The sequence below is a fragment of the Cibotium barometz genome, chromosome 34, assembly GCF_041138505.1.
Source record: "Cibotium barometz isolate CiBa-2024 chromosome 34, ASM4113850v1, whole genome shotgun sequence".
NCBI lineage: Eukaryota > Viridiplantae > Streptophyta > Polypodiopsida > Cyatheales > Cibotiaceae > Cibotium > Cibotium barometz.
In genome coordinates this window covers 277,517-421,695 of record NC_141079.1, presented here as the reverse complement: position 1 = coordinate 421,695, position 144,179 = coordinate 277,517, and the positions used below count along the sequence as shown (strand labels likewise).

General features: G+C 43.8%; 1 protein-coding gene across 3 annotated transcripts; it reads left to right on the top strand.

Annotated features, from left to right (window-relative positions):
* The first annotated feature begins 28,975 nt into the window (after positions 1 to 28,975).
* LOC147618582 (histone deacetylase 19-like) lies at positions 28,976 to 116,158 on the top strand. Of its 3 annotated transcripts, none has more exons than XM_086773609.1 (8): positions 28,976 to 29,881; positions 62,850 to 63,290; positions 113,857 to 113,999; positions 114,092 to 114,182; positions 114,485 to 114,618; positions 114,807 to 114,882; positions 114,998 to 115,057; positions 115,317 to 115,862. In XM_086773609.1, the coding sequence occupies exons 1-8, from the start codon at positions 29,354 to 29,356 to the stop codon at positions 115,326 to 115,328; spliced, it is 1,485 nt and encodes a 494-aa protein (XP_086629735.1). In that variant the 5' UTR covers positions 28,976 to 29,353; the 3' UTR covers positions 115,329 to 115,862. The 3 variants fall into 3 exon arrangements, with proteins under 3 accessions (XP_086629735.1, XP_086629733.1, XP_086629734.1); XM_086773607.1 differs by lacking the exon at positions 115,317 to 115,862 and adding an exon at positions 115,968 to 116,158 and having other exon boundaries at positions 28,982 to 29,881; XM_086773608.1 differs by having other exon boundaries at positions 28,982 to 29,881; positions 115,302 to 115,712.
* Positions 116,159 to 144,179: the final 28,021 nt, after the last annotated feature.

The following is a 144,179-nucleotide window of genomic DNA, read 5'->3' as shown; positions in this document are numbered from 1 at the left end:
TCTTGATGGACAATGACATTATAAAAGTTTTCTTTCAGAACTCTAATTCTAGAGAAGCAGAACTATTGGATTCTTTTTTCTTCTTTTCCTTATTTTGATGTTTGAAGCAAATTTCTGTTATATGGCCGGGCTTCTTGCAATAATGGTAAGTCACCTTCCTTGGCTGTTTGGAATCACCCTTGGCCTCATAAGTTTTGTTGGAATTGGTATATGACTAAAATCCTTGGCTGCTAGAGCTTAAGCGTGTTAGAATTTTTTCAAACATTCTTCTAGATTGTTCCTCCTATAAGACTAAGCTAACAAGCTCATAATGTGTAAGTGGGGCTACATTGCCTCTCAAAGCAAGACAAAGGGAACTATAGAAACCCAAATAGGATTTAGGTAATGAGTTAAGGGTGATGTTAATCATGTCCTTTTTAGAAATGACTTCATCAATATTGAGAAGTTTCTCCCTCAAGTCTTGAAATTTTTTTAAATGCTCATTCATGGACCCCTTTTCTTACAAATTTTCATTATCAAGCTGCCTTTGAGGAAGGAAATCCATACATCATTTTTTAGCTTGATACATAATTTCTAGAGTGTTATAAGTAAGCATGGATGTTTTATAATAGTGAATGTGCGAAACAATAGACCCTTTAATTAATAAGGAAATTAATGCCAAAGCTTGAGCATTATGCGAATCCCAACTTCTTTGGTCAATAAAATAATTTGAGGAGCTTGATGCTAGATTTGTTGGCCTTAACTACTTTGAAGAGTAGCAAGATAGTAATTGTGCCAAGATGGGGCTCTTTACCACTCACATTTGCCACAAGGACATTTATAACTATAAAAATCCATAATTTCTAGCCACCATTAAACTCCATAGACAGTAATTTGACCCATCTAATTTATCTTCTTTGGAAAGAATACCAAACAAATTCTTTGACCAGTTGTTGTGGCCATACTTGACTGCTTGAGAATTTGCGAAGGAAAGATGCTAAAAGAAAGCTTGAACTAATGTCAACATAGCACTTTGGAAAGAAAACTAAACACATCATTTGACGAGTTATTAGCCATACTTGACTGCTTGGGAATTTAAGAAGAAAAGATGTTAAAAGAAAGCTTGAACTAATGTCAACACAACGCTATTGAACACTCTCACCAAGCTACTAGAAATTATCATTTAAATTACAAATTGGAGTCTATGATTGGATGGTTGAAGGCTTCTTGGAGTCGATTGGGGAAGTATGATTGGTTGATAGGAAAACAACAATCGGACGATTGGAGATGATCGGAGAAGTATGACTAGTCAATTGGAAAACAACAATTAGATGATTGTACCAGTCTAGTGATTAGAATATTTAGTGATTGTGGTGATTGCACTTTCCACCATGATTGCAAAACCACTCCACTGATTAGAATATTTAGTGATTGTGGTGATTTCACCTCCCACCATGATTGGAGAAATGATTTGCCAACATGGCAGATAACACGCCACACGTCAGCTCATCCTTGTGAAACAATGGTGGATAATGATAGAATCCTTGCAATGCAGCGATGAGACAACACTCGCGAGAGACATGGTGGAATTGCTTCTGAAGGACTTGTAGAGCTTGGAGACCTCAAGGGTTACGAGGTCCACCCCATTGGAAAGATCCTCACATGACAATGCGATTCACTAGGTAATCCCTTACTGGATTTGTTTCAAGGGGGGTTAGGGTGAGCCCTTAACATTCTTAGTGCCATTGTTGGGGAGTCATCCCTTGGCTTTTTCCATCATTTTTCTCTAATCTATGCATCACCCATTGCCCATTGTCTTGATTAATAGCTTCCCATGAAAAAGATGTGGATTTGATAGAGATTTGTGTGTGATTTTGTGAGAAATAGCTCTCATTTTTCTTATACAATGCTTAATCTCATAATACATCATAAAGAATCCATTCTAGCTTATTGTCACACGCTCTTGAGGTAGGAATCACCATAAGTACTCCATTGGACCATTTTTGAGCACCCATCCAAGTTATAGATTTGGACATCATTGCTTCATATATTGATCGCGGATCTTCATCTTTTCTATTTAATGTAGAAATATAGGGACAACTCTTTTGTAGCCCAAAATGAGTTGACAATCTCCTACTCTAGTATGTGTATTGAGAGAGAAGGTTGAAAGGACATGTGCATCTAGTGATTGCATTTAGAGAGGGTTTAGAGAGCATATGGTGGTAGGTAAGAGGAATTATAGGGGCAAGCTAGATCTATTATCTATCTTTAAAATTAGGCCAATGCAAATGGTTCTTAGTAGAAAAATTGCTTTCTCTACTATATATAGAGAGAAATAAAGCTACTAGAATAGAAAAAAGCTACAAAAATATATACAATTCGAATGGCTTTTAGTAGAGGGCTTGAGCATGCCATGCTAGCAACATAAACCTCCATCTAGGACCCAATCAAAAAAATTTATCTTACATTTTAATTTCATAGACTAGCACTTAAGGTGTCAAGCATGATTCAACTCGACATCTTACACATTCACCTTAGCCATTTAACTTTATGGTATATGGAGGAATTTCTCTCACCCACAACAAGACCTACACATACATCTACATGTGTCGAATAAAAATTAACAAGGTCTAGGTATATTTGAAAATCCCAATATATAGCAAGATAATCATTGGTTCTTATCATATCATTTTTCTCTCTATAAGTTTTTATACTTTAATCTATGTATGTATAAGGCTCTACTCTAAATTGGAGAGGAAAATGAGATACTTCTCTTCATTTAGTTTTCTTCTATCAAGGATAAGAAGAGAGAAAACCTCTTACCTTCCTTGGGTTAGATCTCATGCTTAATCAAGCAAGAAGTAGAAATTTGATGGAAGCTCATATTAGAGGTAATTGCCCACCAAGACCAAACGGCTAAAATAGCCAGAATATGCACACAAGTAGTGTGGCAAGAAGAAGGGACTCAAAGAAACAAGAGGCTTATAGTGAGCGACTCAATTCATAGACATTAAATGTTAGGTTCTAAGTTATTCCAAATAATCATATAGAAGCACAAAAAGCACACAAGGAAGCATAACTACAACAATACATGTACATGTAGAGAGCTAAACTAATCAAAAGATAATCCAAGAAGATTGGAGTGGATCCTACCAACAAGTGCCATGTGGTACCTATAAATAGTGTTCATTAGGTACCTAGTGCCATGTGGCACTAGGTACCTATAAATAGTGTAGGTGAGGTTCGAGTTCCTATTTTGTGTCTTCTAGCTTATCACTATTATGTGTGTATTCTGAATACATTGTTGTGATTGTATAACTTTGTAACAAGGAAAGTTTTGGTGCGTAAGCCATTCCACTGGTAATCCTTCATGTCAATATGATACAAAGCATATTCACAAAACGATGACTTCTTTACTCATGATTTTCATCTATTGTTGTTTCTTGTGCAAGAACTTATTTGAGTGAGAAAGAGCAGAGAGTGAGAGCATAAGCATGACTAGTCTAGGCTTAATAACCTAGATGGTGAGACTGCAAGTCACCTGGCAATCTTGAACCCAAGTCACCTGGCAATCTTGAACCCAAGTCCAACACTTACCAAGAATATTAGGCAAGATAAGGAAGGTGGACAACTCCTCAAATTCATTAATCCTTGAGTGATAGTCAATAATCACTCCTTACAAGGCAAAGTTGAGATATAATCAAAATACCCTAGGTGTATTCTCAAAAGCTATCAGTGAGAATCCAAGCATCCACATGATTTATAGAGGGGGGTACAGGGTTATTGATAGAGAAGAGACCCTCTCTCTCTCTCTCTCTCTCTCTCTCTCTCTCTCTCTCTCTCTCTCTCTCTCTCTCTCTCTCTCTCTCTCTCTCTCTCTCTCTCTCTCTCTCTCGCATATAGAAAAAAGTTAAAACCTTTGAGTGTAGAGAGGCCTGGGTGTCTTTGAGAATTCTCTGTATGTTTGACCAGACTTCTTTGAGAAGTTATGTATTTAGAAGCACCAATGTCAAAAGAAACTAACTATTAGAGACAGTTTCACTAAGGAATTATAACTATAAATTGCCATTAGCGAGAAGTCTTGATGGACAATGACATTAGAAAAGTTCTCTGTCTTGGAACTCTAATTCTAGAGAAGCAAAACTATTGGATTCTTTTTTCTTCTTTTCCTTATTTTGACGTTTGAAGCGAATTTTCATTATATGGCTGGGCTTCCTGCAATAATGGTAAGTCACCTTCCTTGGCTGTTTGGAATCACCCTTGGCCTCATAAGTTTTGTTGGAATTGGTATTCGAGTGAAATCCTTGGCTGTGCTAGAACTTAGGCGTTGTTAGAATTTTTTGAAACATTCTTTCTAGATTGTTTCTCCTATAAGACTAACCTAACAAGCTCCTAATATGTAAGAGAGGCTACATTGCCTCTCAAAGCAAGACAAAGGGAACTATAAAATCCAAATAAGATTTAGGCAATGAGTTGAGGGTGATGTTAACCTTTTTAGAAATGACTTCATTAATATTGAGAAATGAGTTAAGGGTGATGTTAATCATGTCTTGTATTTTTGTTAAATGCTCATTCATGGACCCCTTTTCTTACAAATTTTCATTATCAAGTTGCCTTTGAGGAAGGAAATCCATACATTTTTTTTAGTTTGATACATAATTTCTAGAGTGTTATAAGTAAGCATGGATGTTTTACAATAGTGTATGTGCAAAACAATAGACCCTTTAATTAACAAGGCAATTAATGCCAAAGCTTGAGCATTATGTGAATCCCAACTTCTTTGGTCAGTAAAATAATTTGAGGAGCTTGATGCTAGATCTATTGGCCTTAACCACTTTGAAGAGTAGCAAGAGAGTAATTGTGCCAGAATGGGGCTCTTTACCACACTCACATTTGCCACAAGGACATTTATAACTATAAAAATCCATAATTTCTAACCATTAAACTCCATAGAGAGTAATTTGACCCATCTAATTTATCTTCTACGGAAAGAATACCAAACAAATTATTTGACGAGTTGTTGTGCCATACTTGACTGCTTGAGAATTTGAGAAGGAAAGATGCTAAAAGAAAGGATGAACTGATGTCAGCATAGCACTTTGGAAAGTAAACCAAACACATCTTATTAGCCATACTTGACTGCTTGAGAATTTAAGAAGGAAAGATGTTAAAAGAAAGCTTGAACTAATGTCAACACAACGCTATTGAACACTCTCACCAAGCTACTAAGCTACTAGAAATTATCATTTAAATTACAAATTGGAGTCTATGATTGGATGGTTGGAGGCCTCTTGGAGTTGATTGGATGGTTGGAGGCCTCTTGGAGTTGATTGGGGAAGTAAGACTGGTTGATTGGAAAACAATAATCGGACGATTGGAGATGATCGGAGAAGTATGATTAGCCGATTGGAAAACAACAATTACATGATTGGACATGGCCGATCGAACAATTGAAGATCAACAATTGGACATAATCGATCAAATGATTGAAGGTGACTAATTGGATAATTGGAAAAGAGGAACCACATGATCAAAAAGTGCAATTAAGTGATAGGTCTTGACGATCGAAAAAGTACAATCACAGATCACAAAAGTTAAATCGGACAATTGGAAAAGTATAATTGCGAATTGAAAAAGTATAATTGCCAATTGAAAAAGTACAATCAAATGATTGGATCGATCAATTAAAGAAGCCATGATTGGAAAATCAGAGTGATTACTTTGTTCAATGGTCGAAAAAGTTGACGATTGGTGAACCAGTTAATCAAACGATTGGAAAAACCTACATCATACGACTGGACTCATGGAGCAAATGTAGAACCAGTTCAGTGATTATGGTGATTGAACCTCCCACCATGATTGGAGAAATGATCTGCCAACATGGCAGATAACATGCCACATGTCAGATCATTGTGAAACAATGGTGGATAATGAAAGAATCCTTGCAATGCGACGATAAGACAAAACTCACGAGAGACATGGTGGAATTGCTTCTCAAAGACTTGTAGAGCTTGGAGACCTCAAGGGTTACGAGCTCCACCCCATTGGAAAGATCCTCACGACAGTTGTGGTTCACTAGGTAATCCCTTATTGGATTTGTTTCAAGGGGGGTTAGGCTGAGCCCTTAACATTCTTAGTGCCATTGTTGGGGAGTCATCCCTTGGCTTTTTCCATCGTTTTTCTCTAATCTATGCATCACCCATTGCCCATTGTCTTGATTACTAGTTTCCCATGAGAAAGATGTGGATTTGGTAGAGATTTGTGTGTGATTTTGTGAGAAATAGCTCTCGTTTTTCTTATACAATGCTTAATCTCATAATACATTCATAAAGAATCCATTCTAGCTTATTGTCACATGCTCTTTAAATGTGAATCACCATAAGTACTCCATTATACCATTTTTGAGCACCCATCCAAGTTATAGATTTGGACATCATTGCTTCATATATTGATCGTATCTACTTTGGTGTCTTCTTCTTTTCTATTTGATGGAGAAATATAGGGACAACTCTTTTGTACCCCAAAATGTGTTGACAATCTCCTACTCTAGTATGTGTATTGAGAGAGAAGGTTGAAAGGGCATGTGCATCTAGTGATTGCATTTAGAGAGGGTTTAGAGAGCATATGGTGGTAGGTAAGAGGAATTATAGGGGCAAGCTAGATCTATTATCTATCTTTAAAATTAGGCCAATGCAAATCATTTTTAGTACAAAAATTGCTTTCTCTACTATATAGAGAGAGAAATAAAGCTACTAGAATAGAAAAAAGCTACAAAAATTTGAATGGCTTTTAGTAGAGGGCTTGAGCATGCCATGCTAGCAACACAAACCTCCATCTAGGACCCAATCAAAAAAACTTATTTTACATTTTAATTTTAGCTAGCACCTAAGGTGTTAAGCATGATTCAACTTGAAATCTTACACATTCACCAGCAACACAAAGCTCCATCTAGGACCCAATCGAAAAAACTTATTTTACATTTTAATTTCATCTAGCACCTAAGGTGTTAAGCATGATTCAACTTGACATCTTACACATTCACCTCAGCCGTTTAACTTTATGGGATATGGAGGAATTTCTCTCACCCACAGCAAGACCTAAACATACATCTACATGTGTCTAATAAAAATTCACAAGATCTAGATATCTTTGAAAATCCCAATATATAGCAAGCTAATCTTTGGTTCTTATTATATCATTTTTCTCTCTATAAGTTTTGAGACTTTAATCTATGTATGTATGAGGCTCTACTCTAAATTAGAGAGGAAAATGAGATACTTCTCTTCATTTAGTTTTCCTTTCTATCAAGGATAAGAAGAGAGGAAACCTCTTACCTTCCTTGGGTTAGATCTCATGCTTAATCAAGCAAGAAGTAGAAATTTGATGGAAGATGATATTAGAGGTAATGGCCCACCAAGACCAAATGGCTAGAAAGCCAGAATATGCACACAAGTAGTGTGTCAATAAGAAGGGACTCAAAGAAACAAGAGGCTTATAGTGAGCGACTCAATTCATAGACATTAAATATGAGGTTCTAAGTTATGCCAAATAAACATAGAAGCACAAAAAGCACACAAGGAAGCACAACTACAACAATACAAGTACATGTAGAGAGCTAAACTAATCAAAAGATAATCCAGGAAGATTGGAGTGGATCCTACCACAAGTGCCATGTGGCACAAGCTACTTATAAATAGTGTTCATTACTATTTATAGGTACCTAGTGCCATGTGGCACTAGGTACCTATAAATAGTGTAGGTGAGGTTCGAGTTCCTATTTTGTGTCTTTTGGCTTATCACTATTATGTGTGTATTCTAAATACATTGTGATTGTATAACTTTGTAAGCAAGAAAGCTTTGGTGTGTAAGCCATTCCACTGGGAATCCTTCATGGCAATATGATAGAAAGCATATTCACAACGATGACTACTTTACTCATGATTTTCATCTTTTGTTGTCTCTTGTTCAAGAACTTATCTGAGTGAACAAGAGCAGAGAGTGAGAGCATAAGCACGACTAGTCTAGGCTTAATAACCTAGATGGTGAGACCGCAAGTCTCCTGGCAATCTTGAACCCAAGTCCAACACTTACCAAGAATATTGGGCAAGAGAAGGAAGGTGGACAACTCGTCAAATTTGTTAATCCTTGAGTGATAGTCAATAATCACTCCTTACAAGGCAGAGTTGAGATATAACCAAAATAACCTAGGTGTATTCTCAAAAGCTATCAGCAAGAATCCAAGCATCCACATGATTTATAGAGGGGGGTACATGGTTATTGATAGAGAAGACACCCTCTCTCTCTCTCTCTCTCTCTCTCTCTCTCTCTCTCTCTCTCTCTCTCTCACATAGAAAAAAGTTAACGCCTTCGAGTGTAGAGAGGCCAGGGTGTCTCTGGGCATTCTCTATATGTTTGACCAAACTTCTTTGAGAAGTTATGTATTTAGAAGCACCACTGTCATCAAAAGAAACTAACTATTAGAGATAGTTTCACTAAGGAATTATAACTACAAATAGCCATTAGTGAGAGAAGTCTTGATGGACAATGACATTAGAAAAGTTCTCTTTCTTGGAACTCTAATTCTAGAGAAGCAGAACTATTGGATTCTTTTCTCTTCTTTTCCTTATTTTGATGTTTGAAGAAAATTTCCGTTATATGGCTGGGCTTCTTGCAATAATGGTAAGTCACCTTCCTTGGCTGTTTGGAATCACCCTTGGCCTCATAAGTTTTGTTGGAATTGGTATTCGACTGAAACATCTCACCCTTATCCTTGGCTGCTAGAGCTTAAGCGTTGTTAGAATTTTCTGAAACATTCTTTCTAGATTGTTCCTCCTATAAGACTAAGCTAACAATCTCCTAATATGTAAGAGGGGCTACATTGCCTCTCACAAAGGGAACTATAGAAACCCAAATAAGATTTAGGCAATGAGATAAGGGTGATGTTAATCATGTCCTTTTTAGAAATGACTTCATTATCAATATTGAGAAGTTTCTCTCTCAAGTCTTGTAATTTTGTTAAATGCTCATTCATGGACCCCTTTTCTTACAAATTTTCATTATCAGGTTGCCTTTGAGGAAGGAAATCCATACATCATTTTTTAGCTTGATACATAATTTCTAAAGTGTTATAAGTAAGCATGGATGTTTTACAATAGTGAATGTGCAAAACAATAGACCCTTTATATAACAAGGCAATTAATGCCAAAGCTTGAGCATTATGTGAATCCCAACTTCGTTTGTCTAAGTAAGATAATTTTAGGAGCTTGATGCTAGATCTGTTGGCCTTAACCACTTTGAAGAGTAGCAAGAGAGTAATTATGCCACGATGGGGCACTTTACCACAACCACTCACATTTGCCACAAGGACATTTATAACTATAAAAATCCATAATTTCTAACCATTAAACTCCATAGAGAGTAATTTGACCCATCTAATTTCTTCTTTGGAAAGAATACCAACAAATTATTTGACGAGTTGTTGTGGCCATACTTGACTGCTTTGAGAATTTGAGAAGGAAAGATGCTAAAAGAAAGCTTGAACTGATGTCAGCATAGCACTTTGGAAAGAAAATTAAACACATCATTTGACGAGTCATTAGCCATACTTGACTGCTTGAGAATTTAACAAGGAAAGATGTTAAAAGAAAGCTTGAACTAATGTCAACACAATGCTATTGAACACTCTTACCAAGCTACTAGAAATTATCATTTAAATTACGAATTGGAGTCTATGATTGGATGGTTGGAGGCTTCTTGGAGTTGATTGGGGAAGTATGATTGGTTGATTGGAAAACAACAATCAGACAATTGGAGACGATCATAGAAGTATGATTAGCCGATTGAAAAACAACAATTAGATGATTGGACTTGACCGATCGAACAATTGAAGATCAACAATTGGACATAATCGATCAAATGATTGAAGGTGACTAATTGGATAATTGGAAAACAGGAACCACATGATCAAAAAGTGCAATTAAGTGATTGGTCTTGACGATCGAAAAAGTACAATCACAGATAAGAAAAGTTGAATCGGACAATTGGAAAAGCATAATTGCTAATCGAAAAAGTATAATCGCCAATTAAAAAAGTACAATCAAGAAGCCATGATTGGAAAATCAGAGTGATTGCTTTGTGCACTGATCGAAAAAGTCGACGATTGGTAAACCAGTTAATCAGACAATTGCAAAAACTTGCATCATACAATTGGACTCATGGAACAATTGCAGAACCAATCCAGTGTTTAGAATATTTAGTGATTGTGGTGATTGCACCTTCCATTATGATTGGAGAAATGATATGCCACATGGCAGATAACATGCCACACGTTAGATCCTTGTTGTGTGAAACAATGGTGGAAAATGATAGAATCCTTGAAACGCGTAGCGATATGACAACACTCGCAAGAGACATGGTAGAATTGTTTCTGAAGGACTTGTAGAGCTTGGAGACCTCAAGGGTTACGAGCTCCACCCCATTGGAAAGATCCTCATGACAGTTGCGGTTCACTAGGTAATCCCTTATTGGATTTGTTTTAAGGGGGGTTAGGGTGAGCCCTTAACGTTCTTAGTGCCATTGTTGGGGAGTCATCCCTTGGCTTTTTCCATCGTTTTTCTCTAATCTATGCATTACCCATTGCCCATTGTTTTGATTAATAGTTTCCCATGAAAAAGATGTGGATTTGATAGAGATTTGTGTGTGAGAAATAGTTTCCCATGAAAAAGATGTGGATTTGTTTTAAGGGGGGTTAGGGTGAGCCCTTAACGTTCTTAGTGCCATTGTTGGGGAGTCATCCCTTGGCTTTTTCCATCGTTTTTCTCTAATCTATGCATTACCCATTGCCCATTGTTTTGATTAATAGTTTCCCATGAAAAAGATGTGGATTTGATAGAGATTTGTGTGTGATTTTGTGAGAAATAGCTCTTGTTTTTCTTATACAATGCTTAATCTCATAATACATTCATAAAGAATCCATTCTAGCTTATTGTCACACACTCTTGAAGTGGGAATCACCATAAGTACTCCATTAGACCATTTTTGAGCACCCATCCAAGTTATGGTTTGAACATCATTGCTTCATATATTGATCGTATATGCTTTGGTGTCTTCGTCTTTTCTACTTGATTGAAAAATATAGGGACAACTCTTTTGTAGCCCAAAACAAGTTGACAATCTTCTACTCTAGTACGTGTATTGAGAGAGAAGGTTGAAAGGGCATGTGCATCTAGTGATTGCATTTAGAGAGGGTTTAGAGAGCATATGGAGGTAGGTAAGAGGAATTATAGGGGCAAGCTAGATCTATTATCTATCTTTAAAATTAGGCCAATGCAAATGGTTTTTAGTAGAAAATTTGATTTTTCTACTATATATAGAGAGAGAAACAAAGCTACTAGAATAGAAAAAAGCTACTATATATAGAGAGAGAGAAACAAAGCTACTATATATAGAGAGAAACAAAGCTACTAGAATAGAAAAAAGCTACCAAAATATATACAATTCGAATGGCTTTTAGTAGAGGGCTTGAGCATGCCATGCTAGCACCACAAACCTCCATCGAGGACCCAATCAAAAAAACTTATTTTACATTTTAATTTCACCTAGCACCTAAGGTGTTAAGCATGATTCAACTTAACATCTTACACATTCACCTCAGCCATTTAACTTTATGGGATATGGAGGAATTTCTCTCACCCATGACAAGACCTACACATACATCTACATGTGTCTAATAAAAATTAACAAGGTCTAGGTATCTTTGAAAATCCCAATATATAGCAAGCTAATCATTGGTTCTTATCATATCATTGGTTCTTATCATATCATTTTTCTCTCTATAAGTTTTGAGACTTTAATCTATGTATGTATGAGGCTCTACTCTAAATTGGAGAGGAAAATGAGATACTTCTCTTCATTTAGTTTTCTATTCTATCAAGGATAAGAAGAGAGAAACCCTCTTACCTTCCTTGGGTTAGATCTCATGCTTAATCAAGCAAGAAGTAGAAATTTGATGGAAGCTCATATTAGAGGTAATGGCCCACCAAGACCAAACGGCTAGAATAGCCAGAATATGCACACAAGTGGCAATAAGAACGGACTCAAAGAAACAAGAGGCTTATAGTGAGCGACTCAATTTATAGACATTAAATATGAGGTTCTAAGTTATGCCAAATAAGCACAGAAGCACAAAAAACACACAAGGAAGCACAACTGCAACAATACAAGTACATGTAGAGAGCTAAACTAATCAAAAGATAATCCAAGAAGATTGAAGTGGATCCTACCAACAAGTGCCATGTGGCACAAGCTACTTATAAAAAGTGTTCATTACTATTTATAGGTACCTAGTGCCATGTGGCACTTGGTACCTATAAATAGTGTAGGTGAGGTTCGAGTTCCTCTTTTGTGTCTTTTGGCTTATCACTATTATGTGTGTATTCTGAATACATTGTGATTGTATAACTTTGTAAGCAAGAAAGCTTTGGTGCGTAAGCCATTCCACTGGTAATCCTTCATGGCAAGATGATACAAAGCATATTCACAACGATGACTTCTTTACTCATGATTTTCATCTATTGTTGTGTCTTGTGCAAGAACTCATCTGAGTGAGCAAGAGCAGAGAGTGAGAGCATAAGCATGACTAGTCTAGGCTTAATAATCTAGATGGTGAGATCGCAAGTCACCTAGCAATCTTGAACCCAAGTCCAACACTTACCAAGAATATTGGGCAAGAGAAGGAAGGTGGACAACTCATCAAATTTGTTAATCCTTGAGTGATAGTCAATAATCACTCCTTTACAATGCAAAGTTGAGATATAACCAAAATACCCTAGGTGTATTCTCAAAAGCTATCAGCGAGAATCCAAGCATCCACATGATTTATAGAGGGGGGTACAGGACTCTCTCTCTCTCTCTCTCTCTCTCTCTCTCTCTCTCTCTCTCTCTCTCTCTCTCTCTCTCTCTCGCTCTCTCTCTTACATAGAAAAAGTTAACACCTTTGAGTGTAGAGAGGCATGGGTGTCTTTGAGCATTCTCTATATGTTTGACCAAACTTTGAGAAGTTATGTATTTAGAAGCACCACTGTCAAAAGAAACTAACTATTAGAGATAGTTTCACTAAGGAATTATAACTAAAAATATCCATTAGAGAGAAGTCTTTATGGACGACATTAGAAAAGTTCTCTTTCTTGGAACTCTAATTCTAGAGAAGTAGAACTATTGGATTCTTTTTTCTTCTTTTCCTTATTTTGACGTTTGAAGCAACTTTCCTTTATATGGCCGGGCTTCTTGCAATAATGGTAAGTCACCTTCCTTGGCTGTTTGGAATCACCCTTGGCCTCATAAGTTTTGTTGGAATTGGTATTTGAGTGAAACATCTCACCCTTATCCTTGGCTGCTAGAGCTTAAGCATTGTTAGAATTTTCTGAAACATTCTTTCTAGATTGTTCCTCCTATAAAACTAAGCTAACAAGCTCTTAATATGTAAGAGGGGCTAAATCCTCGTGAGACATGTGTCTCACGCTATGAACCATTTCTGCACTTTCACGCCTTAAGGTCTCATGCTCTAGGGGTTTGCGCCCAAAAAATAATAATCCACGTAAGACATGTGTCTCACGCCATGAACCATTTCTGCACTCACGCCCTAAGGGTCTGCGTCCACAAAAAAAATAAATCACGTGAGCCACGTGTTTGATGCTGTGAACCATTTGAACTCTCACACCATGAAATAGTCCGTGCACAAGAAAAATAGTAAAAAATCATGTGAGCCACGTGTTTCATGGTTCACGCCTTAAGGGTCTCACAAATTAAGGCCTCACGCGGCCCCAAAAAAAAACTCTAGAAAGCACCCCTATTCAGAGGCTCGTATTACCTAAACCATGAGTCCGATGAATGCGCTCTAGTGCTCATCGAGAAGCGGACATTGAGCTCTTCGATTTTTGGTTTGGACTGTTCAAAGACAAATTCGATCATTTTGGCCATCAACCTGCAATCTCAAAATTCGACCCGAAAATTAAGGCAAAAACAACCCTCAAAGTACTAAAAATCGCCCAAAATAGCGCAAAAATGTCTGCGAACCATATGCAAGCTACTTTTTGAGAGTCTAAACGATAAAATCATGAATGACTCAGAGAGATAAAGTTATAGTACTCCAAAAATATTACAACTCTCTCATACAGAGTTTTTTCAAATTCCTTTTGGAACACCTTCAAAAACGGGACGTGAAACAAGGAAAAAATTCTCAGAAAATTTTTTCATCTTGAGGCAGTGGTTTTAGGACCTCCTCTCCCATTTGGGATGCTAATGGCATGTAGTTTTTTTTGAAAAAATATCTATAAGAGGTCGTTCACATGCGTGTAATGCCTAAGCTAATTTGGGCAAACGGACACTTGTACCCAACAAAGAGTACACTAGGCCTCTTGAAGCTGTAAACGGAATGTGGAAAAATCTGAAAAGCAAAATAAAAATTAAAAAAAACGTGTGCTTGCTCATTAAGGAGCAATTAGCAACATCAAACATGGCACAAACAGAGGGACTACGTAGGTCAACACCCTCACTGAACCCAATGGCTGACATCTTCGAGCCATTGAGATCTATGCCCTAACTGCAACTCCCATTACAATTTGCCATGCCAATAACAAGTGTGCCATCGGGTTTTACACCCTGTCTCACTTCAATTCCAACGGGCTTTGGTCCTTTACCTAACATTCCCACAAATCTTATAGTAGGTACCAACCCTTTTCAACCCCTTGGTGCCCACACATTGAACATATTAACTAATCTAGGAAGGGGGGTTGCTCAAGGACTACATGAGATCCTACCCACAAGAACACTCACACACGGCCTCAATAACTTATACAAAAACACGGCTATACAGATTTCCAAAATCATGGGCAAATATGATGGAACAACTAATCTTGTTCAATTCATACAAATGTTTGAACAGCGATGCGAAGCCTTTGGAAATCCAAAACTGTCCCACCAAGGTACATGTATTGAACCTATGCTTAGTGGGAAAAGCTAGTCGATAGTTTATCAAATTGATGCCAGTGATCAAAACAAACTTCAGGACCTTAAAGTCGGCCTTTATCCACGACTTTTCAAGACAAGGTGATCGATGGAGTGCATCGACACAAATCTATTCAATTGAGTGTAAGCCAAGTGAAACCATTAAAGATTTTATCCTTCGGATTAAAATCTTGGACTTATGATGTGAGCCATGGGAGAAACTAAATGATGCTCAATTGAAGAGATGTTTCATGATGGACTTAAAGATTAATAACTTACACAATTTTATCATTGTATCCAATCCGGAAGCATTCAATCAATGTTGTAAAGAAGTAATACATTTAGATGACAACATGATGGAAGATGATCATGATACAAGATGTTCCTCATCTAAACCAAGTGAAGCAATGGCTAAAGAATGATTAATCTTGGAATTGTCATTCCCCGAATTCTATGCAGCCTTGCTTAAAAGCTTTCAACCGACATCTCAGAGAGAGAATGAGATCCTTCAAAACAAAACATCCTTAATGCCTCTCCAAGTGATGAGTGAAATGCCTTGTGTTCAGTGCAATCACACGACCATCCCAATCCCCATTGTGCGTACAAGGCACCTGTTTTTCTATACTGCATATATATTGCAAAACCTTTGGTCATGATACTACCCAATGTCCCAATTAATCAACAATTGACTCAAAACCTCCATCTCATGCATATATTGTAAAACCTTTGGTCATGATACTACCCAGTGTCCCAATTAATCAACAATTGACTCAAAACCTCCATCTCTCATGCACCAAATAGAAACAGTCGAAAGGGTAGTGTTGAAATATACAAGTGAATAGGGTGTGTGTGGGAACAAGCTCTTAGATAGAGGCTGTAAAAGAGGAGATGTAATTGTGAAAGAACCTGTGAAAAGGTGAGAAGAATCTACTGGGAGAGAATAATGGGTAGCATGAGAGAATTTAGGAGTGTGGAGTTATTTTGGGAGATATTCAGGGAAAAGAGAAGAGGTGGAGAAATCAGGCAAAAGGTGGAGATATTCTGGGAGTGAATCATGGAGAAATCAATGGGATTAGATGCTTGATGTAAACTCTATAAATTGAGGCATAGCCCTAATGAGAATTTGTTGGTTTTTGAGTATCCATGCCTACATTAATCTATTTGCTAATTATTCACTAATTACGTCTTAATCATTTGCTAATCACTTTGTTAACGATGTTGATTCTAGTGTTTGATCCACCATAGCTCATCATTATGCTCAAATTTCAACATGGTATCAGAGCCATGCCTAGAATCAATCAGATTTATGAGCCCATTAGTGAATTAATTAGGATTAGTAGGTAATTAGCAAAAAAATCAAATTTTAGTGAGTTCTTCATCTTCCCCTTCACCCCCAGCCAGTGGAGGACATCCAGCACCTTGCACACATAGAGTTAGGGCATAAGATTTTAACACTAGCTAGCTAACATCTATGGCTTCAAGCCTATGCAAAAAACGCAGCAAACCGCCACGAAAATGCGTTGTTTTTCGCTAATTGCTGGGCACCATTTTTCTGAAGCATTTTGAAGATTTCTCCTTGTGCAAGTCAAATTGATTCAATTCCTCCTAGCCCAAGGTGTAATCAAGCATGCTCTACAAGCTAGTGAAGACAGAATTCAATTTCATCAAGTCTACATTGAGATCAAAGCTCTTCATCAAATCTGCAGGTGACTTTGGTAAAACAGAGATTAAGCTTTCATTATTTGGTCAAATCTTATGTTTCTTGGCTTAATCCTCTACTAGACTCATTGCTATTGATGCCTTTGAAAGCATTTGAGCTCATTTGAAGTGGAAGGCACCAGATCTGGACTCCCCGCATACTCTGTTTTCTGCACACAAAACAGAGCATTAATTTGCTAATCAGTGTAATCACTGTATTTTGGTGCAATTGAGGGTTCAAATTAACCATTAGGTATCTGATACAGATCCCTATAACTTCAGATTTCAAATCGGAGTTGGTTTGATACTCCAACCATCCCGTACAAATTGGTTACCCTTGATTTAATGTAATTTCTGGGAAAATTGTGCTGATAAAATTGTGAAAATCATCATTTTACATTTAACCCTTGGTTAATGCCTGTAAATCTCACTCAAATTTAGGATTATTCACAGCCAGAGCTGCATTTGGAATGTGCATGAGAATGAATGCTATACGCATTATGTATTGGGCACATTACATCAGTGTAAAAATGGGAACAGACACTGCCCTTGTCCAGAATAAGGCAAGAGGTAAGACCTCCCGCATAATTTTGGGTTTGCATTGCATAATGACAAAATATAAGCATCAAAAACCCAAAGGAACTATCAACAAAACATTGAAATATGTTGCTCACATGGAGCAAAATGACCTGACGGACGAGCTCATGGCCCCAGCCATGGAAGAAGAAGAATATCTCTTCCCAAGACGAGGATCCACACCGAGAAGAAGATCCGAAGGAAGACATGGACACGAGAAGAGAAGCTGCCACGAGAAGAGAAGCTGCCACGAGAAGACAAGCTGCCCCAAGAAGACTGAAAGAAGAGACGGACGCGTGGAGAGATGCTTCCACGACAAGAAGACTGAAGAAAAGAGAAGATGTGAGGCTCCAAAGAGTGAGGAGCCATGTGAAAATCTCTGTGAGAGAGAGAGAGAGAGAGAGAGAGAGAGAGAGAGAGAGAGAGAGAGAGAGAGAGAGAGATCCCACAACCCAATGTAACCTGCCCCAATAAAGTAAAACCACCTCTGAGCCACTGATGATGTAGGCCAAGTGGTAGATGTATGTGTGAGCACTTTAGTCAAGGTCGCGGGCACTTATAGTAGCCTTGGACACATTGAGAGAGAGAGTGTCAAGGACTATGGAGTTTAGGGACTTGAGGCACTGGTCGCGGACTGTCAAGTAAGAAAAAGAAACTTGATATAGGGTCCAGGTGTGCTGAGATAACTTGAGGGGAGGAGTAGACACTGGTCGCGGACTATCAAGTAAGGGGAGGCAAACTTGGTATAGGGTCTAGGTGTACTAGGATTATTCACTTGAGGGGAGGTGTTGAAATATACAAGTGAATAGGGTGTGTGTGGGAACAAGCTCTTGGATAGAGGCTGTAAAAGAGGAGATGTAATTGTGAAAGAACCTGTGAAAAGGTGAGAAGAATCTACTGGGAGAGAATAATGGGTAGCATGAGAGAATTTAGGAGTGTGGAGTTATTTGTTGGAATTAGGGTTGCAGGAATGCACACACAACTTCAAGAAGATGAGGAAGCTTGAGCACAACACAGTAGTGCATTATGAGTGCCAAAAATGAAAGATAACAAGCCCTAGAAGATAATGGGCGTATATACAATGCACGGGGGAAAAAACCTCCTAGTGAGGGAAAAAGTGCCCCGGCGGTCCTAAGTGTGTTCACACACATCACTACTATAATATGGTAACAAATCCCCCCTGGAGTGATGCGGTGAACAAGAGCTAGCACTCATGTATAGGGAAGTGTCTAGCTATGTGGACGAATCCACAAAAGGGAGTAAGCCCAAAGCTTTGCGAAAAACTTCGAACTTCTCACGAGGCAGAGCCTTTGTGAAAAGGTCTGCAAGGTTATCCTGTGTTGGCACATAAGCCAAACTGATCTCTCCTGCAGAGAGTCTCTCCCTGACATAATGGTAGTGCACCTCAATGTGCTTCGTACGAGCATGGAACACTGGGTTCCGCGCAACTGCCAATGCGCTCTGACTGTCAGTGAAGATGGTGGTGGCAGATGGCTGCCCAACACCCAAATCAGCCATAAGGCGTCTGAGCCACACACACTCAACCGTAGCTGTGAAAGCTGCCCTGTACTCAGCTTCACAACTAGAAGTGGCCACAGTAGGCTGCTTCTTGCTCAACCATGATATGCATGAGCTTCCAAGCATGAAGCAAAAACCACTCGTGGACACGCGTGTGTCATAACAACCAGCCCAGTCAGAATCTGAAAAAGCATGTAAATCTGGCGGCAATGATCCCCCCTTGGGATAAAACAACCCAAGATGCCGAGTACCACTCAAATAGCGAAAGATACGCTTCACTGCCTGCCAATGCTTAATGCCTGGGCTATGCATAAATCTGCTCACCTGTGAGACTGCAAACTGAATGTCTGGCCTCGTAATGCATACATAAATGAGGCAACCAACAGCTGTCTGATAGAGTGTGACATCAAAGTGATCTCCAGCATCATGAAGACTCAACTTCAAACCTGTCTCCATTGGAGTAGCAATAGGCTTGCAGTCTTCAAGGCCAAATCTCCGCAACAATGTTTCAATATACTTTGTTTGACACAAAGCAATACCTCCATCACACTGCTTAAATTGTATCCCCAAGTAATGATGCAAATGCCCCAAATCTGACATCTCAAAAGAGGCATTCAAATCAGCCTTAAAATCAGCAATATGACTCTCATTTGGTCCTGTGAGCAGCATGTCATCGACATAGAGAGCAATGATTAGATGTACACCATCCACACGTTTAGCATACAAAGTGCTTTCTGTTGGACTATTTTGAAACCCATGTGCAGTCAAATATGCATGTATTTTTTCATACCAAGCTCGTGGAGCTTGTTTTAAACCATATAAAGCCTTTTTTAACCTGCACACTTTGTTTTCCTGCCCTCTTTGAACAAAACCACGAGGCTGCGATACATACACCTCCTCATGCAAATCTCCATTTAAGAACGCAGTCTTTATGTCCAGCTGATGTACATTCCAACCATTATGAGCTGCTAATGCACAGATGCTACGAACAGTGGTCATACGACATGTGGGAGCAAAAGTCTCATCAAAATCAATGCCCTTCTCTTGAGCATAACCTTTTGCAACAAGCCTAGCCTTATGGCGATCCACTGTGCCATCAGGCTTACGCTTCAATTTGTATACCCACTTAGTGCCAATGGCCTTCTTGCCAGGGGGCAAGTCACATAAAGACCATGTACCATTCTTCATAATAGCATCGTATTCTGCTTGCATAGCAGCCATCCAATTTTCTGAACTTTGTGCCTCATCAAATGAAACAGGCTCACTTTCATCGCACATACTAGAAACAGCCAATGCATAACAATCTGACGCATAAGAGGCACCATGAGAGCCAGAACGAGTGCGACTAGACAAAGGGGCATCCAACTTGCTGTCACGCAAAGTCTGCACCAGCCATCTAGGCATATTCCTAGAGCCTTCAATCTCTTGTCTCTCATCCTCAAGTGCATTATGCACATCTGCATCAGATATAGGCTGATCTGTGCCATCATTTAAAACCTGCATAGGCTGAAAAACTGCCTCATGAGGTATTGCACTTGACTGTGCACCACTGAAAAGAGGCAACAATGTATCATAGACATCACGTGAGCTGATATCTGTCTCCTTAGTACATGAAACCAAGGGCTGAACTGCATCTTCCACAAATACAACATCACGGCTAACCAAAATGCGCTTTGTCTGTGGATGATACAAACGATAGCCTTTGCTCTCAGCACTATATCCAACAAAAATACATTTGACAGCTTTGTCATCCAATTTTCTGCGATGTTGCACAGGCACTAATGCATATGCCAGGCAACCAAAAACACGTAAATGGCCAACAGATGGCTTGCGGCCATGCCAAGCCTCATATGGAGTGACAACCTGTAATGCTTTGGTGGGACACCTGTTTAGTACATAAGTGGCACACATGACAGCCTCAAGCCAAAAACCATGTGGTAGACTTTGACTCTTAACCATACATCTTGCCATTTCCATGAGAGACCTGTTTTTTCTCTCAGCCACACCATTTTGCTGTGGTGTATACGGCACTGTACATTGGTGTTTTATCCCACGCTCAGCCAGAAATGCATTAAATTCTGAAGACATATACTCCCCCCCTCGATCTGAACGGAGGGTGCCCATCTTACTTTCTGACACATTTTCAGCCATAACCAAAAACTGTTTGAAGCACAAAAACACTTCGGACTTTGCCTTCAAAGGATATACCCATGCATGCCTGGTAAAATCATCAATGAAAGTCACGAAGTAAAGGTAGTTTCCAAATGATGGAGTTTGCATGGGACCACAAACATCACTGTGAACAAGCTGCAATCTGCGTTCAGCTCTCACTGATCCATCTTTGGGAAAGGAAGCACGCTGCATTTTACCCAATATGCAGCCCTCACAAACATGCTTGACAGGTGCCTCAAGCTTAGGCAAAGAAGACACCATTTCAGATTTCTGCAGGCGCAGCAAACTTGCAAAATTCAGATGACCAAAACGTGCATGCCACAGTTTTGCATTTGAAATAGCCTGCGTATCCATAATAGCACATGCTGAATCCTCTACACATTTGCCATCCATATTGAGCTTATACAGCCCTCGACATAGTGAACCAGATGCTACAATGATGTCACCACAAGAGAGATCATGAACAGTACATCTGTCATCCACAAATTTTATAACCAAACCTGTTTTGGCAAATGCGGAGACTGACAGCAGATTCTTTTTGATCCCTGGCACATACAATGCATCAAAAAGTGTAAAGGTGTTGCCATTTGCAACATTCAGCACAATCTGTCCAACTCCTTTAACGGGATAAGAGGAGTTATTGGCACAAGTGACAGTATTCCCTGTGGGAGCAGACTCAAGGAAAGTGAATAAACTGCGCTGCGAGGTGATATGCTTAGTGGCACCACTGTCAAAGTACCATACATCTGAATCTACTGCAGACATACATGTGTCATGCAAAGATGGGTCATAACTGCACTGCGCATTGAATGCCCATTCTGTATCTAGCACAACATTAGCAGATTCATTGTTAGAAGGAGAGGCATCTGCAACAACAGCCATACCAGCCTCTTTCTTCTTAGCCTCTTTCGCAGCCAGCTTAGGACACGCTTTGATGACATGATCATTTCCCTTACAGTACTTGCAAAATGTCTTCTGTTTGTCACCCTTCTTCTCATCTTTGTCTTCCTTCTTTGGTTGCGCAGCATTTGCAGATTTCTGCTTACTAGAAGAAAAGCCTGCTTTACCTTTCCCGCTTCTCTGATTAGCAACGAAAGCTTGATCTGCGACACGCATAATATTCCTGTTTTGCCTTGACTGGTCTTCTTGCAGCAAAACAGAAACTAACTCCTCAAATGATAAGGCATTGGGATTGCCTTTCATCATCAAGCGAAGAGTGGAAGCAAAACCCTGATAAGAATCTGGTAGACCATTCAAAACAGTCTGCACAAGTGAACTGTCTGACAGGATTTCATCTGCAGAAATGAGCTGCTCTTTGAAATCCTTGATCTTTGTCAAAAAGCTATCCATAGAATCACCTTCGTTCATATGCTCACTCTCCAACTGTTTTCGGAGGTAAGCAACACGAGCCTCATTTCTTGCCTGATACAATGTGGCAAGTACATCCCAAGCATCCTTAGAAGTCCTGCAGGAGCGAATATGTGGGATAATGGTACGTTTGACAGACAGCGCAATCAAGGCATGAGCCTGCGCATCTCTACCATCCCAACGAATCTGCTCTGCTGAAAGTGGTGGTTCTCGAACAGCTGCTACAGCACTTGTGCCTGCACCATCATCAACAGTACCTGTTTCTGATGTGTTTGCAGCATTCCCAGCCACAATAGGACGTGCATCAATACCCTGCACAATGTTCCATAACCCCTTTGCTACCAATACATGTCGCATCATATATGCCCACAATGGATAGTTGGTGCCATCCAACTTATCCTCAGCAGCCAACATGCGGAATACATCATTGTTGTCAGCCATGGCCAATGACTGTACTACTAGATGTAAATGCTGTCTGTAAGAGGTAAACCTGTATAAAATCGACCTGTGCTATGTAGCACAGCCCAAAACAGACGAATGGGCACCTGTCCTGCAGATTTCAATCTTGACAGAAAATCTGCACAGTAGGACGATATTGCCTGCGCAGTACTTGGAATGCAAAAACGGAGGGCGAAATGACCTCAGATCAAAATTCTGAAACGACCGAGCCCTACGGGCATTCCCAAAGCATATACTAACCTGCAGACGCTCGTGAAACCTCGTCGCAATCGGAGGAGATGAAGCGGCAGGTGCCGGTGATGCTGCCCGGGAGGAGGAAGCCTGCTCTGATACCAATTGTTGGAATTAGGGTTGCAGGAATGCACACACAACTTCAAGAAGATGAGGAAGCTTGAGCACAACACAGTAGTGCATTATGAGTGCCAAAAATGAAAGATAACAAGCCCTAGAAGATAATGGGCGTATATACAATGCACGGGGGAAAAAACCTCCTAGTGAGGGAAAAAGTGCCCCGGCGGTCCTAAGTGTGTTCACACACATCACTACTATAATATGGTAACATTATTCTGGGAGATATTCAGGGAAAAGAGAAGAGGTGGAGAGAATCAGGCAAAAGGTGGAGATATTCTGGGAGTGAATCATGGAGAAATCAATGGGATTAGATGCTTGATGTAAACTCTATAAATTGAGGCATAGCCCTAATGAGAATTTGTTGGTTTTTGAGTATCCATGCCTACATTAATCTATTTGCTAATTATTCACTAATTACGTCTTAATCATTTGCTAATCACTTTGTTAACGATGTTGATTCTAGTGTTTGATCCACCATAGCTCATCATTATGCTCAAATTTCAACAGGTAGAAACTACTCAAGAAAGCAGTTAAGCAAATACTTCAATGTTTCTATTGTCGTGGACTACACAAAGTGGCAAACTGCACACTTTGGAATACTTCCATCCCCATAGTCACCAACACTTCGCAACCCATATGTAAACAATGTGGCATCGATTACCTAATCCAAGATTGCCCAAGGCAAGTTGCTTCACTATAACCTGTCTCACAAAATGCAACTCTTAACATCTTAAGTGTGCAAAACGAGCAATCGTCCATGGTACCTATGTGCTTACACGCTTACAAGCCAAGGCATGAGAAACAGTAAGAAAGAATACCAAAGAAAACCTTCGAAATGGGTAGAACATCATGCTGTAAAGCAGAAACCAAAAGAGTAAGCAAAACCTTCTAAACAACCCAAGAAAAACAAGGGGCAACAAACTATTGAAACCAAAGTTGAAATAAAGGACGGGGAAAAAGAACTTGTGGAGGAAATAAATCCAAAAGAGACAAAAGCTACACATGATGCGGAAGTATCCACCTCAAAGGCTACCACATAAATCACAACACCCACATGTGCAACACAAAAAGCCCAAAAGAAAATTCGTTCTCGTAGCATGGATAAAAATAATGAAAAGCTGACGATCCAAAGAAAGTCAGAAGATGAAACAATTTCTAGTACGTCACTAAGTGAGAATGAATCAAGTTCCAATTCGACACTAGGTATACCTCACAGACCAATCTAGAAACTAGAACCTGCCCAACCACCCTAAATTGAAAATCATGATCACACAACATATGCAAAACACAAAACGCAAGCTTAGGAGAGCATGCATAGCATCATCGAGTGTCGTACAGGATCACGGGTTTGTGCTTGAACCGGAGAAGTATCGCTTCTCCTTTTAAGAGGAAGACATACTCTCTAAAGATGAGTCATTAGGGGCAGATTGCACGAATCATGCGGTTGAAAAAGCACGTGAGGAATTTGATGAATTCCTTATGAAATTAAAGCATTCTCTCAAATCCTCATTTGGAGGAGTGCTTTTCTCTCATGGTAAAGCTAGCATAACATTAGCACTTGCACCTTTAAAGGCTAAACATGAGTTATACTAAGACATAAAGAGCTACATATGATGACAGGATTGTGAGAATTCATAAGTTTCCAAACAAACCTCAATCAAATTTGTCTGAGGACCAAGTGTACCATTGTATACATTGGGGACTCTTGAAAAAGCTGAGAGCCAAAAAGAGGATGAAAGTGAATGGGAATATGAAACTGAAACGAGATATTGAAACATCCATGGTTCCACGTGAAGATTCTATCATGGTATGGATGGATTTCCCTACAAGCAAGGATGTTAAGTGCAAATGCGCATTGATTAGCCCTCGAGCTAGTCATAACATCTTGACAATAAACACTTGGGTGTCATTGGGACAACCTAAAATCATCCCAAAAGACAATGGTCTTGCAAGAGGAGTCAAGAACAAAACAAATCAATCCATGCAAATAGTCACCTACACTCCTGTAGGTATTGTGCAATTGCTCACGGAGGAAGACACCTTGGAGAATCTGGAACTTCCAACATATTTTACTGAGAAAATCTCAAGAGTTATGGTGGGATTGGAACTTTCCAAACAAATCACCACAATTCAAGCACAACTTTATTCAACACGTGAGCACAATCTCATGACCCTCGAGTTATGGGATTTGTTAGGTTAACCAACACTCATGACTCATCTCAAAAGAATTCCATTTACACAAGACTTAAACATGCCATATCTGGGGTACTTTGAGCATACAATGTATATTGAAACTAATCCCCTTACTTGTAAGTTTTTTGTGGTTGAGTATGTGTTAGAAACAGATTTAATCTTGGGGCATAAATGGACTATTGCTATACCATGCTGTAAAGAAGAGGATCCAACCCTAATGGATTTCTATGATGCTGAACGCAAAAAGTTACAAGCCTCTTCCACGGAAGCCCCTCTACACAATGATCTACCATCTGCATCAATGACCAACTCCTTCAACTCCATCTTCACCAACGAAGTTCGATGCCAAAACCTCACAACAATCAACAGCTATTCCTCTTAAAAAAGTTTCCCACACACAACCATCTATTCCTGACAAGCAACTCAAAGGAAAAGCCTTGAAGCAAATGCCTCTTCATCAACCAAACTCGCCAAAAGAGGGGGTTGCATGCTCAAAAGCCTCCACATCAGCACCACCACTCTGCAAGAGACTCAAACCTCATCGTCAACAATGCCCATGAGTCTCAAACCCATAACCATAGCACCAACCAATGTGAAGGAGAGCCCAAAACCTTCCACTTCCACCAAAAAGAAAAATCCACCAAGACAACACAAATCTAGGTATCTTAATGGTATCAAAATAAGAGTGGAGAAGCAACTACTTCTAGCCCAAGGCTACTACGAAGGCACTAATTTGATTTGGGTGCCTTGATCTTCGTCAACGCAGTACTCAAAGGCCACGGAAAAAGAAAAGAATCCCATAACAACATCCACAAAAGCCTATTCGAGTTCCTCAACAAACTCCAACATCTCAACAAGTGCGGGTATCCAAAAGATCACTGCAAGCACAAGGGTATTACCAAGGAAATACCAAAGCTTAGATTCCGAAGTGCATCAAAAAGTCCCCACAACATCAGCTCTACCAAATTATAATGGTAATCAAAGATGGGTGCCTGTGCATACGCTTTAATAATAAGGATACTATGATGGCAATCCTATCATATGGTTGCCAAAATAGAACCAACTGAAGATAGCCTCACCACTAACTTTAACCCCAACAGCTTCACCTAAAGTTCAACAAGAATGTAAACCCAAGCAATACTAAGCAAGCCATTCAATAAATAAACAAGAGCTTGGGTGTTCATTTAAACCCAATGGCAACTAACCAAAAGCTGTACCTACTGCCTGGACAACACTTGCGCCAAAAGTTCAAGATTCAATTTCCACGTCTATAATAACGGAGACTTATGAGCGCATCAAAGATAAACTCACAATGCTCTTTTCACCCCTCTGGATGTGAAGCGTAAGTGTAGAAGCTACGTGGCAGACATAAGAACCTATTCTCTCAAAAAGGAGAGTAGTCACAAGAACTTATTGCTCGCAAGGTGGTAGTAAAAAAAAACGACACACAAACACAAGGGAGTCACACATATGGCCTATCTAAAAGTGGTAAAATATCACAAATAACTCCCAAGGATCTTCAATAGCCATTATATTTTTGTTAAGCTTATAGCTTAAAATTCTTTTGGCTAAATTAATATCGCAACTGCTCTATGAGTACATATCCACACTCATGCACTGGGAGAACATTTGCACCAAAGCCTCACCATCGATAAATTTCTAGGTACATCTTTGGATGGGGGGAGCCATGGTGGGCGAAAGCATGGTCAATGGTACAACCCATCGCCTGGAATTTTTCCTTCAAATTACAAACCTTTCCAAACGACACTACCATATTCACAAATCAATGATCTCCAATCCTTAGTGAAGATATCTATATTAGCCTTGCAAGTCGACGTAATTCTTTCAATCCTCAACAAGTGGCTGCTTTAACACAGAGCAGTTCAATAATAAGAGTCTATATGACTCAATTCTTGTACTTCATGTATATTTGCGTCATAAGAGCACTTAAATATACATAAAAACATAAAAAACACATGGGAAGAAGCACGTAGGAACATGCCCTACTCAACAACATTTGACAAGAATCCTGCCACCACACAAAGGGACATCATCGAAGGCCAATTTCTTCAAATGAATGATGAATGTCGTGTCAATGAATCAAATGAGGAATTGAGAAACACAATCTGATTCTGATGATTTTGTCTGAGCACAACCATTGGAAAGATCCTCACGATAGTTGCGGCACACCAGGTAATCTCTTGTTGGTGTTGTAAAGGGGGTTAGGGTGAGCCCTTAACACATGGGAAAAAATGCAGTGGGATAAAAGTGCCCATGGTATAAGTGCATAATATCTAACAAGGGAGATAAGTGCATAATATCTAACAAGGGAGCTAGATAGATGTTTCAATGAGTTGAAACATGAAGCTATTACAACTCCTATGCTCTAATTTATGGACCTAAGTAAACCTTTCATGGTCGAAAAGAATACTAGTGCTTATGCTATTGGGGATCAACATTATTCTAGGATGGTAGGCCATTTGCTTTTGAGAGTAAGAAGCTGATTGACCCATAGATTAAGTGACCACAACGCATGAAAAAGAGCTTTATGCAATGATTCATGTTTCGAAAAAATGGAGACATTATTTGTATGGGTTTGTTTTTGATGTCTATGTGGATAACTCATCTCTGAAATACTTTTATAACTCTGTAAAATTGAGGGGGAAAAAGGCTTGTCAATCCGAGCTTATGCAAGAGTTTGATTTTGAGATCCGTTTATCGTTAACACCTAAAGAAGTTGATGATTTCAACACTTAAATTAAGTGTTGAATATTATCGACACTTTGTTAAAATTATACGAAATTGACACTTTTCTATAAGTGTTGAATATTACCAACCACACTTTTTAGTCAAACTATTACCAACACACACACACACACACACACACACACACACACACACACAAAGTGTTGAATATTAATTTGAATAGATCTTAATATAAATTATAATAAGAAGTGTTGAATATTAATTCAAATCAACACTTAATATAAATCAATATTCAACACTTTATATATATATATATATATATATATATATATATGAATTGTTGAATATTTTCAACATTAATATTCAACACTTAAATTAAGTGTTGAATATTATCAATCCTTCTATTATACAACTGTCATTAAAAATAAATGACATATATACACACATAATCAACTTCTATAAATGTCAATTTTATATAATTTCAACACTACATATATATATATATATATATATATATATATATATTACATATTAACCATGGACAACCAAGGCACAAGGAGAGAAGAGAAAAACAAAATCTTGTATTTCTAAAAAATAAGAGAAAAAAATCCCTTCGATTAACCCCTTGTATTCCGGCTTCCATTCAAGCGTTATGCTTCTTAATGTCTTTTACATACCGCAGCAACGTGCGAGTTGAGTACTAGTATATATATACACACGTACATATATATATATATATATATATATATATATATATATATATATATATATATATATATATATATATATATATATTACATATTACATATTAACCATGGACAACCAAGGCACAAGGAGAGGAGAGAAAAAAGAAATCTTGAATTTTTAAAAAATAAGAGGAAAAAATCCCATTCCTACGTTTAGCTTCTTAATGTGTTTTACATACCACAACAACTAGTGAGTTGAGTATTAGTATATATATATATAGAGAGCACATGAAAACACATTATATATAAATATAGTGGAAAGATTATATATAAATATAGTGGAAGAAGAACAGGCGAGTAGTAGTTTTTTTTTCCTGCGGATTGTGTGTGTTTTTTTTCCTGCTTTTTTTCCTGCTTAAGGGTAGGAAAGAAAGAAAGAAGCGAGGCTATTGCTTAACTGAGAACAAAAAAGCATGTTTGTTTGTTGCTCCTGCAGCGCAACAGAGAGAACTCTTATATTTTGGATGCAACCTTGTTTTCGCTGAAATCACCAGGGGAAGAGGCAGGCAAGCTGTGTATATATATATATATATATATATAGAGAGAGAGAGAGAGAGAGAGAGAGAGAGAGAGAGAGAGGGGGCATGGAGAGTGGGGGTAACTCTCTGACAGCAGGGCCAGAAGGGAGGAAGAGGGTGGTTTCATACTTCTATGACCCAGAGGTGGGCAACTACTATTATGGGCAGGGCCACCCCATGAAGCCCCACCGCATCAGAATGGCTCACTCCCTCATCGTGCATTATGGGCTTCATCACAAGATGGAGATGTTCAGGCCCTACTTAGCTCAAGACGATGACCTAGGGCGCTTCCATGCCGATGATTACGTCTCCTTCTTGAGATCCGTTTCTCCAGAGACTCAGCATGAGCAGCTCCGTGTACTCAAACGGTTCAACGTTGGAGAGGACTGCCCTGTCTTCCATGGGTTGTACTCATTTTGCCAAAGCTATGCTGGGGGTTCTTTAGGGGGTGCAGTAAAGCTCAACCACGGCCAATCCGACATTGCCATCAACTGGTCTGGTGGTCTCCATCATGCTAAGAAGTGTGAGGCCTCAGGTTTTTGCTATGTCAACGACATCGTGCTGGCGATCTTGGAGCTTCTAAAATTTCATGAGGTAACGATGCCCTCTAGTGAATACTTTTGATCAGTGCTTTTGTTTTTTTTAAAACCTCTTGCCTCATACACATTGATAACATTGTGAATCTAATCCATTATGACAAGACTGACCACCTTACCACCCCGTGGATCTTTTTGCTGGCTGGTTTACAATTTCTGAAGTCTGTGATTGCAAAATTTTTTCCCTTCTTTTCCAACATATCACAATCTCTTGTTTGAAGCTATTTGGCATTCTCCTTATTGCGATCGATATAATCAAATACTTGCCTTGTCATATGCTAGGCTAGAAATATATGCATCCAAGTTCCCTTTTTTTTTTTTTGGTTTCCTCTGTACTTAACCATGATGCTTGTCAAGCAAGCCCAACCGCAACTCAAGGTGAATATGCAACCGCTATCTCGTGGTTCCCATTGGTGATGACTTCTCTGTCTGTCTTCTCGTCGAACTTGGGAGGCTTCAGAAGCTTCATTAATTGAGCTTGTTCCTCATAAGGCATGGAGGAAGAACTTGGCAAACTAGCAGTCCCCCGATGTCGACCCGGTGAAGGCGAGCAAGAATTGTTTAGAGAATCCAATGGAGAGGGACTTCGCAAAGGAGACCGTTGGTGACGTGAACGACATCTCTCCGATCGACCATGCACAGGTGTAGAATGATGACTACCAAACCGAGAGCGAAGCTCATCCAATACATACTTGCATGCATCCAAAGAAGTGAAAATTCTCCTCGAGAAAGTTTTTCCACTTCGTTCTCGGAATCGTTCACACTTGCTTTGAAGCACAAGCCCTCGTAGATTACAGATCCGGAATAGTAGATGCTCGAGATGGTGACTCCATCTTGTCGAGACATGAAGATATAGTCTCCATTTTAGCCTCTTGCGCAACCATGGATGCCTTCATGCCGAGAAGCAAATTAGTGAGCTGTAAATCCAATCAAGTGATCAAGGAATGGGTGAGGGATTTCAGCCCTGTGCGATGAGGTAGGGGTTTGGTGGGGAGGTAAGTACAATGAAGAGAACCCAAATAAACCCGAGTGCAATGAAGAGAACCCAAATAAACCTAGCTGCAATGAAGAGAATCTGGACACACTTTTCCAAAACCCGAACTCGTGCACTCTAGGAAACTAGGTGCTCTACCCTATCCAAGCAGTCAACACACACGGGTGTCAAAAAGAAAAGAAATTTGTAGGTTCCCTAGGCTCTGATACCAATTGTAGAACACTTGCGCCTATGTGCTAGGGTTTTCCACAGTGAAAAAAGAGAGTGGCGGATCACTTATACAACACACACAAGCGTCCTAAACTACTCTGTATTATGTACAAGAAAGAAGTATAACTGAAAGTACAAGATATGGATGAGAATGAAGACGTCAAATCACTGCCCTATGAGCTACTGTACCTTCCTGGCTAGCACTTTGTCTACATAGAAACGCTCTGTGAGGTCCAACATTGAGGAAATCAGATGAATATGACGATTTGGCTACCCACGTATATATATACACCATGCTCCTAATTGGCTAGTAGTAATGATGTGCATCTGTACTCGACTGGCATGTCACGGTCACCATGTCATCACTGCCACGTGTCACCTGCAATGTCCAAACCTGCGTGTCGGCTGCTATTTGATGTCTAGCACTGCCTTGCATACTTGTAGGCATGTCACATTCATAGTGCTGGTGTGCTAGGGGCAGTTGTTGAGCCATTGAGCTGCCTGCTAATTGAGGGTAATTTTCTTGGACTTTCCCATCTCATGCATGTCTTCTTTGCGATGATGTTTTGGATAGAAAGCTTTTTGTGCATATCTGTCACGTGCACGCCCGTGCCATGGCTAATCTTCAGCATGAACATACTTAATCCCTGATTAGTTAGCAGTCAATTAGCGTCAAAAGTATCTTCATCAGAGTTAGTGTTAGAAGAAGCATCATCATCAGGAGCACGAGGAGCACCATCATCTACATCGTCATCATCAGCATGTGTCATCAACGCTATCGTTAGTAGCATCAGATCATCATGCACATCATCACCATCATTGGAGTACCTTGTCGGCAGCTTCCACAGGTGCTGTCGGCAGCCTGCAGGTACTCTTGGGCAGTCGAACAGGTGTCATCTAACAGGGCAGTAGGTGTGGGAGTGCATTCAGCAGATATAGTATTTATTCCATGTTTTTGTTAGCAGTCATCTCCTGTCTGCATGTTTACACCAGGGCCTTTGTTGTGGGTGTGCCTGCCCGATTTAGGTGTTTTCTCATTTTTCCCTCCTCTCCATATTTTTTTTCTATTTTTACCAGGTGTGGGAGGCTGTCCTGTGGTTCTAGGATTGATCCAGGTGATGGCCGACTGCTCTTGTTGCTCCTCGCCTCTCTCTGTAGCTAGCCAACTTCACACGTGTGCTGGCCGACTGGGATTTCAGCAGGTCTACTTGTGGTTGTCGGCTGTCCTTACAGATGCGGATGATGAATCCTGCAAAGTCGTCGACGATGCGGGAGCACATCAATAAGCTACAGGCTCTTCAGCAGGAAGTTCTCCAGGTTGGAAAAGAGATATCATCGGAGGATATGGCCATCACGTTGCTGTCGCATTTGCTCTCTCAGTACTCAGCATTTTACTCTTCTTTGATTACCAGTGGTTGGCAGGCTGAGCACCATCACATGGGAGGAGCTTGTGCCCATGGTCTTGGATCAGGAGGAAAGATTCATGAACCCTCCATAGGGCGGAAGTTCGGAGGCCTTAACTGGCCAACGGGCGTACATGTCCCTCGACAAACAAGCAAATGTAGGGGTGGCATGCTGTTCGTACAGTTGCACAATAGACCTATACAAAGTACGGCACACTCGGTAGCGTAGGTGTGGGCCGTACATCGTATAGTACGATTGCAGGTGGGTGATGATCTAGCATGTCCGTAAAAGTGTGCACAACAGTTAAAAAAAACGGGCACCTAAACTCGAGGTGCTTTCTTAACACTTGTAAGAAAAAGCATAATTAGTGTTGTTTTTTTACACTTAACATTAAAAATTTATTTATTTTACTTTCTTGAGATTTTCTAAAAGAAAAGCGGGTTTAAAACAAACTGCTATTGATCCCTGCTCACCATCAAGCAACTCTCACAAATTTTGATCCAAAAGTTCTTGCTCCTTATTCATTTTATTAGAAGCAACAACATTGCATTCACAAGTATATGATCTTAAGAAAATTTCAGAATTGAAAGATCATCAAAACAATACAACAATTCACTTTCAAGAGTTCCATATATTTCCTTGGCTGAGGCATAAGTAGCGTATACACCTGATAATCATCACTTGATATTACAAAAATTTCACCATCATGAACAAAAGAGAGCCTATGAGATCGGTAATCTAATCATGGTCCATGATGTGGCCGGTAGTCTTGAATTTGGACCTTGAGTCTGTAGACTGTATGTAATGGTAGTGATATGTAAATTCATCTAGGACCAGGTCAAGGCACTTTTTCTATCTTTAGGAGGTTTTTTTCCGCAAACTGTGTGAACACCCTCTTATTCACATTTTAGGGTGTACTTGGTACACATTTCATTATCAAGCAATCTACATTGATTTGTGTGCTCTCTTCCCTCTCATGCTTCTCTGCATCTCCACGGTTGTGTGTGCAGATTACTGTTGTTACTATTGCATCTGCATCCTCCTGAACCCCAACATATGGTATCAGATCTCTCAAGGTTCGAGCCTCCTATGCTTGATCTCCACCTCTGATCGCAGCACGCCATCCCCTTTGGGAACCTTGCCGTGCTGGCCTGTCATGTGCAAGACATGTGCAGGCTGAACTCAGGGGTGATCCTTGAAGGGCAACAGATAAAGATATGATTTTGCTTGTGTGGGCAAGGAAGGACTTGTGGAGGACACAGGAGGGCTGTCGGCCAGCGCAAGAAGGGAATATTCTCCTGTCGGTTGTAACAATATTGGAAATAGTTTGTCCAGGACGTGGCCGACAGCAGGTTGGCCAGTCCATGAGGACTTCCCAAGGCCTATTTAAGGCACACTTGCTCATTGTTAAGAGGCACTCACTCCTCTAGGAAGTAGGGTCATACATTAGACTCTAGACTAGTTGTTTTCACCTTTTTGATGGCAGCCTATGGGTGCAAGACTTGTACACCTTTTTGTACATTATGAATATACTGAATACTCAGATATTCTGTATGCGTTTTGCTCAAGCATGTTCCAGGATGGTATTTAGGCTGAAAAAGACTCCCAGAGCTTCCGCATGTGTGTTTCTAGCAGCCCTTTTGTTGATGCTCGTCGTTGTCCGCAAAAGTCTTGCCGTCTGCAACTTCGTTGTCCACCTTCATCCTTGGTTTGCCCTTGACCTGGCGACACTAATAGCCAACACTCGGTCTATTCCCTTGCCCCACTGCACTGGCAGCAGCACCACCTCCTCCACTCCGCCTGTGGCACCACCACCACCACCTCCGCTCACTCTGCTCCGCCCTCTAGGGGGCATGCATTTGGGGGGCGCACGACGGTGCTCTGCCAGCCCTGATCGAGCTATGGACTGTGCTTGGGGAGCCCTACTTTTCAGCCCCCTGGGCGGCAGTTGCACCTGCACCTCTGCTCGCGCTCGATCTTCGATGCTTTCATTCTTGCACCCTCTCCTCGCCGTTGACCTTTTGCATCATCATTGATCTCTTATATGACTTGCATCTACTACTTCTATGTCAGCCTTGTTCAGACATGTTCTATGAGATAATTTTCTCTGCTCCCTACACTGTTATTTTTGATACACTTGTGTCTTCCTTCAGTGAGCTACTCGTTGCCTAAAGGTTGCATTTGGTGGGCACTCTATTTGCAGTGTGTTGGACAAGTAGCATTTGGTGTGGGACAGATTACTTTTTTTTGTAGGCAAAAATGGCTGGAAATGAATTATTTGGAATGCTTGGTGGTGAGGACAAGTTGGTTAGCACGATCTATCCACTATGGTCATACACAATGAGGCATGTACTTGTTGCCAAAGGCTTTTGGAATGTGGTGTTTGGACTTGAGGCACGCCTTGCCTCACCAGCATGTCAGTAGCCTGCAGCAACACAGGTGCTTCGGAGGGTGATACTACGTCTACTTTGACGGCAGATCTGCACCCTCTTCTACTTCAAAGCAAGCTAGATGGGATGGCAAAGATGCCAATGCATATGCTTTAATAGTATTTTCTATGAAGTGAAGCATAATTCTTCATATTCGCGCATGTAAGAGTGCCAAGGAGACTTGGGATGCGCTTGTAGTGCTTTACTAGGTATGCAATGAGGCATGTGTTGCCTTCTTGCGTCGACAGCTTGAGATAAAAAGCATATGAATGAGGGAGATCCGATGGATGGTTTTTCTCACGAAAATCAAAGATTTGAAGGAGCAGCTTGCAAGTGTGGATGAGGTGTATCTCGACCATTCATTGGTACCCTTCGTTCTCAATGCATTGTCGGACTTTTACCAGAGTTCTGCTTCTACCATTAGACTCATGATGAAGGGTAATCCAAATGCCTTCACATTTGATGATGGTTTCAGTCAATGCAAAACATGTCTATTATGGCAAAACATTTGATGATGGTTTCAGTCAAGGCAAAACATGTCTGTTATGTGTATTGGGGATTAAGCCTTTGCAACAAATCAACATCGTAAAGGCAAAGCATTCTTAGAGGGGGGTAATAGGTCTAAGATAGATTCGATGGAGTAGTCTGGCAAGGATGTAGAGAAAGAAGGTGACAAGCCTAAGAAGAAGGGCAAGTACAACGATTGCAGGAAAAGTTGGCAAAGAAGAAAGAGAAGAATGATTCAGGCACGGCTTGGCCAATGCATCATCACTTGGTATTGAGAAGAACGAATCCGTGATCTATGTATATGATGATCGGGGATTTCATGTGCACTATAGATATGATCCGTCTCTACATGATATATGCATGTTAGTTACATATTCACATGTCTAGTATTTTGATAGTGGTGCTAGCAAGTACATCACTTCTTAGCGAGATCTGTTTTCACCTCTTTGGTCTACTTCCTAAGGAGGTACTGGCACATGTGCGAACAACTCCTATCCCGTAAAAGGAGTTGACAAACTTGTACTCATTTGTTGTAATGGTGGGACATTTACTCTCTTCGATGTTTTGTATGTACCAAGCATCAAGAACAACTTGCTGTTAGTTTCGGCCATTGCTAGGGCAGGCCTAGTGGTCAAATTTGTGGATGACAGATGCACAGTTTATGGTCAGTGTGATGGTTGATGGTGACACCATTGTTGCCTCGGATACATTATGTCATGACCTTTATAGGTTGGATGTTTATGAGAGGTTGGCACATGATGCTTGTTCAATCACTGCCACACGTGGTATGAGTGGCACGGAGCTTTAGCATGTTTGCTTTGGTCACTTGAACTTTGGCAATTTGTTGCGCCTTAGAAGACAAGACATGGTGCCAGAGTTGCTAGAGCTTGAGGCACTTGTCAAATATGTATGCGAGAGGTGTATTTTGGGCAACATGCAATGGGCATGATTCCCGAAAGATGGTTCGACGAGAGCTGTCCAAAAAATACAGCTATTACACAATGATGCATGCGGTTGTATGAGGAGGACCTCTCTCGAGAAATACCTCTACTTTGTGACATTTATTGAGGCATGATTGGATGTATTGATTGAAGCATAATTTATGTGCTTTAGGTACTTTCTCTCCATGGTTGAAAATGTGTTTGCATGTAAAGTTGGTACCCTTCATACAGATCGGGGAGGGGGAGGGGGGAGTATATGTCATGTCTCTTACGGAGATGGCACATTGCATTGTGAAGGGGCAAGATTTGCCTCATGGTTTTTGAGCAGAGACGACGTTTTTTGGTGAGCAGAGACGTTTTTTTTGTGGGAAACTCAGATGCTTACATGCAAATAGTAGCAAGGGGTATGTCCATAGGATTTGTTTGATACACTCCTACCTTTGTACAATTTGGGTCAGCCATATGTGGAGCAATCAAGAGCTCAACAAGGTGCTGTAATTCAGCCCCTGACAGTTGTAAATCAGCCCTCATTGGCTGAGATTCAGCTTGTTGTATAGTCCATAGATGATGTTGTTGTGGAGGAAGCAGTGGGTGAGGAATGGACAGCCATTCAAGGGTCCAAATGGGTGCCAAGATGGTTCTTGGATACACTACGTGACAACAGAATGGCAGCTCCTTTGCCTAGCAAGACATGTGCATGTTCTCATTATGCATCTACTTATGTTGTGGATCATGTTGTCATTGCTAGCTCACACAATGAATGAAGAAGAATCTGTTTCCTTTGAGGAAGCACATGAAGATGATCATTGGATGTGTGCAGGATGTGTATGACTCAATCCTTAAGAATAACCCTTGATATTTGGATGATTTGCCTCATGGCAAGAAAGCCATTGATACAAAGGTGGTTTACAGCTATAGAGAAAGGCAAATGGTAGTGTTGACTGCTATAGAGTTAGGCTTGTTGCAAAATGTTATGCTTAGCACAAGGGCATTGACTATGTATGATGAAACCTTTGTACACTAGCGCCATGGTTGGCATGTACATCAGTTGGATGTCAAGACTACCTTCTTTAACGGTAATTTAAATGAAGAGGTCTATATATCTCAATCTCGTGCTTTTGTTCAGAAGGGGCATGAGAAGAAAGTATGCAGGTTACAGAAAGCTTGTATGGCCTTAAGCAAGCTCCTAGAGCATGGTATGGGAAGATTGATGCATACTTGGTTGCATAGTTGTCAGGTACGATACCGTACGGGAAAATACGGTACGATATAAATTTTTTCCTTATTGTACGATAAAATACTGTGTTTTAAGCGCAAACAGCCATAGATAAGCAAAAGAAAGACCATTACCTACCAAAAAAATTAAATTTTTTTGGAAAATAATTATTTTTAGAAAAAAAGAATTTTGATTTTTTTTTCTTGAAAAAATCCGTACTAGTACGTATGGTATCGTACCGTACGGTATTTCGTACGATATGCCATCGTACGCCGTATGGAAACAACCCTGCTTGGTTGCACATGGTTTTTGCAATAGTCCAACTGAAAGTACTCTCTATGTCAAGAAGACTAAAGAGGAATTTTTGGTCATCGTTCTATCCGTTGATGACATGCTGCTCATAGGCCTTAATGATGAGAAGATTTCAATCTTAAGGCTGAATTACATGCATCATTTGAGATGAGAGATTTGGGCTTGTTGCATTACTAGTTGGGCATTTAGTTTCTTTAGCATGATGATAGTATTGTCATGTTGTAGTCGAAGTATATACGGAAGTCGCTGAAGTGGTTCTATCTTGAAGTCACTCAAGTAGTTTAATCTGGAACACTCTAAGCCTGTTGGGGTAAAGGCGTTATGCCCACCCTTATAGTGTGTACAAGCCCATAAGTTATAGTACATAGTACACTTAGTACTTTTAATGTACTAAGTGCACTATGTGTACTAGTGCAATATACATGTGTGATAGGGGAGTCACACACTCATGCTTGATGAGTTGACTTATCCCCACAACTCTCTCTCTCTCACTCTCCCTTGCTTCTCTGTGTATGTCTCCCACATAACTCTTAACCCTAATTCTCTCCCATCAACTGGTATCAGAGCCTGAACTTCCAACATGGTTGTGTCGAATTTGCTGTAGAGGAGAAGAAGGTGCAGGCGTTGATTTCTCTCCTGGCTTAGGTAGCAAATCAAGTGTGCTGCTTGTGTTGAACGCCAGGCAAGGCGAGCTCTCTGCTTCAACCTCCACACCAGGTGCTACAGCAAGGCGCTGGTGGCCTTAAAGTGTAACAAAGAAGCCTTGGTGCGGTGAACGTGGAGTGGCGATTTGATCGGGTGGTCCACAAAGCGAAAGCAGCAAGCGTCGACTGAAATCGTGTAGCGCTGGGCTTGAGACGGCTACTACGCAGGCGAAGGCTAGTAGCAACCATTAGGCGTGAGTGAGCGTTGAGCGAAAGCAGCACGTGAAGGAGTCGGCTGGCCACCTAGGCGAGTGGCGAAGGCAGCAGCCGTAAGCGTGGAAGGTCGCAGGCTGGGCGTGAAGCGCAAGCCACCACCAGGAGTATGATCAATCTTGTCAGGCTACGCCATTTTCCGATCTTCCAGCAGCTCCTGCTAGAAGAACGCTTGCTACGCACCACACACGACAACTGGTGCATCGTCAACGATGGGACAAACCCCCCCTGCCATCGTCATGGGCATCTCTGGGACCAAGTGCCTGTTATTAAGCGTTTCAGTGGAGGAGGCACTGTCATTGTCGACCACGACACAGTCTTTGTGACTTTGATCTGCTCTCATGGAGCCGTGCAAGGTGTGCAGCTCTTTCCAAGGCCAATCATGCATTGGACCGAAAAATTCTACAATCCCGTTTTTAAGGAAAACCCTGGATTTCATCTACGTGAGCATGGTCTACTTTTGATTAACGTACGAGCAGCAGCATCAACAGCAAAATCGACGCCCTCCTTTCCTGCAACAAAAATCAGAAATTACAAGGTATTTGCCTCAATTTTTTTTTGGGATTTGCAATTGAGCAAGTACAATCAACAATTGAGCAGGTACAGGTGCCCAATTGCTCAATTTTTGAGCAAAATTGGCAAAATTGTGTGACATTGGTCACAATCAGGATAAATTTGCAGAAAACTGGTCAAATCAGGATCAATTTGCAGGAAATTGGATGTCGAAATTTGGGGCTTTTGATGTAATTGTGCAATTAAGCACTCATACATGCTGTATGATGTGAAAAATCGCACATTTGGGCAAAATTGCAGCAAATTGCAGCAAATTGCAGTGCAAATCAAGGGGCTTTTGTGTCGATTTGGTTGATTTGCATGCAGGCAATCGCATTTGATGCTGTGGATAATGTGTTGATGCCTTACAAGCACTCAATGTGCCTGTAAATCAAGGGGCTTTCATGTATTTGATGTATATGTGGCCAGGGGGAAGCATCGTGAACACTCTGGATGCCTTCATGTGCGTCAATGTACCATGTATGATCAGAAATTGATCTTAAATCAAGGGGCTTTTCAAGTTTTCATGCTTGTTGAGCTTGGCAAAGCAGCAGGCAAGACATTTATGCCTTGAATCCTCAAAAATCAGCTTGCAGTCAAGGGGCTTTTGCCCAATTTCTGTTCGGGACTGTTTTATGCAGTGTACAGGACTGTAAAAGTCTGATTTTCACTCATTTGGACAGCCAGGAGAGCATTTATTGCCATTGTACCTGCTGGTACAGATTTGGCACAGCTTTGTGCATGTTTTGGCATGGCTGTACACTGTTTTGAGTGACCAAAAGGTTCAAATTCAGCTGCTGTACTTGCCGGTACAGGTTTGGTACATCATTGGTGAGCACTTGGTACTGCTGTACAGTACTTTGGAAGGGCAAAAGAGCACATTTAAGGTGCTGTCCAAAATCTGCAGCAACCAGATTTTGGTGTTTTCATCACATAAAGTGGGAGAAAAGTTGCATTCTTGCTTCCGCAGTGGGAGATAAACTTTGGGAGAAAAACTGTGAGCACTTTGTGTGCTTTTGGTGCAGTGTTTGCACATTTGCAGGGAGTCAGGCATTGACAGGTTGCATTTTGCTATGGCAACCACAGGTGAGAGCTCTTCATTGCTTCACATCAAGAAGCTTGAAGGCTCGCATAACTATGATATTTGGCAAACCCAGTGCTACAATGTGTTGCTCCAGAAAAAGCAGCACAAGCCTATCAAAGAAAGGGGTGTAATGCCCGCTTCTCTTACTGCTGAAGAGTGGGAAGATATGGATGAGCTGGCAAGATCTACCATCATGTTGTCTGTGTCAGACTCATTACTTTTCAGCATTCGTGAAGAGAAGACAGCTTGGGGAATGTGGCAGAGATTGCAGGACTTGTATGCCCAACAAAGTGCCTCAAGCAAAGTGTATTGGTTGAAGAAACTCATAGGTCTTCAGATGAAGGAAGGGGCGTCTATGACAGCCCATCTAAATGAGTTTAATGGTATTGTCAGCCAGGTCATTAATCAAAAGTTGGCAATGGATGATGAGTTCAAAGCCACTTTTCTGTTATGCACTTTGCCAGAGAGTTGGGACACATTCAGGACAGCCACTAGCAATTCGAATGCTATGCTGTCATATGCAGATGTTGAGGGTGCTCTTCTTCAAGAAGAGATGAACAGGAAAAACAACTCTGTTGGAAAGTCCAATGCAATGAATGCACGTGGGAGATCCCAGCAAAGGGGAAAAAGCCAAGAAAGGGGAAGGAGCAAGTCTCGCTCCAAAAAGGATTTGGAATGCCATTATTGTGGCAAGAAGGGACACATTAAAAAGCAATGCTACAAATGGAAAAATGATCAAAAGGAAAAGGGAAAAGGCAAAGACAAAGAGAAAGATGAAGCCAAAGATGTAAAGCCAAAGGGCAAAAGTGGAGTCAAAATTGAAGAAATCAATGTGTCACATGCAGGTGGCAGTGAGGATGAGGTCCTATTTACTTCTTCACTTGATGCCCATTCACTTCTTACAGGTGGTCATGGTATGCACTCATGGATCATTGATTCAGGTGCCTCCTTTCATGTCACAGGTTGCAGAGACTTGTTTGTCAGGTATACTGCTGGCAATGAAGGAGTGGTTTATTTGGGTGATAACCATGCATGCAAGATTCTTGGTAGAGGTGATGTGAGGCTTGTGTTTTCAGATGGCTCACAGCTTATGCTCCATGATGTCAGGCATGTGCCTGAGATCAAGAAGAATCTGCTTTCTACTGGACAGCTTGATGATGCTGATTATGTTACCACATTTGGTAGTGGAAAGTGGAAAATTAGTAAGGGCTCACTGGTTGTTGCCAGAGGCTCTAAAGTGGACACTCTTTACTTTATGCATGCAGGTGTTTGTCACCATGCTAATGTAAATGCAACCGAGCTGCCGGAAATCTCTATGTGGCATAGCCGGTTGGGACACATGAGTGTCGAGGGAATGGAGCAATTGTCTCGTTTGGGTTACTTGCCTTCTCTAAAGTTTTCAAGTTTTCAGTTTTGTGAGCATTGTATATCTGGTAGGCAACTACAGTGCCCCCACAAGAAAGCTCTTGGACAGAAAGATGCTCAGTTAGAGCTTGTGCATATAGATGTATGTGAGATGCCTCAGCTTTCTTTGGGAGGGGCAAAATACTTTGTGTCTTTTATTGATGATGCCACACGCAAGGTGTGGGTTTATCCTCTTCGTTTGAAGAGTGATACATTCTCAGTGTTTCAGAAGTTTGTTGCTCTTGTTGAGAATCAAACTGGTAAAACACTGAAGGCTTTGCGTTCCGACAATGGTGGAGAGTATATGTCCAAACAGTTTCAGGACTTTTGTGATGCTAAAGGCATCAAGAGGGAGCTCTCTACTCCTTATGATCCTCCACAAAACGGGACAGCAGAGAGGATGAACAGGACCATACAGGAGAAGGTCCGTTCTATGTTGTCACATGCTGCATTACCTCATGGTTTTTGGGCTGAAGCTGTTATGACAGCTGTTCACCTTATAAACAGGTCACCTAACACGAGGCTTGGTGGGAAAGTGCCAGAAGAAGTATGGACAGGGAAGCCTCCGTCATACAAGCACTTGAGAGTGTTTGGTTGCGTTGCGTATGTGCACATACGCAGGGAAATGCGCACCAAACTTGATCCTAAGTCTCACAAATGCATATTCCTAGGATATGGTGACAGAGGTGAAATGGGGTATAGACTTTGGGATCCCATGAATAGAAAGATCATACGCAGCAATGATGTCATTTTTGATGAAACATGCATGTATAAGGAGCCTGCAAGGCAACAGGAGCCTGGCAGAGTCATCTTTGATGATGATGGACATCATGGACAACAACCAAGGGCTGTAAATCAGCCATTACAGCAGGAAAACCAGCCCTTAAATGGTGCTGAAAATGGTCCATATGGACAGCCAGAGATGGCAGAAGATATCCCTATGGATATACCACAGTTGGAGGAGATACCGGGCATGATATTTGAGCCTTATGGCATGGAAGAGGAACCACCAATGGGTGATATGCAGGCTGGACAGCAACCTGCAAATGATGGTCATTGGGTACGGAGGTCCACAAGACCCTCCAGAGCCCCTGACAGGTTTGTTCCAGGGGTTGACTACTTGATGCTTATTGACTGTGGGGAGCCCTCATGTTATAAGGAGGCTTTACAGAGGGCAGACAAGGCTCTATGGGAGCGTGCCATGAAGTCAGAGATGGATTCTCTGCATAAAAATGGAACTTGGAAGTTGGTGCATTTACCTGCAGGCAAGAAGGTTTTGCCATGCAAGTGGGTATACAGGCTCAAAGTTGCATCAGATGCTAAGCCAAGATACAAAGCCAGGTTAGTGGCTAAGGGCTTCAAGCAGGAATATGGTGTGGACTTTGAGGAGATTTTCTCTCCAGTGGTCAAAATGACCACACTTAGAGCTGTGTTGGCTTTGGTTGCGCATGATGATCTGGACTTGATTCAGATGGATGTGAAGACTGCTTTTCTTCACGGTGATCTCCATGAGGAGATATATATGCAGCAGCCAAAGGGTTATGCAGTGAATGGAAAGGAGAAGCTTGTATGTAGGCTGAAAAAGAGTCTTTATGGGCTCAAACTGGCACCAAGGGAATGGTATCATAAATTTGATACATTCATGAAAACTCAGAAATTCAGGAGAAGTGACATAGATCACTGCTTGTACACCAAGAAAGCTTTGGATGGCAGTCTATTGATCCTCATCTTGTATGTTGATGATATGTTGATTGCCGGGAAATCTCGTAAGGAGATGGATACCTTGAAGCAGAGGCTGCATCAAACCTTTGATATGAAGGATTTGGGTGATGCAAATCACATCTTGGGTATGCGGATACTTCGGGACAGAAATCAGCATGTGTTGTATTTGTCTCAGAAGGAATACATTGGCAAAGTCTTGCAGAGGTTCAATATGGACGGGGGGAAGAAGACTAGTACTCCTTTGCCTCCATATGTGAAACTCAGTGCTATGGACAGCCCACAGTCGGATAGAGACAGGGCTGATATGGCCAAGATTCCGTATGCTTCAGCTTGTGGCAGTCTCATGTATGCCATGGTTGCTACTAGGCCGGACATTGCATTTGCAGTGGGAGTGGTTTCTAGATACATGGCCAACCCTGGCAAGAAGCATTGGGAAGCAGTGAAAGGTGTCATGAGATACTTGAAGGGCACACAGGATTTGTGCATTTGCTTTGGCAAACAGGATGCATTAGTGCATGGTTACACGGATTCGGATTATGCCGGTCATCCAGATAACCGGAAGTCTACTACCGGTTATGTGTTTACATTCACAGGAGGTGCTGTGTCATGGATATCCAGGATGCAGAAGTGCACTGCCTTATCTACTACAGAGGCCGAGTATATTGCAGCCACTGAGGCTTGCAAGGAGGCATTATGGCTATCTCGGTTAGTGGTTGATTTGGGCTATACAGGGGATATTCCATTGTTGCATTGTGACAGTCAGAGTGCCATCCAGTTGGCAAAGAACCCTGTCTTTCATGCAAAGACGAAGCATGTGGATGTGAAGTATCACTTCATCAGAAAGGTGATAGAGAACAAGCAAATTCAGCTTGTTAAGATTCATACGGATGACAACCCGGCTGATCTGTTGACAAAGAGTTTGCCTCCGGAGCGGTTTGCTCATTGCAGACACTTGATGGGCATTGGATGAGGCCAGTTTCAGCCTTGATATGGCCTTGTATATTATCATGTACATGCTGATTTTTCTTTTCCTTTACTTAAGGGCACTTTGCCTTTAAGTGGGAGGTTGTTGGGGTAAAGGCGTTATGCCCACCCTTATAGTGTGTACAAGCCCATAAGTTATAGTACATAGTACACTTAGTACTTTTAATGTACTAAGTGCACTATGTGTACTAGTGCAATATACATGTGTGATAGGGGAGTCACACACTCATACTTGATGAGTTGACTTATCCCCACAACTCTCTCTCTCTCACTCTCCCTTGCTTCTCTGTGTATGTCTCCCACATAACTCTTAACCCTAATTCTCTCCCATCAAAGCCTGTTGGTACACCTACAGAGATAGTTGTTGGACTTAATCTCTAGGATTTCAATCTTAAGGCTGAATTACATGCATCATTTGAGATGAGAGATTTGGGCTTGTTGCATTACTGATTGGGCATTTAGTTTCTTTAGCATGATGATAGTATTGTCATGTTGCAGTCGAAGTATATACGGAAGTCGCTGAAGTGGTTCTATCTTGAAGTCACTCAAGTAGTTTAATCTGGAACACTCTAAGCCTGTTGCTACACCTACAGAGACAGTTGTTGGACTTAATCTCTAGGATCCAGGTGACCCATGTTATATCAGTAGGCCATTGGAATCTAGATGTCTAATTTATTTATGCCATAGAGGTCAAACATTTAGTTTGGGATCTCCCAATTGAGTAGATGTATACACAATTTAGGTACCAAGCATTGGTAGGCTGTCAAGCTGGTTTTTCGCTACTTACACAGGACAATCAATATCTCGGATTGTTCTATCCAAGGAGGTGAGTCACAACTGCATGCCTTTAGTGATTTCAATTGGATTGTATGTTACGACACCATAGTATCCACTAGTGGCTTTTGCATTCATCTTGGTGATTTCATGTATTTCATGGCTCAACAAGAAGCAGCCAACGGTGGCCGTGAAGTTGAGTACAGGGCAACTTTTACAGTTAGAGTTGAGTGTGTTTGGCGGAGACACCTTATGGCTGATTTGGGTGTTGGATAGTTGTCCTCCATACTATATTTACTAACAGTCAGAGTGAACTGGCAGTTACAAAGAACCCTGTGTTCCATGTTCGCGGTAAGCGCAGTGAGGTGCATTATCGTTATATCATTATCATCAAAGTGCATCAACTTGGTTCATGCATAGTCACATGGGACGCGAAATGGGGACGGGGAACGGGGACAGAAAAGATTGAGAATGACCATTCCCTGTGACTAAAGAGTGACACGGGAGGGGAATGGGAACGAGAAGATGTTGCCATCCCCAACATTCCGGAGTCTAAAAATGCCCATTCCGTGTGACTATGGGTTCATGTACCTATACATGACAACATGGCAGATTTGTTCATAAAGGCTCTTTCTCTTGAAAAGTTCAAAGCTTTTTGCAAAGCTTTGGGCTTACTGCATTTTGGGGATTGATCAGTCATATTCTTGTACATGTTCACATCATCACTCCAGGAGGGGGTTTGTAGATTGTATGTCATGGTAGTGATATGTAAACTCATCTAGGACTAGGCCGGGGCACTTTTTCCCTCTTTAGGAGGTTTTTTGCCCGGACCGTGTGGAACACCCTCTTATTCACATTTGATTTAGTTCTAAAAACGGAAGAAAGAAGAAATAGTTACTAAGCATTCTTTTGTTGTGGAATTAGATTATAAGCGTTAGAGCTAGTTTATCTAGAGGGTTGTGCTAAAGACTTAGGTCATAACCATAGACACTCATTGGAGTAGTGCTTAGGCCTCTGTGCATCTCCATGACTGTGTGTGTGCGCATGTACACATTGCTGTTGCATCCCTGACTCCAGCAATTGTCAGTCCCACACTTTCGCATTTGCACCCTTGGTGGCAAGTTTGACCGCATAATGATGATCACTTGTCACCTCTATGTAGATGGAGTGTTTGCACCAAATGCGAAGAATTAAGATTGTGAGTAGAGTCGTCGTCAAACAAAGTCCGCTCTTGATGGCTGTGTATAGATCCCTAAGCTCGGAGGAGATCATGCGTACCAAAGGCAGATTTACTAATTCGACAACCTTGGCAACTACTTGAATCTAGATGATGAATTTCAACATATGAGTTCAAAGAGTTACCTTGTAGTTTCATAATGTGGACCGAGATCTTACCACCCGAAGACTGCTTCTTTGGACAATCCCGGGGCTGGTTGCACTTGAAGTAGCGGTTCCCTTTTGGGCAGACTATCAGGAGGAGGTTCTACGGAACTGCATTCATTTACTGGACAGCATATACTGCTATGCCAAAAACTTTGACGATACCCTTATTATTAAAAGGAGTGGTGATCCTACAGGTAACTCTTGCAAGAACCAAAACCCCTCAAAGGACAAGCAACATGGTAATTATGGAGCTCCTGCTTCAGTTAATAGTGTTTAAGCATGCAGGTGTTTTTGGGTCTTGTCACACAGTTCCCAACTTTCCACTGAAGGAACAAGGGTGTGTGTGAGAGAGCCTCATATTGCATAAACTCGGCCATAGGGACTGTGTGCGCATGCTTTTTTTGCCTGGGAATTTTGGGGTTTTCAGAGAAAAAGATGGGCATTGTAGCGTGCCCTAGATCTGGCCGTACAGGCAGCCATGGGCACGTGCTAACTGCCATCTGTGGGGGCTGTTGGCGGCTCCAGGTGGGCGCACTACAGTAGGGCCGCTTTTTCTATAAAAAAAGCAAGTCATGTGTATGTGCACTTTTATGCCTAATTTGAGGGGAGAAAGCCCATGATTAGCAACCTTATGGACTGATTATAGTCGCATGCTTTTTGGGACTTTTTTCTGCTGAGCTCTCTTCACGTGTTGGAAACCTGGCTGAAGTTGACCAGCCGATTTGACACGTGTTCTCTCACAAGCCGACCTACCCATCTACAGCATAAGGGAACCAGAAATTAGCCCTACTTGACATACTTTTTGCCTCAACAAACCCTCATCGTTGATAGCTTTTCCAAGCATTATCTACAGGTACTCTTTGGACTGAATTGATGGCTGATACAACCTCCGGAGCTTCAAACCATGGCTGAATCGTCGCCTCAACCTGTGGCACACCAGTACTTCGGAGGGGACTTGATGAATCAGCCCCAACACACACAGGTATTACCTCAGTATGTGGGACAGCCAGTTTCTATGCAACTCATGGGTTAATGTCATGTGCATAAAATGCCATGGACATTCTCTGGAGCTAGTCCAGAAGGGGCAACCAGAAAAAGATTAGTAGAACCAGAAGATGGAGCCTAAGGTGCTGAGGTGGCAAGTTTGGACTTGGAGGAGGACCAGGATGCTGTCGGCTGCATGAAGGGGTACTGTCGGCTGGCGTTGGCTGTACCAGAGACCAAGGCGGCTGAAGGAGCATCATGACATGGCAAGGCGGCTGCAGGCGCAGCATTTTATGATTTATATAACCAGTCGGCTGGTCGGCCAGTACTCCAAGGAGTCGAAAGGGCTATAAAAGGGGGCACATGCTCATTGTTGTAATCATTCATTCCTTTAAGGAATGGGTCCAAGTTAGGGACTGTTTTGGGTGATGTTCACCTTTTTAGCAAGGCAGCCTAGGGCTGTAGACTAGAGTACCTTTTTGTACTAAATGAAATATACTGAATTTCCAGCTCTCTCTCTCTGTCTCTACTCTCCCTTCTGTCTGCGTTTTTGCATCAGCATGTTCTAGATGGTGTTTAGGGCTGAAAGAAGACTCCCAGAGCTTCCGTGTGTTACATTGGTATCAGAGCATGAGGCTTAGCAAAGCTAAACACTGATTCAGTCCCATATGATGGTGTACAGGTCCAAGGTACAGGAAAGTACACGGGTACGAAGCCCAAGGCAAGGAACACAGGAACGGGAAGAGCTCCCAAGAGGTTGGTTGGTGGTGTTCCACAAAGCCAGAGGGGATGGCAGTCCTGTGAGCCAGATAGGTTCTCGGGCAACGATCCCAAGGGAGGATTATCCTCCAAGGGGTGATGTGAGAGTGCCAGTCTCATTTCTCAGGAATGAAGACCAAGATAGTGTTTAGAGTCAGGGCAAGAATGGATTGGGGAGACTGGATGGAACAGATGCAGGGCCATGTTTTCAGTGAAAAGGGTTGCCAGAGTTGGATGGATGACAGAGGGACTCCGAGAATAGAGTGGGATGATGATAGTCATCCAAGAACAGGTTGGAATCCAGTCATCAAGTTTAGCAGAGGGAGATGTCATGTGCATAAAATGCCATGGACATTCTCTGGAGCTAGTCCAGAAGGGGCAACCAGAAAAAGAGCAGTAGAACCAGAAGATGGAGCATAAGGTGCTGAGGTGGCAAGTTTGGACTTGGAGGAGGACCAGGATGCTGTCGGCTGCATGAAGGGGTATTGTCGGCTGCTTACAGGAGGCGTCGGCTGTACCAGAGACCAAGGTGGCTGAAGGAGCATCATGACATGGCAAGGCGGCTGCAGGCGCAGCATTTTATGATTTATATAACCAATCGGCTGGCTGACTGCTGATCGGCCGGCACTCCAAGGAGTCCAAAGGGCTATAAAAGGGGGCACATGCTCATTGTTGTAATCATTCATTCCTTTAAGGAATGGGTCCAAGTTAGGGACTGTTTTGGGTGATGTTCACATTTTTAGCAAGGCAGCCTAGGGCTGTAGACTAGAGTACCTTTTTGTACTATACGAAAGATACTGAATTTCCAGCTCTCTCTCTCTCTCTCTCTCTCTCTCTCTCTCTCTCTCTCTCTCTCCTCTCCCTTGTGTCTGCGTTTTTGCATCAACATGTTCTAGATGGTGTTTGTTAGAAGTCATCTCCTATCTTTTATGTTGACACCAGGGCCTTTGTTGTGGGTGTGCCTGCCCTTGTAGGTGTTTTCTCAATTTTCCTCACTCCCCGTATTTTTCCCCCATTTTTTCCTTTTTTTCTTGGCATGGGTGGCTGCCTTGTGATGGCAGGAGGACCCAGTTGCTGGCCGACGGCATCAGCACGTTTGTGTTCACATCATGGAGCTGGCCGACTGGTCTGGACAGGTCGTGGACCTTTTATGCTGGCCGACTGCTGTTTGCGGGTCGTGGGCTCCTCTGGTGTCCTGTCGGTTGTTCTAGAGCAGGCCGACTGCACTATGGGGGCCATATAAAATGGCCCCACATCCCTTGCCAGTTTTGTATCATTCCGGGATTCTTTTTGTGTATAGAGCAGAGTTGCACGCCTCTCTCTCTCTCTCTCTCTCTCTCTCTCTCTCTCTCGTGCTGTTATTTTCTGCATTGCGTTTTGCTCTTGTGTTCCCAGATCTGGTCATCATCTCCGCTGCGTATTCTGACATGGTATTAGAGCCTAGGCTCTAGATAGTTTTTGGGATTTGTGTGAGCAAGAGGGGGACTGTTGTGTTGCTGATTGGTGGATTGTTCGGGACTGTTTGGGAAGAGGAGAAGCAAGAGGACGGTGGGCTGATTTGCTGGACAGCCACTTGCAACACCCATCCACCCTTTTTAGAGTACATCCCCGCAATGGCAGATCTGTTAGAGATGGCCGAGAGGCATGTGAAGATCTCGACACTCCCCACGTTCTCGGTGGACCAGCAATTGGAAGAGAACAACTACGGCATATGGAAGGTTATGATGGAATTTGTTCTGGAGTCTTACGACCTGTCTGATTTCGTCGTTGTTGGGGTTCCACGGCTGGAAGTAGAGGAAGGGGAGTTACTGTCGATCCGAAGGGACCGGGAGGCACATGCACAGATGTGGGATCGTGTCAACGCGAGGGTCCATTCGTTTATCTTCCTCAACTGCACATCGCAGGTAATCAATCATGTAAAGCATATGACGCTGGCCAGAGGTATATGGCAGCATTTGGCCTCTCTTTACAACAGGGTATCACCCATGAAGAGGATTTCCTTGGAAGTACAGATGCGGGATATGAGCCCTGCAAAGTCGTCGACAATGCGGGAGCATATTAACAAGCTGCAGGCTCTTCAGCAGGAAGTTCTTCAGGCTGGGAAGGAGATATCGTCAGAGGACATGGCCATAACGTTGTTGTCACACTTGCCCTCTCAGTACTCAGCATTTTACTCGTCTTTGATTACCAGTGGTAGGCTCAGCATCATCACGTGGGAGGAGCTTGTGTCCATGGTCTTGGACTAGGAGGAACGATTCACGAACCCTCCTCAGGGTGGAGGTTTGGAGGCCTTGATTGGCCAACGGTCGAAAGGCCGTAACATGGTTAAAGGGAAGGCTTCATCGGAGAAGTCTTTTGAGAAGAAATCCGTTACTGACCACGAGAAACTAAAGGCAGAGAGGACCTGTAATGATTGTGGTGAGAAAGGCCACTATTGGAGGCAGTGTCCCAAGCGGAAGACCGAGAAGGGTGAAGATTCCTCAGCAGCAATCATGAAGACTCCGGCTTTTGTGCACCTAGAGGTGATGGACACTGATGTTTCATTTTCTTCAGGTAGGGAGGAGGTTGGAGGATTCTCCGCAATGGATACTAGGGAGTGGATTCTAGACAGTGGTGCTTCCAGGCACATGACTCCTTTCCGTTCTGATTTACAGGATCTCTGCAGGTATTCTGGTCACATTCTTACTGGGGATACATCCACTATCCCAGTTCACAGTGAGGGCAGGATGGAGATAGTTCCCGATGGGAGAGGGGGAAGCATTCCTCCCAGGTGTTCAGTGCATCAGGTTTGCAAGACTAGCATACGGGTGGAGTTTGATGAGCATTTTGTTGCTCTCCGGGACAAAGCAACAGGCTAGGTGGTTTGGGAAGGCAGAGTGGAGAATGGAGTTTACATGCTTTCAACACTCTCTCCCCCAGGTCCTCAGGTTTGTGATGAGTGGCAGTCCGGTAATGGCCACTTAAGTGTGGATACGCTGCACATGCAAGCTTTCTGGGACGAGATGGTGGATAGCTTGCCAGTTGATGGCAGCAGTTGGCAGGAACTTTCGAGTACTGATGTTGGTGGTTCTTGTGTTCGTATGTCAGAGAAAACTGAACAGGTAACTTATACCCTGATGTCTCGTAGTATTTGGGACAAAGAAACTCCTGTAGATGAGGATGTTCTTTCCACGGGGACCTTTCGGAAAGCCAGGCAGGTTGCAGTTGATTACTTGCAGAAGGAGGTGCATTCTCCAGCCTTTTTGGTTCCGGATTGAGAGGGGGTGGTTGACAAGTTTCAGAAGGCCTTGCGTGGTCTTCAACAAGTTTCCGGGACTAGGCTTTGCACCGTAGCAGGTGTTGAGCAGTGTGATGCCTCTTTGACTCGGAAGCAAAATGGTTCATTGATCTGGTTGATGGACACCAGATTGGATGGGAGCTCCTGATGAGGCAGTTGAGCTCATGGTTGCAGATGACTCTTTGGGAGGCAGGATTGCGTATCCTGTGGTTTTTGCGACATGCGAAGGATCATGGACTCTTTTACACAGGAGGGGGATTGATTGATGGAGTCCGACTCCACGGTTGGAGTGACTCAGTTTGGGGAGGAGATCCGGACACGAGGAGATCTACTTCAGGCCGAGGAGCAGTTGAACGGAGCAGTAAGAGGCAGCCATCTTTTGCCTTGTCAACGACATAGGTAGAGTACCGGGCTGCTTGTGATGCTGCATGTGAGGTGGTGAGGCTGCAGAGGTTGCATTGCAGGATTGGGCTTCCACTGGAGGAACCCATGGTCATCCAGAGGCACTTTGTTCGTGAACAGATTGTTGTTGATGACATCTTTCTAGAGTTTTGTTCGATGGAGGACAGTACGGTGGACCTCTTCACGAAGTCGCTATCTCAGGATTTGCTCAGGTGGCACCCAGCTCCCAGTGGTTGGTTTCACAGCCAGGAGCTGAGAGGGGGTGTTAGAAGTCATCTCCTGTCTTTTATGTTGACACCAGGGCCTTTGTTGTGGGTGTGCCCGCCCTTGTAGGTGTTTTCTCATTTTTCCTCACTCCCCGTATTTTTCCCCCATTTTCCCTATTTTCCTTGGCATGGGTGGCTGCCCTGTGATGACAGGAGGACCCAGTTGCTGGCCGTCTGCATCAGCACGTTTGTGTTCACATCATGGAGCTGGCCGACTGGTCTGGACAGGTCGTGGACCTTTTATGCTGGCCGACTGCTGTTTGCAGGTCGTGGACTCCTCTGCTGTCCTGTCGGCTGTCCTAGAGCAGGCCGACTGCACTATGGGGGCCATATAAAATGGCCCCACACCCCTTGCCAGTTTTGTATCATTCCGGGATTCTTTTTGTGTATATAGAGCAGAGTTACACGCCTCTCTCTCTCTCTCTCTCTCTCTCTCTCTCTCTCTTGTGCTGTTATTTTCCGCATTGCGTTTTGCTCTTGTGTTCCCAGATCTGGTCATCATCTCCGCTGCGTATTCTGACAGTTTAGGGCTGAAAGAAGACTCCTTGAGCTTTCACGTGTTACAGTTAATGATCCCAATCTTTTCCTTGCTTTTGCTTCATATTCCCAACTATATCAACAATATATGGGCTTTATGCAATCTCCTCTGCCTCTCGGCCACCCATCACCTACTACTCATCCTCCTGAATCTCCTTCTCCTCTTATGACTTCATTGTACTCCACGATTCCTGATTTGCAGAGACGTTACAAGAGTTACGCTCCCAAGCTCCTCAAATAAACTCCCCACAGCGATCTCTTTCCATCCAGATCCCTTCTCGGGTGAGTGGAAGAGTGAACTCCCCACAGCGATCTCTTTCCATTCAGATCCCTTCTCGGGTGAGTGGAAGAGTGTGAGGAACTTTACATTGATAACTGGCTCGGGAAGTGGAATGCTTTTTTTTCGCTCGGTATGGGTACACTCATGATCAGTGTATCCATCAGATATGGATTATGCTTAAGCATAAAGTAGTAGAAGGATACTCCGTGTAAAGCCGACGACGAGGGTGGATTTTCAGCTCGTCTTCAAAGTGGCTTTTTTTTTTTTGAGAAAAGATCCTTTCATTAGTTATATAAAAAACGCCCGTAGGGCTACAAAAGATCTCGCCTGCTCATAAGAGAGACAGAGCAGTGAGTACAGCATGGCAGCCCGGGAGACTCTCCCTAGGTGCTGCAAAATACAAGCATCAGTACAAAGAACTGAGAGGCTAAATCATACAATAGGGGGGGGAAAGAGCCAAACACGTGGCCTGTAGTGCTAACGGGGGGATCCCGTGTGTAAGGTGTAGAAAGAGCCACAGCGCCAACTGGTGTGAAAGGCCTGGCGCCGTAAGATCGCCTCATCCGAGTCTCCCCGGATGCGGTCGTACTGACCTCGCAGGGTGTGGATCAACTCCTGCCAAATCCCCCATACAGTCTCTGCTGGTGGCTCCAATCTCCCCTCAAAGGCCGTAAAGCACCGGGCCCTCCAGGTGAACCAGATGGTGAGACTGCTGAGGAGCTCCCATCGTAAATCCCTCTCCTGTGTCCAGCTGGCGGACGAGAAATCCGGTGCCGGAACCAGGCGAGGCTGGCCCCTAATAAATCTGATGGCTTGACTGCCTTGCTCCATCTCATAGCCCATAGCAGGCCCTGACAAAGTCGACCAAGCAGCGGCACCCCGCGTAAACATACCCTCTGGAGAGAGGGGGGCCAGAATACGCAGCATCCGCAACCAAATCTGCTGCGCCTGAGGGCAATCCCAAAGGCAATGTCTCTGTGTCTCCATAGGGTGGTTGCATCGGACGCAGGCCGCCGGAAGACCGCTATAAACAAGCCAAGTACCAACTGCTGAGCCCCTGTGGGCGACCAGCCACTGAAAAGTCGAGATCTTGCGGGCGTGTCGACTAGCCCAGAGCTGAGCCCAAAAATCCTCCAGGAACTCCTGTGAGAGTCCCTGTAGTCGCCAATGCCCCGCTGCCGCCGTTGGAGAGACCGTCCTCCTCGCCGTCAAAATATGTCGCCCCAGCCGAACAGTATATTGGAAAAAGGTGATCTCTGTGGCCTCAAGGGATGCATAAGGATCATGCCACTCGTACTCCCCGGGGTCCCACTGTAGCCGGGCCAAGGGGCGCGCTGCATATGCCCATATGCGCCAATCCGGGAGCACATCAGCAGGGTCGGGATCAATATGCCACTTCCGAGAAGCGGCGGCCACTACCCGAATCCTCTGCAAGGTGCACTCTGCAACCAAAGGCGACTCCACCTCCACTCTCTGGAGTCTGCCCTCATCCTGAATCTCATAGTAGAGGCAACTGCCATCCTCAGTGCAAGCTCTGACAGCAATCAGGATCTCCAACTGTGTAAAGGCTCCCATCCACCGTGGGGCCACCGGCTCGAGAGGCGTGAACCACTCCTCTGTGAGTGCCTCCTGAATATCATCCCTCATAATCAACCCCCCTCTGAAGTGACTCAGCCTCTCCAGCTTGATCTCCTCTGGTAGACTGCAGAAGGCCTGCCAGTCTCCAAAACTACGAGCTGGGCCTGCCGCTAAAGGCCCCCAGGCTAGCCGAGGCCGAGAACCCAGCATATGACCCTGCTCTGTGCGAACCGCTGGGCTCCAGATGAGCGGCTGTCTGGCCCGCTCCTCAACACAAGGAGGTGGTCGCTGAGAGAGCCCCGGTCTCAGCAGCTCCCAAGCTCTCTGGATACTCAAAGCAAATCTGTCCTCCCATCCTCTACTGAGGCCTGTCCTCCTCATATCTATAAAGATCCAGCGAATCTCTGGTGCCCAAGTGCCCCCTGCTGGGGGCGCCCGAGCCTGCAGCCGCTCTAAGAGGAGCTCTTTCCAAGGCTTAGCGCCTGGAAGCAACCCCCGAACGATAAGCTTCCCCAATAAAGCTCTACTCTGATCGACTGGATCTATAATGCCCAAACCTCCCTGAGCCAGCGGAAGTGTAATAACTGCCCATGCAACCTTTGCCCGAGCTGGCTGACCGTCCCGCCCAGACCACAGAAAGTTCCTGATCAGCCTCTATACCTGGCTGATGCAAGAGCTCGAGAAGATCCAGCAAGACGTAATGTACCACATGGTCGCTAACAGCACCTGATTTGCCACCACCACTCTCCCAGCCAAGGATAGTCGAGCTGTACTCCAATACAAAAGCTTCTTCCGACTGCTCAGAAGAAGCGGGGCAATCTGCTGCTCAGGTGACAAATCTAGGCCAATCTGGCATCCCAAATACCGCCCTGCTATGCCTGGAGGAATCCATCTAAAACCAAGGTCCGGGCTCCATGCCGGAGTGGGAGCACTACTGATCCAAAAGGCCACTGTCTTGCGCCAATTGATCAATGCTCCCGAAGTTGCACTAAAAACCTGGAGCGACTGCTCTGCCCGAAGAAGATTGGCCTCTTGGCCATGCAAAAATAAGCCCGTGTCGTCTGCAAACTCAGCATCAAGCAGGTCCTCCCCCCGGACTGGGAGCTGAAGTCCTCTCAAACCGACCTCCTCTGCTGTCAAATACATGCTCATAGCCTCCGCAAAGAAGAGAAAAAGAAAAGGGGCGAGGGGACACCCCTGACGGATTGATCTGGTTAGCTCAAAACTCGGCCCCCGTCCTCCTGCAATCAACACCTGGCTGCGAGCTGTGGAATACAGAGCCGCCACCCCTCTGATCCATCCTGGCTCAAAGCCCAGGCGAAGCATAGTGCCCTCTAAGAAACCCCAATCAACTCTATCGTATGCCTTCTCAAAATCGAGAAGCATCACGACCAAGTCCTCGCCAAGAAATCTAGCTCGGGCCGTCGCCTCCCAGAAAGTAAAGATGTTGTCAAGGATACTGCGCTCCTTGACAAATCCTGTCTGAGTAGCGTGAATCAACCAGGATCCTCAAACTCAAGGCCTTTGCTAAGACCTTGTAGACAGTATTGAGGATCGTAATAGGCCTCCAATGCCTAATATCATCTGATACTCCCTCCCCCTTGGGGATAAGATAGATCAAGCCCTCTGAAAAGCTCTGCGGCATCACCCCAGTGTCCAAAACATGCTGAAAGCCCCTGCGGAGGCTTGGCCCCAAAAGGTCCCAATAGCGCATAAAAAAGGCCGGCGTCAGTCCGTCTTCCCTTGGGCAACTATGTCGCGGCGGCAGGACCCTCAAGGCCTCGGCAAGCTCAATCTCTGATAGAGGCGCACCTAGAACTGTACGCATACGGTCTGTGACCCTCCTCTGCACATGGGCCCACACAGTCTGTCTGCAAACATCTCGATCCTCAGTGGCAGGTTCCGCTGAAAGCAGGTCTCTATAGAATGCAGTGGCAATGGCTCTGATCTCCCCGAGCTCAGTAGCTACCGATCCATCCGGTCTACTAAGCTGGCGGACTCCTGCTCGCGCATGACGGGGCCCAGTGATCTCAAAAAACTCTCTAGTCACTCTATCGCCAAGTTGCGTCCACTGAGAGGCCTGACGACGATAGTAAAACTCATGTCTCTGCTCCTCTATCTCTCGAACCTCCTGGCGTGCCTGGCTCAGCTGGGACGTCACCCACTCACATGCAGGCTGCTGCTCCTGAAGGCACTGTAGCGAAGCAAGGCTGCGTCTCAGCCGATGCTCCTGCTCGCGAATCTCTCCCAACCGTGTCAAAGCTGCAGCATGCAAAAAAGAGCTAAGATCGATGAGTCCCTGGGCACACTGGCCCGTTGCATCCTGGTCAGAGCACTGACTATCATGCCAGATCCTCTCAATGTCCTCAGTGAGACTGGGATCTGTAAGTACCCTCTCTGGGATCCTCAACTGCAAGCTGGGCTCCCGTGTCCTCTCCTCCAATGTCAAGATAACTGGCGCATGATCTGAAAATGAGGTGCCAGCGAGAATGCCGACGGAGCCCCCTCGCTCCCCTAACCAGTTGCCCACATAAAAGCGATCAATCTGTGATAGATTAGTCCCTCCCTGCCGCGGCGATCCGACCGGGAGAAACTAAGACTGTCCTGAGACCGGGAGAAAGCCCCATGCTGCCATGCATCAGTGATCCTCAGTGACATGCACAACCGGTCCCAAGCTGTAAGCTCTGTGCCGTGCACTGTAACATGACTGCCTCCCACCCTATCTGCCGGGTCCTCAAGCATGTTGAAGTCTCCCCCGACACACCAATGTGCGGCCTCTGGCAATGCATCCGTAACCTGGGTCCAGAACTCTGCTCTGGCACTAGCATGATTGGGCGCATAGACGTTGAGCACGCCCAATAGCTCATCATGCATCCTCAGAATGACATACTGTGCTCTACCAGGCACAATGATCCCTCGATCCACAATGGCCTGCCGCCATACATCTGCAATGACCATGCATACTCCTCCCTGTCCACCCAAAGGACCAAACCCTGTAGACCAAAAAGTGTCCCATCTACCAGGCATCACCGAGCCATATCTCCGGATCTTGCTCTCACCCAAGTGGTGCTCATGCAGCATCAAAATATCAATGCTGCCACCAACCAGGCATCTTTGAAGCTCCTGCCTCAAGCAACCACGATAGCGTATAAAATGTGCTCCGCCAAGGCCGTGTACATTCCATGAGATGATCCTCATGGATGCCCTGCTGAGGTGGATGCTGTCTCAGCCGTACGGCGGGCCTTCGCAAGCGGCTTGGATGGAGAGTAGTCCCCATCCGAGTGGCTGCGAATCTGCCCACCCAGTGTGCTGCAAGAATCCCGGATCAGGCGCCAGTGGTTGTGGCCCATGGCGACTGCCTCCCGCTCTGACAAAGCAACCTCGTGTATACACACATATCCAGGGTCGCGTGCTAAGTCTGCCACTATGCGAACGACCAAATGCCGAATTCCTGAGGTATCCACACTCCCGGGAATGAGCCAACTCCCAAAGTCGGCCTATCACTACCTCCAGATCGCTCATGTGATGAGAAAACTCAACTGCCCGAGTCTTCAAAGTGCTGAGAGCGAGCTCTAGAGTCCACTCCCGGTCGCAAGGGGGCCACATAGAGGGAACGAGAAGGCCACCGCTGAGTCTAGTGCCTCCTCCCCGCGGGCCGGAGGTATCACTACATGAACTCGGATGGGTGCTGGCTCATGGGAGCCCTCTGCTCCAAAAAGCCGTGTGAAGGTATAATCAAAAGCCTCCGAGCGCTGTCTAATGCCAAGGCGACTCAGCCGGCTACGGATAGATGAAATCCGTGAAGCCCTAATCGGCATAGGTCTCCTCTGTGATGCTCGAGCGAGGTCAGTGCTCAGCGCTCTGCGGACTGCAGGTGAACGCCAGGGAACTGCCAGGGCCTCCCGGGAAGGTGAGGCGGGCGGAGGGGGAGGAGGGGGAGGCGAGGGGGGTGGAGAGGGAGCCGCTGCCGAAACCGGAGCGGAGGCGGGAGGAGGCGATGGTGGAAGCGAGGCGGTGGGGGGGGGACGGGGGTGGGGGGGGTGAAGGAGGGGGTGCTGGCATCTCCTGGTCCTCAGTCGTCGCCGTGGGGGTCTCCTCCTGGAGGGGAGAAAAGCTGTTCCTCACGGGAACCCAGTGAGGCTGAGGCTGTGGCTGCTGCTGCAGCGGTCTCCGGACGTGCTGCTGTGGCTGTCTCCCTCGGCGGCGTCCCTGTCCAGGCTGCCACTCCGAGGCCTCTGTGGCCTGAGCAGGTGTCCCGGAGGCAGCCTGCCGAGCCGAATCTGTGGGCGGGCCATCAGTAGCCTGCTGTGGTGAGGGTCGGGGTCTCCTGCGAGGGCAGGCCTTGGCCAGATGGCCGACCTGTCTGCAAATGAAGCACTGATTCGGGAGCCCCGAGAACTCCACTCTCTGATCTATCCATCCCCCCCCTATCCTAGGTAGCTGAATGACCTTAGGAAGGGAGGAGATGTCAGACACCAACACTCTGACCGAAGGTAGCCCAGCTGCTCTGGCCACCACTGAAGCAGCTGAGGGGCCAGTCTCTAGTACCGAGCCCACCAATGCTCCGAGCCTGGGGAGGAGCGGAAGATACTCCCGGCGGAGTCCAGGGAAGCAAACTGTAACATGAAAAAGGCGCTCTTCCTGTTCCGCCGCTGTTGGGTCAAATCCATGCTGCCAAGGTTTGAAGAAAGCCCGAGCACCCCTGATGTCAAGGGGACTCATGGCAAGGACCTTGGCAACACTCTGGGTGGCCTCGAACTCGATCTGGTAATGTCCACGGCCCAATAGCTGTACATCCAGGATCTTGCCCACATCTGCAAGAAGGCGGGCCTGAAGAAGATCCCGGATCTCCCCTCTGCTGGGGCGAGTGCCGACTATACGGCAGTTGGTGGAATGCGCCTGGAGGCGTTGCACCTCTGCGGCGAGGCTCGCTTCCTCTTCTGGCGAAAGAGAAAGCATGATGGGGGTATCCTCAGGGGCGGTCGAGGGGGCTGCAGAAGAGTCCCTCTGAGGTGGGGCGGGAGGAGCCTCCATCAGAGTCTGAAGCTGTGGCGAAGGCGGAGCGAATGCGATACCTGCAAGAAACGAGCTGCACGTGAAGGGCGGAGAGGGAAGGCGGGAGGATTTTTTTAATTTTTTTTTAAAAAAAGGAAAGAAAAAAAAAGGAAAAAAAAGGAAAAAAAAAAAGAGCGGGGGGGGGGGGGATAAGGCGACGAAGAAACAGGGGGGGGGGCGGGAGCAACACGAAAGGAGAGGCGGTGTGGGGGAGAGAGGGCTGGCGGAGGGGGGGGGACGGGGCGCTGACGAGGGGAGAGGGCGTGAAGGCGAACTGAAGGGGGGGGAGCGTAGGCGCAATGAAGTGGGGGGGAGCGAAGGCGAACTGAAGGGGAGCGTAGGCGAAATGAAGTGGGGGGGAGGGGGGCGCTTCAGCGCGAGAGAGGGAAAGAAAGCGAGGAGAAGGGGGGGGGGCGCGATGGCGAGAAGAGGGGGGGGGGGGCGCAAATGCGCTGGTAGGCGGGAGACAGGGCACGAGTAAGGGGAGGCGAGGGGCGAGCAGGGGGGTGACGGCGGGAGCTTCAGCGAGCCGATTTCGAGTTCCCCTTCAAAGTGGCTTTTGTCTCTATCAACAAGATAAGTTGTTTGAACTGGAGATGGGGAAGAAGAGCCTTGATAACTATTCACACGAGTTTAAAGACTTAGTGAATCGCTGCAAGGCTCTTGAGGAGCCACGTGCTGGTGTGTGTGCTTTATTTGTTCGGCCTTCCACCCTTCGCCAATGCCTCATTGGTTAGCGGCTCCGATCTCTTCTTGCGTTAGGGTTGGGATTGTGTTGTGAGTGACTATCCTGTGATACCCTGGCTGCATTCTCCCCCATCTGATGGTCATATAGCGGGATGTGACCATAGTCCTGATCAGACCAGTACTCACCATGTGCCGTCCAAGAGGCTACACAGCAGGCATTCCGAGAGAGAGCACAATGATCCTCTATGACCTGCCATAGGGTAACTTACAGCATGATTCAGCAGCACAAAACCTAACCCAATCAGGGCCTGCAAGAAACACACTTCTCCGGACTAGAAACTCCCTCCAACCTGAGCAAACACAGAAAAGCACCATCATAGATGCATTTTCCCTTGGCTTCTTCATGGACATGCAGCAGTACAGAGACCACTCCAAGTATATCCAACCAAGCCGTCTTTCCGGCTCACATTGGACTCTGCCTTGTCTTCCACCCTAAGTGTCCCATACCATTGGGTCTTGGAAGACAAGAAAGTAGCCCACATATTAGAGCTTGGAAGATCCAGGCGATGGATTTTCACCTCCTCCTCCTTTCAGAGCGTTCTTGACTTAATAGTGACAGGTCTTGCTTTGATACCAATGTAAGACCTCTGACTAGCAAGTACCCGTGATTAAATAAAACGCGGAAACATATAGACATTGACATCTAGCTCACTGCCCAACCATAGAGCCATCCAGGCTCACCCTCGAGCATAGAGGTTAGTAGCATCTGAGACATGGCTCGACGTGCAAAGCGTGGCGTCCCGTACCACCAAGACACACCCTCCGGTGTATGCATGGTCATGGGCCTTGAGTCGAGGTATGAGGAGCTCTCTCCCAAACTGATCCCAATAGGCACTTATATAGGCCTCCTATAAACTGGGAGATAAATACCACTAACCTCCCCATAAGATGCCTGACCCACAATCCTTGGTTAACACTACATGTACTGTGAACCCTGCTAGGGACTAGTGACGTAACAACGATCGTTTCTAAATTATGGTATCTTAGAAACCTTGCATTTTTATCACACACACACACACACACACACACACACACACACACAGTTACGTACATACACACACACACACAGTTACGTATTGTACATATTATGTTTGTGTGTGTATGTATGGTTGTATGCATGCATGCATGCATGTATGTATGCATGGTTGTATGTATGCATGTAAGTGTGTGTGTGTGTGTGTGTACATTTGTTTGTATAGGGCCTAGGTGTACAATACCCTCCCTTTTTTGATCAAAACTTTCCAAACGTGGACTGTCTGCACGTTTCTGAAGGTTCTGACAACCCTTCTGGTGTGCTGTGTCTCCTCTTGTTCTTTTGTGTGTGTACTGGTGCGCATGCTGTGTGCCACTAACTGCTTTGTGTTGCATATTTGTTTCTTGAGCTTGACACAAGGGAGCCATTACGGGGTGGCAGTTTGGAGTCTTCAGTCCTGCCCATCAAATGGCGTGTTTGATTTGGATGGGTGGGAGTTCTTCCCTGTGTTCGTATGGGAATACCGAGTCATATTGAGATCTCTTATTGGCAAGTTCAGCAGCTGGACACTAAACCACTCCTTTCTTCCAATGTTGGGCCATTCTGGTCTAGTCAGCCATAAGTTTCTCTATGTAATCTGGGTCTGATTTGTTTGGTTTTGTATGGGCTCATCTGGTGTGGGACCTCTCGGTATTGGATTTTCCTAGTCTGGGACTTATTCTTCTGGCCATCCATAGTCTAGGTCCCACTCTTAATAGGTTGCACCATCTATGGTTTGGAGCTCGTCCCAAAGCCTGGGGTCTCCTCTAGACTAAGATCTTCATGGTTTTCCCTTCAACTGCTGGCTTCTTGGCCCTGTCCTTGCCTATATCCCAGATTTCTGGGTTGGTCCCAGTATTCTCACTCTCCTGTTCCTGTTCATTCTCCTGTTAATTTACCTTTGGTAATCAGTATAATCAATCTAGAAGGGTGCCTATAATGGGGTTTATTCTCAATTCGTGTGTGAAGAACTGACTCCTCCTGAATGTAGCTTTTTGGTCTATGTTTTGGGGTTTCTTTACGTTTTTGTTATAAATAAACTGTCTAGCAAAATTCTGTGCCAAGAAAAAGCAATATCAATGTATGCTTGATGTTTCAAAGGGTGACATGTCAATCTGACATATTTTCAAATGGTTCCGCTCTCATATGCGTATGTTTAGTGAGGAGCGTGGGCTTTAATTTCATATTTTGATAATCAGGGTTTCCACCTGCTAACTTCTGTTTTATTGGTTGCAGAGGGTTCTTTACATTGACATTGATATTCACCATGGTGATGGGGTTGAGGAGGCATTTTACACAACTGATCGAGTCATGACAGTGTCCTTTCACAAGTTTGGTGATTATTTTCCTGGCACTGGTGATGTGAGAGACTTAGGCTATGGGAAAGGAAAATATTATTCTCTAAATGTACCGCTGAATGATGGCATAGACGATGATAGCTACCACTCACTCTTTAAGCCTATCATATCCAAGGTGATGGAGGTGTATCAGCCAGGGGCGGTTGTTTTGCAATGTGGGGCAGATTCTCTTTCAGGGGATAGACTTGGATGCTTTAACTTATCGGTGAAGGGACATGCCGAATGTGTTAAATTCGTGCGCTCTTTTAATGTGCCTCTGTTATTGTTGGGAGGTGGTGGTTACACAATTCGCAACGTTGCAAGATGTTGGTGCTATGAGGTGAGCCTCTTTGTCTCTTTTCTGTGTTACACATATGCTTTTTAAGTGGGGGACGAGGTGCTGTTTGGCTTTCCTTTTCAAATACTGCCAGTAAAAAAATTACCATCTCTTGCAATAAGCTGTGCACCTCGTTATGCTGCTGTTTTCAATGCACTCATTGTCCAGTTTATGTTTCTGTTCTATAGTCTCTGAACAAAATAAAGCTACAGGGTCTGAGGTGCCAAAAACACTTGGTCGATAACTTGTGGAAGCCCTTGGACCTGTACGAAGGAGAATGGTGCATTAACTTGCGAGAAAGAAAAGAAAGAAAGAAAGTTCTTTTAATGTCTACAAAAGACCGAAGGGTCTATGAGACCAAAAGTGTTACAATGTGTCCATGAAGTGACAAAATCATGGAAAAACGTGATTAAAAAAACCCAACTAGAGCCTGTAAGTGTCACTGGTACAATGCTATGATGGCATGATGGAAGGGGATCAAAGTGGGTCCTCAACATCTATAACTGTATAGAGGCTCTCCACATCCACTGCCTGTGGAGGGGCTTTCTTGCATCTCTGGAGGATCTCTCGGATCTGAAGCTGTTGGGTGGAGCATCTCCTCAGATCAGTGGGTCTCGGGCGTCCTGCTTGCTGCACCTGAATCGCCGTGCCTAGGCAAATGCCGGGAGGCAGGGCTGCATCTGTGGCACGTGCTGTCAGTGTGCCCTGCCTGGTCCACTGAGTAGGGGCATCTGGGTTAGGGCTATCTTATGGTTGTCAGCGAGGGTCTTTACCCTGGTTTGGATGAAAGAAATTCGTGATGGTGGGCTGTGAGGTATCAGGTCTGCCTCTGTGCCTTTCTGCGGTGGCGTAGTGCAATCCGAGGCGCTGGGAAATCAATGATCCAAGATGATCTGAGACTGTCCCAAATCCCTCTGTAAAGAGGCAATGAAGCCTCGCTTTTATCTCATAGTACACTGGGCATTTGAATAGTGCTCCTCTGTCTCGGCCTTCAGTGAACAGGGTCGGCAGATCCTGTTCTCTCTGCTAGTGCCCTCTGGTCACCCATTCTCCACTCTCAAATGATGTGATGAGACTCTGATCTAGCCAATCTCAATCCTCGTTGCATGTGACATGTGTCTATACAGGTAGCCGAATGACGCCATCGTCTGTAAGTTCCATAAAGTGGTCCAGGTAAAATTGCATTTTCGTAGGAAGGTGCAGTGGATCCAGCCATGTGACATGGGTCTCCAGTCTGAAGAGGTCAATTCGGATAAGTCGGTTAATGTCTTGGTGGGTGAGAGATAATAGTGGTGCATCCAAACTATAGTGCAATGGAGGCAGGTGATCCATATGAAGCCCATGTGTGTGTGGGGGGAGAGAGAGAGTGGCACACATTACACCCACTGAAGGGCCCCCTCCTCAAAAGTTTGATTGCTGCGGATATAATGAGTCCAAACAGGGATGAATCTGCCCAAATAAAGGACTGACCTGAACTGCAGTTACCTCAACAGGGAGGCTTACACATGTGCATGCACGGCTGCAGACTTCTAAACTGAACATGGTCGAGCTGTATTGACTTCTGAGGGCTGCATTTTTCTCATTATACGCTGCGAATCGGCTGCCATAGAATACACACCTCAGACTTGATTACCTCTTGCTTTGCGTTTTCCTCCTTTGGGCTGCCGTGAGGGTTGCCAGATGTTGGGCAAAGTGTTGACTGAAGATGGGAAAAGGGGGCTCAAACACCCTAGTCGAGCTGGCCAACTGGTGCACGAGGACTTGTAGGCCTGGCTGATCCATGGTCGTGGGCCTTTAAACCCTTTTTGGCTGACCACTTGGGGCACAAGGGGTCTTGATGTCCTTGGCCTGTGGATTTGGTCCATCCAAACTTGCCCATATTTCCATACATAGCCTTTAGAAATGGTGTATGCTTCGCGTATTTTTCCCGTTGTTGCTAGTACCTTGCATCAGGGTTCACATGTAACGATGACTCATGCTAGACACCTAGATACGGACTTGAATTGCCCAGAACACCCGACATGTGCATTTAATAAGTGTTCGGGTAACTCGTACATCATTTCATTTGCTAGTGTTTACAAACGGTGCCGGATGGGCACGACAAGATGGTGGGGGACACGCACGGCGCAACTGATCACCCTTGGTGATATACCAAGTACTTCTTGGACAAAGGCTCATAATGAAAATGCTTGGTGTCCGGCCTCAGGGGTGAATTTGTCCTATACAGTTGTCCACATAGCATGCAAGTTAGGATGCACGTATTATGAGTACATAGTTAATTTCAATATACCATATATTTTTACCATTCAAACCAGCAAAAGTTGAGATGCACCTTTTTTTTCCAGAGAAAAGATCCTACTATTAGTTGCGATCAAACAGCCATAGGCTACATGTACAAGCTGAGAACCCCAAATGAGGTGGAGAAAACTTGGGGGAGGGTAGTCCCTCCATGATTGGCTGCTCTTGGAGGGAACTACCTTGAGTACCATCATAGTTGTTTCTCATACCGGTACGAAGCTATTTGTATGGTACGGTTTGTACAGCACGATTCCGTATGGTACGAATTGACCGTTGGCAGTTTTTGACCCTTTCAAATGGAAAATGTCTAAGTTTGTAAGTGTAAAAAAAACCGTATTTTATCGTACTGTATCCCAAAATTTCATATCATACCAAAAATTCTCGTACGGTACCATATTGTACGGTATTGTGTTTTGTCCAAGAATGTGAAGTAGTAGGGTCAAGCTGATTGTCGTATGCCTAATGTAACCTTTTTGAGAAAAGGGTTGACGTCAATTGGGGCAGCCATATGTTGAGTAAACTGGCGTGTTCCCCTCTTCAACGTTCGTTCTCTTGGAGTTGATGGCACTCCATTTGTTGCCATCTATCCGCATCATCTTGATGGATGCAGTTGTTGCTTCTTGTTGCCGCTTGGATTTTTCAGCGTGAAACTTAAGACGTAAAGTCTTCATGGTCTTCTTGTGCTCTCGATGTAGTTGTTCGAAAACAATTAGAAGTTTGGAGATGTTGAGAACCATGGTGGATTAAATATAATAATTAGGTCCATCATAAAGGCGTAATGAAGAACTAAGCAAGTGGATTAGTAATAATCACATGATTAGTAAATAAACAGCACTATGACAACATGAAAAAGGAGAATGAGTGTATATACTTTCATTAGATGTGTGCCTTTATGTAGGGTGGAGTACAAGGTTAGGACTAAGATTAAGTGCTACTTCTATAGATTTGAGCACCACCAAGATCCTCTCATTTGCCTAGATTTGGGTGCAAGGAAGATATTCCTCCACTTGCAATAGGCGTCTTTCTTCTTGTGTTCTTGAAACAACCCATTCACAACTCTTACTTGATCTATCAATCGAAGGCATTCCTTCAAACTTGGATAAGCTTTGTCCATGCTGCTGAAGAATGCACTCTACTTGTAACAAAGCCTTGTTTTTTGCCAAGCTTGACAGACATTAATAATTTGCATATCACAGATGCATACCTAGCCACTTTTCCAAATAAAGTTTGCTTTGTAAGTAACGTCATCATATCCTAATGCTTCTCGTAAAATACACGGGTAGTAAGATCCAGTCGATCTTGGGAACTTTTTTTGCCCCAGCAATAAGACATCAGATATTTCATGCCATTTTGGGTTGCATGTGAAAGTAATAAACAAGTCTAGCTTACCCTTTTTCTTTACAATTGCCATGGCATCTTGGTAGAGCTGATACATAAAGCAAGGCTCTCCTGTAAAAGAAGATGGCAACACAACTCTTTGTCCTACTGCACTCCTTGATACACTTTGTGCACCATCAGCTACATTAACCATATTAGATAGTCCTTGGTAGGCTTCATCACGTAAATTTTCTTGATTATTTTTAATCCATACTAATCTTGACTCCTCGATAGTACTATAAGCATCAACAATGTATAGTCTCCTCCCACGCAAAAGGCATGCAATGGTATCATTATTCATATCTAATTTGTAATCAATATGCATAATATTGCCTTTGAGTGACACATTTATGAGTCCTAGTTGTTGCATGCATGTGTACATTAGCATGTGGAATAGGTACATGCCACCCATTCATGAGTGGCATATATGACCGATGCAAGCTATTTTATTTTTTCACCACTCCATTACGAGAACATATTTGAATATCTCAAAACCCAAGATCAAAATCATCTCCATGCCCTGCGCATAATAGCAACAACCTCAATAGCAGTTGGCACCAAATACTACCTTGAAGTACAAAGTGTCGCATATTACCATCCGTAACTCTACATGTGGATTACTTTGCAGAAATTCCCCCACAGATTGAGACACATTGGCATATGGATTACATTCATGCATCATTTCTTGCAACCTTCCCAACACATAGGCATCCAATCCAGGCATACCATCTAAACGATTCTATAACTCATGTTCTGTGTCATACACATATAGTTGTCCATGTCTTCGGAGCTTGATGCCATGTTGGATGGGCGAGTGGTTTTTCCCGATCTCAGCTTTACCATCCACAGGATGCTCTCACCCTTGGTTGCCGGGTTGAATTACGACCCAAGCAATGTAGTATACGCCAAGCTAGGATTGTGTGAAACAACGAGGCCTTCTTTATACCGGAGTATAGTGAGTCTTTAGCAGTCCTTTAAACAGCATACATGAATTGAAGAGTAGTCGAGAGGACCCGAGATTGGGTCCCAATTACCCACTGAAGCCCCCCCCCCCCCCCCCCTCCCTCTGCCCCCCTGCAAGCAGGAGTATTTGCTTTATTTCTTATGGAGAACTGAATACAAGCTGAACTGTGTCCACAAGATTGAGCGTACAAACTGAGTGATTGACTGCCAAACGCAAGGACAAAGTGACCAAACGTTGGGTAGAACTGTGCATAAGCTATAGGTGACTGTGAAGCTATCTTCGGAGAGAACACACCGGCCCGAGAACGAGGGATCGTGCTTTGAGAACTTTGGGAAGAGGCTGAGCTTCGGATACCTTGGGCTTGAGAGCACAAAGGCGCCTATAAAGGCTGCCGATTGGGCTGATGGTGAGGTTCACACCATAGTAAGGCTTTCCCTCAATGGGTTGCCTTGGGGCTGGCCCCTACTATATGGATGCAAATTAATATGCTTCTGATGCATTCTACACCTAAGGCTGACATCTACATGTACCTACACGAGGACTACTTGTTGAATTCTCCAAAGTGGGTTAAGAGGACTGACCTGACAGACCTCTATGGTTGGAAGACTAACCTACATAGCTCGTGCCTGACATGTTCTGGTGGAGCTCACAATGGGGTCACGACATACGACAAAATCTCCTATCAAGGTACTACTTTTGTACATGTTTCTTGCCGTGTTGATGAGCCAGTGTGTCATTGTATACCACAGTGCATAGGTGCACGTGACAAGCACCTTCACCTTCTTTGCCTTGTGGGACCTGTTGGGTAGGAGGGCAGCTAGCGTGCACACACACACACACATACACACACACACACACACCACAAGCTCAAGCACATAGAAACGTGAGTGTGCTGGAAAAGATGTACTCAATAGTGAATGAAATTAAAGTACAAATGAGTACTAAAAAGCCTAGGGTTAAGTGCCCAACACACAAGAGTGTGTTCACACGGGGAAAAAACCTTTCTAGCCACAGGGAAAAAGTGCCCGCCGTGAGTAAGCTGAGCTCACACTTGAACTAGCCTGGAGTGGCCACCAACAAACCCCCTTCAAGTGAACGGTGTGAACGGGTAGTAGGAGATAAAGTTGTGAATGCTGCCGTGCACTATGCTCCACAGTAAGAGTGATCAAGAGAGATCACGATGGCAAAGATGAACTCCAGTGCCAATGGGAAAAGCAAGCACTATATGACGGGGAAAATGAGAAACCCCAATGTCATAGTGCTAATGGCAGAGCACAGTAGTACATAAACGCATCACCTGAAATAAATGTCAAAGATCATGTGGACATCAATTGCATGAAATCAAGAGGCATCGCATAATACTCCCCTGAAGGCAAGCATCCAAATGTCAAACTGAACTGCATGTAATCCACATCAATGAGAACAAGAGAGTAAAGCATAGCTTTGTAACTGCACCAGTGATAAGCATAAGAAGATGTAGCAGATACACGCATGTGTAAAGGCAACAGGATCCATAAGTCATGCCTGTGAGACATGCAATGTAAGGTGCAAGAGAGAAACTCATCAATGGAGGGTCTGATGAGGAAAAATCAGCAATGGTAGGGTTGATAAAAGTAAAAATTCAGCAATGGGGAAAGCTGAAAATCGGGAGAAAAAGTGGGGGCTTGGGGCGGGCATCAACCAATGCTATGAGAGGATGGGTAAACTCTCAACGATGCCACGATCAGTGGCATGTATGACAAGTGTGAAGATGCTTAATCCCACAATGAATAATATACATGTGACATGTCAAAACCATGAGGGTAAGCCAACACTGGCCAAGTGTGTAGAAGGCACTTCTAGTAAACATCACATGTGAGAAAGTGACAATGTCAACACTGTAGAAACAATCCCGCTGCAAGGGAAAACAACATAAAAGGCATCTCCATTAGACATTACATAAGAGAAAGCGTCTAGCATAGACAAGCATAAGAGTCAACAAGTACAAGTGACCATGAGGCATCACCAACTGCATGTGGGCAAGTAAAATCCCCCCCTGAAATGCATCTGCTAGACAATGCATACCAAGAAGTACTAACTATAGAGCATAGTCATCAAAAGCAATGGCATCAGAAGACATCTCTACAGGTGATGAAGATGTAATGGTCAAGGTTGATACATGTGTAGCCAAATTGGCCTGATCTGCACCTGTGGAAGAAGATATCAGCTGCTTCTTTTTTCACTCTTAATACGCTTCCTGCATTCCTCTATGGTGTGTCCTGTTTTCCTGCAATATTTACACCGCTTTTTCTTTTCAGGCTTGTCCTCTATCTTGCGAGGATCCGATGGGCTAGGTTTAGGCCCGGATCGGTTCCCACGAAAGGGAGGAGCCATTGCTGACTCAACAGACATCATGTTGTTCCTGTTGGAATGTGATTTCTCTTCACTGAGCTAGAGAGTCACAAGGTTGTCAAAAGCGATCGCACTAGGTGCATTGCCAGCCAACAACCGCAAAGTGGTGCCAAATGTCTGATAAGAGTCGGGCAAATTACGCAGAACTGTCTGAACAAGATAGCCATCTGTCAAGACCTCATCAATGTCAATGAGATGCTCTCAAAGGTCTTTCACATGTGTAAGGTACTAATTGATAGTCACCTTCAAGCGTGCGGTGAGTCTCAAGCTTGTCACGAAGGTAAGCTACACGAGCCTCATTGCGACCTGAATACAACGCCGCCAAGGTATCCCAAGCACCCTTTGCGGTGGTGCAGGAACAAATGTGCGGAATGATGTGCCTGCGGCACGAGAGAGCAATCAACGCATGGGCCTGAGCATCCCTAACATCCCAAGTACGCTGCTGTTGGGTAGGAGGCGAACGAGGAGGTGGACATGCAGGAGGGTGAGCAGGAATCTCTTCACCTTCTGCTGGAGCAGGTGCGAGAGGATGCTCCTCAGTGCCATCCACATATAGCCATACATTCTTGGCAACCAATACATGACGCATCATATAAGACCACATAGGGTAGTTATCCCCATTGAGCTTGTCCCCTTGAGACAGGTCGTTGGCTACCCAAGGAGACTTCGATTCGCTAGGACAACACCTCATCCCGATCCACAAGGATAGGTTCCACATGGTGAGACAGCATGCCAAAGAGGTCATTGTTACTGTTGGCCATGACAACACAACAAATCTGTCCAGGTCACCACAAGAGTAGGCAATGCCCAACAAAACTGTAAGAATGGGGGATATAAATAGTAGGATAATCAATGGACTGAAAGGGAACTCCTTCACCATAAAAAATACATATGCATGTCCCAAATCTGCAAGTGTACTGCACGATAATGCAAATTTGTCGAAGTGTCCACAATGGCATACATATACTGCGGCAAACTACAAATGTATATGTGTGCTGTGAAAAACACAATGAGCTGCAAGTGCTCAAATCCCGGCAAAATCAAAGGTAAATAGGTTAAATGTTGCAAAAATGGACTCAATGTAGAAAAGCCCCAATTTTTAGGCAGCCAGTTAGACCAAATCTGAACCGGCACCTGTAAATCTGCACTTGTAAATCTGCTAAAGCAATTGTCACCTGTACCAAATGCTTTAATGTCCAAAAGCCAAGTAAATGTGCTTGTAACACCCAAAATGCCTGCAAATGTCTCTTATAGACCTACAAACAGTGCTAATTTTTGCAAAATCTCCGAATTTCTAGTGCAATTACGCACCAAATCTGTTGAAATCAATGCCAATGTGTGCCAATGTTGCAATTGCAGGCTCAATGGTGAAAAGTCCCAAAATTAATGCAACTAATTTGCTAATTTTTTTAGCACTTTCAAGTCAAAATCTGCAAATCCGACAAACTTGAAATATGTAAGGCTGAAATTTTCAAAAGATGTCAAATGCCCCAAATTTTGCAGATCTGTACTCAGTTGGGCGGCATAGAGCAGATGACAGGGTAGTATGGCAAGCGGTGCTGTGCAGATTCCGAGGAGATGCAGAAGGCGGTAGCTTCGAAGGTATAGTTGGGGCGCTCGACGGGCGGTGGCAACAGAAGGTACAGTCGGCGCTTCAAAGGGGTGCTTGATGGGTGGCGGCAGCGGAAGGTACAGTCGGCGGTGGCAGCTTCGAAGTAGCGATTTTTAAAAGGTTTTTAAAACCTTACGAAAAGCCTTATTAAACTCGACTTGCGAATGGGAAACAGGTGGCGTACACCAGCTGTTCAAGGCTTTGTAGTAAGGCTTTTAAACTCGACTTGCGAATGGGAAACAAGCTGCGCACAGCGGCTGTTCAAGGCTTTGTAGTAAGGCTTTTAAACCCAACTTGCGAACGGGAAACGTGCGACACACACCAGCTGTTCGTCGGCGGCGCACAGGAGCTGGTCGGGCATAGGTACAGCATGTCGCTTCAAGGAGGGTGCACAATAGTTCGTGCAGAGGAGTGTTTAGTACTCAGTGCAGCAGGCAGCAAGAACCCTAACCCTAACCAGGTTCTGATACCGATGTTGGTAGGAGGGCAGCTAGCTTGCACACACACACACACACACACACACACACACACACACACACACACAAGCTCAAGCACAGAGAAACATGAGAGTGCTGGAAAAGATGTACTCAATAATGAATGAAATGAAAGTACAAATGAGCATTAAAAAGCCTAGGGTTAAGTGCCCAACACACAAGAGTGTTCACGCGGGGAAAAGACCTGTGTCCAACCACAAGGAAAAGTGCCCGTGAGTAAGTTGAGTTCACACTTTAACTAGCCGGGAGTGGCTGGGTGGACATGACCAACAGGACCACCCTCTTCACCCACTCTAGCTTCCCCACATCCTCCATGAGTAGGTTTAGACAATGGAAGGCACAAGGAGTCCATACAATGGATGGGAACTCTGCCTATACCAAGCGTCCCATTTTGCGGCAATTGGACGCATTGTCCATGATGACTTGAATGACATTTTCGTGGCCGACCTACATGTAACACAGTGGCAAATGCAATGAGTCATGACATTCTTTAGAAGCTTGAACATAGATACTAGAGACTCGAGAGTTAAAACTTAAAACGCAATGCACATAGACTCATCATTCAAATTTCACCTCTATGATGGATTGCAAGTTGTTGGATATGACGATAGATAAAGTCGCTTGATGTTCTTTGCACCGCCTTTCTGGTATCCATGGCGCATAAGACGTATGTGGAGAGAGCGCCCGAAACAAGGATATTCATGATACCCCTCTTTTTCCTATCACTCTATCCATCGGAGAGGATAGAGCAACCATACTTGGCCCATCCTTCGTGCATGGGTGTGAGTTTGTCGTTGAACCTTTGCCTCTTGTCATCAAGCACGGTGGTGCGCATCTCATGGTAGGTGATACCATGCCAATTGCCGTGGATTGTGCGCGCAATCGCCTCATTCGCAGCTTTCATCTTCGCCTTCACATATGTAAGATTGTTTATGTTTGCACCGATGGCGGTTTGTCTCATAGCCGGAGAGCTCTCTCCCCTTGTCCTCTTTGATTGGAAGTTGGAACCGGCCAAGGCGGAGGTGGAGCCAGATGGGGCGGGGGAAGGACTCATGGATGCGGAGGTACCGGATATGGAAGCTCGTCCACCTCCACATTTGCCTTGGTTGCGAATGAGCGAGTACTTCTTCACTATACCAGCTGCAGTTTCTAGAGGAATCTCCTTGCACGGCGCAATTTTCCCACCAAGCTTGGACACATGTGCAAGGAGCCTTGTGATGCTACTTGTGTAACCCTTCCCGCAAAAGTTGCACGTCCATTTCTATGACCTGGAATTACTGGTAGGTTTCTCGCCGGTGGTGGTATATAAGGCAAAAGTCTCATGCTTTTTCTTTCCTCCATACCTCATTGCCAAAGAAAGAGAGAGAGAGCTTGAGAAAGAGAGAAAGAAAGAAAGAAACGTCTACGAAAGGCCATATTGGCCTCTGAGACAAATCTATATACAACAAGTCCATGTCATGAGTATCATGGAAAGAAAAACTGAAATGAAAAGCTAATCCTAGTCATATGCAGCTCACTATGCAGTCATCTTCTTAGATGTACAATCATGATAAGTGGTATACTACTAATTCCACCTAGTGGAGATGGTGGGGTGTAGTACATCATACATGGGGCATGGGGTGAGGAGGACTCACATCTGCTGTGCCCTGGTGTAGCCTTTGGACCTCCCTCCTCCATAGTTCTGCGGTATCGTGCCTGGATCTGGGCAAACTGAGCTTGATGGAGTAGTGGTTTGCGTCCGGGTAGTCGCGGTCTCATGGCAGCTCTGATCTCCGAGGCTCTCTGTATTGTGAGCCCTCGTCGAGAGGTAGATGATAAGGGGGAGGGGGATGTGTCTCGCTGATAGGCCTAAAGAAGTTGGTGATATGTGGCTGGGATCTTTGGCTCTACACCTGTAGAAGCCTCTCTCTATGTCAAGGAGGAAAAGGCCTAGGCATCTCTATCAGGATACTCCATCACCCGACTAAGTGGGCCAAAACCCTCTCTGAACAAGTAGTGGTATCTCCCTGTGATCTCATAATATACAGGGCATCTGCATATGTAATACTCCTCTAACTCTACCTCTCTGTAGTTGCTGGCATAATCTGCACTCTTTGTCCTCTCTAGGGGTCCGTGCTGCTCTCCCTGCCTCAATCTCCAGAGTGAGGAAACTCTGATCTGACCAATAGTCACCCTCATAGCGTGAGACATGTGTACATCCATGTAGCCTGGTTGTCTGACAAGTCCATCCTTTGTGAATCTAAGGAAATGATCTTTGTAGTACTGCATCTTGGTGGGAAGGGGACCTGACCAAGTCTCCTTGGTGTGCATCTGGATCAAATCCTATCTCAGAAGTCTATTCCTCTCCTCACGGGAGATTGTAAAGTATGGGGACTCGGGAGTCTTCATCATACTAGAAGGCGAGCCCATGTGCTGAGAACCACTTATCTCTTGCAACATACCATGATGGGTGATGGCCCTCTGTGGCAATACTCTGTGAGGATTCCATGGCTAAGCGGGGTAGTCTCTATGGACCCATGGCTCTGATGTGTTTGATGTAGGCTATGGTCTGAAATAGAGCCTCTACCAGCATGGGGGGCACTGCAAGCTCTGCTCTGATGATCATGGGAGGGAGAGATAGAGGGAGAGCCTAGGTCCTAGAGGGCGGGACTCGGGAGGGAGAGAGCTTGAAAGTTGAGAAAGAAGATGAAGAAAGAAGAAAGAAAGTTGTATTAACATCTTAAAGAGGCCAAAATGACCTATGACACCGAAAGGTTACATCATATCCATGAGGTACATCATCCTGGATACAAAATAGTAATAAAGAAAGATAACAAAAATCTAGAACTTTAAAATCTAATCTAGGTACATGAGTAGAGAGCTCTCATATCATCCTAATACATCCCTCATGGGCCGCTGTGACATGGTGCTCAAGGTGGTAAAACTGAGCTAGCGCGAGAAGGTCCTGTGATGATGGACCAGATCCTCATGTGGTGGCCTGTGGTCTGGGTATGATGGGTGGATCGGCCCTCGGAGTGCTGGTATGGAAGAAGTCAGTGAGAGCTGTGGTGGCGTGGCCGTGGGCGAGGGCCATGGGGTCTGGGGTGTCGAGCTCTGCATAACTCAGTGGCTTTGTCGAGTCACACCTCTCGGCCGAGCTTGTGCACTAGCCTATGGTCTGGGTATGATGGGTGGATCGGCCCTCGAAGTGCTGGTATGGAAGAAGTCAGTGAGAGCTCTCTGTGCTGGTCCTCGAGCAAGTACAGCTGATCTGGATCTCACTAAGGACTCCCTGTGTCTACGGAGCTCTAGAAGAAAAAGTCCCAGGCATCTCTGATCCGGGAAGCCCATGATCCTGGAAAGTGGTCCGAACCAAGCTCAGAAGAGGCACTGGATCCCCCCCCCCCTCCCCCTGAATCTCATAGTATATAGGGCATCGGCATATGTAATGATCCTCTATCTTGGGCTCTGTGTGACAGAGCTGGCATATCCTGTCCTCTTTTGGTGCAAGAGAGAGAGAGAGAGAGAGAGAGAGAGAGAGAGAGAGAGAGAGAGAGTTATATTAACGTCCACGGGAGGCCGAATCCGACCTATGGGACAAATCAGGTACATCCATTTACATTCCACTCTGGGTATCGATGCCAAAGAGGCATAAAACTGAAAAAAATAACTCAAAATGAACTCTTAAGACTCTTAAGAGTTTAAATTACAATGGGTTCTATTGCATCTAGTTCGAAATTGAGGTTCAAAATAAAAATAGCTATATTTCATCCATGGATGGATTTGCTCTTGCGGGGGGTGGGGTACGGAATTCTTTAGTGATTGCTTGTCCTCCTCTGTATATTGCCCATTTGCCATTCTTTCATGCTTCTTTAACTTTATTCAGCTTTGCCGATCTGTTCTTGAGAGAGAGACTAGAGCTTGAGAGAGAGAGAGAGCTTGAGAGAGACTAGTCGAGAGAGCTTATATAAGAGAGCTAAGGCCCATGCCCCAAATGGCTAGAACAAACAACCAAAAAAAACGGTCAGAAAAACGTCTAGAAAAAAGGGGCAAAAAAAGGTCAGTTTTTTTTTTCCGATAGGAATGTTTCAAAAACGTACCGTACTGCACCGTACGGCATGAAATGTCCGTTCCATTTCGTATGGCCGACCTTGAAAAAAAAATCGTTTCGGTCTCGTCCCGTGCTCCTTGTTTCGCTTCGTGTCTTTTTTACATGCCTGCGGTGAGGTACACGTCCGCCAATCTTGGGAGATGATTACTGTCAAGTGTGTATACATTACAAATGTAAATGATAATCCAAAAGAGGCATCTATGACCAAAAGGGCTGCTCTAAGTTCTGCTAGCACAATCTTATGTGGAAAAGTTGGCCTACATATGTGAAAGCATCAGCACTTGTATTTTCTCTCTACTCTTCCAAGGGGCCTCACTAAGATCTGGTCCCTGGAAGAGGGCCCCATATATTGCTGTGGGGTGCACTGAAGTGTCGAAGAACCTTGTTCCAACATTTGGTGCAGGGCACCTGGACATGGGCATGGAAGCCCTACCTTTCTAGCTGGCCCTAGTGCAGGTGTCATCATTTTTTGCTTTGTGTATTTGGTTTGTATTGTGCCATTTATCAAGTATCTCAATGTTCAGTAATCTGTGTGTTTGTGTAAACTTGAATGTCTAATTTTTGTTTCACAGTAAGATTTGTTTGACGTTTAATCCGCCAATATAAGATGGTGCCATTGAGTCAAATCCCCCTCGTGTGTGGGCCATTGCTACAGATTTATGTAGAGAGCTCCTCTGGATCAGTCCCCTCACCCTTCTATCTAGTCCCCTCACCCCCAGATAAAGGCAGCGTGCGAGAGAGAGAGAGTGTGGTGGCACACTTGAGAGGTGGTCTCCCCCGGAGTACTGAGATTTTTGAGCTCTCCCCTCTTAAGAATGGAGCTGAGTGACACCCTCCAGGCCTTGCCTCACGGCAAGTGCCTCGGAGCGGATGGACTCCGGGTTTCCCTTTTTTCCCTTTGTCACTGGGACCTCATAGACGATGCCTTTTGTGCTGCCGTCAATGAGATAGTTGTCATTGACCTCATGCCGATTCCCAAGGAGGGTGGTGACCGTTTGTAGATACGACACTGGCACTCTATCGCTGTCCTTGACATCGCGTACAAAATTCCTTCCAAAGCCATCAGCCGACTCCTGCAGCCTCACCTCCCGGATCTGATTCATGGCACTCCGACATGTTTCATCCAAGATAGGAGCATCTTGGATAACATCTTCACTTTTTGGGAGGCAATTGCCACAGCCGACTTTGTCGGTAGGAGGATTTGGCAGTGTTGCTTCGGGACGTTGAGAAAGCCTACGAGGGGGTGGGTTGGGTTTTCTTGAAGGAACCATGCATCGGATGGGATTCCCAGCCCGATGGATCCGGGGAGTGTCAAAGCTTTATTCCACTCCCTACTTTCAGGTCCACATTTAGGGGGACAAAAGGGATAGGCTCCCGATTACCAGATTAGTTAGTCAGGGGTGCCCACTCGCCCCCTTCCTCTTTTCTTTTTGTTGCTGAGGCGATGAGCAGTTTCTTGGCAACCAGTATTCTTGAGCCTAAAAATAGGCAGGTTCAGTTTCTTTTGTATTCATCTGATACGTGGTTGGTGGGACATGTCTTAGGCTTAGGTGTTTCTCTGGGCTGAAGGGGTCTTGCTACTCCCACTTCTGGATCCACTGGATGCAAGTCAGAGGTTGACTCTCCCATAGCCATAGGCGCCAGAAACTGTCGCAACTATGTGCCACTGATGATGATGATGAAAGCCAAGAATCCTCACCCACTAAAGAGATCCACCACTAAAGTCCTTCGTGAGGGAGTGGGTCAGCCCACCCTGAAGAGGAATTGAGAAAATAAGTGTGGCCCCCCCATCAGAGCTGAGGACTGTTAGAGGGAAATCATTGCGAGGGAAAGCACCAGCCACTCTGAGGGGGAAGGATCTTGTAGGGGGTCGTCCAATGAGAGTGGCTGTGGGTGTTGAGTCGACCATGACGGTGATCTGATCGCGGCCTCGGGTCCCTACGAGGCGTTTGTCTCGAGTCTTTGGGGAGAGACTTTTGAAGCTGGCCCACTCTCCCAACAATTGAGCGTGACCAATGTGAACAGCTTGTATTAAGAATTGTGTAGAATACAAAGATGAACAGAGAGAAGAGAGAGAGATGTTGCTGAAACAATATTTTCTGTATATGTGTATCTATCTGTACATAGATCCTAGCCAACACGGCCTCCAAAACGTAACTTGACCACTTTTTTTTTTTTCATTCCTTGGCGGATTCATTAGATTGATGGCACCCTGTTGCAGCTGCAGACCACTGGGCATCCCATGGCATCTATTCCTACTTCCTCCAAGATTTTTGGAAGTGGCTCTGGGATAGTTTTAGGCCTAGGAAGGTCACACTCATTGTCACCAATTGGTCCACCCGTGCTTTCTTATCATGTATGTACATTGGACTGGTGTCCATGGCAGTTGTATATGCCGGGGATTGATGCCACTCATGTGATATTGCGGACTTGGTTTTTCGTTGGGACTTGTGCCTTCGTGTACATGCTCGGAAATGCTTGGTGGATTGGTGTTCCATTGGGTCTGGTATCTCGTATACTTGCCTCGAGCACGTCTATTTTGGTAGTCTCATGAACGGGGATTGTCCATACCAATGCTGCAATGCATAGCATCTTTATGTGCTTGCTTGCAATTGAAATTGCATGCTGTTTTCATGCTTGCTTGACCAATGTGTAGTTCCGGGTAAGGGGACGCCTGCCCGCGAACCGTTCGTGTGAAACTGTCTGCTGACATGGTTATGTGGCATGTGACAGGTGGTAAGTACTGGTCATAAACCTAGCCTTAGGAGTTAGCACTAATTTATAAGTGAGTGTGTACACACTTCATTAAGTTTTGGGCACCAAAACTCACTTATAAATTATGACCAGCCCGGTGTTCACACACACTGATGTCCTGAGGTGGACATAACCCAATGTCCACTGGCTAGATCTTATCCCCTTTGTACAAAGGGAGTAACCAGCCATGTGTCCACTCTCGCTTGCTCCACAAAGCACCTACACCGTGCTTGCTTGCAATTGAAATTGCATGTTGTTTTCATGCTTGCTTGACCAATGTGTAGTTCCGGGTAAGGGGACGCCTGTCCGCAAACCGTTCGTGTGAAACTGTCTGTTGACATGGTTATGTGGCATGTGACAGGTGGTAAGTACTGGTCATAAACCTAGCCTTAGAAGTTAGCACTAATTTATAAGTGAGTGTGTACACACTTCATTAAGTTTTGGGCACCAAAACTCACTTATAAATTATGACCAGCCTGGTGTTCGCACACACTGATGTCCTGAGGTGGACATAACCCAATGTCCACTGACTAGATCTTATCCCCTTTGTACAAAGGGAGTAACCAGCCATGTGTCCACTCTTGCTTGCTCCACAAAGCACTTGCCTACCACCTACACCGGACAACTCACCACCTCACTCTAGAGATTGGCGCCTCCTTCATGAGGGATGTTGGGCTGCATTTTCTGCACTTTCTCCTTCCCAACTCCATTTCAAGCTTGCTAAGGTGTTTCTCAAGCTTCCAAGAGTGTTTTCGGATGCTAATCACTCTCCTACACACTCCCAATGAATGAAATTCAGCAAAACAGCTCTCTTTACTGTGTAATTTTTGGTCTTTTTGCTGAAAACTCTAATTTCAGCCCTCCTTTCTCAAGTTGAACCATAGAGGAAGCTTTCCCAAGGTTCCCTTCATCCTTTTGAAGACTTTTGTCACGAAGAAATGCGACAAATCGAAGATCTCAAGACTCCAAGGACTTCTATCGCGAAGACTTCCGCTGTCATCGACTCTACTTGCAATTGGTAAGCTTTAATGCTTAAATATGGAAGCAAGTAGCAGGAGGTAGGAACCGGATTACAAGATCACATACCTTGTGTAGTGTTCTCTTGCAGATTGTTGCTACCATGTGTTGGTGGAACAATAGAGAGCCGATGGTAGGGAACATGGGCACTTGAGAGGGTAGTGTGGATTGCAAGTCTACATCGACAACCACTTGTTTGCAATACTGTATTCATATGCATTGGTATGGAAATTTGGTCAGAAATGCCCATGACACTATGCACTCGATTCTCCTAAGATCAATATACTTTATTTGAGGGAGGGGTCGGCCGTTCCGGCTCATTGTGTGTATCTTGTCAATTCAACAAATTACCTCTTGTATTTGAGCAAATGTTCATCAAATCTTAGTGTATTAATTAGCATTGTGTTCAACCAAGTTACATTGGTATCAGAGCATACGGTTCTCTTTCACTTCTATCGTGAGAGACGATCACCGTGAACAGTAGCTATCTCTACACTTAGAACATTATGGACAGTCATACAATGAATGTTGGAGATGCTAACACAAGAGGGAGGGACAATGAAATGCATGCTTCCAATGCTTTACAGGATGAGCAAACTCATGTGGTGCACAATAGGGAACATGTATATGTGGGACAGCCGTCCCGTGCCAAAGAGAAGATGCAGGAAGAAGAGTCCATAGTCTTGAGGGCTGAACTTACTCGTATGCAGGCTCTTCTCCACGCATAACAAGAAGAATTGAATCTCTAGCCGTGAGGATCCATTGGTACATGACCGTTTGAAGGCCAAGAAAACTGAATCTTATATGGATCATGCAATGGCAATGATTGCTCAAGAGTTGCACATGCAACCGAGGGATGCAGCACGTGCATACTTGGCTCGTACCGAGGATGTCTATGCAGAAAAGGCAACCATCCCACATGTCTTGGAATCCCCGCAGGTGTCGGAACAAGGACTTATGTCTAAGAGGATGAATCTCCATGCTATGGGAGAGGAACAATCAGTGACTTCACGCCATGAAGGAATACCTTATGTAGCCCGTGAAGGATACAATGTTTATGGCAGTGGTCAAAATGTATGTCAAATGCTTGCCACCTACACTGGACAACTCACCACCTCACTCTTCCTCCTCTCTCTAGAGATTGGCGCCTCCTTCATGAGGGCTGTTGGGTTGCATTTTCTGCACTTTCTCCTTCCCAACTCCATTTTCAAGCTTGCTAAGGTGTTTCTCAAGCTTCTAAGAGTGTTTCCGGATGCTAATCACTCTCCTACACACTCCCAATGAATGAAATTCAGCAAAACAGCTCTCTTTATTGCTGTAATTTTTGGTCTTTTTGCTGAAAACCCTAATTTCAGTTCTCCTTTCTCAAGTTGAACCATAGGGGAAGCTTTCCCAAGGTTTCCTTCATCCTCTTGAAGACTTTTATCGGCGAAGAAATGCGACAAATCGAAGATCTCTTCACTCCAAGGACTTCCATCGCGAAGACTTCCGCTATCATCGACTCTACTTGCAATTGGTAAGCTTTAATGCTTAAATATGGAAGCAAGTAGTAGGAGGGAGGAACCGGATTACAAGATCACATACCCTGTGTAGTGTTCTCTTGTCCTACGTGCTCTCTTGCATATTGTTGCTACCATGTGTTGGTGGAACAATAGAGAGCAGATGGTAGGGAACATGGGCACTTGAGAGGGTAGTGTGGATTGCAAGTCTACATTGACAACCACTTGTTTGCAATACTGTATTCATATGCGTTGGTATGGAAATCTGGTCAGAAATGCCCATGACATTATGTACTCGATTCTCCCAAGATCATTATACTTTATTTGAGGGAGGGGTCGGCCGTTCCGGCTCATTGTGTGTCTCTTGTCAATTCAGCAAATTACTTCTTGTATTTGAGCAAGTGTTCATCAAATCTTAGTGTATTTAAGTGTATTGATTAGCATTGTGTTCAACCAAGTTACACTCATCCTCTGGCAGTTAATCTTGCAGTGAGAGACAGAGGGCTTGCCCACCAGCTGCCTCCTTGTAGAAAAGAGTGGGGCCGTTGGAGGTAGTTTCCCTCCGAGAGCAGCCAGCGTGGAGGGAAACACCCTCCACATTTTGTATTTTACCTCCTCTTAGAATTATGAGCATGTACATCTAGCCCTCTCGGGCTGCCATTTCTTTACTAATAGAAGGATTTTTTTCCTTGAAAAAGAGATGGAACACCAAAAGGAAGTGGCGGTTAAACAAAAGCCGTTTAAAATAGAAGAAGAGATGAAAGAGTTGGTTGTTGTACACTGGCTTCAACATATATTGGTTGTCCAATCCCTTGAGATTAAACCTGGGCCCGGTTTAACTGCTCACTCCCTTGCATCTAATAAACCATAGCATGACCGGAAAGCAGCAGAGGCTATGTCCACGGCTCTGGCTGCCCAGGCAACGGTATCCACCATATGTGTGACAGATAGTAAGATGGCTGATCCAGGATTGATTGTATGCTTATATAGGGGGTTTGGGTTGGCCAACTTCAGCAAAACAGATGGACTCCTTGTCCTCTTTGCGGATTGTGGGGAGAAAGTCCCCTTTTGCCAACTTTAATGGTGTGCCTACCACTTTGGGCCATTGGGCACCCTGAAGACCATGGCCCCCGAATAGGGTGGCCACAAGTTTCCCATACATGGAATTGTCCATACCCCCTAGATGTGTGGTGTTTCTCTTACTTAGAATGAGGTTTGCACACACTGGACTGATGATGGTGCCTGACCAATGGCCCAATAAGTGATGAAAAACAAGGCTTACATGGGTAAAGCTTGAGTGCTATGGAGGCTTGAATAGATACATAGCCAGGCTATGGCATTAACACAATGAAGAAAGAAATAAGACAACATGGCTTTAAAACAGTAGTAGACAAAATGCATGAAATGCTTGCTTGATTTCTCATTGAAGAGTGCCTTTAAATAGGCCTGTACAAGATGCTAATACAGCTTGTTTAAAGCTAATGATTCTTGATTAGGTGGTGAATAGTTGAAGAATCCTTTGCCAGACCTGTTGCACTTTGTAGCAGTCCCAAAGGCATTGTCGCTCAATTCTTGCAGGTGGCTACATCTTATGCACTGTGTTGGAGGACCACCAATGGCTAGCCACATGCCAACTGCTGAGCTCCTGTGGGCATGTTACACAACTGGCTAGATCGTATAATGCACAACAAGACTTTCTTTATACCTTTATGCAATGAGCATGAAGCAATCCACTTTAATCTTTTATACAGTGGAAGTAGAGTTGAAGAGAGAGAGAGAGAGCGAGAGCGAGAGCAGAGACGACACCAAATTGGGTCCCAATATACCCACTGAAGGGTCCCCTCGTGCAAGTAGGAGTATTTGACTTTGGAGAACTATTACAGTGCAGAGAACTTACTGAGAATTGACTGATGGAGAGTGCCAAACGCAAGGGCGTTGTAGACCGGAGTTTGCTGAACCATCAAGCAGTTTGAAGCCACTTCAGATAGCCTTATGCAGACCCAGATCTGCTGAGGGAGATACACTACTGAAGGCTGACTGATGAAGCAAACTTCAGGGCTGCCTATGGACTGAAGCACTAGGTGCTTGGCGGATAATTATGCATACAAAAGACCAAGGTCTTTAGGAACACATATGAGCACTGTTTCTATGGCTGAAAGAATGATTTATGAGATGGATTATGCAAGAGAAGCAGGGCTGCTGGCTGGTGATTGCAACTGCTGTTGGCCAGTATTAAATGCCCATGACTGCTACAAAAATAGCATTAAATGCTACAAGAATTTGTATGCGTTGCCACTTTATGTTGCTTATGCTGGCCACAAAGGCTGCCGACTTGGAATAGGGGCTGCCCCATGCGCTGGCCAACAGGTTGGCCCGTGCACCTAAGCTTACATGCTGTTGTACGGCTTATGTATGCACCTAATGAATTAACTTAACATGTCATGACCTAAATGCTTGTTCTTCAAGTGGGTCAAGGGACTGACCCTGACATCCAAGGCTGGGAGACTGACCTACATAGCTTGTGCCTGACATGTCCCGGATTGGGGCTGATAATGGGGTCACGGTGTATGACAAATATTCCTTAAAAAGGTACTAAATTTCTGTATAACTGTAGCACCGTTGATGAGCCAATGTGTCACATTGCACCTTTGTGCATGGTGCATGTGACATTCCCCCCTCTTTAGCTTGGCAGTAGTTTCATGGCCTCCAAGTAGTTCGCCAATAAGAGGGGGTACTCTTGGAAGAAATCCTCGTCTAGCCAAACGTCTTAGTGAGTGCCTCGGTCCTTCAGCTTTGTGTAGAGCTGTTTGATTCTTCGATTGGAACCATGCTTCCACTTATGGAGGAGAATCTACCTGGGCTCGATGACTTTTGATTCGTCAACCACTCTAGCTGGAACTCATTCGGAACCTCTTGTAAAGATGGTCCAACATACGGCTTTAACCATGAGACGTGGAAGGCATCATACATAGTCCAATTGTCTGGCAATTTCAACCTCATGGAGACATCACTGAGCTTCTTTACAATTGAGAATAGAGAGCTGGCTGAAACTTCAAAAAGAGTGCTCGGAACAACGCTTGCCCACTTGCTTTAACCGTCGCTTCATGATGTGGAAAAATACCCAATTTTCCTCCTTGTAGTTGACATCTCTGCGAGAATTGTTGGCTTGCATGGTGCATCCTGCGCTTTGGGTAGGCGCTCCTTTATTGACTCAATGATCTATGAGAAAGTCTTTGTGGTCTTGTTGGCCTCCAATGATGGCGACACCATCCTCGTAAGTAGTGACAAGAAACGGTGACAATTGCTGCCTCATATGGAGTCTTGCAAATGCTAGATGAATGAGTATCATTGAGGATTGTTGGCACCAAAGGAAGATACTGTTTCCACTTTGATTGCTTGTCATGGCAATATGATTTGAGAACGTTGAAGGTCAGTTGATTGAAAGTTTCTGTTCGACCTTCTGTCTGTGGATAAAATGCACTAGACAACTGCAATTTATTGAACAATGCTCTCCAAAAATGAGAAGTAAACTTTGGATCTCTATTTGAAGTAATTGTCCTTGGAAAACCACAAATTGGGTACCAAAGGCGAATGAACAAGCGAGCAATATCTTCGGTTGGGTCGTTTGTTTGCACGGAATGAGCATGCAAAATTTGTTGAACCGGTCCACAATGGTTAAACACTGTAGTTGTGGTTCCCGTAGTGGCTAGAAGAGGACCTACAAAATCGATCTAATGTCCTGAAAAGATGCCTCGGGAATAGGCAAAGGTTGTAACAACCCGGCTTGCTTCGAGTCTGGAACCTTCACTTTTTGACAGATTTGACATACTTGGACACATTGGTAGACATCTCTTCGCATATTTGGCCAATAAAAGAATCGCTCTAACTTCTCCAAGGTCCCAACAAGAGAGTCGTGGGCATCATGAAGAAGTGCACGTCTCTTCTCTTTGAGTCATGTAAAACAACTAGCCATCTTGGATGGTGTAATAACCCGGTTTTGAACTGAGGGCCTAACTGTGTGGAGTCTCGAACTCTACCGAATCTGCATATTGTGCTTTTGTGCTATCCAAATCTTTTCCTTGAATCTCTAGCACAATTGACTCCTATAATGTCTGAATGGTTGACTTACGGCTAATAGCGAGCTTCAGCAGCATGGTTATTCTTGCCAGGGACATTCTATCATACCTCCAAATTGTTGGTTGATCTGACTCCACTTGGCTTGCGTGTCACTCCACTGGGCGCTAGGCATGGTTTGCAACCATTTAAGTGCCTGATGATCAGTCTTTATTGTGAATTCCCTCCTGTAAAGGAAAGGTTTCCAATGCTTAAGAGCGTTGATCATCCCTAAAAGCTGTTTGTCATGAACCAAATAATTCTTTTCGGCATCATTCAACTTGCAGCTGTAGTAAGCCACTGGTCGGCCTTCTTGCTGTAAAACAATGGTGATGGCAAGGTTGATAACCTTGAATGGGTCATCCCATGATGCCAGAGGAGTGGTGCTTGTGAGGCCACTTTTTGTAATACATGGAAGGCCTCAAGTGCTTGGCCCGTAATGGACACTTTTTGGTGACGCGGCTTCATGCCCTTGAGTAGGTGCTACAAGGATGGAAAATTTGTCCATGTGGGTGCTGTAGGCATGGCAAAGATCCACAAATGATCTAATTTCTTGGACTGTCTTGGGTACATCCCAATCCAATAGAGGTTGTATCTTTGTCAGGGTCCAAGTGAATACCAGGCTCACTGGTAACATATCCCACATAATGGACCTCTAAGAGACCAAATGCGCTCTTCTTTTCGTTAACGCAGAGCTTATTGTCTTGCAATAGTTGCAAGACCTTCTCCACATCCCGCTTATGTTGTGGAAGAAAAGATGAGTATATCATCCAAGAAGATGAATACACACTTCCCAATTAGCTCAATAAATACTCGAGACATCAATTGATTGAACGTTGTTGCATTGGTGGGGCCAAATGGCATTACTACGAACTTGTAATGGCCACGCTTGGTTTGAAAAGCCATCTTTGGAATGTCGGTTGTAAAAATGCAGACTTGGTGATAGTCACTCGATATTTATTTTTGAAAAATATTTAGCACCATTAAGATTCTCTAGAATGTACTCTATTTTAGGCATTGGGAACTCATTCTTAATTGTGAGCTTATTGAGTGGCGTATAATCCACACATAAACGTGTAGTCTTGTCTTTCTTTTGCATGAATAAAATGGGTGCAGTGAACAACGAGGATGATGGGCGGATGAATCCGGCCTGGAGTAATTGAGATAACTGTTGTTCTAGTTTGCCCTCCAACGCCTTAGAAAGGCGATAGGGAAACTTACTTGGAGGCTCTGTCACAGGGACCAACCCAATTCAATGATCCTCAGGTTGAGAGGGTGGGAGCTGTGGTGAAAGATTGTCCCTCAACGTGATGTCTTGGACCTGCCAATTTCTTTTTTAAGGGGGAGGGTTGTTGGTTGAGTAGCAAACTGTTGGGTGTGGACATAAATCAACACACACTTAGTCCCTTTTTTGAGAGCTCTCTCTCGGCTTGTACATGTGAAATGAGAAGTAGTAGAAGAAGAAGATATATTAATGCCTAGCAAAGACCCAATGGGTCAATGAGACAAAAGGTGTACAATGTGTCCATGGAAAAAAAGACAACATAACAAAAAGAACTAACACTAATCCCTAGGTAAATGTAGAAATATATAGATCATCATTGTCATCCTCATCATGGAGGAACACCAAGGCGGCGAAGATGCTGGCCGTGCAGAGGCACAGGGTGGTGGAGCAAGGTGGCAGCGCTGTTGCTGCAGGGTGGCGACGCCTTAGAGTGGTGGTGGAGTAGATGATGATGATGAAGGAGATAATGGCGATCTCTCTACAAAGATTGGTCTTCAAAGAGTTGATGCATAGAGTTGATCTCCACCAAGTTCTATCTCATCAAGAGAACACAAGCTTCTTTTATACTTGAAGGGGGGTCCTTGTTTTTTGCTAAATATTGCCTTTGTCTTTTCTCCTTTTATTATTTTAATAATAATCAAATATGGCCCAAAGTTCTTGATTTATGCTTTTCTAGCTTCAGGGCCTTGTTTTTTGGCCTTGGAGCTACTTTTAGCTTTTTGATCTAGCTGAATGTCCTCTTTCCAATGGTGTCCTTGGCTTGCGGTCAACACAGTTTGACTTTTTGCTTTTTCTAGCTTTTTGACCAAGACGGGTGCTTTTTCTTGTGCCAACTTTATGAACCCTATTTCCATGTGTCCATCAACCGTTCCGTGTGTCCGGGCATGAGTTCCATCATGTGAAAAGAGCTTGGAGGACCAAATAGTTTATCACAGTTGTCCTCAGCTGTGGGGTACAAGTATTCCAAATGTGCCTGGTACTAGCCCCATCTGGTGTTCTTGTACATCTGTCTTTCCTCATATATGTGTTGCCTTGTGCTCATCTGGCAACATCTGTATACCTTTTCTTTGACCGATGTCCTTGTTCTTGACGGTACATCTCTAAAGCATGTCACATGTGTTAGATATAATAAATGCATACTTACCTTTTGCAAAAACTAGACACAAGCTAGTCAACAAACAAGTATGCATCATTCATGTCTACTGGATACTTCAGGTACTGGCGAGGTAGTCTAGAGCCCAATGGACTATCACATGCCATAAATCCAAGCATTGTCCACATTAAAAATAGCACACAAAGTCAAAGAAATTCAAACATACATCGGTATGCAATGCACAAGTAATGATCCTCTTGTTCATGGATTGTCTTGTCTGGTTTCATCGGAAACCGTGTTGAGCTATCTGGTCACTAGGGCCTCTCAGGTTATGACTCCAGGTCTCATAATTCAGCTTTGTCCCCATATTGTCAAAAAGAGCTCTCCAAAAGAAACTAGTAGTCCGAGGATCTCTATCTCCCACAATGGATTTGGGTAATCCATGGTGCTTGAAAATCTGGTGGATAAACAACAATCTCACCATATGCTCTGTGTGGATAGTCTTCTTTACGGGAATAAAGTAGGCTTGCTTATTGAATCTATCAATAATAGTCCATATTCCATCATTTTCAAATCTTGACTTTGGCAATCCAAAGATAAAGTCCATAGCAATACTTTCCCATGGAACATTGGGAATTGACAAAAGGTTGCAATAATCCTATGGGTTTTTGTCGATCAAACTTGACCTTGTGACAAACCAAACATTCTCGAACATATTACTCAATGTCCCTTCTCATGTTAGGCCAATAAAAATAGCTCTCCAAAGCTTGAGTTGTCCAGATACTTCTATGTCCCATGTAAGCTGGAGCATGGCATTCTTTCATTACTTTTGGCCTCAAGTCCTTAGTCGCACATAAACGGGTTTGCATCGCACATAAACGGGTTTGCATCATAAGAAACCCTTTCTTGATGACATAAGAGATTACCAAGTATCCTTGAAATTCTCATTTGTAGCATAAATTTTTTTTATGTATTATATTGTGCTTATTGTTTCTATCTTTAGCGGTGCATTTGTCCTATCAACTACTTATTTGCTGTACTAATTCTTTCTATTCGTTACTTCCCGTAGTAGTGCTAGGCTTCATTATGGTTGAGTTTGCACTGCATCTCCGGAGGTTTGACAGAAACTCAGTACGAAGGGCTTTGTGTGAATATATGCTCTTTTGTGTGGTGTGTGTGTGTGTGTGTGTGGAGTGCGTGTGTGAGCATATCTTGATACAGAGTTCTACACCCACTATTGGGCACTAATGACGTTAGTGGGGATGCCGTAGTATCTAGTCCATACTATGCATAATGGAGTTGATAGTGTAGCTGCAAACTTTCTATGCGGTCGAAATATTCTTTCCATCATTCGGTTGAAAATAGTTGGGACATTGGTAAGGCCAAAAGGCATCACCAAATACTCATAGAGTCCAGATGTAGTTCTGAATGCGGTCTTGTGAATGTCCTCTAGAACAATCTTGACTTGATGGTAACCACTCTTCAAGTTAATCCTGGTAAAGATGGTGGCTCCATCCAATCTATCTAGGATGTCATCAATCCTAGGAATAGGAAACCTGTTCTTCACGGTGATCTTGTTAAGAGCCCTATAATCAATACACATGACAAGAACCATCCTTTTTTTGAACCAATAAGACTGGGGAGCAAAAAGGTGATGAGCTAGGTCTAATCAAACTGTTCTCCAATAGCTCGTTCACTTGCTTCATAATCTTCTCTTGTGCTTGACTCACACGATAAGGAGGTTTGTTAGGAGGTGAACTTCCTGGCATGATGTCAATATGATGATCTTCCGGTCTCTTTGGAGGTAGCTTCTCTTGGAAGAGTGTCTGCAAAACAATCTTCATATTTCTTTAAGTAATCTTTCCTTTCATGATCAAGAGTGGGGAGTGATTCATCATTCTCAGATTCCTTTGAATCTCTAACATATATCAAGTACAAGGAAATAGATTGCTTTATTGCTTTAGGAACTTATACATGACTAATGAGTGGAAAATTGAGATCCATCCCAAAAGAAGAGGTTCAAAGGAGGATCTCAATCAAAGAATGAGCCATAAGAAAAGACGAACAAGAACAAGGATAAACCTCCTCTTTACCGAAAGAAGTTAACCAGCAAGCAATTTGAAGATTATGTCAATGAGGGTAAATGTTTCCAATGTGGGAAGAAGGGACATATGGCTGCAAAATGTCCTGATAGACCAAATCAAGAAGCCAAACCGCCCCAAACTAATGCATTGCCAAAGGAACTCCAACATCACGATGATACACCACTAGAGAGAAGACAACTTTTCAAGGCTTGGGGAAAAGTGGCAAACCAACCCGTGCTTATCCACTTCAACAGTGGTGCTACCCACCACTATATTCATTCTTGAGTGGTCGAAGCCATGAACCTCCCGCCAGATAGGTTTGGAGCTTCTATTTCTACCGGTGCCATCTTTGAGGAAATGTCAGCCATGGTGACTCCTATTTGTGGAAAGCTTCACTTACAGATTGGAGACCTTGTGGATCATGATAACTTTGTTGTTGGCAAAGTTGAACATTGTGATGTAATTTTGGGTATGCCCTTGCATAAGAAGATAGACCCGGCGCCAAAGAGGTGATAGTCCAAGTGGTAAAGTGTTTGCCTAGGACCGAAAGGTCTTGGGTTCAAACCCTGCTTGGACCCCTCGGCGGCACCTCTCATCCGCGCTCTCCATAAGCTTCCCTTTCGGCGTCGATCGTGTTCTGGCCGCCTTTCCCAGGAGGACTCCAGTGTAGCCCCTCCGCTCTCTGTGGTCGAGTGTGCTCGTCGCCCTCTTCAGAGGGCCGCGTAGATGATCTTGTAGCTCACGACACCAGCGTGGCTGGAACGTTGAGCGAGTTGTAATGTTAACTATTAGTAGGATCTCTCCCGCGGAAAAAAAAAAAAGAAGAAGATAGACCCGGCCATTGATTCGGCTTTGAGGGAAATTTCATTGTTCTTTGATTTGCCCACCATCCAAGGCATGTGTAGGGCTTCAGCTTGCAAGGCTTTGTCTTGTGCTTCTTCCAAAGTTTTAGGTCCTGCCATATAAACTGCTTGCATAAGTCTAGGCTGCAATCCATTACAAACTTATGCATTTCCATTAGTGATGGAATAGGAGTATAAGAAGTAAATTGAGACGGCAAAAAAATTATTTAGGTAAGTTGCCACATTCGCACCGACTTTTTGTTTCACCTCATCCCATTCCTTATGCACCTCTGCCTCGAAAATTGCGAGAAGGGACTTCTTGTTGAACATGGTTTTGAAGTCGGTCCATGATGTAGGCTCGATCTCATCTTGCACCACTTGTAGCCACCAATTCAAGGCGGCATCTTTGAAATGACCATGCGGAGTTTGGACTTTTCGGAGAAGTCCTCGCCTCCAAAGGTGGCAACAAATTGTTGGATGAAAGATAAGGCTTTCTGGGTGTCCTGCTTTCCATAACAGGCATCGAACTTGACCTTTTCTCTCCCAGCTTGAAGTCCACTTTGTCGGTTGAAGGCTCCTTTGTCTTCTTCTCCCTTGCTTGGCGTGAAGAAATTGCATCTGAAAGAACGGGCCTAGGGGTAGCTTCTCTATGTCCTCCATGAGTAGCGGATCAGGTAGCTCCGGATCCTTCTCTGATAGTAACCCCTTTGGCTCGTACGTTAGCTTTGGCAGCTTCCACTCTGTCATGGCCCTGTGAAAATGGAACAGCACAACTGTGGGCATGGTGGTTGCAGAGTCAGAATATTGAATGATTCACATGGGGGGTGCCCGGACAGAGTTAAAGATGTGTGGACATCCCTAGGTGTGAAGAGGGGAACTAGAACATTAGTATTTTAATGTTTTATTAAAGTTGCCCCTAGGCCTTAGTGGCCCCTAGGGACTTTTAAAGTTTGGGGCCCTAGGATTATTATGGGGAGGGGGGCCACTCCACTTTTGGAGAGTGTGCTTCTCTCTCCTCCCTCTCTCTCTTCTTTTTGGGAAAAAGAGAAACGTGGAGCATTCATGCCTTGTTGGGAAGCGTGGAAAAGCTGAGAAGTAGGAGTCGACTGCTGGAATTGTGTGTTGCTACTGTTTTCCTCTGCAGATTCAGCCGCACACCCCACGTGTGCAGTCCGTACAGCACTGTACGACTGCAAGTACAGTGGGCTGCTGTAATCTGCAGCAATTTCTTCACTGGTGCATGCGGCGCAGACAGTCAGAGAAAGTACAGAGGCTGTGGGCTCTGACAGGGTCTGAACGGCAGGTACAGACACCTGTACGACTGCTGACAGGTGGCCGTACAGACAGGTACAGGTGGTGTCTGCTGTACAACAGCAAGTACAGGTGCAGGCGCCTCCTCTGTTGCAGGCGGCGCAGGCGACCAGTATCAAGACAGCAGGCGGCGTTTGCAAGGATAGCTCCTGGCACGTGTCCCTAGGTAGTACAGATGGGTACGGGGCTGTTTTTCAGGATTGTACAATCAAAGACAGCATAGAAGTGAACACAAGGAGGAGGGTACAGACAAGTACGTGCATGCGTGTGAAGCAGGGTTGTGGAAACAAGTGCCTGCAGGTACGGATTGGTACCGTTGCTTCCTCCAGTGCTGATTCACGGGCTGATTTTGGTAAGCTCCGCATCTGTTCATCTATCTCTCTTTCTACTGCTTGATGTCTGTTGCAGATTTGAGCTATCTGGCCCCTTGTGAGAGGAGGGGTATGGCAGATTGACAAGGGTTGAGACAGAGTTTGGACAGTACATGTATGTATGAGCTGAGATGTTGAATCATGTACTTGAGTTATGCCAGATGTATGCTCATGGCTGCCCTGCTTAGTGGTCTTGGCTGATCAGAGGGAGGCACAGTGTGTTATTTTGAGACACAGATCTGTGTGCATAGATCCTCTGTGCTAGGAGGTATTGTGGGCTGTCAGATTGGACATACAGGTGTAATCTCTTGGCTGATTTTTGTTGTACTCAGCCATTCATATTTTTGGAATTGAATAAAGAAATACCGCAAGGGACGCCAAGCTTTGGGGCCAACAGGTGTCGCCTTGTTTTCAGATTTGGGCACTCTAGCCCCAATCTTTTCTGTTTTCATATCTAGACTACAAGTGGACGGGTGACTGCTAGTCTACCGCACTTTGGTTTCTATCAGAGGCCGGTTTCAAGGTTCCGTTGCCGGGACCAATCATCAACTTTCTGAAGGGGGTGAGCTCGTGGTTGCTTTGAAGAAAGCCATCGTTGAAAATTCAGCAAACATGTCTGATACAAAGGATGAGTACTTCTATCATGAAGAAGAAGAGCAAGAGACTTCTCCTAAGAGAGATGTATCTGAGGATATTCATGCAGGAGAACAGGCTGCAGATGTTGAGCCTTATGAGGATGTAACACAGCCAGAGGATGTACATGGTAAAGAGGATGATGATGCTCGGTTCAATGATCGTTTGGTTAGTGTTATGGATGTATTTATGCAGCTCACATAGAGTGAGAGATTTGCTGAATTTATGAGATCCCGCACAGAGCCCGAGAAAAAGAAGAAGAAGGTTCGTTCTAAGAATCTTCCACAGGGTCATAGTGGTGCCATCCCACAGGAACCATCTTTTGGTCAGTTTTCGAACATGCAGCATGCTTATGGTGCAAACTCACAGAGTTCCTTCTATGGACAGCCACCTATTCCTCAGCAGAATATGCATCCAGGTTATTTTGGTGGTGGCTCGGTGTTCCAATCTATGACTGGGGGCTACCCTCAGGGAGGCATGGGTATGCACGGGCCTTTTGGAGCTAATTTTCAGCCTGGTATGCAGGGGAATATGTATGGTGGTATGCAAGGAAATATGTTTGGGGGCATGCAACCTGGAATGTAAGGCAATATGTTTGGTGGTATGCAGCCAGGTATGCATAATGGAATGTTTGGAAACATGGCTGGAATGTATGGTATGCCTGGTGTGGGAATGGGAAATGTTGACCCAATGATGGACATGAATGTTGGGGGCAGCAATCTTGCGAAGCCACTTCCATATGACAATCTAACGCCTATGGGAAAGGCGAAGGATTACAAGGAAGGGGGAGCTGGAGTGAGCTGCAGTGAAGTTTGATACATTCAGTGGAGCCAAAGATAAATTGAAAGCACTTACCTTTTTACAGAAGTTTGATGCTGCTTTTTTTGGTGGGAATTACACAGAGTCCTCTAAGGTGAGGAAAGCTGCCACTTTTTTCAAGGCAATGCTTTGCAGTGGTGGTCTACTCTTCTTTTGCAGGGCATAGCACCCACCACATGGGTCCAATTTAAACAGGTTTTCTCTTCCATATGGCTCACATCTACATTTGAGGTGGATGTTATGACCGCATGGCACAAATTGGATGCTTCAAAGTGTGATAGTTTGGAGGATTATAACAAGAAGTTTTGGGAAGCATTACTCCCAGTGACTTCTTATCGTGCGGTGCCATTATCTGAGCAGGTAGAGAAGTATTGTTGTGGGCTGCCCAAAGAGGTACGAGATTATTGTATCAAGACAAGAGTAACGAACATGTCACAGATGATTGAAAATGCTATGACAGCTAATGCGTTACTCACTGGAGGTTCATCTGGGTTTAAAGGCAGTAAGAAATTAGGCAAGAAAGCTGAAAAATTTGGGCATGCTTCTCGTGATGCTAAAGGGTCTTCAGAGACAAAGTATAAGAAGTTGCCAATGCCCAAGAGGACTTCTGAGGAAAGACAGGCTTTGAGAGATGCTCATAAATGTTTTTACTGTACTGAAGAGGGACATATGTCATTCAATTGTCCCAAAAGAAAGTCCCAAAAGGACTTTGACAATAAAGGAGGGCCCAAGACAAAGAAACCAAAACCTTCTGCTGCAGGCTTAGTTCCTGATCTCGTGGGGGAACAGCCAGGTGGTGAAGCAACAGAGTTGTGCAGGGCATGGGGCAAAGTGAGAGATCAGAATGCCTTGATCTTCTTTGACACAGGTGCTAGAGCCAATTTCATTTCACCAGATTTGGTTGGCCGATTGGGGATTCGCGCAGAGGAGATTGGGCCGTTACATGAGGCTAATATGGCTTGTCTAGGGTATGCAGAACCCGTTACTCCTATCATTGGGAAGCTTCGGCTTCATTTGCAGGGTTATGTGGACAGCGAAGAGTTCTTCATCATGCCACTTGATGGCTGTGATGCCATGGTGCCATAGAGTACATGCGGTGGTGGATACTTACAATAGGAAAATCACTCTGACTCATAGAGGGAAAGAACATGTATTGGATGTAAAACGCAAAGGGGAATCTGTTCCTATTGTATCCGCTTCGGCGATTTCATCAGTAATGAAAAAGCATCTTTCCGCGTACTTGATTTATGTAAAGGATGCACAAGATGATGAGTCTAAGTCTAATTTGTCTATGTTAGATAAGGACAGGACTGATTTCTTATGTGGGTTTCAAGACTGTTTTTCCAAGTCATTGCCAGGAGAACTTCCTCCTGAGAGGCCAGAAGATCATGCCATTGATCTGATTCCTGGTAGTACTCCACCGAATAGACCGTCGTACCGTGTTAGTGCAGCCCAACAGGAAGAGATTATGAGTCAGGTGCAGGAGCTTTTGAATAAAGGGTTGATACAGCCTAGCTCATCACCCTTTTGCTCACCTGTACTCTTGGTGCAGAAGAAGGATGGTTCTTGGCGCATGTGTATTGACTACAGGGCGCTGAACAAGAATACCATCAAGAATCGATTCCCCATACCGAGGATCGATGATATTTTGGACCACTTACAGGGCTTCACAGTCTTTAGTCGTATTGACTTGAAAAGCGGGTATCATCAGATACGCATTAGACCCGAGGATGTGCATAAGACGGCATTCCGAACCACGTTTGGGTTGTATGAGTTCTTGGTTATGCCCTTTGGTTTGACAAATGCGCCTGCCACATTTAACAGAATGATGGATAGGATTTTCAGGCCTCATAGAGAGTTTGTGGGCACATTCTTTGATGATATGATTGTGCATTCACGAACTGAGGAAGAGCATAGAAGGCATTTGGCCATTGTGTTTGCAGAACTCAGAAACCATAGGCTGCTTGTTAATGGCAGGAAGAGTGAGTTCTTTTTGCAGGAGATACATTTCTTGGGGCATATTGTGTCTGCGCATGGAGTCCGGATGGATCCAGCAAAGGTGGAAGCAATACTTAATTGGCCAGGTTTGAGGACCGTGCATGATATACGCAGTTTTCTAGGATTGTGTTCCTATTACAGGCGTTACATACGGCACTTTGCTGAAATTGCTTCGCCTCTTCATGCTTTACTCCGTTTAGATGGGCTGATCGGGAAATTACACCATTCAAAAAGCTCAAAGAAAAACGTACTTCGGACCCAGTATTGGTGTTACCGGACCTCCGAAAGGCTTTTGTTGTCCAGTGTGATGCATGCAGAAGTAGCATTGGTGCGGTTCTCATGCAAGAGGGACATGTGATAGCCTATGAGAGTAGAATATTGCAAGATGCCGAGAAGCATTTACAGGTTTATGAGAAAGAGATGTTGGCTGTAATTCACGCTCTTTCTACATGGAAACACTACTTGCTTGGGGCTGATTTCACTGTGCAGATAGATCATCAGACCTTGCGTTATTTCCTCACGCAGACTAAGCTTTCAGAGAAGCATATGCGTTGGGCAAACTTTTTGTCAATGTTTCACTTCCAGATTGTGCATGTGGAAGGCAAAAAGAATGTAGTGGCAGATGCTTTGTCACGCAAGCCACAGGTCTCTGCAGTTTCACTTGCTTATCATCATGAGCTTGATGAAATGAAAGAGCAGTATGCCCATGATGAGGACTTTGAAAGGTTGTATGATCAGATGTCTGAGGGTCAGCGGCATGAGCACTATACTCTCAGAGATGGGTTTTTATTGATGCATGGCAGACTGTGTGTTACCAGGCCATTGCGACTCAAGGTTATGATTGAAAGTCATGCTCCACCGTATGTAGGTCATAGAGGTATTGACGCCACGGTAAAAGCAGTGGAGACTTTCTTTTATTGGCCAACCTTGAGAAGAGATGTTGATGCCTTTGTGAGGCAATGCATCGTATGTCAGAAGGTAAAGTTTGACCGTCAGAAGACACCAGGGTTATTACAGCCTTTACCTATTCCAGATAGACCTTGGGAGAGCATTGCCATGGATTTTATATTTGATCTTCCACGGACACAAACGAGAAATGATGGCATCTGGACTATCATATGCAGGTTCAGTAAGCAGGCTCATTTCATTCCCGTGCGTAAGACGATCAAAGTGGATCATATGGTGAAGTTGTTCATGGCGAACATCTTCAAGTATCATGGCTTGCCTACGTCTATCATTAGTGACCGTGATACACGGATGACGAGTTTGTTCTGGAGAGGGTTAGCCCAGATTGACCAACCATCATCACATTCGAGGTTCCCGTAACACTTTCACGTGAAGGCATCGCCACGAGCTCGTAAATTTGAGGTCTAGCTCTACCATGTGGTGGAGTTAGAATTGCATTTGAGGTCTAGCTCTACCATCATGTGGTAGATCTATGCATTGATCTAGCTGTGTACCATGCAAATCAACAAAACCAATTACTTCAAGAAGAGACCATGACGAGAACCAAGGAGATAAACAAGACTTGTGTTCAATGGCACTAGGACCCAACTTTGACGTGCTGGGAGAAGTGATTGCGATGCACAAATCCATGCACGGAGTGATGTGGACATAGAGCAACTTCCCTAGCACAAGTCCGTGTGGTCCGTTCTCTGATGGGGTCCCGGATCCTTGGGTACAACTCTCAAGTTTTCATCGTCATTTCATCCACAAACAGATGGTCAGTCAGAAGAGGCTAACTCTACAGTGTTGGATCTTCTTAAGTGTTATGTGTCAGAGCACAAGCAACAAAGGGAAAAGTATCTTCCTTTGGTGGAGTTTGCATATAACAACACTGTACATACCTCGACAGGCAAGGCGCCTTTTGAGATTGTGGAAGGAGGGAAGAAGGTACCACCCGTTTTGCATACAAAGGATAAGATCTTTGAGGCTGATCAGTATGTGGAGAGTTTGGATGAAGCTTATCGGAGAGTTAAGTTGGCACTCTAGAAAACTCAGCAGAAGCAAAAGAAAGCCGCAGACCGTCACAGGCGTGATTTACAGTTTGCATTGGGTGATTGGGTTCTTTTGCGCTTTGAAAAGGCTAGACTCAAGAAGATGAAGGGTAAAGAGCGCTTATTCCCTAAATTGAGCATGCGTTATTATGGGCCTTTTCAGGTATTGGAAAAGATTGGTGAGGTAGCCTATCGCTTGAAGCTACCAGATCACTGGAGGATTCACAATGCTTTTCACGTGAGTCTCCTTAGACCTTTCTGTGGGGATGTGCCTGAGGATGTATCAGATGAGGCTCAGCCGGAAGTTGAGGAACTTGATGAGGTTCTGATTCCAGAGCAGATACTGGCACATAAAGAAAGGAAGGTACGAGGTAAAGTTTCCCGTCGCTATCTTGTGAAGTTTAAGAACTATTCACCGATGGATGCGAAGTGGTTGGAGGAAGGTGACTTAACAGATTCACCTCAGGTTTTGCAGCTTTATCTCGATGCCTTTGAGGTAGAGCCGACTCTTGTTGTGGCTCATTCAGGTTCAGCAGAGCATGGGTCTGGAGCATTACCTGATGCTCAAGAGGGGGGTAGCACCTCCACTCCCTTGATACAGACAGGCTCAGATGACATCTAGAGGTCGCTTGGTGCAGTTTTTATCTCACCCGAAGGTACTGAGGCTGACAGTACATGTGTTTATGGGACTTCTATGATATATGTGTACTAGTCACATTAGATTTTGTGGATATGTATAGTTCACAGTGGTATACAACTTGGACTATTACTACGCCATTGGTTTGCAGTGAATGATGTTACATGTGCATGGCTTAGAGAGATTGGGATGTTGATCTTGCCATATTGTATATTTCACTTTGGATATTTTGCTGCATCACCAGAATGCAATCGAGGACGCTTGCCATTTTTCAAGAGGGGGGTATGTCATGGCCCTGTGAAAATGGAACAGCACAAGTGTGGGCATGGTGGTTGCAGAGTCAGAATATTGAATAATTCACATGGGGGGTGCTCGGACAGAGTTAAAGATGTGTGGACATCCCTAGGTGTGAAGGGGGGAACTAGAACATTACAAAGTTAACTCCACTTTCATTTTATAAAAAAAAAAAGCCATCACCCTTCGTGAAGGAGAGCTGGGCGTTCATTTTCCACGCTTTCTTCAGATTACTCCATCGCATGTTCTCCCAGGCGGTTGTGCGCTTCACTAGCCTCTCCCACATTTGCAACAAGCGCATGCTCTCAAGAGGGGCCATCTCTTCCAACGTTGCGGACGGCTGCCACCTACGTTTCTGCTCTGCTACAGCCGGCTGCTAGGCCATCTCCTCTTCAGGTCATAACCAGGCGGCTGTACACTGCAGTCAGGTCACTACAGCAGCACAGAGGCGGCTGTTCCTAACTACAGCGTGCTGTCTCTGCTCCCACAGGCGACTGAACACCAGCAAGAGGCGCTGCCCTTTCCTCTGCGTGAGTTCTCCTGCAGGCTGCACGTTACTTCCACAGGCGGCTGCTCCTACAGGCTGCGCTGCCTTTCTCCACTGCTCTCAGACGTGGGCCACCTCCACAAGGCACTGCTGTGGCTGCTCTCACAGGCGGCTTCTGACAGGCTGCCCTTTCCTCTACCCTCAGGCGACTGCATCTCCTTCCTTCTACGCAGCCCACCAAAGCAACTGGCTGTGTGTGTCCAACACCTGCAGGCTGCGTGTGCATCACCAACAAATGGCATCTTGCTTCCAGGACATTGTCCACCACCAGTAAGTTGTGCTCCTTCTCTCACAGCAGGCGGCTGTGGTCTTTTGCGGTGATTCTTGTCTTGGTGGTTCACCACAAGGCAACTGTTTCTTCAACAAGGGTGGCTTCATCTTCTACACGAACACCACTAGTATGGATTTTCTATCAGCCATCCACAAGTAAGTGACTTTCAGATTTGAATAAAGTATTTTATGTTTAAATCTGATAAAGGATTCATCCCGCTCGGCCAACACCCGTTCGGTGCCGGGTTGTCCAAGCTATATTGGCGAACCTCGGTCCAAAGGTGCTGAGATCGGGAGAGCCAGGCGTTAGTACGAGAGCGCCTGTTTGTGCGTGGTCTCGGAACACCAGTGAGGCGCTCTCCGCGGAGTCCAGTGAAAGCACAGGACCGTAGCGATTGGACCACACTAGTGGCCGTGTTGCTTCGAGCTTCTACATCGAAATTCGAGCCTACTTGTTTGGTACTGTTTTCATATGTACATGGACATTATCTGGTTCTTGGAACCCATGGAGCATTGTATTCATTAAATACTCCCAATAAATATATCATATATTGAGGGGGGGTCAGCCCGTTCCGGCCCCAGTGCTGGTGTCCATCTTTCCATTTCATTTCATTTAATTTCAAGTTGTATTAAGTTGTCCATTTCAAATTTGTGGTTTTAAAGTTGTGCTATTAAGCGTGTGGGTGTCCAACGGAGTCTTTCCCACTTGACGGGATCGGTTTCATTGGTATCAGAGCACGGTTGTTTCCCTCTTCCTAGTGGGGAAACGAACCTGTGTACTGGACATCCCGCTTTTAGCAAACTTTGAACACAATGGACAGCCAAGGCAACCCTTTGGAAGTACCAAATTCGAGGGGTCCATCTAGTGCTTCTCGTGGGTCTGATGCCGTGCGAGGAAGACACAAGCCCCTTGAAAGGGTTATTGATAGTGAATCCAAGGGTCAACTGTCTCCAGGAAAGACAGTTATGCTTGAACAAGAGCCTAATGCTATGAGGGCTGAAATGGAACATATGAGAAAACTTTTGCAGGCTCAAGAGCAAGAGTTAAAGTTCTTGCATGAAGATCCACATCTGCAAAGTGCTATTGAAGCGAGGAAGGTTGATGCTATGGTTGATGTAACCTTTGAATCAATGGCTCGTGAAGTGGGCAAGAAACCAAGGGAGTTGGCACTTGCCTATCTCCTTCGCAAAGGTGATATCAAAGAGGGGGATGACGGAGAGCTGAAATTCAGAAATCCACCTCGTTTGAAGCATGGAGATCCCGCATCCCAAAGGCTGAAATCTTTTATGCAAAAGGAAGAGGTGACTGTCACCTCTCGACATGCATCCTCTCCCCAAGGCACTAAGCCTGATAGATATATGTATGCCAGTGCTCATGGAGGGCATGAAAGTCACATGCATGCAAGATATGTATCTCACGGTGACAGGTCTACTTCCAGAAAAAATTTGCCTTCTGAGTTGTCTCATGGAGAGACAATGCCATATGCAGGTAAGTCACATGCATCTGAGTTTCGAGTTCGTGGAGCACATGCCACCGTGCCCCATGAAGCTTCTATGACGGCCCATGGAGCCCATGCAGACAGGGCTACCCCGTTGGATAAGGGGAAAAGAAAAAGAGAAGACCATGAGCCTCATGCCAGGAAGCTCAAGGAATTCAAAGCAGGTGATAAATCTGTCAAATTTGATGTCTTTCATGGTGAACATGATGCTTCTAAGGTGTTAGCGTTTGTGGCACAGTTCGACATTGCTTTTAGCGATGAGGACTTTACAGAAAAGTCAAAGGTGCGCCATGCTAACATGTTTTTGAAAGGGACTGCTGCTCATTGGTGGATCACTGAAAAGATCACCAAAGATCCCATCTCCACTTGGAAGGAATTCAAGGATAGATTTTATGCTCAGTTCTTGCCACCCAATGCAGAGTAAACTCTCCCTCAAAAGTGGGACAGGTTGGAGCAAAAAGATAATGAGAGTGTGCAACAGTATGTTAACAAATTCTGGAAAGTGTTGCTGGAAGTGACTCCCTTCATGCAAATCACAGAGGATGAAAGAAAGAGGAAGTTTCGTTCTGGACTGCAACCGGCATATAGATCGGGTATTGAATTGCATCTGAAACATACGTTGCAACAACTCACAGCTTCTGCCCTTGCTACGGAGCAATTGGTGCTCAAGATCAAGCAGGATCAAGGAGGTTCCAAGGGGAAGGACAAGGCTGTCCCAAATCAGCAAAAGGGTGGACAGCACCTAAAAAGAACTTCCGGGAGCCTTACAAGGGTGGTAAAGCTGAAAATAACACATCCAAAGAACAGGGCCCAAGAAAGAACAAATTTGGATTAACTCCGGAGCAAAGAGAGCAATATGCCAAGGATGGAAAATGCTTTTCTTGTGGTAGCAAAGACCACATGTTTCGGCAATGCCCAGATCGCAAATCAAAGCACGAGGACAAGCACACCAAAGCTAATGTACATGCAGTTCCTGATGTGCAAGGTAATACAGGTCATGATGCAAAAGAGCGTATGGTTTGCAAGGCTTGGGGGCAAATCAAGGATCAGCCCGCACTCTTCATGTTTGATGATTGTGCAACTGACAATTTCATCTCTATGCAAATGGCAGCTGCATTGGGTATTGAGGTTGAAAACATGGGACCTCAGATTGAAGCCGAAGCTGCATTTATTGGTAAAGAGGTGCAGGTTACCCCTTTGATTGGGAAGTTGCGTATCCATATCCAGGGCTACCTTGATAATGAGCATTTTCTAGTTGCTCCACTGAATGGATGTGATGTATTGTTGGGCAAGCCGTGGCACCATAGGCTTGAGCCCCGCAAAGACTACAAGTCCAATATGATTTCTTTTATGCATAAAGGCCGCATGCATTTTATTGATGCTGGCAAAGAAGGGGATTCTATCCCAGTTGTATCACACATCCAAATTAATAAAGCAATGAAAAAGAGTCTTTCAGCGTACTTGGTTTTTGTGCGTGATAGTCTTGTGCCAAATCATCAAAATGTGGATGCTATGTCTAATGATAGGCTGAATTTTCTTAATGCATTCAACGATTGTTTTGCTGACTCATTGCCAGGTGAATTACCTCCCCAAAGGCCCGAAGATCACCGTATAGATCTTGTGCCAGGTAGTTCTCCACCTAACAAACCCGCATACCGAGTGAGTGCTTCACAACAAGAAGAAATTATGAAGCAGGTAAACGAGCTTTTAGAGAAAGGTTTGGTTCAACCCAGTTCCTCACCTTACTGCTCTCCTGTGCTTCTTGTTCAAAAGAAGGACGGATCATTCCGTATGTGTGTAGACTATAGAGCTTTGAACAAGCTTACCATCAAGAACAGATTTCCTATTCCACGTATTGATGATATCTTGGATAAGCTTGATGGTTCGGCTTGCTTTAGCAGACTTGATTTGAAGAGTGGTTATCACCAGATCCGAGTGGTGCCACAAGATGTCCATAAGACTGCATTCAGGACAGCCTTCGGATTATATGAATTGTTGGTAATGCCTTTTGGTCTCACCAATGCTCCTGCTACCTTTAATCGTATGATGGATAGGATATTCCGACCCCATCGCAAGTTTACGGGAGTCTTCTTTGATGATATCTTGGTTTTCTCCAAGAATGAGCAGGAACACAGAACTCATTTGGTCACAGTGTTCGAAGAGTTGCGAAAGCATAAACTTTTCGTCAATGCCAAGAAAAGTGAGTTTTTCCTTTCAGAGATTCATTATCTGGGACATATTGTATCCAAGGATGGAGTTACAATGGATCCTGCAAAGATAGAGACTATTCGGAATTGGCCCGAATTGCAAAACGTACATCAAGTACGTAGTTTTCTGGGATTATGTTCGTATTACAGGCGTTTTATAAGGCATTTTGCTATGATTGCCACTCCTCTACATGATCTCACGAAGAAGAAAACTGCTTTCAAATGGACTTCAAAGGAACAGGATGCTTTCTTGCAGCTCAAGCATGCGATCATATGTGGTCCAGTATTGATTGTTCTTGACTTGCACAAGTCATTCGTGGTTGAATGTGATGCTTGTGGTGATTGCATAGGAGCTGTCCTAAATCAAGAAGGGCATGCAGTTGCATACGAGAGCCGTCGTTTGCATGATGCTGAGCTTCATATGGATATCTATGAGAAAGAGCTCTTGGCTGTAATTCACGCCTTAAAGATTTGGAAACATTATCTTCTTGGGGCTGAATTTGTAGTCAAGACAGATCATCAAAGCTTGAGATACTTTCTATCTCAAACCAAGCTTTCAGAGAAGTAGATGAGAAAGGTAAATTTTCTTTCCATGTTTCATTTTCAGATTGTGCATACCCCAGGAAAGAAAAATGTGGTGGCCGATGCACTATCTAGGAGGCCTTATGTTGCTGCAGTCTCAGTGGCCTCTCATGGAGACTTATCTGCTATGAGAGATTTGCATCATTTGGATACTGATTTTTGCCATATATGGACTGATTTGATGGCTGGTCATTCACATGCCTCTTATGTTATCAACGAGGGTTATCTTATGAAGGATAATTGCCTATGTGTGGTGAAGGATTTGCGTCCAAAGGTTATGGACGAATGTCACGCTCCACCTTATGCTGGTCATAGAGGTATTATGCCTACTACTCGCATGATTCAGAGGTATTTCTTTTGGCCGAGCATGCGTAAAGACATTGAGGCTTATGTGCGTGCATGTATTACTTGCCAAAAGGTGAAATTTGATAGGCAAAAGCCTCCAGGTTTGCTTCAGTCATTGCCTATTTCCTCGCAACCTTGGGAAAGTATCACGATGGATTTTATTATGGATTTGCCTAGATCCCAGCATGGGAATGATGCTATTTGGACTATTGTGGACAGGTTTAGCAAGCAAGCTCACTTCTTGCCTGTCAAGAAAACCATCAAAGCTGATCATATGGTAAAGCTTTTTCTTGCTAATATTTTCAAGCATCATGGTATGCCTAAATCCATTGTTGGGGATAGAGATCCCAGGACTACAAGCCTATTTTGGAGGGCTTTGTTTGATAATATGGGTACTAAGCTTGAGTTTTCATCAGCTTATCATCCCCAAACGGATGGCCAAAGTGAAGCTGCAAATTCAGCCGTGTTGGATTTGTTGAAGTGTTATGTAGCAGATCAAAAGAGTGCATGGGAGAAGTATCTTCCACTTGTTGAGTTTGCCTACAACAATACAATCCATGCTTCCACAGGAAAGACTCCGTTTGAGATTATTTATGGCAGAGTGGTATTGCCACCCATCCTTCGTACTAAGGATGAGATTTTTGCAGCTGATGAATATGTTCGTGACTTGGATGTTGCCTTTGGTCAGGTGCGCAGCCATTGCAAGATCTCATGATAAGCATAAAATGGCTGCTGACAAGCATAGAAGGGACATGGAAGTCAAAGAAGGTGATTGGGTATTGCTGAAATTTGAGAAGGCTAGGCTTCGGAAGAGGCCAGGACGAGAAGGATCATATCCTAAGCTTTCTCCTCGCTATTATGGACCCTTCAAGGTGATTCAGAAGATCAATGAAGTGTCCTACAGGCTTGCTCTACCTAGCCATTGGAAGATTCACAATGCTTTTCATGTGAGTCTATTTCGGAAATATGTGGGGCCAGATCCTGATGAGCCTGTCACAGAAGATCCCCCAGAGATTGAAGAGCTTGAGGAGATCCTCCAGCCAGAACAGATTGTTTTTCACAAGGAGAGAAAGCTACCTGCAGGAAAGCTTTCCAGGAGATACCTTGTGAAGTTTAAAAATTATTTGCCTATTGATGCCAAGTGGGTAAATGAGGATTATTTTGCAGATTATCCACAGTTGTTGCAGGCATATCTTGAGGCTTTTCAGTTGAGGTCAACTCTTTAGAAGCCCGGGGGGGAGATGTCACCAATTGGCCGACCATTTGGTCCATCTCCAGTTTTTGCGTCTCGTTCACTTGAGGCCAGGCCGGTGTCTCGTGTGAAGAGGCCAGTATTTTGCTGACATGGACGGGAGCCAGACTGGTGCCACCCGTGTGTTAGCAGGATGGTGTCGTATGGACGGGAGCCAGACCAGTGCCACCCGTGTATGACCTGGACTGTGTTCGATCCATGGGATTGTCACGCCATGGAAGAGCCAGTATTCGTGCCGTGTTTTGCCTATGGGACTGTCACACCATAGGGAGACTCGTGCCTGGAACTGTGTCTTACCTATGGGACTGTCACTCCATAGGAAGACCAAGATTTTATGTTTTTACTTGTTCCATGAACGGGAGATATGTCCATGTTACTATTTGCACATGCACACATATTTTGCACGTTTGAAACTGTTTTCGCATGACATGTATTTGTGTGTTTGCCTGCTTGACGTGTTACTTACTGAGCGGGGAGGCCTGCCAGTGAGTCGTGAAGTCTGCTCTGTATTCTGACGAGTTTTGGTGCATTTGAACAGGTGGTAAGTATGTTGCACATGTTGTTTTTATTATTTTATCTCTAACCTCTTATTTTATAAGGTTAGGTGTTCACATTTATTTAAAAGTGGGCACCCCCTTTGGGCACCCACTTAGGGGCCAAGGTGGGGAGCCCCACTTTAAGTGAGTGTGGGGGTGGGCATGGGCACCTACCCAAACTCCCCACCCACATGCAAACATGGGTATCACAAAGTTAACTCCACTTTCATTTTATAAAAAAAAAAGCCATCACCCTTCGTGAAGGAGAGCTGGGCGTTCATTTTCCACGCTTTCTTCAGATTACTCCATCGCATGTTCTCCCAGGCGGTTGTGCGCTTCACTAGCCTCTCCCACGTTTGCAACAAGCGCATGCTCTCAAGAGGGGCCATCTCTTCCAACGTTGCGGACAGCTGCCACCTACGTTTCTGCTCTGCTACAGCCGGCTGCTAGGCCATCTCCTCTTCAGGTCATAACCAGGCGGCTGTACACTGCAGTCAGGTCACTACAGCAGCACAGAGGCGGCTGTTCCTAACTACAGCGTGCTGTCTCTGCTCCCACAGGCGACTGAACACTAGCAAGAGGCGCTGCCCTTTCCTCTGCGTGAGTTCTCCTGCAGGCTGCACGTTACTTCCACAGGCGGCTGCTCCTACAGGCTGTGCTGCCTTTCTCCACTGCTCTCAGACGTGGGCCACCTCCACAAGGCACTGCTGTGGCTGCTCTCACAGGCGGCTTCTGACAGGCTGCCCTTTCCTCTACCCTCAGGCGACTGCATCTCCTTCCTTCTACGCAGCCCACCAAAGCAACTGGCTGTGTGTGTCCAACACCTGCAGGCTGCGTGTGCATCACCAACAAATGGCATCTTGCTTCCAGGACATTGTCCACCACCAGTAAGTTGTGCTCCTTCTCTCACAGCAGGCGGCTGTGGTCTTTTGCGGTGATTCTTGTCTTGGTGGTTCACCACAAGGCAACTGTTTCTTCAACAAGGGTGGCTTCATCTTCTACACGAACACCACTAGTATGGATTTTCTATCAGCCATCCACAAGTAAGTGACTTTCAGATTTGAATAAAGTATTTTATGTTTAAATTTGATAAAGGATTCATCCCGCTCGGCCAACACCCGTTCGGTGCCGGGTTGTCCAAGCTATATTGGCGAACCTCGGTCCAAAGGTGCTGAGATCGGGAGAGCCAGGCGTTGGTACGAGAGCGCCTGTTTGTGCGTGGTCTCGGAACACCAGTGAGGCGCTCTCCGCGGAGTCCAGTGAAAGCACAGGACCGTAGCGATTGGACCACACTAGTGGTCGTTTTGCTTCGAGCTTCTACATCGAAATTCGAGCCTACTTGTTTGGTACTGTTTTCATATGTACATGGACATTATCTGGTTCTTGGAACCCATGGAGCATTGTATTCATTAAATACTCCCAATAAATATATCATATATTGAGGGGGGGTCAGCCCGTTCCGGCCCCAGTGCTGGTGTCCATCTTTCCATTTCATTTCATTTAATTTCAAGTTGTATTAAGTTGTCCATTTCAAATTTGTGGTTTTAAAGTTGTTGGATCGGTTTCAATATTGGCGATCCATTTTGGGAGAGTTTGTAAAACTCAATTCTTCAAATTGGTCATGTATTGGGATGGAAGGAATCTTGCTTTGAGGTCCGACACAAAGGTCTCCTATATGTTGTGCATCATGCTTTGTGCTTGTGGTTAGGGCTGTATGGAAACCTGATCAATGCTGCCATCAAGTAACGGCTTCTCCCTTGAGGTGTGGAGCCGTTAGATGGACTGTCTTGTGGATCTAAAACTTTAGCTAAAGGAAACTATGCAATAAATTGGTGTATATATTGTGTAACTGCCGAATGATCACAATTACCATCATACCTACTGAAATTTGGTTGAGCTTGTATGAGGGTGGTTGATGTAGTGGACGAGGTACTAGGACCAGGTGCCATTTTGGGAAGAGTTGCCATAAGATTGTCTTGTATGGTATCTAGCAACTGCTGATGTTGGAGTTGCATGGCTTCCTAATCTAGCTTATGTTGGTATTCCAACGCCGCGCGTTTTGCTTGGCATCGGTCCTCGGCCACCTTACGTTTGGCTTCCTCTATCTGTTGTGCCTCATCAAGTTCCCTTCTTCTTTGTTGTTTCTGTTTCTTTTGCTTGTTGTAGCCGTAGCTTTAGTAACCTGTTTTGCTCCATTAGCTCTTGAAGGACTATATTTGCGCTTTGCGGAAACTTTTCTTCTTTTCTTGTCTTCGAGGATACTTTCTTTTGCAGTGGTGTCTTCATGGACACTTTCTTCTGCAGTGATGCCTTCTTGGTAACTTCTTTTTTCTTCTCTTGAGATGGTGAATGGCTGGGTGGGTTTTCTTGACCTTAGTTTTACCATTCACAGATTTTCTCACTTAGGTAGTCAAGCTGCTTCACAACCAGAAGCTCTGATGTAGCATGCAACTGGCTAGATCGTGTATTGCACAACAAGATCTTTATAACTTTATGCAGGAAGCATGAAGCAATCCACTTTAATCTTTTATACACAGGAGGTAGAGCTGAAAAGAGAGAGAGAGAGAGAGAGAGAGAGAGAGAGAGAGAGAGAGTTATATTAATGTCCACGGGAGGCCGAATCCGACCTATGGGACAGATCAGGTACATCCATTTACATTCCACTCTGGGTATCGATGCCAAAGAGGCATAGAACTGAAAAAAAAAAACTCAAAATGAACTCTTAAGACTCTTAAGAGTTTAAATTACAATGGGTTCTATTGCATCTAGTTCGAAATTGAGGTTCAAAATAAAAATAGCTATATTTCATCCATGGATGGATTTGCTCTTGAGGGGGGTGGGGTACGGAATTCTTTAATGATTGCTTGTCCTTCTCTGTATATTGCCCATTTGCCATTCTTTCTTGCTTCTTTAACTTTATTCAGCTCTGCCGATCTGTTCTTGAGTTGTAGCGGGGTGAGTTCATCAGCTATCCATACCTTCGTCCCTTGGAGAGACCTTGTTTGCTTCATCACTGCTATTTTCTCATTGTTGTCCATATAGGAGATTGTTGCCTGTGTACCCTTTACTATAATAGAGATAGGGTCTCCTAAGTCCACGAAGGGGACTACTTTGCTCAGTTGTGTTGTAAGTACATCTGTATCTAATATGTAGTCTTCTCGAAGCTCTTGAGCTATGTCTGTCCTATCCCAGCCTTGAGGAAGACCACCGACTCTGATTACCTTTTTGTTACTTTCCATTTGTTCCTTTTCTTTGACTGCTGATATGATTTCTTTAACAAAATCTTGTGAGTTTACTGAATTTACCTTTGAAACATGGTTTGTCGTTTCTGTTTGTAGTGTTGTAGGTATGGGTCCTTCTCGTGCTTCCTCTTGCTTCGTCTTCATGGCTTGCACTTGCACTTTCAGTTCGTTGATTTGTTCATCTTTCTTGATAGTCTCGTGTTTCAGTGCTGTTATTCTCCTTGGAGTTTCTTCAGTTCTTGCATGAGGTAGGCTTCCCATGGTGTCGGCTTGCTCATGGGTGGAGGAATGGGCGGTAATTGTGAAGCGGTGACTGAGGCAAAAGACTTCTTACTTCCCATGTGTTGCTGCTGATAAAGGAGAGGGCTGTTAGTGGAATGAGTCTCCCCTCAAGGGTACCCTCTCCCCTTTGGGGGAGACTCAAAAAATGCGACCTACAAGATGCTCCGCTACTACAGGTGCAGGGGAGAGTTATGTTGCTGCCTTGGGGGCCTGAGCAACGGTGGGTAGCGGAGACGAAACGGGGGGGTCGGCGACTTGGGTGAACGTGGGATCGGCGACTGGGCGAGCAGAGACAAAACGGGGTGAACGGCGAGTAGAGACGAAACGGAGGGGTCGGCGACTGGGCGAGCAGAGACGAAACGGGGGGGTTGGTGACTGGGTGAATGGGGGGTCGGCGACTGGGCGAGCAGAGACGAAACGGGGGGGTCGGCGACTGGGTGAACGGGGGGTCGGCGACTAGGCGAGCAGAGACGAAACGGGGTGAACGACGAGGAGAGAGAGAGAGAGAGAAATGAAATGTTATATTAACGTCTTCAAAAGGTCAAAGTGACCTATGAGACTAAAGTTACAACCATGTGACATCTGATACACTGTCTAGAAAAGGAAAGAAAGAACTGAAGGTAAGTATCTAGCCCTACAATACATCAGTAGGGAGCATCCGGAAGCAGCAACTAGGGAGAGTGGGAAGCTAATGCTACTAGTCAAAATGGGGTACATGAGTACATGGATACATGGATACATGAATACATGAATATGGGGGAGTACAAAAGTGACAGTGAGTACAACAGTATATGGCCGGAGTGGTAATCATCCTAGGAGCTCTAGCATGGGTCTCTGCCGGATGGCCTGGATATTTGCCATAGTGAGATGCCTAGTCGGACGAGCCCGATGCCTCGCAATGATGCTCTGAATCCTCCGGTGTAGGCACTGTCTCCGATGTGAGGATCCGCGAACCCCCGGGAGTCTGGATTTGCCCAACTGGATAGCTCTCTCAACTAGAGTCCCTCGGGGTGCTTGCTGCTGGGCTGTTGGCTGTCTCTCCTCCCGGGTAGTCCCTCTAAAGAAGTCAGTAATCTGTCTTTGTGTGGACTCCCTCCATGGCTAGCTGATGAGAGGACTCTAAATCAAGATATATTAAGCGTCTACTAAAGACAATGGGCCTATGAGACCAAAGCGATACAATAATGTCCATGGCATATATCTCATCATGGAATGGAAAATAAAACAGAATGAAAACATAAATATAGCTATCTCACTGGGGTGATACAAAACTGTCCATGGAAACTTGTCATGGAATACTGAGAACATAAAAACATGGGAGCAACCTCAGCTCCGAGTAGATGGTATACCACTCTCCAAAATTTCAAGCATGGGGCTGACGAGTATGAACGAGAGGTCTCCCTCAGCTATGTCACATGGAAAGGTAGCTCGATGGCGGTGGAGTGTGTGTGTGTGTGAGAGAGAGAGAGAGAGAGAGAGAGAGAGATGACACTAGATTGGGTCACAATATACCCGTTGAAGGGCCCCCTTCTGCAAGCAGGAGTATTTGCTTCATTACTTTGGAGAACTGTTACAATGCAAGGAACTTACTGAGAATTGACTGATAGAGACTGCAAACATAAGGATGTTGTAGATCGGACGTCTGCTGAACCATCAAGCAGTTTGAAGCCACTTCGCATAGCCTTATGCACAACCAGATGTGCTGAGGGAGATGCACTACTGAAGACTGACTGCTGAAGCAAACTTCAGGGCTGCCTATGGATTGAAGCACTAGGTGCTTGGCTGATAATTATGCATGCAAAAGACCAAGGTCTTTTGGCACTCATATCCACACTGTTTCTATGCCTGAAAGAATGATTTATGAGATGGATTAGGCAAGAGATGTGGGGTTGCTTTTATATTGTCTACAGGCTGCTGGTCGGTGGCTCAAACTGCTGTTGGCTAGTATTAATGCCAACGATTACTGCTGGTCGGTGGCTCAAACTGCTGTTGGCTAGTATTAATGCCAACGATTACTGCAAAAATAGCATTAAATGCTGCAAGAATTTATATCCGCTTTCCTATTGCTGGCTGACTGCTACTCTATGTTGCTTATGCTGGCTGGAAAATGGGTTGGCCCATAAACCCATGCAATGTCTGCCCCATGGGCTGGCCCACACACCTAAGCTTACATGCTGTTGTATGCTTTATGTATGCACCTAATGAACTGACTTAGCATGCCCTAATCCTGATATGACCTAAATGCTTGTTCTCCAAGTGGGTTGAGGGACTGATCCTGACATCTAAGGCCAGGACACTGACCTACATAACTCGTGCCTGACATGTCCCGGCCTGGGGCTCACAATGGGATCATGGCGTACAACAAATATTCCTAAAAAAGGTACTAAATTTCTGTATAAGTATAGCACTATTGATGAGCCAGCGTGTCACACTGCACCTCAGTGCATGGTGCATGTGAGGAACAGAGTGACCTTTCGAGGTTGGAAGCTGTCACAGAGTCGCCTGCAATAGTCTCCGAGGAAGCAAGGTGATGTCGTGGGAGGACAAGTGATCTGCTGAAGCAGGAGTAATGTCAAAATCACATGCATTTGTATCTGTCATCGCCGAGTAGTGAAAAAAGGGGGTGGTGGGGCGCTCTCAGCGCTGTGGTGGGGCTCTCAGAGGTAAAGGACTTCCGCTCACTGGGGGTCGGCTCTTTGAGAGCCATAGTCTCGAGGACTTGCCTCGGGTTACCTACGAAGGGGAGTCGATGTGCTAACGGTGCTCATGGAAGCCGATGATCCGTGGCATCCGATTGAGAAAATGAGAGCTGGATTCCTGTCTGATCCTAGAACCGTGAGAGGGATGCCATGGCGTGTGAAAGCTCCCAGCCTCTAGGGAGGGGAGGGATCTTGTAAGGGGGTTAGTGAGTTGGGGGGGTTGGCTGAGTCGATGGTCAGGAGTATCTGCTCTCTGCCTTGAATCTTAGCGAGATGCCTGTCTTGAGCCTCCCGGGGAAGCCACCTGAAACTATTCCACTCGCCCCCCAAGAGACTCCTGGCCCGGGCCTCTTGTTTGAAGTATGGATGATCCAAACTGAGGATGAGCATCACAGTTGATACCCCGGCCTAATGTTCCAAGATAAGTACAAGGGGATGTCACATGCATTAGGCCTTAGATCCTTCAAAGAAGGGGGACCATTAAAATGCGAAGGGCTAAGACAACTCTCGGGGAGTAATAGCCAAGGCCAAAGATGGTAATGGCAATTTGTGGAGCCTTGCTTCAGAGGCTCTCAAAGGAAGGTGGTGCTTCCGGGAGGTTTGCATGACAATGCTTTCTTTGTGGATGTTGAAAAAGTATAAAGAAGCAAATGGAGGAGACTACAGATTTTGAGGATGACAATAGAGGCAAGAGAGAGTAAGACACGAGAGAGATAGATGGCTGAATTTTCTTCTATCTTCTTTCTTTTCACGCAACTTTAAGTGTCACAACTTTTTCTGAAAATACTGTGCTAAGAAGCACGAGTTTACTCCATTATGGGGACAATGAAGTGTCATTGTGTTACTTGATCCTGGAATGCTTGAAATTTTCTCATTGCCAATTTTCCAGGCTACATTTGTCTTAACAGGGTTCATTTGTAGAGATGGTTTGTGTATGTCAAATTTGCTAATGTTTGGTCTTATACTTCGTTTGCATAAAGGTGATAGGTTTTGATGGAGGAGATTTTGATTGCCATGCAAAACTCTTCATATTGGGGATTGAAAATGTCTACTTGTGATCGTGATGCCAAGATTCCTCATATTAGGGATTCAAACGTCTGCATCTCACATTTGATGTGTGTGATCTTCTAAACAGACAGGGGTTGCTGTTGGTGTTGAGGTTGATGACAAAATGCCTTACAATGAGTACTTCGAGTATTTTGGTCCAGACTACAACCTTCATGTGACTCCAAGCAGCATGGAGAATCAAAATCATAAGACCTACCTGGACTCCATAAGGTTTTTGTTTCTCCTTACCCTTGGATTATGCTACTGTTGAGAGTGGAAATCTTGTACAATTTTAACTCATTTCTGCTTTTCCAATGCTTCAGGGAAAGGCTACTTGAAAACCTGTCAAAGCTGCAGCATGTCCCAAGCGTCCAGTTCCAAGAAAGGCCCCCTGACACTGAACTTCTTGAGGAGGTTTGACCTCTCTCTCTCTCTCTCTCACACACACACACACACACACACACACACACACACTCATACGCGCACACCCACTCATGCATGTGTGCACGCGTTGCAACATTGATTCCTACATGATGGTCTGTTTTCTTTTTTCCATGATACCGTTACTTCATGGATTCATGGTCTTTTGGTCTCATAGACCCTTTGGCCTTTTGTGGATGTCACTAACTCTCTCTCTCTCTCTCTCTCTCTCTCTCTCTCTCTCTCGGGTTGCTGTTTGGGGTTGACTCATGATGTATTTTTTGTTTCGAAAATAGGTTGAGGAAGGCTATGAGTCACGGCCCAAGGCTAGACTATGGGATGGGGAGTATTCTGATTCAGAAACTGAAGAAGTCGAGCCAAAAAACCGAAACCAGGATGTTGATATTGCTGACCTCAGTCTGCCTTCAAAGTAAAACTTTGATTTTTTATTTAGTTAGAAGTCCTGTAATTGTTGCTGTTTGTAGTGTATGTGTATCTTGGCAGAGGCATGAGTTCTGAACTTGGTTTTTAATGTGGCTTTGCACCATCTCTGATCCGGGATGGCTGCCATGTTGATAGGTGTTAACTTAAATGGGATGGACTTTTTTGTGTATGTAGACGACATGTCAACTTACTAACAGAGCAGATGTCCAAAAAAGTCAAGCAAGAGGAGGCTTCTGAAGCTGCACCTGTGGTGTGTGTCAAACTTTGTCTTTTCATGCATAATGTGTGTGTGTGTGTGTGTATTGTTTGCTCTCCTGTTTTAGTAAGTGGTTTCACTTCCTTTAATGCTGTGTATATGTGAGCAGTATGAGCAAAAGAATGAGGCCATGGTGAATTCTGACACTCATTGTGAGACAAAAGAGCAGGTAAAAAGTTCAGATCCTTTTCCTGGTTATGATAAAGCCTTTGTGAAGAGAGGAGGGAGGGAAAGGCAAGTAGTTTTGGCCTTACCATGCTCGCGCTTCCGTGGTAGGGGCTAGTTTTGTGAAGGCCTTTTTTTGATAAAGTAAGGGCAGGCATCTAATCTGGCCTTTTTCTCCATCCATGTTACAAGCTAGGAAAATATGTGGCTCCAGTTTCTGGGATGATTTCAGTTAACTACATCTACAGTTAATATGTTTTCAGGTCTGGGCATAGGACTTTGAGAACACAGCAAAATATGTTACTAACTTGGTATAGCCATTTCTAAAGAAAGGCTATAAATCCTTTGTACAATGTTGGTTACAAGGACACATAGGGTCCTTCAAACAGGTGACAGAAACAGTAATTCAGATACTTGATCGATTCATACGTCGATCAATTTTTGATCGATTAGCTCTGATTCGTTTACAAGCCATCCACTCAACACGAACTGTGAGAACGGAAGTCTTCTTGCTGATGCCAGGGACAACCCTGTGGCTCTTTTCTTTTAGTAGGACCATGACTTTCATGTCTAAATTGTTCTGTAATCATGGACCTTTCATGAGTCCATATGTTGCTTGTCTAGCTTTTACATTGATAAAAATTTGGAAGGTTGGTTTTCTTCTGCTGTAGATTGAAATGCTAGGGGTTGCCCTGCTATTTGCCTCAGACTTATGCTTTGTATCTTTCGGGCCATGTCCAATGTCCCCTAATTTTTGCAAACCCAGTGAGGTTGTTGGAATGGCTTCCTTTGGTTTGCTTTTTGTGCTCGGTCTATATCCCAGCAGCATCTGGTATTTTATCATGTGGTTTTAGATTACCTCACTGTATTTTGCTGTACTTTTCTCATAATCAAGGGAAGCTTTTGGTTTGTAGGGTTGCAGTAGCCTTGCAGACGAGGTGTCCCACCCAGGTTTTGTAGAGAGGTGCTGGATGTAGAGAGTCTGTATAAGGTCATGAGGTCACAGATGCAGAGGAGACAAACTGGATCCATACTGGCCAGGTAGAGGGCTTGTACTTGAGATTCCGAGTCCTCTTCTCTTAGTTGGGCAGTTTTTATCACATGTTTCAGCTACTACATGGATACATGTAACGTTGCCATATCCATGGATGTTTTATGGGGTTTTAAAGCTAGATTGTTATATCTTTACTACATGATACAGTTACTTCATGGATGTGTTGAATAAACCCTTTCGTTTTTGTTAATTTAACTTTCTCCTCTCATGAAAATGATAATATGTATGGTAGTCTTCTCTATAATCTACTACATGGCATCCACTGCATCCCAGCTCTTGAAGGTAAACTCTAGGCCCTCCCCTATGGCCCACTATGGATCACGAGGGGTTTGGTAATCGAACATTTCACACACGGGGTGACCAGTGTGGCACCTATCCTTGTGAAGCATTTGACAAAGCTGTCTGTCATGGTTTTCCCCGACACAAAGCAGTCTATCATGGCTGTCCCAATCCATGAAGTGGTGATCCCATGGAACCTAGCACGCACATTTGGGCATATCCTGGCCAAAGTTATGCATCTGTACTTGAGAGTCTAGGAAGAATCAATGGGCCCATGGACACATTGGTTTCATGTGGAGATCCTACACCCCAGACGGCATCCATCGCATCCCAGCTCTTGAAGGTAACATCTAGGCCTTAAATCCCTCTATAGCCCACAATGGATCACAGAGGGCTGGTAATTGTACATTGCAAACAGGGGGTGTCCATTGTGGCAACGGTGCTATTTGATGAAGGTCACTGTCCTGGTTTTCCTCTCACTAAGACCTCTGGACCTAGCAAGTACATTGAGGTGTATCTTGCCCAAAGTTACACATCTGCATTTAACAGTCTAGGAAGAATCAGTGGGCACATGGACAAATTAGTTTCAACCCTAAATCACACGTTAATAGTGTGTAGTAATAGATGGGGCACCCTTGCAGTTTGAGGTGGTCTACTATTGCTTTGTGGACTTTCCTACACCCTAGACGGCATCCATCGCATCCCAGCTCTTGAAGGTAACATCTAGGCCTTAAATCCCTCTATAGCCCACAATGGATCACAAAGGGCTGGTAATTGTACATTGCAAACACGGGGTGTCCATTGTGGCACCCGTGCTATTTGATGAAGGTCACTGTCATGGTTTTCCTCTCACTAAGACCTCTGGACCTAGCAAGTACATTGGGGTGTATCTTGGCCAAAGTTATACACTTGTATTTAACAGTCTAGGAAGAATCAGTGGGCACATGGACAAATTAGTTTCAACCCTAAATCACACGTTAATAGTGTGCAGTAATAGATAGGGCACCCTTGCAGTTTGAGGTGGTCTACTATTGCTTTGTGGACTTTCCTACACCCTAGATGGCATCCATCGCATCCCAGCTCTTGAAGGTAACATCTAGGCTTTAAACCCCTCTATATCCCACAATGGATCACAAAGGGCTGGTAATTGTACATTGCAAACACGGGGTGTCTATTGTGGCACCCATGCTATTTGATGAAGGTCACTGTCATGGTTTTCCTCTCACTAAGACCTCTGGACCTACCAAGTACATTGGGGTGTATCTTGGCCAAAGTTACACGCTTGTATTTAACAGTCTAGGAAGAATCAGTGGGCACATGGACAAATTATTTTTAACCCTAAATCACACGTTAATAGTGTGCAGTAATAGATGGGGCACCCTTGCAGTTTGAGGTGGTCTACTATTGCTTTGTGGACTTTCAAAGGCCTTGGTCTCATACCTAGTTAGTCTATCATCAAAGAGGTTGGTAGGAAGAATCATTGGGTTGGTGGACTAGTTGGGTTAATGTGGGCATTCCACTCTACATCATGTGTCTATGTTATGTCTAGTACTAGATGGCATACAATGGTAGTTTGAGATAGTCTACTAGTGCTTTGTGGACCTTGGCCTTATACCTTGTGTCCTTCTTAGGAGGCTCTGTAGGTGATTGCAAACTGAAGGGTTTTGAGATGAGCTTATATGGGCCTTGCCACATTGGAGAAGAGACGGATCATTTGGATGAATGTCACATGAAGTATGGAGCACCACGAGTGAGATAGGGAAGACTCCTTTTCCCACTCTACTTGAATTGTGTATTGATGAGATGGCACGGAAGGGAGATTTGAGTGGCTACATGCCTATCAAAACTAAGCTCTTTGTTTCTCATGGTAATGTCTTGGAAGGATTCATAGTTTGAGCGAGGCCTCGGCCGCTTGCCCTTTGGTCTATGACCACTTGGCATGTGCGCCAAGCCCAAGGGGCTAATCACATAGCAGAAGAACTAGCATGGATTTCACAGAACTAGCAGAACTAGCATGCATAAAGACATCATCACAAAAATATGGGCAATGTAGGTCGTCATTGTTGAAAAGGTCTTCTTAATTGGTAGCAAATGGGCTACCTTAGCTAATCTATCTACCACAAGCATGATGGAATAATATCCACCTTGCACAATCGATGAAATCCATACTGATACATTTCCACTTCATGTGTGAAATTTCTAAGGGGGATGAAGTTTCTCAATTATCATTTTTGGATTGAATATTGAAAGAAGGCTTATCCTTAGAATGTTGCATGTCCTTGCTGATGAGTGTAATACCAATTCTTTCCAATTTGCATCCTTTGACAATTTGGCATGGCTCCCATAGACTAAGCAACACATTATTAGAGATACATGTTATTTCATATTTCACATTCAATAGGAAAGATATGGGAAAGTTTAAAGCATACTAGTTATTATGAGACTTTGTAAAATTTAATCATTGTTTGTTGTTGAAGGATCCACAAAAATGTTGGTAAAGATATCGTATACTAATTTAATTTCACTTTTTGTTTTATCTTTCAAAAATTTTATTTTCTCTACATGAAAATACTCATCGACATAAGGCATCTTATATCTTGATTGTTTGTCTTATTTTCCAATGAAACTTTGTATGGAGGTGAGAGAAAGTGGATTTTGATCTCTCGCTTATGAAGTCTCTTTGATAGCATGGATTGATTTATAGCGCTTTTGTGACTACTACGTGCTTCATTACAAGCATTTTGAATATCATTTGTATCCAAAATTTATAAAATGTCCATTATTATTTCTTTTGTGAAACATTACGAAATCCTTTGTAATTGGGATCAGAACAATGGCTATCATGTCGTTCTTCCTAATGCAAGCTTAAAAAAAGACTCTGGGCGCAAGTTCAAGCATTTTTTGATGCATCCATCAAATTCTTCTTAAAATGCAATGGTTGAGAAAAAGTGTTAGTTATAGAACTCTAATGTAAATTATTTGACACTCAATTTTTCACCTTATAGTTATGATTCTTCTTTTTCTAGTACCATCACATGGCTATTAAATTTTTGATAGCTCCCTTTGCCGTTTTCTTGCACCGATTGGGTCGTTTTTTCAAATGACATAATTTGGCTCTAAGCTTACTTAATTCATTCTGTTGTTTCTTGATTTGTCTCCTTATCTTTGTTCTTGTTCTCCACTGGATTTGTTAAATCTTTAATATTTGATTGTAGATGCAAATTTGATGTGTGTATATGTTGCATGTAAGTCCCACCACATATTGCTAGACATGTATAATATCCTAGAAAAGCATATTTCTCCTACCATCACCAATGTGATGTACTTAACTAATAAATCACTAAATGGTGGGTTAGATAGAGTGCACAATCAACTCATGTCTACATGTTTCCTTCACTCAACCTTAAGTGTATAAGTGGATGCATTATCCAATGGTTATCTTCAATAGGGAAGTTTGGTTGTTGATGCATATTTCTCTTCTACATAAATATGGAGACTTGTCTTATGTTTTTTCATGTTACTAATATCTTCCAAGGGAGACATGGTTTAGACTAAGGTAAGGAATGAAAGAGGGATGAGGGTAAGACTAAATTAGAGATGTAAATGATAACTTTTTTAAATATTTTTCATAAAGATTGCAAGAAGGTAGTTGTGGATAAAGCTGGTTATAAAAATGTACTTTTTGAGGTTAACTATGGTTCGGAAGTCTTTCTAAAGAATAGACACTAAAGTTATATTCATTCACAACCTTACTTAAACATATACATCTATTTGTAGGCTTATATTAAAAGGGTTGTGCTATTTATGAGATATTAAAAATATATAAATTTATTTATGAGTTGTGAGATATGATGAAAAAAATATGTGGAGTTGCAATGAAGTAGTTATTAGCTTAAAATAGTTGTGAAAATCTAATTTTGGGGGTTACATATGATTGGGAGATATTTTTTTTGGAATATAAATTAAAAAGTAAAATCTAACCAATATGGGATATTTTAATGTTTTATGCATATTATTTATTATTATTATTGATCTATCTTTGATGTCTTAGTTGAATTCCAATTCAACTAATATGATATGTTTTTTTATGTTTCATGCATCATAACGTTTTATTGTTGATCTACCTTTGGAAAGGAAATACAATACCTTAGTTGCATTCCAATTGTTTTGATCTTAAAAAATGGAAGAAAATACAAAGATCATGAGATGTGTTTATAATATGGTTCTTAATTAAGGAGATTTGTGAGATGATGTTTCTCTAGCTTGTTCCTTTTCCTATACGCATGTCTAAAGCCTCTGTGTCACATGGATCCACCCTTTCTAATATTACAACCTTAGTTGGGCAGGCGCTTTAAAGGGACTCATGCATAGTTTAGATGTAGGTTTATCCATGCATTTGATAAGCTATGTCTTTATATCTTTTAAGTGACCCATTGAATCTCCCTCCTCTCTCTCTCTCTCTATATATATATGTGTGTGTGTGTGTGTGTGTGTATATATATATCATCTTCTTCTATCTTCTCTTGCTTAAGTCCTTGCCTTACTCTGTTTACAAGCAAGCTAGCAAGTTCACATAATCGATGCCATTTAAGGCATGACCTCAGTGAGGGAGTGTATGGTAGTTACGAGAAGGGGCACTACCATCATGAGGTATAGGGAATAAAATCATACAGAGCTCAAAAAATTCTTGAAATGTCTTGCTATATGGTTCTCAATCAAGGAATTTTGTGTTAATGGTGTTTTCTATTGATATGTGCACATGGGAAGCCTTTGTGTGCAGCCTTGCTTAATAGCTTTCAACCGACATCTCAGAGAGAGAATGAGATCCTTCAAAACAAAACATCCTTAATGCCTCTCCAAGTGATGAATGAAATGCCTTGTGTTCAGTGCAATCACATGACCATCCCAATCGATCAAATGATTGAAGGTGACTAATTGGATAATTGGAAAACAGGAACCACACATGATCAAAAAGTGCAATTAAGGGATTGGTCTTGACGATCGAAAAAGTATAATCATAGATTAGAAAAGTTGAATGGACAATTGGAAAACTATAATTGCCAATTGAAAAAGTATAATCGCCATCTGAAAAGGTACAATCAAGTGATTGGATCGATCGATTAAAGAAGCCATGATTGGAAAATCAGAGTGATTGCTTTATGCAATGATCGAAAAAGTCAACGATTGGTAAATCAGTTAATCAGACGATTGGAAAAACCTGCATCATACGATTGGACTCATGGAGCAATTGCAAAACTTGTCCAGTGATTAGATTATTTAGTGATTGTGGTGATTGCACCTCCCACCATGATCTTGGATAGTGGTGCTAGTGTCAGCATAATCACCAAGGATTACTAGCAGACACAAGTCTCATGGTCAAGCTTGCCGATGGAAACAAACCCATATCATTGGGCGTCTTTTAAGACACAAATATTAAGACATTTGGGCTAATTTTCCACCACACATTCTCGGGTAAGGGAGAAAAGAGGGTCATACACCATGATCCTTGGAAGGCCTTATATGACAGATGTAAAGGATGGATCACGATTGGAAAACTAATCACATTTACATATGCAAAGGCAAAAAGTTCTTAAAAATTTACTTGAATGTAGGGAAAGCTCATCCCAAGGGTCAAGGCATTCTCATAAATGATTGTGAAACAACGGTTTGGATTGCTTTTGCCATCTACACAAAGTTAAATAAAGTCAAGAGAAATCCTCCAACTAGTCAGAGCATAGAAGTCAATGTTCTTTGGAAGTCCCAACCAAGTTGTTTAGAAGTGCAAGACTTCTATAAAGTAAAACCCTACATTTGGGTTTCGAAGTCAAGAAAATGCATATCACAACCTTAGCAATATCACACCATCAAACACCAAAGCACAAAGATAAAGTGGAGAGACCAAAAGACGTGCCTTTCAATGCCAACCCCAAAGCTTAATCAAGTGTTGAGAGTAATGGCTTTTGCCTTTACTCATTTTCTGACAACACCTTCATCTTGTTGAGATAAGTTTCAAGAGTCTATGGACACCAAGCATAGTAACAAGTTGTACCTTGCTCATGTGCAATAGCCTTATCTATCCAGGTTCTCATCATAGAAGAGTCTATGGACAACAAAAATAGTAACAAGTTGTACCTTGCTCATGTGCAATAGTCTTACCTATCCAGGTTCTCATCATAGAAGAGCCATGCAAAGGGAAAACCCCAAGAAAGTTGCACACACTCTTTTGGCACCACCAAGCATTCTCTCAAGGTCCAAGGGGATCACTCTACTATCCCACATATACCACATATGTTATCATGCATGAATCATTACGTTACTAGTAAAATTAGAAGGTCAAGCTCAAATAAGCATGCTAGCGAATCCGATGGCAGTGGGATCTAAGTTTTTATCATGGATGGTTATGTGAGGGCACACGATAAGCCAAAAGCCCTATATCCCCAATTATAAATATGTCACATGTACCTAGAAAGAATTAAAAACTAAAAAAAAAACTAAAAACTAAAACAAATACACACTAAAATTCATACCGAATTAAAATAATCCATCAATAGTTTCAAATATAAAAGGATAGCATCTCATTCACAATCACATAAATGAAACATAGAAGAGAATTAGAAAAATGAAAATTGTTTGCATTTAAGAATCCTAGTGCCTTGAATCATTTGAAAATATTAATAGGTTTACACAACATTCATTGGCACTCTAAGAGGAGATGGATCCACCCAACCACCTTCGAGCTATCTCAATCGCATTTATACTTGCACTCGCACTTAAACTCACGTTTCACCATAGACTTCCAAGCTACATAGAGGATTTATCAAACTCTCACTCACACTCATGTCTCTATAGAGAGACTCTTTTAACCTCCATAGAAGTTTTATCACAATGAAAATCTCTACAGAGACTCTTTCAACCTCCATATAAGATTTATCACAATTACAATCTCTACAAAGATTCAATATTGACTCCACAGAGGTCTTATCATACTCTCACTTGCACTCATATCACATGAAAGAATCAATCGTAATTTGATCTTGAATCTGCATCTTTGCTGGTCCTCACAAGAAGAACAACACATGTAATCTCTCTCTCTCTCTCTCTCTCTCTCTCTCTCTCTCTCTCTCTCTCTCTCTCTCTCTCTATTTATCTCTTTTTCTCATAAATCTATCCAAAATCAAGTACCACCTTTCTAATGATACAAGAAATATAACAACATGCATAGTCTCATCTGAAGACACGATTTATTTATCAAGCACGCACATAAGAAAACATTACTTTCTTTCAAATCTAGTCCTTTCTTTTTGCTTGTATGTCTGTGTGTTGGGCCGGAATTATAGGTTTGAAAAATCTTGCAAAACAGTCATAAGTCCCAAGCTACAGAGCAGAATATAGTTGTGGTAGTACTTAAAACTACTAGAGTGGCCATGGCCTCTACAACTCTACATGGGCCGTTTTCCAAAATAATATCGGATATAAAAGTTAACTTATTTTTGGGATCTTACTATAAAAGTACCTAATATTATCACTATTGCTTATTATACATATTAAATCAATTAACTTTGGATGGAATGCAATCAGGAAATCCAGCTTAGATTCTATTAAGTTCCTTGTTTAATATACGTTAAAGCATTGTATGACATTATCTTCTTGGTTAATGCTTTCGTATTGTAGGACTATTGTGTGAAATAAACCTTGAGAAGGACCTATCCCTGTATTCTTCATCCCATGTGTGTTTAAGTGCATTTAGGTGTTATTACAAGAACATATACAATGGAGTGCATAAAGGTGAGTCATTATAGTCTTGATGTAGCTACTATTGAAATCAAAATCATTGGAAAGATGCATGAAATATTTTAATCAACTTGTGAGGGTAATGAATAACTTCTTCACTATACTTGAGAGTAAAATGTGGAATTCTATTATGAATATATTTTATTAAGGGGGGCCCATTGTTGGTGAGGTGTGGGATGTCAAATAAGTATGGATTAATTATATTAGAGGAGGATAACTTATTTGTCTTGCACCTTTCAAGGAAATCTAGGCAATGTGGGCCATATTGTGAGGACCAAGATTTTTCCACAAATAACCTAGAAGGATATTGATGGTGAGGAGACTATGGTTCTTCATAAACTCTATAATTCTTCCATTAATGAGGCTAAGTAACTACTTGTTTTTGCTCATGGAGTAGCTGCTAATTTAGTTAGTTGGTTGAAATAAAGAATGGCAAGCTAACTAGCATTGAACTGGCTGGTTGAAATAAAGAATAACAAGCTAACTAGCATTGAACTAGCTGGTTGTGGGTGATTTAGGAGCTTAATAGATTACTGATGAGTATCTGATCTATTCATGTTATAAGCTTGTGGTTCTAATGAGTTTTTCATGGGCATGAAAATCTAGAGATTTTCATAATGATATCATTGTAAAAGCCTAGGGATTTTCACAATGTATCATGTGGTCACATTTTTTTTGACATGACTTCTCGATGTTTCTTGACGATGTTAGTACTCTCCTTAGTCAGTATGTTGATGTTTTGGAAGACCCTTTTGTTGTGGCATGATGAACCAGTTGAGCTTTTCGTAGCTCTATGAAAAACTAAAGATTTTCATGATGGTTAATGGATAAGATTATTTGGGCTTTTCAGCACACATGATGAAGCTAGATGAGCAAGTAGATGCATTTTTTTATAATAAATGTGTATCGCCTTCTTCTTGGTGACGTGAAAAATAGAGTTTAGTTTTCTAAGTCCTGATAAACTAGAGTTTTTCATGTGGTGAACCAACTCTTTTGTTATTGTGAGAATGATTCCATGTTAGTAGTCTATGTTAGTACAATGCATTAGTGATGATTTATCAATTTTTGGATGCCAAACATCAAGCTTAAGTATGGCATGAGAAAATAGGGTAGTTTATCATGATATGAAAATTTAGTTTTTCATAGTGCTTTTTCATAGTGTTGCCAAGTCTTCTTTCCCTTTTAATTGTTAACTAATCATGAAATTAAATTAAGTTATATAGAAGTGGTAGATTAGTTTCGTTTGCGTTTCTTCCATGATTGATGTTGAGAAAAACTAGCATAATTTTTCGCCGTGTTTTTCACGGTGCTATTTTTTAGGAAAAATATTAATTAAGATGTGAATTTATTCCACTAGGATATCAATTTCTATTATTCACACCATTTTTTATGTCTTTCTTGATGGCATGAAAGACACTTCATTTTTCACGATGTGTTTTCATGGCTATGAAAACATAGATCTTAATTCTGTTTTTGCTAAGCTTCAGGATTTAGCTCAAAGAGTGGGTTGATGTACATTATTATTTTGCGCTCCATAGATTGCATTATGGATGAAATAGGCAATGATGTTAAATCTGGGAGTTGCCTGCCTCAAGTGGTGAGGTAGTAGGCAAGTTTATATGTTGGTTGTCTTTCTTGAGTTAAGTGCAAGCAATTTCTTTTAGTTGCCTTTCTTGAGTTAAGTGCCCGTAGTTTCTTTTGGTTGTCTTTCTTCAGTTGAGTATAAGTAGTTTCTTTTGGTTCCTCAGTTTTTGGGAGAGCGTCCTTATGGTCTTCTTATAGTTTGCTTCTTGTTGCTACTTTGTCCTCCACACCATGTGAGATTTTGGTGCTTTTGTTACTAAGATTCATAGTGAGTCTTTGTTTTGGTTAGTCTATTTAGGCACCCAAACAAGGAATTTCCTTCAAGATACCCTAAGCATGAAGTAGGAACATGGGCATACATCTTTATTGAAACTTTTAAATCGAGGTTGGTATCATTGTTGTTGATGCTTCTTCTTTTTAGCTTGAGGTCGGTTCCATGGTTGTTGAGGTTCCTTTTCTTATGCACTCTGAGGAGATCTTATGGAATTCTTGGTGATCCACACTTCAATGCTACTTTTATATTATCCCTGAGCTTGCAATAATTTCTTTGGAACATAAGTTGGTAGAGATTATTATCACACTCTTTTGGCTTATTTTAGAAGATGTACTCCCCTCTCTTTCTAGACTTTAGAGATTTACATTGCGTGCTCGGCATCTTGAGCTACAACTAGCCTTTTTTCCACCCAGCTTTTGATGATTTGTAGGTAATTGGTGGTTGAACACCAACAGAAGGAACCTACTCCATTTGTCTAAACTTAATGTACATTGGTTGATTGTCATGGATATAGCACCTTTGCATGGCTTTTTGGATTCGACCATTGATTTGTAAATTCTCAATCTCAGGTCCTGTGTAGGCCCTGTTTGTACTTAGAGGCCTATTTTGATGCCCTAAAATCATGCTTCTCATATCGACATTTCTAACATTATCTTGAATTCTATCTTGGCCTACAAACTGCATAAATCTCCAGATTATCTTCCCCTAGTGTAACATTCCCACAGGTTCACTTAGTCATCTTGTATGACATACTTATGGACACACCACATTTTGGTAACTATACACCCACACGTTGTTTATGAATTTCAAATGAACAATCCGAGCCCCTCTTCTGTCGTGTCTAATAACGTTTTACCTGTGAGTGTGTCCTTAACATGTTGATGGATATTCGTTGCCAACATCAAGTTCTTGTTTCTTGCAATTTTGGACTTGCATCTTTGTGAAAGATTACCTTAGTTTTGTATCTATGTACAACTCCTTTGGAATGGGAAAGAAGGTTTCCCCACTCCTAGAGGCACCTGAAATATATCTCTAAAATCTAGGAGTGTAAATTATTTACTCATTTTTTGCTCACAAAGGTGGGGTGTTTTTTGTGTACCCTCCCTTCTAGATGAGGTCCTTTGAGTTTTGGTCATTTCTTGACCCATGTCAGTGGATCGAGCCTCTTGATTTCCACCCTAAATAGCCCTTTGGTAATGTTTAGAAAATCATCAGATATTATGGGAGAAGAAGTAGCTTTCTCCCCCCATGCTTGGAGAAGGAGTAGCTTCCTCCCCCCCATGCTTTTCATTAAATGTAGAATCTTCCATTGATTCCTCACTACTAGTGTCACTTAAATTTAGTCCTCTATATGTGATTACAATTTAATGTGTTCTAGTCGAGAAATCTGATCTAGTGCTCCTATGGTAGGAAGATCCTCGGCATTTTGGTGCATTGTCATCTAGAGCAAGTTCATCTTTAATTATTTTTCCTGACTTTCAAACCTAAGGACTTCTACAATTATCTCTCCATATAAGATGAAATGGATATAGGTGGAGAACTGCGAGGATAATCAAATTTGTTAGCACTCACAACTACGTTCACATCTTTGCCCAAGGAGCTATCTCCTAGAGATGGAACATGTATAGGATTGGACGAAAGATTTCCACTCTTGAAATCAGGCCAAACAAGAGTACTTGATGTATTGATAAAGGCATAAATAGATTAGAAAATGTTAAAGATGCTATATGAAACCAAAAGAGCATTTAAAATATTAAAATTTCAAAGATTGATGATTGTACCTAGCGACATGGTTGTGGTGAATCACGTTTGCCATCAAAAGCCTCGAAAGAAGGTGGTGTATCAAAATTATTATGTTTATATGCCTTTCTTGGAGCATTAGGAAATTGAACCTTCTCATCGCAATCGTAACTCTAATAGAGTGCAAGAGTACATTAGAGCCTCACAATGCCTACTAGAAAACTTTATAATAAAGTTATGGAGAACCTTACCAGGGTAGTGGACTCCTCTCTTTTTAGTGTGTGTCTCCTCCCCCTTAATGTATAATTAGAGATTAATTAAACTCGTAATTAATACCTCTTCTCTTTATGCAAAATGAAGCAAAAGAGAGAGAAATTAATCTGATTGATGTAGTTAGATGTTTTGATGCATCTAGATGCTTTTAAAACACTCAAAAACAGAAATTTCGACTAGGAAACAAGAGTAAGCTAGAAACATACCATATAGTGTGTAATATTGGTGTAAATCCAAACATCTCTGAATGCTTTTTTGAATGCTTGTAAGTTGTCTTGAAAGCTCTTTTTGTCTTGTGGGAGTAGTTGACTTTCTCACACATTTGAAACAGAGTATCAATTGAACGCCAAACATCTGCTTTGACATTCTTTGAAGCATCTTCATGGTCTTTCACTGCATTATGTAGCTTTTTTCACTGTTGGTATTCGATTCTGTTTGTATAGGTTGTTGTATATTGCTTTCCTAACTTTGTGGGTTTGTGTTTGCTGATTATTCATTGGCTTAAAAAGAAATCTTCTTGCCTTAACACCTCCAAAGGGCTTCATTGGAACTTCCTTTTCATTAGATGACTTTTTAGTGTCCTTCATAATCTAGACATTACCTCCATGTAGTCCAATTTCAGATAGCACCTTCTCCAATGCATGGATGGCTTCTTTTCTCTTTGCTACATTCTTGATCTTCCAAGCAAAGTCAATGTAGAGATATACCAATTTCTCTATGGTACGACACAAAGCATGAAGCGTGCATATATGCACATTGGAAAGAGGAATCTCAAACACTAGTTTAAAGTTCTCATTCAAATTTTATCTGTTCGGTGGTCGTCTCCACCACTTAGAGTCCATCACCCTTGCGGAGTCCATGCAATAAAGGCATGGAGACTTTGCATTGGCCTCTTTGTTGCAATTAAATAAGCACTTGAGAGTCTTCAAGTCAACCCCGCAAGATGCCATTGAACTTGAAAGTCCCCCCTTTTCTCTACATAGAGCATCCTGGTTGCATTCATTTGTTCATTGATGAGATTGGGGATATGTGTATAATAAAATACCCAAAACAAGGATTCATGGTCCTCTTTCTTGACCTCAAATGAACCTAGCCACATCAGATGTTTATCTCAAACTGCATGCTAAAATACTTTGGATCATCCCTACTGCAATTAGAATGAGTCACCCACCACTAGAGTGCTCACCGTCCTCGGTGAGGAAGATAAAAGTAGGTTGCCTTGAGAAGTATTACATATATGGAAGTATGCATGATGATATGAAAGATGCAAGCATGTACGGATTATATTATGCTCATTACATTATGAAGATGGTGCATAAAATAATGACATTCCAGATCGATGACAAGCCCAGGGCCCTCCCCTTTGTCTTCTCCTCAACCAACACCCTTGTTGCGTTGGGGGCGGAAGAAGACCCTTCCTCTGTGTTCTTGAGCTTTTCTTTAATCGGGTTTGAGGCTATCTATGTATAGCAACACCTTGCTAACAAGGCGCTCTTGATCTACTTGCTTATTAAGATGGGACTGAAATACTAAGTCCATGTGTAGAAGAGGGATGTTGATGAAGTGCAACCAAGTTGACATAATGGCATACATGTGTATGCAGGCACGAGGTAATGCCGATGCCGAGGAGTCGCCATGAAGCCCAAGAATGCCAATGTTGTATTTCCCAAAGAAGATATGATAAGGCTGATCTTTTACTTGAGCCCTCCTTCTCAAGGAGGCCCTTCGCATACATGGCGAAAGCCGAAAGCTTCACTGAGGCGGCCGAGGGATAGGAGGTGATCAGAGAAGAATTAAGGAACCCAGTAGGCTGGTATGATGCTCCAGAGCTCACGAGCAGCCTGGCAAAAGTGCTTGAGCCCTTGGCAATCAGACACTTGGTGGTAAGGGGTAAAACATCGCTATCAGCCTGGTAAAACATCGCTTTCAGCTGGGAAGAAGAGCAGCTGAAAGCGATGTTTTACCATTTCTGCACGCTCAGCCTCCCGGCTCTCCTCGTTGTTTAGTTGAAGGGGGGGCGTGTTGACGGGAAGCCGACAAGGGAAGAGGATGGGTAGATGAAGGAAGGTGGCGGATGAGACAAGGGGGCAGGCCGTGGACGTTGGATGGACAAAAAGAGAGGGGGGTTGGATAGCCGTCGAAAGAGAGGAGGGGGGCAGATGGTCGAAAAGGGGGGAACGGGGGAAACGGATGGTTGGGGATGGTCGAGAGGGAAGGGTAAGGCGGAAGGTCAAGGGGGTGGTGAGGCGGTGAGGTGACTCGCCAAAGGGTTGGCCGTGCTGGGTTGGGTCGGTGGGTTGACACGGGAGGTTGAGGGTTGTCCGAGAGGGGCAGGGTGGGGTTTATCGGATGGCCGTGAGAGGGTTTGGTGGATGTGGTTTGGCAGATGTCCGTGAAGGGGACTGTTGGCGGACAAGGCAAAGGGGAGGGGTGGAGGCGTTGTTGGCAAACAATCGACAAAGGAAGGTCGAGAGGGAGCTTTCGGACCAGTGATAGGAGGTTGGGCTTGTCCGATTTGAGAGGGGTGGATGAGTCGAGATGGCAGACGAGTTGTGAGGGGGGGCCTTGGTGCGCCTGCAGTGGTGCCCGCAATGCCGCGGTTCTTAAGGAGAGTGAGCAGCGGGGCGAGCTGGTCGCTCCACGGGTCCATGGCAAGGACTTCTTTGAGCTGCTAGCTGTAGCCACCGCCTTTGCGCAGGAAGAGACTGGTTCTAGCGTACCATCAGGAGGAGCGTCGCAGCAAGAGAAAGGAGGGCGAAGCAACCATTTCGTGTTGCCAAAACGCATCCTGATCATCCAAGTCGGAACTCTGTAGGAGGACTGGTGGGGGCGTCCTTTTGGCTCCTCCTCCTTCTCCTGCTCTGCTCCTCGAGTCAGCCCAAGCCGAGGGCTAAATCCAAGACGGAGCTCCTGCAGCAGTGGCGAGAGAGGGGGTCGACAAGAGAGGGGGCGGGTGAGACAAGGGGGTGGCTGGCGGTTATTCAACGAGAGGGGTGGGTTGGGGTGGGGGTGAGCCGCGAGGGGGCAGCGTGGGGGAGCCGCGAAGGAGGCGATGAGGTGAAAGAGGACCCCAAAAAGGGGGTGAGGGGGCCGCGAAAGGGAGGGTGGTGAGAGTTGCGGGAAGAACCCCTCGAGGCAGTGGTGGAAAGGTGTCATGAGGGAGAGCTGGATTGGGTAGTTTGAAGTTCGTGAGTAGGAGAGTTTCAAAGGGGTTTTGGGTGGCCATGGGTCGAAGCCAAGACAACCACGAAGGGGTGATGGGTGAGGGACTTGAGGACGTCGCCAAGGGAAAAGGCTGTTCGCAAGGGTTGATGGGTGAGGACTGTGAGGATGTCCGCCAAGAGCGAAGGAGCGCCAAGAGGGGAAGGGAAGAGTATGTTCGCTAGGAGGGGGTGAGGACGTTTGGAGAGGATGGCCGCCAAGGGTGGATGGTAAAAACGACTCCGCGAGCCAAGAACGTAAGTTTAGAGTTATAAGAGGACGTCCTCTCTAGAGTGAGCAGGACGTCCGCCAAGAGGTGGCCCCGTGAAAAGGACGCCTGCCAAGAAGTGGATGGTGAGCAGGACGTCCGCCAAGGGGATCGTGAAAAGGAGTCCTCCAGCGGTGGTTGAGGTGGTAAGGGGGGGCCCTGGTGAAAAGGACGCCTGCCAAGAAGTGGCCGGTGAGACGGATGGCCGCCAAGGGGATGGTGAAAAGGAGTCCTCCAGCGGTGGTTGAGGTGGTAAGGGGGTTGTCCAAGTTAGAGGATGACCGCCAACGCTTGAATCTGCCAGAGACCACCAGCGAGGAAGGTAAAAAGGACCTCCATCAGAGGGGAAGTTCGAGAACGTCATGGAATGAAACAAGGGAGACCGGAAGGTGGGACAAGGGGAGGAAGCGGTAGAACAAGGTGTAATAATCGATGGTGCCACAAGGTGGAAGCGGGCCTCCCAAATTTGGGGAGGGATGTGGTGAAAGGAGCAGGGTTATAGCGGATGAGACCTGACGCGTAGTGGATGGGCCTCCCAAAATTGGGGAGGGATGTCGGTGAGGATGGTGAAAGGACCGGGGATGGCGGGGGATGAAACCTACCAGTGGGAAAGGGGGTGGCGGACGCGTAGTGGATGAACCTTTTTTCTTCTTTTTTTTTCCTTCCTTTTTTTGTTGAGAGACTAAGAGGGAAACTAGCTTGCCAAGGTGGGTGGGGCTTGCGCTTGGGAGTTGATCTTGTGGCTGGATTTGGACACATTGGCATGCTCGACCCGCAAAGCTGGTGATGGGATGTTGAATCGTGGCTTGGAGTGAAAGGAAAGACTCCCCCATGGTGGGGTGACAGGAATTGTCTTCGTGTGGTGGCCGTTCGGTACTAGAATGGGACGAGGTGGCACTTGCGTACCAAAGCGGCCAATTGTGCTAGAGGTTGTAAAATGGGTGGGAAAATAGCCAGGAGATGGGTAAGTATGTGTGGCAAGAATCAAGGGCAACGGTGATGGCACGTGTGCAAAAGGGGAAGGAGATTCCCATTTTCGGGTGGCCCTTGTGATGTGGTTAGAAGAGGAGGTAAGGTTGAGGACGACCGAGATGAATTAAGGTGACCATGGAATAGATGGTGCGGAGTAGATGGGTAACTCGGCTTGCTTAGCTGTGAAGTAGACTCGACAAGGGAAGGGTGCCAGTAGGAACGCTAATGTTGGCAAGGAAGTGAGGGTTGGGAGGGTCATGGGACAGGTGGGAGTTAGGCAGAGGTGTGGAGGCCGGAGGAAACATCTTCTTTTTGCAGTGATCTTCCTGCAGCGATTCTTGGCTTGATTGGAGATGGGTCCTTTCACGTTGGGGACTTGGGTGGGCTCATTTGGCCTGCCTTCTTGGGGGCTCTCCGTATTGACTTCCACCATGTAGGATGTGAGGCTTTCTGCTGCCTAGAGCCAGTCAAGGAGTTTCGAGTCATCACCATGGGGAACAAGGCCTCCTTTTGTCGTTGGCCAAGAAGTGGTTGGTCGGAGAGTTGGAAGAAGAAATGGGGGCTACTGTGGCACCACCGATTCCTTGATCTAGACCTTCCTCCATTTTTAGTTCCTGTGGGCCATGCTCTTGACGAATCCACCATCGGTCAGAACCCCAATCGTATAGAACACCGCTACTCCTTAGCCATGGACAACCAATGAGTAAAGAGTAGGCCCCTCTAATTTCAGGAAGCCGGATCACCACAAAGTTGAGTAAGAATGGAATCCCTTGGATGACAATTGTGACTCCTTCCACCACTAGGCCATTAGGGGTCACCTCCCGTTGGTTGGCCATTCTAACGCAGAAGTTGGCTGGCCGTGTCACCTGGAGGCCTACTGCATGGAGTGTGAATTCCAGCATGAGGTTCACCCCAGAGCCACCGTCAACAATTGCCCCAAAAAGTGGGGTGTCATGAATCTCCACAGAGAGGTGGGAGCTTTGGTAGTCTGTAAGATAGGGATTGGCACGGTTGATACCCATGCAACCTGCAACACCAGAGGGAAGGGGAAACCCACCATACTGCCCACCACCAGAATTGGTGGATGTACCGTTGAGTTGCTCCAACAGTGTACCGAGTCATTGTCAAATGTCTAGGCTAATCCGGAGCAGGTCAAAGAGGTTCACTGACATGGTATTTCCCTTGAGTAAATCCTCCAAAGAGAAGCGTGTGAGCTCTGGTTTAGAATGTGGAAGGAAAGGGGTAGGTGAGTTGTCTGACACCGAAGGTTGGTTGTAGAGGTCCTTGAGGGCCTGCAAGAAAGACTAATCCTTGACTGTGCGGGGAACTGGCAGAGCTTTATCATTAGAATCATCCCCTTGTTGCTCTTGAGGCATGGCCTTCCTTTGTGATTTGGTGACCTCTGTGGTAGATGGTGGATCCTCATGGGTAGGTGTGGGGGTTGGACGAACACTCCAAAAGTGGTAGAGGAAGTTTGGCAACAAGTGGACAGAGGGTGTCCTATGGGAGAAGGATGTCCTTGAGATGGAGGGATGTCCTACTGAGACCAAGTGGATGGTTGGAGTTGGGAATGTGAGTCAGAGGATCTCGATGCCCTTTGCTTGGGGCAATCCCGAGTAAAATGATTCTTGGATTCCAGACAATGTCGGTAGGCAGAGTGTAACAGTAGAGCTTAGCTATGGAAGCTTGATCTGCAACCTCCTCTCAGAAGCTATGGAAGTTTGATCCTCACTTACATTTCCTTACTTCATCCTTCTTCCTTGTCCAACTTCCTTTTACAGAGTGTAACAGCAGAGCTTAGCTATGGAAGCTTGATCTGCAACCTCCTCTCAGAAGCTATGGAAGTTTGATCCTCACTTACATTTCCTTACTTCATCCTTCTACCTTGTCCAGCCTCCTTTTACAGAGTGTAACAGTGGAGCCAAGCTATGGAAGCTTGAGTTGCAAATGCTTTGGCTCTCATAATCTTACTCATTGTCTCCTCTCACCCCCTCCAATATCCTCTTTCAAAGTGCAGTAATAGCACAGCCAAGCCCTTGGAACTTGCTCTACAACTCCTTCTCTTTTGTACATCTCCCAAGTCTAAGTTTTTTTCTCACCATTCTATTTTCCTTTGCCATCAAGGTTTATAATCTCTCTAATATATACATCTAATGTCTTCTTCTAGAGCTCGAAGGCCTCCGATCAGTATTCAATCTCTCTCTTGTAGCAGTGGTCAAGATGAGGATGGGCACTGGAACATCAAACAGTACGAGAAGTGGAATTGGATTACGATGCAGCCTAGTACAAGAGGAACCCACAAGGTGTCAAAGTGATACGTTGATATACAAAGTCACCATTGGAAAGGGCGGATATTGGAGCTCAAACAAGATCGTGATGGAAAAAAGCTAGCCAAAATACAACATGTTTACAAGGCAACAGAGCTGAAACTAGCAGACCATGACCAACGTCAACGATTTCCTGCAAATTGTAAGTTATTTCACCACTTTATATTCTTGTTTTTAAATCAATTGTGTGCTAATAATGGTATACTGAGCACTGCTTTGATTGTTCTTGGGTTCCTGTGCGTAGATATTTTTCCCTCAAACTATAGTGAGTGGGAGCCTATAGAGGCAATTTCAGGAACCTTTGAAGCATACCACGTGGAGCTTGGTAGTTTAATCTTTGGAGGGTGTCCAGCTGCACAACTTCTTGCACGAAACATCTTCTTCTATGAGGATACATATGTGGTTCCCATGACAGCAAATGGTACTGAAAAATTAGTTCCAAAACCTACGCCAACTCTCACATCTATTGAATGCCAGACAATGCTTCAGTGGCCATGGCTTGTTTGCAGATCGAAAGCAAGGTGCAAAATGCTATGAAGTGCACATATGGATGTCACAAAGCAACCATAACCTGCTTCATACCTCTACACCTCTTTGTGTACCTGTTCCATACAAGTGACACACATCGTACCCCAACTTTATGGATTGCAAAGGGGGAGAGAGCTCTAACTTGTTTCGTATCACCTGCATGGGATAAAAAAGTTGTTCAACACAATGGAGACACCATCAGATGCGGAGTAATAGTTGAGAAGGTTGTGATGCGCTATCATATTGCCAAGCAACAGTTGTCCATTGCGTTTCCTTACAGGCGATGGAAGCTTACAAATGGAGAATGGGAGGCGTTAGACTCCGACACAACCTCTACAGAACAGGGTGTGCTACATATATCCATGCAAGGTGGGGATGTAGAAGATGTTACTGTGAATGATGACTGGTCCCTTGCCAACTTACGTGACTACTTAGTTCTTCGATTCTCACTGAGTGGTGGTGATTTTGCTTTGATAATCAATGGTAGTGTAGTGCGCAAAAGGCAGGAACGATCTTTTCTTTGTAGAGAAATTACTTTCCCTGGCTGTGTAGCCACTGGATATGTAATCTTAAATTGAAGTAAATACAATTTTAATTTTTTTGCCTCACTGTCTTATTAAGGTTTTTCAATTGTCTTGTGCAAGTTTTATTTTTTTGTGATAGTGTAAGGTTGGTCACACAAGCATCTGTGGCTTGAGCCACTAGTAAATTGGAAATGACCTTGCGATGGAAGGATACGTTCTTGTTTTCGCATACCATTTTTTTAAAAAATTTTGGTACTTACAAATTTTAAAAGTTTTTAAAAATTTTATAACAAGGTCACCCATTTATAAACGATACTTTACTCATTTTCATCAATTGACAATTGTCGTTCTCTCCTAACACTTGCTCTCAATTTCACACACCTTTCTGTATCACACACTCTCTATTTCTTCCAATCACTCATAGTCATGGCACCTCTACTTGACGCACTTATTGCACAGCTAGGAAAGCTTGAGTTACTTCATAGGGTTGATGAGATCGTCCCTATGTTTGAGGGAGCAATTGATGTGCGTGCAACAATGCATCTACATGCGGATGCTTTTACAGATGTCATTCAGTATATGGATGAACACATCAGCACGTACTCCATCATGTTTGAGGGTGATGAGGGCCTATGGGTTCCAGTTGACCTCATCAAGTGAAGACAAGAATTTAGATTTCGCCTATCCAGGTTTTTAAAATCCCTCACAGAAAAGGACTACAGAAATGAGGAGGAAGACTTACTCTTGGATCTACAAATGGGCAACATCGGCACTTCTTTCCTGAGCTGGGACATGGTTTTGGTCCTTCTGTTACAAGAGGGTGTGGCGAAAGAAAGTGGCAAGAAAAAAGAAAAGGGCAAAGTAAAGCTAATGGAGCAGGTCCAAGAGGCCCATGCTGAGGAAGAGAATGTTATAGAACAATGGGAGGCCTCAATGGCATTGGTGGCTCTACAAGAGAATGTCCCCGAGGAGGTTCCGGACCTAGTTCTAGAGGGCGATGAAGTACTTGAGGAGGTCCCAGACCTTGTTATCACATGTCTTTGCATCCAATCATTATTGATGGGAAAGAGTTTTTGTTTTTGGATGACATTGCCAAGACACTCGGGTTTCGCGAGGATGAGGCACTTTCTATTATTGCCGTGAATGCTGGGGGTCAAGACAAAGGAAAAGTGAAAATCTCTTTTGAAGATGACAACCTTACAAAAGCGCTTGCATACGATATTGGTAGCAGTACCTTGGAAGTTGTAGTGGCCAAAGCGCTCGTTGAAATAAAGCAAGATGTGCAATTCTATGAGAGCGTAGCTGCCTTTGAACCACACATGTCCTTGGTTGCTAGCGATGCTCAAGACCAAGGAAGCATAAACTTGACAAATGAGCAACTAGTTGCAAGTGACGATGCAACTGAGGTATGTCCTAACTTCTTAGTTGTAAAGCAAATTATTTTTAGTTGTATCATTTCACGCTTCCTAACTTCTATATTGACATGTAGACAGACTGCTTTTGAAGTGGACAAGTTTGCTATGCGCGTAGGAGGAACGCGGCCAAAGTCAGAGGGTCGAGATGCATCTCTTTGGCACTACATACCTGCCCTCAGAGCCGACATAGTGCGGGTTTTTCATTTAGACTATGCAGAGATCGCCTATGCCGAGCTCCTAAAATGTAAAGCACTTAGTGCAGTCTTATCGGAGAACCCCTTAGCCTCGAACATAAATAAATGTATTTTGGTAGCTAGGGAAGCTGCCTTGTATTGCTTTACGGGCAACCATCCCGGCTCAGTTTTAGGCCATTGTGCCCTTTCTCAGGCTCAAGGAATCAATGAGCCGAGTGATATATTCCAAAGCTTAGGCCACAAACCAGCCTCTAGAACTCTCTCTCCTGAGCTCTTCCAAGAGCTTATTAAAAAGATGTAATGCAAACTTCTCTTCCAAGTTTAATAAAATTTTTTTGTTGTGCATTGTAAGTTGTGATTTTTCCTGGCGTACTTGTGATATACCATTTCAAGCCTCGCAATTTTAAGACTTTGTTCATGTGTTCATAGAAAATATTGTTTAGGATTCATTTTAAATGAGATCGTGATTAAAAAAAGTAATTGAGATTGGGTTAGAGCGGTATGAAAAAATATTGTATGTATACACACTCACATATATGTATATATATATGTACATATATGTATATATGTACATATATGTATATATATACATATATATATATGTGTGTGTGTGTGTGTGTGTGTGTGTGTGTGTGCCTATATATATATATAAGATTCTGGGGCTATTGAAAGATATATATATATAATATATATATATATATAATATATATATAAAAGATATATAGGATATATATATATATAAGACATAAGATATTATAAGATTTTAAGGCTATTATAAGATATATATAAATATATATAATATCTTATATAAATATATAAGATTTTGGGGCTGTTAGGGCACCTAAAGGGTCTTACGAGCCTCACCAGACCAAAGATATCAAAAAAAAATAAAAAAAATACCATGTGCGCTACGGCGCGTAAATCGACATTTTGACCTGGTCAAACTAGCGATTAACGCGCCGTAGCGCACATGGCATTTTTATTTATTTATTTTTTATTTTTTTGGCCTTGAGGCTCATAAGGCACTCTATAAGGGTCTCTAGGTGACTTTATAGGATCTACCTTTTTTGTATATATAAATATACATATATGTGTGTGTGTGTGTGTACATATATATATATATATATATATATATATATATATATATATATATATATATATATGTGTATATGTATATATATTTGTATATGTATATATGTTTGTGTGTGTATATATATATGTGTGTGTGTGTGTGTGTGTGTGTGTGTGTGTGTGTGTGTTTGTGTGTGTTTTTTCCTGTGTGTATAGTGCTTTTATATTTTTTAAATGAAATGTTCATTGGCACTGAGCATACAAAAAAAAATGGACTCAACAAAGAATGTAACACAACTCACAAAGCTTTCATTAATGTGTGAAAATGCTACAAAGGAATTTGGGAACATTACAAAATTTTGTAGGGAGAATTACAAAGTGGGTTAGCCTATTGATGTAGAAGGCTACGCTCTAAACGTAGACGTAGGGCTAGGGACATATCTACAGGCTTCAAAGTAACTCTCTTGGCATGTACCATAGCCAGCACTGAGTCTTCAAAAACAGAAACTACAATATCTTCAGCAGCTTCTTCAAGAGCTTCAAGAGCTGTGCTCTGTATGCAGTCAACCCTGTCAGAATATTTTTCCATTGTTTCTCTTACCAGTCAAGAGAATGGTGCCTTGGGGATGAGAAGATCTGTGCTTTTCTGATATTTCCTAATCTCTCGTAGCGCGACTGTCCCTGGCCTCCATTTTCGCTTCTTCTTTGTAACTGGTGGAGGCTGTGGTGGTCTTTGATTCTCCCACGGTGGTCGTTCAGACCTGAACTTCTTTTTCTTTTGTGCACGCTCTTCCTCTTCTTGTTGGTCCCGAAACTTGCCCTCCATTCTTTTACCACACTTCTTGACTGGACGTCTGGATGTTGTGGCTGCCTGTGGTGGTGGCTGTGCTTGGCTTGCCCTCCTTGTGTCCTCTTTGGGCTGCTGTCTCTTTTGCATTTCTGTCTCCCAAGCTGCCCTCACAAGAGCAAACTCTTTGTTAATGGTATCTTTCGTGATGCCATAGGACAAGAGCTCGACCTCCCTGTTCTGTAAGATAACCTCTAGCTGTTCTAGGGTGTCGGCCTCAATAACAATCTCCGGTGGTTGCCCTTGACCTTCCTCGGCTTCTTTTCGACGCCGCTCTTCTTCTGCTTCTCTACTAGGCTCTGCTTCTTCAGCTTCCTTCCTGCGTTGCGCTTCTTCGGCTCCTTCCTACGCTCTTGTTCTCTCATCTCCTTTGCCTCTTGCTCTGTTACGATAGGTAGACTTGTCCTTTTTGCTGTAGCAGGTAGTGGGCCGAGTTGATCGAAAAACCGCAAGTCTTGCTCATGTTCTTCTGGCATGGCCTAAGTATGTACGAGTGCAAGAGATAGTGGGAGGGCAAGAGAGAGTAGAGCACAAAGAAGAAATTGAAATGTGGTGGCTATAAATGAAAAATGACTTAAATATGTCTATAAATATAATTTTTTAAAACTTTTAGAAAATTTAAAAACACAAAAAGATTATAATCAGAGAGTTTAAGCCCATGAGGAACCACACCGACGCTTGCTTGCTACCCACTGCCGTAGTCTCTCCCTAGCATTTGATCTGTTGTATCCTTCAGTTCTTCTTGCATTAACAGTTTTCATTATTTGACGCCTAAGAGACAAATTACCGCGACTTTTCTGCCTTTTTTTGCCAACCAGAACGCGATAGAACCAGTTGAACATTTCATGGAGTGCATTACTCTTGACTTTGCCACTACCATGGCGAGTGCCCTTAAAATACACGGCCTTTGCTTGGTAATGTGATTTCTCCATGCCTTGATTGCTCCAAAGTGCTAAAGAGCCATATCTATCGAGAAAGTATGGCCCATGTGCATACAATATATGCTGCATAGAAAATTACAAAAAGTCAACAAACAGTATGAAGAACATACTACAAGGACACAAGAAATACAACATTACCATGTAGTGAGTAATGTGTGTTTCTCCCCATGCCTCGACCATTTCTTCTGTAAATCTACAAGTGGCTTGTTTAAGTGCCTCAATACCATGGTCATCCAGGTGAGGTCGCTCTAGAAGGTCGACCATTTTATTACACACCTCCCATACATGTGCACGTTTTAGGCCAAGCCTGGCATCATTTCCTCGATATGTTGTGACATCACATATCTTCTTCCAAATTTCAAAGTCAGTGTGGCTATGAGAACCCAAGTGGTTTGATAGCAAGTGTCTTGCCTTTGATCCACCCATGCAAATTTTATTAGGGTTGTCTTGTATAGGGTTTGATTTTTTGTCCTTTGTCAAGACCACTACTCCAGCATGTAATCCCATAGAGGAAAGTACACCCTCTAGTGCACGTATTGACTCTTCTCGTCGATCTTCAGGCTCCATGTTCCAGACATAGTTTATGTGGAGCATCAATAGCTTATCCAAAATCCTGAGTCTTGCATGTAATGTGCACACATGCACTTGACATAGTGGAATTTCCAAGATTGGGTTCCAAGCATTGTCCTCCTGGTCACGACTAGGTGGCTTGCTCTGGTCACAACTTAATATGCCATTATGCCATACCTTTGATCCTTTCCTCTGTTCAGCATAAAAAACGATTGCTTTTTTTGCACCCACCTATTTTTGACTTTTGCCTTTGCTAGGTTGTTTCCCTTTTACTCTTGAGTCTACTGCTGTCTTGGAATGACAACAGTAAACACATGAGAATATAGTATTCGCACCTGTTTTACAACCCAACTTACACTTTAAGGTTTTTAGATCGCCACCCAAGTGCCATTCAACGTTAAAGCAGCCTATTCCGGGAACATCAAGCTTCTGACCATTGATCTGACAAGAGACGACATGTTGAATGCCAGACCGTTCAAAATACCACCTCAAGGTATCATGGTTCTCTTTTGGGAGGACCCATGCTGCATGCCACCAGATGTTCTTCTCTGATTGAATGCCGTAGTAGTCTTGCTTATGCCCTTGACCCCTATTGTTGCTGTCTTCAGTTGCATCCAACTCTTGGGTCTCTAAAGGCTTTCCTCTAAGTGCTCGGCTCATCAAGGTTAAACTAACACGCTCCAGTCTTTGACCTTTAACCACTTGACATTCATCCAGCTTCAAGACAAACATGGCATTTCCACCTGTCTCTTCAAGTGTGAGGCCATAGTACTGAATCATTGCTTTTTGTAGCACTTCCATGTCAACGTAGACATTGTTATATGCATTGTATTCAAAGGGTTTGATTGTTGGCATTGGCATAATATCCTCCACCCACTTGTACCCACCCTCGAACATGGATGCAATATCACCATTAGCACACTTCTTTGCCATCTGTAAGCTATAAAGTGTTGGAAGCAAGGATTGCATAACTCCCTTTGCTCGCAACCCTAAAGTGATTGACCTGTACATTGCTCTGTAACCTTTCTGGCTAATACCTGCTGAGTCACATATATCAAGCATCTCTTTGGGTGTGACAATTTCTTTGATTTCCTTCAAGAAATGTTGACGAAGGGTCTCCCGCAGCTTATCATTAGCAGAACATGTTATCATTTCCATGATATCCTTCTCCTGAAGGACATGCTGAAGAAGGGAGGCATTAACATTGTCCTCAGCGTTGTTACATCCTAGTATAGCTGTTGCACAAGCCCTACAATCGCAAGAGTCACCCATGAGAGATGCTTTATTCATTAATTGCTTCTCAAAGCTGCTATAATTCCTATAAAAATTTTTACCTGGTTGTTTGTTTACGCCTCTTGCATGCGCCTGCTGTCTTAGAAAGCAACCCAACAGCTTTACGTTTTCTTTGCCTTGCGTGATATCCAATGGAAAGGTGAGTGAAATGGTGAACACGACGCCGAAGATTACGAGTGGAGTGTTGAAGACGAACATAATTATCGGTAAATTGATTTATTGTGTGCACACGATCCACTAGATTATTCTTCTGCACCTCAAGCTCCTCTGAGAGCTCTTTAATTCTCTGCATCAAACTATTGATCTGCTTAGTCGATGCCGCTTGAAGCTGGTCGAAGGCAAATTGTGTTTGCCTCTTTTCAGCTGCCTCATCTAGCCACAACATGTGTAATCTCCTACAATAGCCAAGAAGCCCATTGAAACCATCACCAACAAACCTAAGAAAACTTGTAATGCTTTTGAATGGTGGAGGGGCACCAGATATTGGATCTGGTGGATAAAGATTTCCATCAATCCAAAGATCAATGGCCTTTGATCCTTGCATTCGAAGCTGATCGTATGAAATATTGGGTGCAACATGCCTACTGCGTAGGGTTGCGTATTCTGTCTCCAAATCAACCTGAAGGCGGATCTTAGAAGGCTTATTGGTGATGTCTTGTAGTGCCATCTACAAGAAAGTAGGCTTGTAAGCTTGGGTTGAATAGGAGTGGAAGGAGCAAGATATGGTATCAAAAAATAATGGAAAGAATGGAGATGAGGGTTGCTTGTCTAGAGCTGCATTGTGGATAGAGAAAGAAGCCAGAAAGGGAGCCAAAGAAGCATAGAGAGGGTTGGCAATGGTGAGACGAAAATGCAAAGGAGACAATGCATCATGGGAAGCTTCTTTAGTGCAAGCTATGGCTGCTAAGCAATATAGAGAGAGAATACATCATGAAAAGGTTCTTCTGTGCAAGTCATGGCTACTACTGTGGGTTTGGAGAGAGAACCAAGTATTGTAGAAAGAATGCTCCTGGTAAGCTTCTTCCTTGCAAGCCATGGCTACTACTGTGGGTTTGGAGAGAGAAGGCTCATTTAGGAGTACAGACCTGCTAGCTATGGAGAGAGGACCAAGTACTGTAGAGAGAATGCTCATGGTAAGCTTCTTCCGTGCAAGCCATGGCTACTACTGTGGGTTTGGAGAGAGAAGGCTCATTTAGGAGTACAGATCTGCTAGCTATGGCTTTTGGAGTAGAGAAAGACGCTTTTTTCCATGGAGAAGGAGTGTAGGGCGTTTTAGAGAGAAGATTTAGAGAGAGAAAGAGATCTGGTGTACACACAAAAAAGGGGGGAAGAAAGTGACGAATTTTTGGAATGTTTGGAGTTCGAAAAGGTTGCTACAGGCTATGATAACTGACTGACAGCCCATTACAAAGCTTTAAAGTCGCCTAGGTGGCTAGATCTAGGAATATCTCCTTTTTTTTGTGTGAAAAATCAAATATATGCTTTTAGGACTAGGCCTCTAGGCTTGGTCAAAGATGGATTAGCATTTTAAGCATTTCACTAAACGTCCAAATTAAAGGGCCCAAGAAGACTCCATTGAGTTCCTAATGCTTCGTACTGGGTTTTCAATTCTTCAATCTCCCTTTTAAGTTGAAGCACGGTACTTTTCTCACTAGGAGATTTCTGGTTCACTTTGAGTGCCTCCAGTTCCCGCAACTGAGCCACCGGGTCATCCAATTGTGTTGCTGTTGAATTGACAAAGTCGACATCATGCTTAAACATGAGGCATGCATTTTCAAGTTGGGATGCTAGCCCTTGGAATTCCAGCAATGTTGTTGGTGTGTGCCGACTCTCCCAGATCTTTTGTTGGGCACACCTGGGTAAGGCTTGTGTCACCCACTGATGCACGATGAAGTCTGTAAGCGGGCCACTAGCACTGTGGTCCGTGTCATGAGTTTCGACACTCTCTCTCCTGGTAGCAATCGGAGCTTCCCTAGCTCT

Bases quoted from the DNA above. Each gene is read 5' to 3' on its own strand.
- LOC147618582 (XM_086773607.1), top strand. From the start codon at position 29,354: ATGGAGAGTGGGGGTAACTCTCTGACAGCAGGGCCAGAAGGGAGGAAG. The intron at 29,882-62,849 runs GTAACGATGCCC...TATTGGTTGCAG, and splicing joins AGCTTCTAAAATTTCATGAG to AGGGTTCTTTACATTGACAT. The intron at 114,883-114,997 runs GTGTGTGTCAAA...ATATGTGAGCAG, and splicing joins CTTCTGAAGCTGCACCTGTG to TATGAGCAAAAGAATGAGGC.